The sequence below is a fragment of the Pyrus communis genome, chromosome 15 (genome assembly GCF_041283825.1).
Source record: "Pyrus communis isolate YQ-2024b chromosome 15, ASM4128382v1, whole genome shotgun sequence".
Lineage (NCBI taxonomy): Eukaryota > Viridiplantae > Streptophyta > Magnoliopsida > Rosales > Rosaceae > Pyrus > Pyrus communis.
The window spans coordinates 33,931,416-34,062,997 of record NC_142579.1 but is presented as its reverse complement, the minus strand read 5'-3'; the positions used below and the strand labels follow the sequence as shown (position 1 = coordinate 34,062,997).

General features: G+C 37.7%; 25 protein-coding genes across 54 annotated transcripts in view; 13 read left to right on the top strand and 12 right to left on the bottom strand.

Moving 5' to 3' along the window:
- The window catches only part of ASHH3 (histone-lysine N-methyltransferase ASHH3), a 6,111-nt gene extending 467 nt beyond the window's left edge, over positions 1 to 5,644 (bottom strand). For 2 of the 9 annotated variants that reach the window (XM_068455874.2, XM_068455890.2), the window contains exons 1-13: positions 5,359 to 5,644; positions 5,165 to 5,259; positions 4,920 to 5,049; positions 4,545 to 4,656; positions 4,266 to 4,365; positions 3,621 to 3,699; positions 3,322 to 3,493; positions 3,155 to 3,235; positions 2,805 to 2,979; positions 2,337 to 2,364; positions 2,143 to 2,233; positions 746 to 794; positions 565 to 648 (exon numbers count right to left, since the gene is read on the bottom strand). In XM_068455874.2, coding sequence (XP_068311975.2) covers positions 577 to 648; positions 746 to 794; positions 2,143 to 2,233; positions 2,337 to 2,364; positions 2,805 to 2,979; positions 3,155 to 3,235; positions 3,322 to 3,493; positions 3,621 to 3,699; positions 4,266 to 4,365; positions 4,545 to 4,656; positions 4,920 to 5,049; positions 5,165 to 5,182 — 1,107 coding nt within the window. In that variant the 5' untranslated portion in view covers positions 5,183 to 5,259; positions 5,359 to 5,644 and the 3' untranslated portion in view covers positions 565 to 576. The remainder of the gene's footprint in view (positions 1 to 564; positions 649 to 745; positions 795 to 2,142; positions 2,234 to 2,336; positions 2,365 to 2,804; positions 2,980 to 3,154; positions 3,236 to 3,321; positions 3,494 to 3,620; positions 3,700 to 4,265; positions 4,366 to 4,544; positions 4,657 to 4,919; positions 5,050 to 5,164; positions 5,260 to 5,358) is intronic. The other 7 variants (XM_068455897.2, XM_088686162.1, XM_068455882.2 and 4 more) reach the window with 5 other exon arrangements.
- Positions 5,645 to 7,620: 1,976 nt separating this feature from the next.
- On the bottom strand, positions 7,621 to 12,143 carry LOC137731056 (guanosine nucleotide diphosphate dissociation inhibitor 2). The gene is made up of 13 exons (XM_068470124.2): positions 11,699 to 12,143; positions 11,006 to 11,068; positions 10,807 to 10,890; positions 10,577 to 10,684; positions 10,282 to 10,454; positions 9,951 to 10,062; positions 9,761 to 9,841; positions 9,611 to 9,673; positions 9,392 to 9,493; positions 9,055 to 9,179; positions 8,303 to 8,513; positions 8,141 to 8,215; positions 7,621 to 7,936 (listed from the first exon to the last, which is right to left on the bottom strand). Exons 1-13 carry the CDS (start codon positions 11,783 to 11,785, stop codon positions 7,886 to 7,888), a joined length of 1,335 nt encoding a protein of 444 aa, XP_068326225.2. The 5' UTR covers positions 11,786 to 12,143; the 3' UTR covers positions 7,621 to 7,885.
- Positions 12,144 to 13,464: 1,321 nt separating this feature from the next.
- LOC137717446 (ankyrin repeat protein SKIP35) lies at positions 13,465 to 18,892 on the top strand. Of its 3 annotated transcripts, none has more exons than XM_088685437.1 (5): positions 13,465 to 13,640; positions 13,801 to 13,984; positions 14,308 to 15,149; positions 15,727 to 16,159; positions 17,765 to 18,892. In XM_088685437.1, the coding sequence occupies exons 3-5, from the start codon at positions 14,509 to 14,511 to the stop codon at positions 18,560 to 18,562; spliced, it is 1,872 nt and encodes a 623-aa protein (XP_088541563.1). In that variant the 5' UTR covers positions 13,465 to 13,640; positions 13,801 to 13,984; positions 14,308 to 14,508; the 3' UTR covers positions 18,563 to 18,892. The 3 variants fall into 3 exon arrangements, with proteins under 3 accessions (XP_088541563.1, XP_088541562.1, XP_068312928.2); XM_088685436.1 differs by having other exon boundaries at positions 13,502 to 13,640; positions 14,125 to 15,149; XM_068456827.2 differs by having other exon boundaries at positions 13,502 to 13,640; positions 13,801 to 15,149.
- A 270-nt stretch (positions 18,893 to 19,162) lies between these two features.
- On the bottom strand, positions 19,163 to 20,620 carry ARL (ARGOS-like protein). Of its 5 annotated transcripts, none has more exons than XR_011065774.2 (3): positions 20,235 to 20,620; positions 19,800 to 19,975; positions 19,163 to 19,703 (listed from the first exon to the last, which is right to left on the bottom strand). XR_011065774.2 is itself a non-coding variant. In XM_088685439.1 (2 exons), the coding sequence occupies exon 2, from the start codon at positions 19,633 to 19,635 to the stop codon at positions 19,267 to 19,269; it is 369 nt and encodes a 122-aa protein (XP_088541565.1). In that variant the 5' UTR covers positions 19,636 to 19,706; positions 19,800 to 19,946; the 3' UTR covers positions 19,163 to 19,266. The 5 variants fall into 5 exon arrangements, 2 of the variants coding, with proteins under 2 accessions (XP_088541565.1, XP_088541564.1); XR_015956466.1 differs by having other exon boundaries at positions 19,800 to 19,972; positions 20,334 to 20,620; XR_011065775.2 differs by having other exon boundaries at positions 20,334 to 20,508.
- A 9,951-nt stretch (positions 20,621 to 30,571) lies between these two features.
- Positions 30,572 to 32,839, bottom strand: LOC137718134 (Late embryogenesis abundant protein, group 2). The gene is made up of 3 exons (XM_068457641.2): positions 32,621 to 32,839; positions 31,521 to 32,482; positions 30,572 to 30,902 (listed from the first exon to the last, which is right to left on the bottom strand). The coding sequence occupies exons 2-3, from the start codon at positions 32,472 to 32,474 to the stop codon at positions 30,897 to 30,899; spliced, it is 960 nt and encodes a 319-aa protein (XP_068313742.2). The 5' UTR covers positions 32,475 to 32,482; positions 32,621 to 32,839; the 3' UTR covers positions 30,572 to 30,896.
- A 559-nt stretch (positions 32,840 to 33,398) lies between these two features.
- On the bottom strand, positions 33,399 to 36,205 carry LOC137720199 (inactive glucose-1-phosphate adenylyltransferase small subunit 2, chloroplastic). The gene is made up of 9 exons (XM_068459239.2): positions 35,874 to 36,205; positions 35,398 to 35,688; positions 35,034 to 35,303; positions 34,758 to 34,925; positions 34,548 to 34,651; positions 34,291 to 34,402; positions 34,057 to 34,155; positions 33,837 to 33,959; positions 33,399 to 33,630 (listed from the first exon to the last, which is right to left on the bottom strand). Exons 1-9 carry the CDS (start codon positions 36,063 to 36,065, stop codon positions 33,514 to 33,516), a joined length of 1,476 nt encoding a protein of 491 aa, XP_068315340.2. The 5' UTR covers positions 36,066 to 36,205; the 3' UTR covers positions 33,399 to 33,513.
- A 1,209-nt stretch (positions 36,206 to 37,414) lies between these two features.
- COS1 (6,7-dimethyl-8-ribityllumazine synthase / DMRL synthase / lumazine synthase / riboflavin synthase) lies at positions 37,415 to 39,647 on the bottom strand. Its single transcript, XM_068458259.2, has 8 exons — positions 39,422 to 39,647; positions 39,200 to 39,300; positions 38,960 to 39,055; positions 38,709 to 38,804; positions 38,546 to 38,624; positions 38,310 to 38,356; positions 38,134 to 38,193; positions 37,415 to 37,735 (listed from the first exon to the last, which is right to left on the bottom strand). The coding sequence occupies exons 1-8, from the start codon at positions 39,606 to 39,608 to the stop codon at positions 37,697 to 37,699; spliced, it is 705 nt and encodes a 234-aa protein (XP_068314360.1). The 5' UTR covers positions 39,609 to 39,647; the 3' UTR covers positions 37,415 to 37,696.
- Positions 39,648 to 39,895: 248 nt separating this feature from the next.
- Positions 39,896 to 42,526, top strand: LOC137718702 (4-hydroxy-tetrahydrodipicolinate reductase 2, chloroplastic). Its single transcript, XM_068458251.2, has 8 exons — positions 39,896 to 40,153; positions 40,361 to 40,598; positions 40,743 to 40,876; positions 40,960 to 41,034; positions 41,235 to 41,336; positions 41,638 to 41,747; positions 41,854 to 41,941; positions 42,230 to 42,526. Exons 1-8 carry the CDS (start codon positions 39,896 to 39,898, stop codon positions 42,296 to 42,298), a joined length of 1,074 nt encoding a protein of 357 aa, XP_068314352.2. The 3' UTR covers positions 42,299 to 42,526.
- Positions 42,527 to 43,316: 790 nt separating this feature from the next.
- On the top strand, positions 43,317 to 47,035 carry LOC137718691 (poly(ADP-ribose) glycohydrolase 1). 5 transcript variants are annotated; one of them, XM_068458241.2, is made up of 11 exons: positions 43,317 to 43,662; positions 43,794 to 43,979; positions 44,119 to 44,222; positions 44,328 to 44,532; positions 44,672 to 44,776; positions 44,930 to 45,048; positions 45,200 to 45,343; positions 45,837 to 45,981; positions 46,188 to 46,382; positions 46,536 to 46,598; positions 46,689 to 47,035. In XM_068458241.2, exons 1-11 carry the CDS (start codon positions 43,414 to 43,416, stop codon positions 46,866 to 46,868), a joined length of 1,695 nt encoding a protein of 564 aa, XP_068314342.2. In that variant the 5' UTR covers positions 43,317 to 43,413; the 3' UTR covers positions 46,869 to 47,035. The 5 variants fall into 5 exon arrangements, 3 of the variants coding, with proteins under 3 accessions (XP_068314342.2, XP_088542101.1, XP_088542102.1); XR_015956811.1 differs by having other exon boundaries at positions 43,325 to 43,662; positions 45,886 to 45,981; XR_015956812.1 differs by having other exon boundaries at positions 43,325 to 43,662; positions 45,886 to 45,981; positions 46,194 to 46,382; positions 46,689 to 46,764.
- Positions 47,036 to 47,475: 440 nt separating this feature from the next.
- On the top strand, positions 47,476 to 49,304 carry MRL7-L (Thioredoxin superfamily protein). The gene is made up of 5 exons (XM_068477602.2): positions 47,476 to 47,603; positions 47,720 to 48,398; positions 48,547 to 48,628; positions 48,724 to 48,835; positions 48,923 to 49,304. Exons 2-5 carry the CDS (start codon positions 47,728 to 47,730, stop codon positions 49,054 to 49,056), a joined length of 999 nt encoding a protein of 332 aa, XP_068333703.2. The 5' UTR covers positions 47,476 to 47,603; positions 47,720 to 47,727; the 3' UTR covers positions 49,057 to 49,304.
- A 1,046-nt stretch (positions 49,305 to 50,350) lies between these two features.
- On the bottom strand, positions 50,351 to 51,203 carry LOC137737253 (uncharacterized). Its single transcript, XM_068476717.2, has one exon. It carries the CDS (start codon positions 51,060 to 51,062, stop codon positions 50,571 to 50,573), a length of 492 nt encoding a protein of 163 aa, XP_068332818.2. The 5' UTR covers positions 51,063 to 51,203; the 3' UTR covers positions 50,351 to 50,570.
- A 2,240-nt stretch (positions 51,204 to 53,443) lies between these two features.
- LOC137717042 (GPI-anchored adhesin-like protein) lies at positions 53,444 to 55,901 on the bottom strand. Its single transcript, XM_068456362.2, has one exon. It carries the CDS (start codon positions 55,676 to 55,678, stop codon positions 53,690 to 53,692), a length of 1,989 nt encoding a protein of 662 aa, XP_068312463.2. The 5' UTR covers positions 55,679 to 55,901; the 3' UTR covers positions 53,444 to 53,689.
- Positions 55,902 to 55,964: 63 nt separating this feature from the next.
- Positions 55,965 to 58,985, top strand: LOC137734433 (putative uridine nucleosidase 2). Its single transcript, XM_068473703.2, has 9 exons — positions 55,965 to 56,354; positions 56,468 to 56,583; positions 56,678 to 56,737; positions 57,158 to 57,343; positions 57,427 to 57,531; positions 57,622 to 57,718; positions 58,093 to 58,200; positions 58,290 to 58,425; positions 58,552 to 58,985. The coding sequence occupies exons 1-9, from the start codon at positions 56,294 to 56,296 to the stop codon at positions 58,658 to 58,660; spliced, it is 978 nt and encodes a 325-aa protein (XP_068329804.2). The 5' UTR covers positions 55,965 to 56,293; the 3' UTR covers positions 58,661 to 58,985.
- Positions 58,986 to 60,031: 1,046 nt separating this feature from the next.
- On the top strand, positions 60,032 to 65,813 carry ITPK4 (inositol 1,3,4-trisphosphate 5/6-kinase 4). Of its 4 annotated transcripts, none has more exons than XM_068473708.2 (14): positions 60,037 to 60,479; positions 61,426 to 61,549; positions 61,662 to 61,800; positions 62,030 to 62,065; positions 62,219 to 62,423; positions 62,516 to 62,616; positions 62,743 to 62,811; positions 63,178 to 63,380; positions 63,874 to 64,027; positions 64,280 to 64,393; positions 64,657 to 64,719; positions 64,919 to 65,064; positions 65,168 to 65,315; positions 65,405 to 65,813. In XM_068473708.2, exons 3-14 carry the CDS (start codon positions 61,666 to 61,668, stop codon positions 65,543 to 65,545), a joined length of 1,515 nt encoding a protein of 504 aa, XP_068329809.2. In that variant the 5' UTR covers positions 60,037 to 60,479; positions 61,426 to 61,549; positions 61,662 to 61,665; the 3' UTR covers positions 65,546 to 65,813. The 4 variants fall into 4 exon arrangements, with proteins under 4 accessions (XP_088542574.1, XP_068329809.2, XP_088542573.1 ...); XM_088686447.1 differs by having other exon boundaries at positions 63,874 to 64,108; XM_088686448.1 differs by having other exon boundaries at positions 60,032 to 60,479; positions 61,426 to 61,800.
- A 594-nt stretch (positions 65,814 to 66,407) lies between these two features.
- On the top strand, positions 66,408 to 70,100 carry LARP6B (RNA-binding protein). Of its 2 annotated transcripts, none has more exons than XM_068473715.2 (10): positions 66,408 to 67,329; positions 67,528 to 67,609; positions 67,736 to 67,830; positions 67,945 to 68,016; positions 68,288 to 68,367; positions 68,494 to 68,593; positions 68,765 to 68,812; positions 68,921 to 68,989; positions 69,076 to 69,249; positions 69,636 to 70,100. In XM_068473715.2, exons 1-10 carry the CDS (start codon positions 66,841 to 66,843, stop codon positions 69,897 to 69,899), a joined length of 1,473 nt encoding a protein of 490 aa, XP_068329816.2. In that variant the 5' UTR covers positions 66,408 to 66,840; the 3' UTR covers positions 69,900 to 70,100. The 2 variants fall into 2 exon arrangements, with proteins under 2 accessions (XP_068329816.2, XP_088542570.1); XM_088686444.1 differs by having other exon boundaries at positions 66,706 to 67,329; positions 67,736 to 67,834; positions 67,949 to 68,016.
- A 650-nt stretch (positions 70,101 to 70,750) lies between these two features.
- On the top strand, positions 70,751 to 74,561 carry LOC137734456 (outer envelope pore protein 37, chloroplastic). Its single transcript, XM_068473721.2, has 6 exons — positions 70,751 to 71,452; positions 71,664 to 71,753; positions 72,993 to 73,163; positions 73,349 to 73,443; positions 73,890 to 74,010; positions 74,327 to 74,561. The coding sequence occupies exons 1-6, from the start codon at positions 70,811 to 70,813 to the stop codon at positions 74,456 to 74,458; spliced, it is 1,251 nt and encodes a 416-aa protein (XP_068329822.2). The 5' UTR covers positions 70,751 to 70,810; the 3' UTR covers positions 74,459 to 74,561.
- An 858-nt stretch (positions 74,562 to 75,419) lies between these two features.
- Positions 75,420 to 78,537, top strand: LOC137734467 (uncharacterized). The gene is made up of 6 exons (XM_068473731.2): positions 75,420 to 75,761; positions 76,158 to 76,358; positions 76,611 to 76,727; positions 76,882 to 77,031; positions 77,912 to 77,970; positions 78,086 to 78,537. Exons 1-6 carry the CDS (start codon positions 75,561 to 75,563, stop codon positions 78,219 to 78,221), a joined length of 864 nt encoding a protein of 287 aa, XP_068329832.2. The 5' UTR covers positions 75,420 to 75,560; the 3' UTR covers positions 78,222 to 78,537.
- A 624-nt stretch (positions 78,538 to 79,161) lies between these two features.
- LOC137739344 (uncharacterized) lies at positions 79,162 to 84,861 on the bottom strand. Its single transcript, XM_088686042.1, has 16 exons — positions 84,573 to 84,861; positions 84,171 to 84,370; positions 83,755 to 84,082; positions 83,536 to 83,628; positions 83,323 to 83,413; positions 82,748 to 82,814; positions 82,497 to 82,539; positions 82,139 to 82,310; positions 81,965 to 82,063; positions 81,599 to 81,667; positions 81,063 to 81,201; positions 80,601 to 80,799; positions 80,241 to 80,347; positions 80,053 to 80,089; positions 79,640 to 79,831; positions 79,162 to 79,516 (listed from the first exon to the last, which is right to left on the bottom strand). Exons 2-15 carry the CDS (start codon positions 84,303 to 84,305, stop codon positions 79,653 to 79,655), a joined length of 1,758 nt encoding a protein of 585 aa, XP_088542168.1. The 5' UTR covers positions 84,306 to 84,370; positions 84,573 to 84,861; the 3' UTR covers positions 79,162 to 79,516; positions 79,640 to 79,652.
- LOC137739370 (putative thiol methyltransferase 2) lies at positions 84,795 to 88,200 on the top strand. Of its 3 annotated transcripts, none has more exons than XR_015956848.1 (8): positions 84,795 to 85,333; positions 85,422 to 85,552; positions 85,637 to 85,723; positions 85,868 to 85,968; positions 86,049 to 86,148; positions 86,432 to 86,517; positions 86,617 to 86,695; positions 87,784 to 88,200. XR_015956848.1 is itself a non-coding variant. In XM_068478955.2 (8 exons), the coding sequence occupies exons 1-8, from the start codon at positions 85,249 to 85,251 to the stop codon at positions 87,835 to 87,837; spliced, it is 684 nt and encodes a 227-aa protein (XP_068335056.2). In that variant the 5' UTR covers positions 84,901 to 85,248; the 3' UTR covers positions 87,838 to 88,200. The 3 variants fall into 3 exon arrangements, 1 of the variants encoding a protein (XP_068335056.2); XM_068478955.2 differs by having other exon boundaries at positions 84,901 to 85,333; positions 86,432 to 86,478; XR_015956847.1 differs by having other exon boundaries at positions 84,948 to 85,333; positions 86,049 to 86,293; positions 86,432 to 86,478.
- Positions 88,201 to 88,679: 479 nt separating this feature from the next.
- LOC137732501 (type I inositol polyphosphate 5-phosphatase 13) lies at positions 88,680 to 93,714 on the top strand. 2 transcript variants are annotated; one of them, XM_068471831.2, is made up of 11 exons: positions 88,680 to 89,691; positions 89,806 to 90,058; positions 90,331 to 91,141; positions 91,255 to 91,379; positions 91,452 to 91,536; positions 91,693 to 91,855; positions 91,958 to 91,998; positions 92,085 to 92,352; positions 92,491 to 92,614; positions 92,694 to 93,054; positions 93,179 to 93,714. In XM_068471831.2, the coding sequence occupies exons 1-11, from the start codon at positions 88,824 to 88,826 to the stop codon at positions 93,521 to 93,523; spliced, it is 3,444 nt and encodes a 1,147-aa protein (XP_068327932.2). In that variant the 5' UTR covers positions 88,680 to 88,823; the 3' UTR covers positions 93,524 to 93,714. The 2 variants fall into 2 exon arrangements, with proteins under 2 accessions (XP_068327932.2, XP_068327923.2); XM_068471822.2 differs by having other exon boundaries at positions 91,693 to 91,998.
- Positions 93,715 to 93,842: 128 nt separating this feature from the next.
- On the bottom strand, positions 93,843 to 97,742 carry LOC137732461 (Ankyrin repeat family protein). 5 transcript variants are annotated; one of them, XM_068471804.2, is made up of 4 exons: positions 97,184 to 97,536; positions 96,321 to 96,865; positions 95,562 to 95,971; positions 93,843 to 95,167 (listed from the first exon to the last, which is right to left on the bottom strand). In XM_068471804.2, exons 2-4 carry the CDS (start codon positions 96,802 to 96,804, stop codon positions 94,301 to 94,303), a joined length of 1,761 nt encoding a protein of 586 aa, XP_068327905.2. In that variant the 5' UTR covers positions 96,805 to 96,865; positions 97,184 to 97,536; the 3' UTR covers positions 93,843 to 94,300. The 5 variants fall into 5 exon arrangements, with proteins under 5 accessions (XP_068327905.2, XP_068327898.2, XP_068327913.2 ...); XM_068471797.2 differs by having other exon boundaries at positions 96,321 to 96,886; positions 97,205 to 97,536; XM_068471812.2 differs by having other exon boundaries at positions 97,205 to 97,536.
- A 4,039-nt stretch (positions 97,743 to 101,781) lies between these two features.
- LOC137725717 (polygalacturonase-like) lies at positions 101,782 to 103,640 on the bottom strand. The gene is made up of 4 exons (XM_068464524.2): positions 103,135 to 103,640; positions 102,721 to 103,010; positions 102,266 to 102,494; positions 101,782 to 102,052 (listed from the first exon to the last, which is right to left on the bottom strand). Exons 1-4 carry the CDS (start codon positions 103,612 to 103,614, stop codon positions 101,834 to 101,836), a joined length of 1,218 nt encoding a protein of 405 aa, XP_068320625.2. The 5' UTR covers positions 103,615 to 103,640; the 3' UTR covers positions 101,782 to 101,833.
- Positions 103,641 to 105,884: 2,244 nt separating this feature from the next.
- LOC137729510 (polygalacturonase) lies at positions 105,885 to 107,944 on the bottom strand. The gene is given in 5 exon segments (XM_068468477.2): positions 105,885 to 106,265; positions 106,381 to 106,470; positions 106,472 to 106,610; positions 107,081 to 107,370; positions 107,489 to 107,944. Coding segments are annotated over 5 exon segments (1,194 nt in total). The 3' UTR covers positions 105,885 to 106,046.
- A 13,117-nt stretch (positions 107,945 to 121,061) lies between these two features.
- LOC137717050 (polygalacturonase-like) lies at positions 121,062 to 123,716 on the top strand. The gene is made up of 3 exons (XM_068456369.2): positions 121,062 to 121,613; positions 122,545 to 122,834; positions 122,946 to 123,716. The coding sequence occupies exons 1-3, from the start codon at positions 121,155 to 121,157 to the stop codon at positions 123,391 to 123,393; spliced, it is 1,197 nt and encodes a 398-aa protein (XP_068312470.2). The 5' UTR covers positions 121,062 to 121,154; the 3' UTR covers positions 123,394 to 123,716.
- Positions 123,717 to 124,231: 515 nt separating this feature from the next.
- Positions 124,232 to 127,494, top strand: LOC137733910 (ABC transporter F family member 4). The gene is made up of 2 exons (XM_088685966.1): positions 124,232 to 124,382; positions 125,082 to 127,494. The coding sequence occupies exon 2, from the start codon at positions 125,091 to 125,093 to the stop codon at positions 127,251 to 127,253; it is 2,163 nt and encodes a 720-aa protein (XP_088542092.1). The 5' UTR covers positions 124,232 to 124,382; positions 125,082 to 125,090; the 3' UTR covers positions 127,254 to 127,494.
- Positions 127,495 to 131,582: the final 4,088 nt, after the last annotated feature.

Below are 131,582 nucleotides of genomic sequence, written 5' to 3'. Positions count from 1 at the left end.
GCACTGCCAGTATCGGAATACACAAGCAACGCAGAAAATAAATATAGGAACACAGATCTCCAGAGTCATGGGAGGAACCACAACCGCATACAGGCCTCAAGTGGCTGCGGCACCCCCAAGCTCCAGCAACTCCCTTGAAGGTTTTATATAATAAACTACTAAACTAGGTGCCATTGTTCACAAAATTCTTACCATCACACAATGTGAGATAAGTGCATGTCGCAAATTCCCCATGGAAATGGACATATCCATGCAAAATCAAAGATGCAACCAATCCTCCCCACCCCTTCTTTTCTTTCCTGGTACCCCAAAAGTGGGGAACCAAAGACATATATTATAGTCGAACAGTTCATGTGTGAGTGTGTGCCATGTGTAGCCTTGCTACTGTTACAACCCAGCGGTCACATCTGATCAAAATGAAAACCAGCCTTTCCGTATCACATATTTTGTTTTGTTCTTATATCCATGTTACTTAAAAAGTTCAAAGAGCTAGCAAACCGAGATATCATACGGATAAAACTCAAAAAAAAGGCACTGAGGATGAGGATAAAAGTTTACACTTGCCTCATGATCATATCACAATGTTACAAGTTCCCAATCTTCTTTTGACATGTCAAGGAATTCAATGCTACCATCTTCAAACATGATCTGAGCCAAAAATAAAGTCCATTTGCAATATATTAATATGACTACAATATTTACATCTAACAAAACAAAAAGATAAAATAGGTGATTTATCTAATACCGAGTGTTTTCTGGAATATTTATCAAACCGTTTGACAATCCCAAAAGACCTGAAACATTGGAGAATAAAGAAGAAATATTAAGCAGATTAAATTAAATTACATGAAACCTCAGAACCCAGAACAACAAATATTTATAAAAACGGAAACTTTTAAAAAAAATTTATATAATTTTATTTCTTTTTCAGTAGCCGAAAGTAGCAAATGGAAGAAAAAAGAGAAAGTGCAGTACAAATAAATAATAACCTTAATAGAGGAGACGGATCAATCAAAGGCTATTGTTCCACCATAAAAATTCTTTAAAATCTTTTTAGGGTTAACATCACTTGCACAAACAGAGTCATGAAGGTGTTCACATTTCAGTCAGTTTTATATTATCTATGTATTGCTCCAAAAATAAAAATAAGGTGTGTTACAATCCCAAATTTTTTCCTTTGTGCACATTACATAGGTGGCAAAACATTGACGTTTTCTCAACTTTCCACCTTTTGTTCGGTTTTGGTATCATCTTTAAACTCTCCTAAGGTAATAAAGGTTAGCCGCCTTTAGTATCAATATAGTAAAACGATTACAATGGAAAGCATGATGTATTCTATTTCAAGTGTTGCTAAGACATATGTAAAGATTATCAGTGGTATTAAAAACTTCAAGGAATTCCTACCAAGATTATTATTCAAATCATCTCTAGATATTTGCTGCTCAACATGAAAACTCAGAGTAAAAGTAAATTAGCCAGTTACTAAATTCATTCATCAACTTACATCTCATAGCAATACTTAAATATTCAAAATATATCTAATTCAAGGAAAGACTAATTTCTGATATCACAAATCATTATGTTGATTTTTGCAAGCAATAAGGTTGCAAACATGCAGCACGAAGCACGCATTACTAAGTGCTCATTGTGCAGTAACCAAATCCCCAATCTGATATGAAGATACACATTTACAGAAAAAGAAAAATAGAAAACCACAAAAGAGCCTAACAAGAACACACATCCACGTATGGAATCTCAAGAACAAGTTTATACAGAAAGATTAAAAGTGAGATTTTGAAAACATGCCCAAATTTGGACCTATAAAGAATTTCAAACTTAGACCGGGTTCTGTTTCTATCCAGCTTTCTTTTATATTAGTGGCCTTCTTGACCACTTTCCTTTACCCTTTGTTGTCCTATTGTCTTTGCTGCAAATAATAGTTTCTTTCTCAAAAAGTAAGTCTTTAGTGGAATAAAGGGCTAGTTGTCAAGATTTCCCAGATTAGACAAGAGAGAAGGTTCCAAGTTCTCACAATATTTTTTTCTTGGTACGGCACATAAAACAACTAATGCAAGTGCATAACACATTCAGAAATATGAACCACTGTCAGAATGAAAGATTCATAGATATTCCAAAATTTACCACTGATTTGGGGGGCGACTTATTCGAATCACTTCACCAATGCAATTACAAGAACGTCTACCGCTTTGGTTATGGATGGGTTCTGAATTTCCTAATAAATAAATAAGATGTATAAAAAGAGTTCCAAATGAAGTATATCACAAATTTTGAAATACTAATAAAAGACAATAACCACAGAATAGACAAAAGCTCACCAATATGTAGACTCCCATTCTGAATAACCTTTACCAAAAAAGAGTACCACAATTAGTCCATACTATCATTTCAGAATAAAAGTCCTAAGAAAACTTCCATACTTTTGAATGGTAACTAGTCACTCCGTAGACTCTATTCTAGTTTTCTATCATCCCTTTCAAAATAAGAATCTTTTTTTTTTTTTCAAAATTGTAATCCTCATTCCTCATTGACGGTTCAATCACAAGATCATGTAAACTGAATCATCCTAAGATATAGAAGGACCTATTTCAAGATAAAGTATTTAAATTCAAAAACCAAAAAGAAAGTTTTCAGAGCAGCAAATTATTAAGAATGCTTTTGTCAAGCCTCAAACCCTCGGTATCTTCATATGTTTCTTCTTTTTTCAAAAGAAACAAAAAAAATATGATTTGTTAAGCAAAATATTAGAAACTGATGGAAGCAAACAACATCAGACATATACATACATCTTTTTCAGAGATAATAGCTTTCAATTTAGGGGAGGACACAGCCACCTGGCATGCTACTAGTTTCAACGCAGCATCTGACGATATCTTTGACTTGGTAGGTTTGACACCAAGTTTTCGTCGACAACCAATCGCACCACAATGGCAATCTTGATCTGCGCCAAATTGAACAAACCTGCTAAATTTATTAGACTGGACTAGAGGAATTGAAAGTTTCATGTCCAGTAATTGTAGTTCTAGAGCAAAGGATGACCACCAGATTGATGATTGTGAAAAAAATACACTAGCTTAAGCAAAGATGCTCAATTCGTAAAAAGATTAAATTAGCGGAGTTATGCAGGTGTTCATACTGATAATCATAGGTCAGGTGCTCGCCCATTTTTATGTCACGAGTTGCGAATATACCAATTCTTGTTTCACCATCAATTATCCTTCAAAAAAGTGAACAAGCAACACATGTAAGACATATCATTTACTGCAATGACCTTGAAACCAGTAATAAGGTCCAGTAGAATACCATTTTTGCATCTCAGTATTAGGACAACAACTATGGTTTATATATCTTGACTTGTTTCCCTTGTATGTGGCATCAATAACCATATCTCGATTGATTTCACATAAGTAAAAGTTTGTTTCTCCACGGTGTTTCATATTCCACAGCCTTTGCTCACATGTTTTGTCATCAATCACTGTCCAAATAAACATCATTGATTAATAGTTTTCAAATACATTCGTGGTAAGATAATAACTTTCAAATATAACACTAGCTACACATAATGACTGTGACATCGAGAGGAGAAATGACTAAGAAGTTACCTTCTCCCACATATTCTATCACAAATTCTCCTTGCTTAATATCTTCATCCGCCACAATTCCGGAACCACATTTCTCAGTCTATAAGAAATCCCCTATTCCATTAAGTGCCTTAACAATGTCTACAATTCTGCTAAATAAATACAATACTTGAAAACAATTTAATCTATGCACAAGGCATTATAATGTAAAAGAAAAAACAACAATAAATGGCTATCAAAATAGCAATTCTTAGGGTTAAGGGTTTAGGGTAGCAATACCAGCACCCTCCATTCAGTGAAAATTATGTTACCTTAACAGTTTTATAATAGGAAACCCTCAGTAGTCTAATGGGGAGAAAATCAATAACATAAAACCATGAGATGAATAGTCATATTGCTAAACAAACTTATTTGGTGTCTTGCATCAGTTGTAGGCTAGCAAAGTAGACACCAAATAAATAGCATATGATGCAAGTTTAATAAAGGGCAACATGGGGAGATCTGAAAAGACAGTCAGCTATTTCTTACAAAAAAACATATCAGCCTTAAGTTATGCTACTTCATATGTTTAAAAACATCGATCAGAACATCAGAAAGGCAAATAACCAGCACATGATGCGAAGTTAAAACCACTGCAATTCAGATTTTCAACGTAAGACAAATTACCTTAACCAGTTTCATCTTCTTCACAGGTCTGTGCTGGAACGGTTTGTTCAGACAGGAACTTCCACATTTACAAGCTGAGGAGCAGCTAGACAGAAGCATCCTGCATATATAGCACATTTCAACCCATCTATTACAAGACTATGATGAAAGATCCGCTTTGAGAACATCAAAACAATGCACAAAAGCGCAGTACAGGATGATCACGTGCAACAACCTTTACGTGTCTATTTTATTACAGATGCATGAAACGCAACCATCATCAGCCAAGAATGTGCTTACCCACAATGGCAATCTCTACCACAAACACTAGAAGACTCTAGTGATGGGTTGCAGGAACAGAATATGCCATCATCCTCAAGTCGTCTTTTAATCCTCTTGGTGTGATATATATCTTAAATTTGTCAACGAAACTAGGAGTAGCGAGATAAGATGCGTATAAACCACTAAATAAAAACACAGATGGAGTATGTATGAGACAACCTATGCAGCAGCATGTTTGATGGGGGGTAACATAAAGAAAAACCAACAGGCATGTAAGATGATAACAGGGATTGCAGTAAACTTGCAGTAAAGTTATACAATGATTCACAGGACAAGTTCCGACTCCGACGTGGTATGATTTTGTGAATAAAAAGTTAGTAATTGAGAGGATACTGCGCTTTATAAAAGTGTAGGGCATGGGTTTCCACTTATTGAACCAATCTGGAAGTTCAAAATCAACAGGGCTTCCAATCTGCTTCAGCAACTTGTTGAAGACATTCCCAATGTGGCTTCGCTCAGAATTCTGGTAAGCGAAAATGAAAACAAAAACATAAATAAAACCCAATTCATTCATTCATTCATGCATGTGAAAGATTGGAAGTTGAAGAAAATAAAGAACGAAAAGAAGAAGCAAGAACCTTCTTCACAGCAGGCATGGCACCAAGAACCGCCACCTCGTAGTACAACTTTTGGAAATAACAACCTACACGATCGAGATCGAAATCGAGATCGACTAATGGAGTCGTTAGTAAGCATAATCCTAGACAGACAGACAGACAGAGGGACGGAGTAGGCCTGCTGAAGTAGTATTTAAAGCAAATCAACAACTTACTATTTCCTCCAAATCTCCAGGTTTATCTTCTGCAACTGCACACGAACTCAGTGACTCCAAAACTCCAAGTTGTGGGGTTCGGGTTGGGTCAGAAATTGAAGACGCAGACTCAGAGTAAGGAGTAGTAACAACTAGAGAGGGCGGAGGGCGGATGGGGTCGGAGATGGGGGAGAGCTGCTGAGATTTTGTTGGCTGCGAGCCCGCGACTGAGACGTGGTTCGGAGTCTGTTGCGCGTCTTGATTTGGGTAACACAACAGAAACGAGTTTCAAATGTCAAATGGGTACGGAAGGAAATTATCAACTGTTTTTAGGATAAGTTCAAATTTGGGAAAAAATAATTAAAAAAAAAAATTCATAATAATACTCGTCTATAGTTAATTTGAAATGCATGGTTTTTTTTTTTTTTTTTTTTTTTTTTTTTTTTTTTTTTTTTTTAATGTCCAACTCTAATCAAAATCGTTTATTCTTTTGATCGTAATCTTCTACAAATTATTTACCTAAAACAATCATCTCTAAAAAAAATTATTTAACGTGAAATCCTTTTCTTAATGTTCGGAAAATAAAATGTTATGAAAAAAATTATTTTTGTCTTCTCGTTTTTATGTTTTGCACCTCCTCTTGATCGTAGCTGTGACCACATCTAAAGTCGAGGCACGTTCGAGCACCTTTGACTTGTTCCTACCTATAGGAGGAAATCTTTAAGAGAATGAATTCTCATTTTTTTTCATTAAAAATAAGGATTAGTTGTGGGGTTCATATTATATCGAACTTTAACGATTCGAACTGCCTATTTTTCAAGTTGCATCTCATAGAGCATCCTTACAAAATATTAGTCAAATCGGAAATATTTAAGATATCTAATTGAGTTCAAATAAATTAACGAATACTTTGTTATATAAGAAACAATAAAATTTTATCTTAATAATTAAATAGATAAATAGTTTCAAATTGAATTGAATTCTTGCAATGATGATTTATGATTTTAGACTTACAAAATAGACGATTTGGATTATTGAAGTTCGATGTGGAATTCTCACACCTAATCTCCATTTTTTGAAAAATTTGAGAATCTCTTTGCATAAATGACCTGATATCTACTCTTCCTTTTGAGTAAAAGTCCATTTTTATATAGACTGGTACTTTAGAGTTATTAGTATTCTGCACTATCCTTAGAATTTGCAAACTAGTAACTACGTTGTGAACCTAATCATGCATGTGATAGAGGGTCTGAGATTCATTTGGCGTGGGCCTTCAGAAATGTGTTGAATTAAATGTGGTTACTTGGTAGTGTTCTATTTCAAATTTCTCTCTATTTGAGGGGGAAGTTTTGTTGAATATTTGGTTGATTTACATCCATTGAAAACTTTAATTTTGTCCTTATGCATGTCATGTCTATGTCATATAATCGGTGATGGCCACCATATCTCTAGTTTGGTGTCAACTAGATATCAGACTTAACGTGTGCCACTTATCTCTACATGTAACTCCTATTGAGGCTCGCCTTTGTGTCAACGAGACGAGACGACTTCATCAACTGTTTTTACATTATTTACGAGGAGTCGATATGCTATCTACTTGAGTATTTACACAGTCAAATAAAATGTTGTATTTAAAATTAGCACATGTGTGGTATGTAAAACTCAGTAGCTTCTGTATGCTGCGATCTCCTAAATCTTTTAAATTGAATTGTACTCATTATAGGGCACGTCAACCGCATCATGATCACTATAAATAAATTCACAAAACATGAGAACTATCGAGTACAAAATTCCTTAAACTCTTCTCTCCCTAAATTTGCGCCCCAACAGTAATTAATATTAGATAACCATATTTAAAAAATTAGTACACTAAAAATCTCATTCTGTACATTTCACATATATTTTTCGTCCTAAGTATAAAAATTTACAATGCAAAATAAATTTGTTAAAGTGCCAATAACAAGTTCCTTAAATAAACAAAAATAAAACTCGTCGTTATTCCACGGCTTAATTTTTTCTAGTTCTTTAGTTCTTCACTACCAATACCTATCTAATGGATCGTTTAGAGCTTAATCAAAACATTGAGATCGTATCCAAGATGGGGCGTAAAAGAATAGACAGTTGCGATCACTTAAACCAAAATGACATTAGAGCCTAGCAGCAGTTGCTCCCTGATCTATGGCTTATTTGAATTTTCTTGTAACACGTAACCTTTGAAAAATTTGATCAATTCCTCCGGTGTAAAATAAAGCTTACAGAAGGGGTAGCATATCACACACATCATTAACTTGAAATAAATAGTTCTCTGATAAATTTTAATTCTGTTTATATGCTTCCACACATACTCGCAACCTGAAAATAACATGTTTTACAGTACAGTTTGTCTTTGAAACAACGTTTGAAACTTCAAAATACATTTAGAACGACATTATATGACATATCAAGTCTACGATTTAAATCGAGTGAAAACTCATAATCTGAGGATTACCACCGCCACCGGTAAGGTAACTTAACCAGTTCGGTGTGCCACCACAGGTAGCCTTACCACTCATTCTTCTGCAGCACTAGCAGCACTTAGGTCCACACTGAGGTCAAGAACCTGCTCAAACATTCCGCGTAATTTGGTTAAACCTTAAAACGAGAGACATGATTCTTTGAAACAGTAAAAAGAATCAAAGGCAAGTTAGTCGCACTAGTTTGTGAACTTTGACTGATGAAAATGTCCATCGACTTTAAGGATGACATGAAATGGAAAACAATAGAACAAAACCGATTGGGCGATGCATAAAATTGTATTTCTTACCTTCCCCGTTATCAAGGTATACATGTTGAGCACATCCATGACAGTGGACTCAAAGTGTGTCGTGGCATCATAACTCTGTGAAACATAAGAAGCCTTTTGTCAAGTGTGCATAAATCATATTAAAGAGTGCCCAGTAGAGATCAAGGCTTGAATACAACTTACGGTTGATATAAAGCAATTGTCCAGAGTGGGTTCATTAACGGGCTCATATCTGTCATACATCTCAAAAAATATCTCATCAACAGGCCCTAAAAGGTCAAGCCCTGGCCTTAGCTCAGTCTCGGGATGATCAGTCTCTGCGTCTGTTGAGACAAATGCAATAAATTTTCCCTTTGGAGCAACATTGTGAGAGTAGGAACAACAGAAAAGATACCTGTTCAGTCAATAAAGCACCACAAGACTTAGCCTCAAGTAATAGAAAAATACAACAAAAGAGAAACATAGATAACTCGGGATGAATAACCATCCACCAACAAGCCATTTGTTTACAGCATACGCGAGTGCCCCAGAGGCCTGCTCTACATACCACTGTTTTCCCCTTTTAGTAGTAGTTTGGGGTAGAAATGGTAGTATGATTATTAATCATGCATCACACAAGTGTTACCACGAAACCCTTCCAACAGTGAGAGAATGAATAGATAACTGACTACAACGCCCACAGGATATAACATTGCATATCCAATTACACAACAGATTTAAAAAATTGTGGTTTATTTGACATTGTATGCATATAAACTATTTACCATTTCTTTCTTCCTATTAAAGAAAACCCATTTCTTTGCCATGCCATAAGACAAGCTAGTCATGGGATTGTTTTGTTCTAAAGCAACAGTTACATAGGACCTTCTCAAATAGGCAAGGGGCATCCATTGCAACATAAATACTTGTCATAAACAAAACAAAGGAGAACTCACATATCTGATCTGCGACCCAGCTGCTTCTGTGGCAGGATAACCTGCACTGAGTGAGATTCATTTGTGTTTGGAATTGGGTGGCTCATGATGGCAATAGCCCTTGCAACCTTACCAACCTTCCTAACCTGTCAATATGCAATAAAATTTCAGTAACGTATGGGGGAATAAACATTTTTCTTCACCCTTCAAGCATGATAGAGAAGAACAGAGAAGATTTTATGTCCCTTGAGGACCTATAAATAAAAACAACCATATGCATACTAGTAAGGCATAAGATGAACAGAAAACTAATATTACCATCCCAACACCTTCAAATACTTTACTCAGAAAGGTTTACCTTGTTAGGCAAGTAAGATGGATCACAGACAACTTTTTTGCACTTAGCAGTTTCCCCTTCAGATGTGACACCGACAACTTTCCCTTCCTCATTGAACTCTACCTGGCATTATGCATCAAACTCACTGTCAAGACAGGAACTAAACACATAGAATATAGAGTAGAAAAAACTAATGCAAAACAAGAGAGTGTTAAAACCAAGAAAATGTGTAAGGATTACCTTGCACTCAGGCTTATTCAACATATAAGTCCCACCATAAACTGCACTAAGTCGTGCAAATGCCTAAATGAAGCGCCACAAAAGAAAATGAATATCTTTACCAACTTTGAGATGAATTACAATAATGTAATTAAATAGAAAGAAAGATACCTGAGGAAGCTCTCCTAATCCATACAGAGGATATATGTATGGTGATCCTCCTTGAAAACGTGCAAGGGACTCCGCATAAAGCTATGACACAACCACGTTAAACTCAAGTGCATTACAAAATGAATTTAATACGTGAGAATTTAAAAACAAGACATATAACTACCATCTATGAACCCCAACCGCTATTTACCTTCATTCTCTTCACAGTATCTAGAGCAGGCTCATTCAGGTAGCGATCGTCCCTATGCAGTGCCAAAGCATGCCCAATGAAGTCAACAGTGTTGTCATCAAGACCATATTTTCTGTCAAAACATCAACCACACAAAAATATAAACAAATGTTCTCAGGTTGTTACATTATTGAAACAAGACCACCTTTCGCTTCTACACAGATTAACCATATACAACAGAAAACTGAGGCAAATCATTGGTACAAATGAGACCATCAAGAACGCAAATTACGAGTCTTCTTATAATGATTATAGAGTTCACTTGCAAAAAGGTTAATGCCCTAGCACTTACGCGATCAAATCTCTAGTTGTCACTCTTGTTAAGTCCATTCCATCATGTGTTTTGGGATCAGTTTCATTATAATCTTGAACATATATGAAGAACTTGCGTGCACGGCGCTTTTCAAACAGACCCATGAGTGGAGACTTAAGTGCCTCCATGTCAGTTGCTGGAACCTTGTGAACCTGTTGCAACAATTGAGATCCCACTCATAAGGTTTAAGATCAAATTTTTAACAGGACCGTGTGTGAGTGTCTTAGTGTGTGTAGTTACTAAATGCAGTTTTCCAATGAGTTAGCAGAACTACCTTTCCTTTATTATAGACAAAACTGCCATCCACAGCTTTGAAGTACAAATACTTGGTGACATCTGTGTGAATGAGGACACGCACTAGAGTGCCATTGGCCATCATAAACTAGACAAAGTAAAATGCAACAAATTAGGAAAACATGAAAACACATATATATATAAAAAAACTAACGAAAAAAATACTAGTGAGCCAAAAACAAGGCAAAACACAAGGACACACAAACATACCTTAGGGACCATGTCCACATTATAATCCCTACTAGATCCCAAGTGTGCTGGGGGCTTATCATCTCCCCTGAACCTCTTCCATAGCTGCAAGATAATGATAATTTAGAGATCAAAACAAATAACACAGTATAAAGTTCGAGAGACCCAACGAGTGGGCAGGAGGACTTTAACGTAGACAGGATATGTGGCAGAAGGGGACCTGGACAAGATTAAGTGATGCACACTCTCCACCATAATAATCGTTCCGATCCATGTGCAGAACCTGGTTCACAAAATACAAGTATCAACCGTGTTTCGATCCACACTCGTCACATTCAACAGATAATAAAGAAACGACAAATATACCAAACATTGATATTAAATGATTACAATCGTGCCATACACTTTGATCCATTTAAAAGCAAAGAAAGCACGTTAAGAGAGATTTGAAACAAATAGGATCCATTAACAATAAATTTGACGTGTTCGCAAGCACAATCAGGAACTCAAATACACGGAATAGTAAACTACTAGTAAGGTTTTCCTCTTTCTTTTTTTTTACTTAATTTTTCGTTATGGTCTAATAATTGATAGTAAGTTGATGTGTTGAGATAAAAAAATAGTTGATGCATTTAGATGAAATGAATCAAACATAACATCCAATTAAACAAAAAACGGCGAAATGAAAATTGAAAAGACGGCGATTGAAGCTAGATCCGTGCGATTACAACTGCGAATAGATCTCGTCGGCCCAATTGGCTAATCAATCACTCATACACATCAAATCAAATCAAATCATACAAATCAATGGTGATGAGATTGAGATTTGACATCAAAATTGAAAAAAAAAAATTAGAAAAGAAGAAATAGCAGTAGAAAGAGTAGGGGAGTTGAGAGCGGTGGAAGAAGAGACCTTGAGGCCGTCAACGGAGAGAAGACCGCTGAGGATGCATTCTTTCAGACCCGTTCCCAACACTATGACGTCATACTCTTCATCCATTTCCTCCTCCCTCGCTCGCTCGCGGCTCAGTCAATCGGTCAGTGAGTGAGTCGCTCCTCCTATCCAATCGTATGATCTCAACGCAACAGATCACAGAATTCTAGGGTTTTGGTCTCACCTCTCTCTTCTCACTTCCTCACGCAGGTCTATCTATGTCTTTTGCACTGCGCTAACTAATAGGGGTATATATACTACCACTCCTACTTTTCCTGTATTTATTTATTTTATTTTCCTTTTGACACCCGTAGTGTACAAGATGCTTTGTGTGTCAATTAGGAAAAGCTTGAAACGATTTTTTTTATTCTCTGTATTCTGGTTTGGATGCGTTTAGTGATTTATTCGAAGGAATAGAATCCTCTCCGACCCTTTTTATGAGAATCCAAATAATTAATTAATCGTGTCCGTTTATCGTATATCGTACGGTTATAAATTATTTAAAATTTAAAATTAAATATAAATATTATCTAATGAAAATTGATCACACGATGTACGATGAACGGACACGATTGATTCATTATTTAGATTCCGACAAAGAGGATATCCTTGTCCTTATTCAAAAACACTTTTAAACATGTCCAACATTTTTTAGTAAAAGTCACTTACGATTTAATGAGATTTTTCTTTATTTGAAGGTGAAATGTTTTACGTTCAATTTTCACTAAGACGAAATAAAATCATATTATTGCTAGCCTTTATAAGGTTTAACCTACTCTTTCACCTTGTAGTGTATATTATATTACTTGTTAAAAAAAAACATTTTTCTAAGAAAATTATATTTATCATAAATACTTATGAGTAAAAATGGTTTTTTATTGACAAAAAGAGAAGTGTTCTGTAAATAATCTCAAATAAGCCATTAATCTAAATTATATGAGGCATATGTGGGGCTAATGCAGTTATGCTTCTGAGCTTATATATTCGTTTATGTAACTTAGCTTAATTTAAAGATAGTGCTCATTCACTAATTTTTTACTTCTCAGCATACTTTTTTCAATTTTTTACTGTCAAATCAAATGAATTGAAGATAATTAATGAACAAAAGTTAACAAGAATGTGAAAGAAGTAAAAATGAATATGTGAATAGCACAATCCAATTTAAAATACAATTTTTTTGTGTGTAGGATATTGCTTGTATATGTACAAAAAGTTTTATATCAATAGTCATTGAAGTTTGGTTAACTTATCAGTTTGGTTCTTCACGTTTTAAATTGATTAAAGTCATTTTTTTAAAAATTTAACTTCGCATGTCACTTTAGTTTCTATTATCTAATTTGTGTTGTATATGTGTTTTTATCACACATGATTCCTGATATTTTGCTAACAGATTAATTTGGTCCTTAATATTTCAAATCAAAATTGTTTTAGAAGTTTACGTATACACATCAATGTAGTCTATGCCGTTAAACTTGAAAACATCGTGCATCACAAAAATTAGGGACGACTTCGTTCGCTTGAAACGTGAGGGATCAAAATAATGAATTAGACTAACTTTGGGGAACATTTGTCATAAAAGCAAATGAAAAAAAAAAAAAATCCCTGTGATAATTTCGTAGACATAGAAGGAGAGGAATCCTCTCTCTAGATCATTTTCTCCTAATCCATCAAGTTCGGGAACTATTGAAAAATGAGCAAACAGCTAAAATTATTATAATTTTTTAAATGAACCTCTATTTGTAACTGTTGGATTATTTTTAAATGGTTCAAATTCTCAGACTAGATGAATTGGGAGAAAGCGATCCGAGGATGATTCCTTTCCGACAAAGAAATTAAAATAGAATAGAAAATGAATAAACACGACAGGGGTTTGGTCTGTGACGAGTCATTCTCTCCTCCTCTCCACCACAATTAATCTGAGGTTTGTTCTTCACTCTTTATTGAGCTGTTACTATTTATGCCCTCATTTTCCATTTTATTACTGCTTCATTCCCTTTATTTTCTCATTTCCACAACGAATTCTCTCCAGTTTTTATAAATTTGTTAAATTGGTGATGGAAAGATTGTGGTTGGTGCTCTAGGGATGGTTATCTTCTCGATCCTTGATTGGTTTCCGTTCTAGGGTTTTCCGGTGTTGTGTAACTGCGACTGTCTTCCGTGAAAGACAGGATCCTCTCAGCTGGACACTGCCTTTCAGTTCAGGCATTAACTGATAAGGTAGGGTCTTACCGGCGTTGGTGGGGCCCGTACTGGTGGGTTCATCAGGTATCGCTTAAGCTTAATCTGCTCTCTCTCTCTATGTAAAAATAAAAAGCATTTGGTATTTGACTGGTATGGTCGCCAGATTTGAACTTGTCTCTCTGGTTTGCTTGTTTTGGATTCTCTTTTTCCACCAACATGCATAGGAATTTGAGAATTGAGGGCTGGTTTTAAATTCACTGCCTGTTGCCTGTTGGGGATGACTTCGATTTTCGATTCGTTTGCATGACTCCGAGTGGAGCAATCATCCAAGGCGGAGGAGAAAGAGAAAAGGAGAATGCAATTTTGTAACCAGCTCGTGAATTAACCGTTTGGTTTTGTTGGAACAGGAATCGCCACTGGCGAGCAATTGGTTTCTTCCGCTATTTGTTGTTACTACTTTAAGCTGTTTGATGGTGCTGTTTGGGCAATTTGTGTGATTATCTGGTTGGAGATTGTTCTTTCCCTTCCCCTTTTAATCTTACTATTGAGTTACGGAAAATTGGGGGGAGGTGGGGGATAGCATAGCCTATACACTACAGTGGGTGAGGATGGAAAAGGGGATGGCACCTCTTGAGGGTAATGATGGTTGTATTGTGGTGAATGAGACTAATTCCGAAGACCCCATATATATCGACATGGAAACTGAAGAGTATGGGATTGATATTTCAAAGAATGGAATTCAAGGTTTTGCATCAGACAAAGGTGAGGGAAGTAATGTGGTATTCTCTAGAGAAGGACCTCTTGTCAGGAAGGAGTCAAGAATGCCCTCCAGTTGTAGTTGTAGTGCCAAGAAACTCAAATCTCGGGTTGATGTGGTAGACTTCAATCCGGAGAGGAAGGATAAAGTTGGGCAAGAGAAGAAACTCAGTAGACAAGATAGGATTGAGTTGGGTCGCATGTTTCAGGGTGCTGTTAGTTCCCATGATTGGGAAGCTGCTGAGAATTTGATCCTGGTAGCTGATCCGCAAACCCTGAATGATGCTTTGTGCATCACTCTGGACTCAATATGGTTCTTGAGCACTCACGAAGAGCTTTATGGGATAACGGAATTAATTAAGAAGATCATTGTCAATGGTGCGTATGACTTCACGAGAGCTGCCTTGCGTACTTCATTTCTTGCTTCGTGTGTTTCTGCTTGTCAGAGCCGTACAATGAGTCTTGCAGATACAGTCACAGTAATGGCCCAAAGGTAAGGTTTACTGCTTTTCAGCGTTCGTGGGGAAATATTATTTAGTTTAACATATTGCTGATAAGATTAAATTTGATGTAATAACATATATGTTTTTATTGTATCTTCTATAGTTAATGAGTACTCATCTTTAAATATTTGAAACCAGGAAATCTTTACAAGTTACAAGGTAGAATAAAATTAATCTAGTTCTTTAATGAAGTGAGCAAGCTCAGGTTGATTTTATGTAGTCTTTCCATGTCAGTTCATATGATACCAGGAAATCTTTTTATGAACATACATGTTGAAAACCTGGGTGTTACACTAATTAGAATTTGTCCTTTGGCCAACACCATGAGTAAGTAGAAAGCTTGGTGGGTTAGGAAGTGCCCACTTGCTACGAGAAAGCTTAAGATGCATCAAATTTCATTCCTTGAAATCCTTGGATGTTCCCTCCTTTTATTTATTTTATTTGAACTGTGACAGTGCAATGCGGTATTGTTTATTGTGTCTGCTGAGCACGTTGCCCATCTATTTCCACTTTATCCTGGAATTGGTGCGCCATTGCTTTATTGGTTACCCCTCTTTTTTTTTGTAGGTTGCATGAGCGCCTCCAGGAATGCAATGGAGATGAGGTCTTGAAGGCAGAAGCCGCTGCTAAGGTTCAAAAGTTTACTGAATGGGCTCTGAAATGTATAGGCTTTCATTCTCGCTCTCAAGGTAATAAGGATAAAGTTAACAATAGCTCATCGGTTGAGATCCAACTCCAGTTATCAGCATTTAAGGCATTCATAGATCTTGCTGGTAACCAGCTTTCTGGGAAGGACTTCACTGAGGCCTTTGATGCCGCTTGCTTTCCCCTAACTCTCTTCTCTAGTTCATTCGACTCTGGCTGGGCATCTGGGATCTCGGCAACTGCAATTCAAGGTTTGCTGGGTATGTTGGTGGAGGGGGGCGCAGACAATGTCAATCAGTGCTTCCTTGAAGCCTCTCGTTTTGGGAGTACTGAGCTTGTGCGCATCTTGTTGCAGGTGACTTCAATATGATCGTACATTATTTTATGTTTAGTTGCCTTCCTAGCTTTCAGATATTATTTTGCTTGACTACTTTTCTGTATTTGGTTTATGATCAATATTCAATACTTAGTTATTTTACTAAAACTAAATAAGAATTAGGAAGAACTATAATTATTGCTATAGTTATACAAATATAACCTTCATTCTTTTGAACTGTCATTGCAAGATGCTTTTGTATATTGATTGGTGCACATTGTTTTCCCCTTGCATGTTAAATGGTTGCATTATTGTTTGTTTAACATTTCCTAAACTTTTGAATACTTTTCTTTTATGTGTTAAAGTTTCCATCCTTTCTTATTTTTTTACTAGAGCAATGCTGGGAGCAACCGATGCCTCAGTTGCTGTGTCAGTCGGTCTTTGTAGGCGGGGCATGTGGGCAACGATTTTGTGAAAGTAAAATGGGCCTTCTGATTGCTAAAAAAGGAATTGACTTTTATACCCTTATTGTTCCTCCTCGTTCTTCTTCATTCAATCAAATCAAATCCTTGTTTTCTGTTTTCTGAGAACAAAAGACCAAACCATTCCCAGATTTGAAGAAAGATAATCAACAACAACAACAACAAAGCCTTTTCCCACTACGTGGGGTTGGCTGTATGAATCCTAGAACGCCATTGCGCTCGGTTCTGTGCCACGTCTTTTATTAGATCCAAGTACTCTTAAGCCTTTTCTTAGAGTCCCTTCCAAAGTCTTCCTCGGTCTTCATCTACCCCTTCAGCCCTGAACCTCTGTCTTGTAATCGTATCTTCTAATCGGAGTGTCAGTAAGCCTCGAAGAAAGATAATCCCAAAGAAAAATTTATCCAACACCAAATCCGGAATGGGAAGCAGAGCGGGAGTAGAATAAAGGCAACGGCAGCCGCCGGGACGCTGTTCCCGTCAAAACCACCAGTCTCCGACCCTTTGGGCACCATCTCAGCCCAAAATCTCCCAGACTGTACATATTTGCAGCGGCAACTCCCTACCCATCTCACCACCACCGTGCACCCCTGCATGACATGGACGCGGGCGTGCCTGAATTGAGTGACGTCGGTACGCTCCGTCACCGTAGAAACTGTAGGAGTCTCTACTCCCGCTGTTTCCCATGTTGCATTTGGTGTTGCTGGGAATTAAATTTCAAGCTTAACGCTTTAATCTTTCTTCAGAACTTATGGAGGAAGAAGAGGAAGAAAAAGAGTTGGAGAAAACAAAACGAGGGTATAATGTCAATTCCACTTAGCAATCAGATTATCCATTTTACTTTTACAAAGTCACTGGACGCTAGTTCGGCCCACAAAATGCCAAGTATTGTTCCTAGCATTGCTCTTTTTACTAATATTTCTGTAAATCTGGAATATCAATATTTTTGCTGACAGCCTGACATTGACATTTTTCATTCTGTTATGCATACTTGATGATATGATTTGCTTATGTATCTACACTAGAAGAATTGTGAGAAGCGATTGTGATCCAAGTTTTGCTTTCATGATGTATGGTTTGTGTGGTTGTACTGAAAAAAAGATATATGGTTTGTGTGGCATCTTTTGTCTCATTTTTGTTTGGCATATTGGTTTTGTGTTGGTAGATTGCCCAAAGGAACAGTTTGGATGTTGATGTTGACCTGGCTTTGGGTTTTGCTTCTCACTACTGCAAGATTGGTACTATGGAATGTCTTGTCGAAGAGGGAAATGCGATAGCTTTCTTGGGCCCTCTAATGAGAGCTGCTGAGAGGGGCTGTATGCAGGTTGTTGAGTGGTTTGTGAAAAGGGGCTGCCGAGACATGGAGCTCTGCCTTGCTCTCACCGCTGCAACTTCTAGCAGCCAAGTTGACGTTGCTGCCTATCTCCTTCCTCATGTTCCTCATCATGTCCTTGCTGCACTCAGTATTGAAATTGTGAAGGCTGCTGGTGAACGAAGTGGTGGTTCTCTTGATGGTGTTGCATTTCTTCTCCATTCCGACTTCTTAGGTGATCCTGCAGCCACTTATGCTGTTGCCAACAGTATTGCTTTGTCTGATGATGAGGGTGTAGCTCCCGAGTTAAAGGCTTTTCTTCGTGTGCACTGGTCTCAGGAAGCTTTCTTGGATGGAATAAGACAAGGACAAGAACACTACATAAACATTTTGAGGATTTTAAAATGGGGTGAATCTCCTATCTGCTTAAGAGATCTTCCAACCCCTCTAGGGATAGCGATTGGTTACCTGCCACTGTATAGGGAGTGCGTGAGGGCGGGTGGCTGTTTGTTGTCACAAAGGCTGAGAGGACAGCTTGTAGAAGCTGTTAGCCGGCTTGGCGGTGGAGTCTTAGAAGGGGCGGGCCAGTGCAAAGAGCTATTGGCTGTTCTGGAGCATCATCTTCCTCCATTTTTCACTCGATCTGCCTAGCACTGTGCAGCAAGATGTTGCACGTAGACATTCGCGGACTTGGTTTCCCCTTGTCCGAGGCTGTCTGATCAATTTGTAATGGATTATAACAACAGTTCAGAGATGGGGTCAGGTGACAAAGCCAAGGCTTGTCAATTTTCAATCCGTCATATGTTGTTGCCTTGTAATTTAGTTCGTTTACTGTCTACGTGACGCATACATTTCCGAATGCGCATGTTGTTGTTCTATCATTTAAAGACAGAAACCATGTGATATTCCATAAGAGAGCCGGCCGGCCAGCCACAGACAAAAACACTGAATTGAATTGCAAGTCTTAGTTCGCCTTCCCTACATTATAATTATTCTTTATCTAAAGTAATTCAAACCCAATTGAAACGTACAGATGTGATATTCCACAAGACCCTTGCTTTGAAATTAAGTTGTTCTTGCTTACGTTATCTTTATTTTGCAAAAAGGTAGTTTTCACGACTCATACGCTGTGAAATTTTGGTTACAAAAATATAACCTTGACGTTATGCGAAGGCTCGCCCTCAATATTCAATAAGGATGGAATTGGAAAAGTTGCATTGAGTGATCGGCTAAACAAGAAGAAAAAAGAAATAAAAACGAGTGTTGTTTCTTGTATTGAACATCTGAGTTTAGTACAAAAATTGTATGATGACAGTGAAGATCCTAAGTCTTCGAGACAAACGATTTTACTTAAGCTAGACGTATGTATAAGTTAAATCCCTCACATTCGACGGCATGAAAGCCAAGATCATAAGCACGCCCAGAATGCCAATGGGAAGCAGCAGCAGCATGAAAGGCGGGGGAGGTAGCGGCGGAACCATCAAAGGAAGGATGAGCAGAGTCGCCGTGAGGCATACAAGCAAAAGCAACGACTCCATGCTAAAGTAGCTGGCCGGCAGTAGTCTTATGCCACTCCCTCTACCGTGAGATAGGGTTCGCCGGTATTCTATTGCCTTCCCTTGTCTCTGAATCTGATGATAATACTCTACCTTCGGCCCTTGATCCGCTTGGGAGGGCTCTAGGGTTTGGGCACCGGAAACATTTTTTGTTTTCATCTCCTCCATGGCGCAACTTGTTGACGAGCGATCTGGCAAATGAATAAAACCCTGTGGCAGTACTAGTCTTGGGCGATCTGCTTCAGGAACATCAAAATTCATTTAGCGATGCGTTGGTCCACCACAGATAAAATCAAACCACAGAATAGAAGGAAATTATCTGTCAAACAGACCTAATTATCTCCCTAGAATCTCTTCCAACTGTAATGTCAACGAGAGGCAAGCAATGCAATGCAATGCAATGCAGAATGCAGGCGACAATTCCGTCGATCTGGTTCACTCGCTTCGTGCTGTCCCGGGAGGATCTCAACTTGGACAATAACACGCTCAGCCTTTCCTTGAGATACTGCTGGAAATGGCAAGAAAAAAAAAAAAGGATAGGATTAGTTTGATCATTCCTTCAAGTCTTTGAATGCAAGGCAATGCACAAAGAAACAAAGAAACCGATAAATCATGAGACGTCGTCCCTAATAATCCAACAGAATACAGAAGAGAAGAATCTCAATTTGAAATCAAAATCAAAATCCAATAACACGCTTAGTAACAAGAATCAATCAATCATTTCCCTTCCCCTCCGAAAAAGAAAGGCAAACAATGAAATCGCTTACTTCTGATCAGAGGGGATGAATGAAATAAGGAAATGAAGAACATAAATTAGAGAGGCTGAGGGCATGCATGCGGAAACGAAATCAAATTAAGCTTCATACAAATAGCAGCAGCAGCAGCAAGAAACAGAGTTGTTGAGTTTCAGAAATTAAAATAAGAAGAAGATGGGTCGGTTGGATCGGGTTGGGTTGGGTTGGGTTGGGTTGGGTTGGACTGGATGAACAATGTCTTGGGGTGTTGGTGTTAGAATAAAAAGAAAAGGATAAAGCTGCTCAAGGAAACGAAATGAATTTTGATGCACTGCATCTGTATATTTTGGTGCCTCTCGGTATTCAATTCTCTGTATCCCTTGCCCTTTCCTTGCTGCTATCCTTATTCTCCCTTGCCCCTTCCTAATGTTTGTTGCTTTGTTTTATGATTTTCTAGAGAGAGAGAGAGACAGAGAGAGAGGAGGTTTGGTTCAGTGAATTGGACTGTACGCATGGACAAGTGGGCCACTCTTTGCTGACATGCAAGTTGCTAGTTTTGGAAAATCAGGCTGGGTTCCCCGAGGTACTTCACCCCTGGCCACCCCCCTCTATTCTTCTCTCTCTCTCTTTCCTTCTCTTTCTAAAAAAAGGCCAACCCGTTCCGCATCTACTTTTAAAACTTGCAATGTAATTCACCCCTTTTAGATGAGGATGAGCCGGGTCTTGTCAACCGTTAAGTTCTTCAAAAATATTTTTAAAATGACTAGAAATGATACTACGAGTTGACTGTATTCATTCATTAAGGTCTTCTTTAATAATGTTTTTAAAATAATTAAAAGTATTTTTAAGTTTCAAAATACTTGAATTGTTTTTTACAAAAACTATCAGTTATGCGTTTCTTGCCGAAAACACTTTAAATATTTTTTTCATAATTTATTTAAATTTATTAAAGATTAATTTTAAAAATATTTTCATCAAAATTACTTTTAATTATTTTTTAAAAGCATTTTCAAAACCAGCTAGTTCATTTTCTATGCAAATAGCAAAACTGTGATGGTCAAGTATGGAATCATTCCATTCCCTGTCCGGATGTCTTGCAAGACACTTTCATACCTCAGGTTTGTGATCTATTTTAATTCCTTACAACATCTTCAAAACATTGCACTTTTATATCTTAAGTGCTATTTTATTTCAAAATAATACCTCCGTTACATTTTTCATCCATTGATCCGTTAAATGCTGACGTGGCTGCCACATATATGCCACGTTGCTCCCACACGTGGCAAATAAAATAATTTTTTATTTATTTAAAAAAAAACCTAAATTTTCTCCCAAAAAAAAAATGAAAAAAATAATAATAATTAAACCCACCATCCCTTACCCCTCCCCCCAGCGACCGAAATCCCTATCCCTAACCCAAAAACCTCCCGCAGCAGCAAGAAGAAGAAGAAGAGGGAGGAAGGAGGAAAAAAAATCCCAAAACCTAGTTCCTCTTCACCCCCCCCCCCCCCCCCCCCACAAATCTTATCCCCCTCATCCTCCTCTCCTCTCCCCGCAACTCCCAAACCCATCTCCCCCATCTTCATCTTCCCTGCAACCCAGGAAAAAAAAAAAAAAAAAACCCAAATCCCGTCTCGCCATCACCGGGTTCGTGGAATGGGTGTGGATTTAAGGAGTGGGGGTGTGTAGAGAAGGGAAGAGGGTGGGTGCAAAGGGAGGGAGGGTCATGGGTTGTGGGGTGCGCAAGGAGGGTCGTGGGCGGGTGGGGGTTCTTTCTGGGTTTCTGGTTTTAGGGGGGGAGGTTATTGGGTTTCTGGGTTTTGGTTTGGGGGGTTGACGGGGGTGGTTTATTTCAGTTTTTATTTTTATTTTTATAATTATTATTTATATTTAGAAGATTAAGGTTTTTAAAAAAAATTAAAAAATTAATTTTTGTTTGCCACGTGTCAAACATTTGGCGGCCGCGTGGCATATATATGGCAGCCACATCAGTATTTAACAGATCAAGGGATGAAAAATGTAACGGATGTATTATTTTGAAATAAAATAGTAGTTTTCAAGATTTTGTAAGGAATTAAAATAGACTCCAAATATGAGTTATGAAAGTGTAATTTATCCCCTTTTTTTATATATATTTTTTGTTTATTTTTTTAACAAACGATATTATCCATTTTAAAGAGGTAGGAAAAATGAGTTAAATCTCATAATGGACTAGTAATAATGTGATTCAAATTTGTTTTTGACGAAAATTAAACCTAAAACTTCTTACTTACAAGTAAAGAGAAACATCACTAGATAGAAATACTAGTTACGAAGATCCTGAGTCTTGGTTGCATTTAAAAATTGCAATTGGGTCCAGTCAGTGTGCCCCTCCGTCCCCATGGTATTCTCCTTTTTTAGTCAATCAGACAGCACATATTTCATCTGATCACCAAATCAAAATCCTAGCATGTCGATTAAGGAGGAGAATTATCTCCCTTTCTAATCTCTCTCATTTTCTTTCTCTTTTTATTTGAACAGTTACGATTTAATCACGTTAATATCTTATATTGATTTTTTATAAAGATAATAAGATAAAAAATAATTTATGAGAAGAGGAAATGAAAAGGGATGAGACTAAAATGAAGAAGAACCCTCCTCCGTCAATTAAATAAAATGAATGATTAAAGATTCAAATTCGTTATCAAGAAACTTTATGTTTTCCGGATCAAGGAAACTGTTATAAAGTTGATTTGTCCCCGTCCGTCCGTTATCCAAGTGATTAGAGATCCAATCAATATTAATTAATTAATTAATTAATTCTATTATTCTAGTTTTGTTTTGGGCATACGAAACGAAACCATCTCAAAATTAACAAAACCCACGGAGACAGCCCACAGCATAACAATATTAATCCGCAACTCTTTCTACTTGTAACCGGCTCGATTCGAATAATATATAATGAGACAAAAATCCACTTGGTTCATTGCAAAACAAGTAATGCCCTCTTTTCTTAAAAGTCAAAATCCAAACAACGCAAAAATGAGAACAAAACAAGAATATGGGGCCGGCGGCACAGAGGGAGAATTGTGTTGGTAAGGTCGTGTAGAAGAATGTGTATTATTCTCTTTATGTAGTGTCTTAACAAGAGAGATAAGGAATCATTCTCCTCCAAGAAATACAAATTCATATAGAAAATGATAACTAGAATCAAATATAATCTAAAATTTACATTTAAACTAGAAATTTACAACAAATTAAAGAAAAATTTAAGAAAAATGAAAACCAGAAATGGAAGCCCATAAATAAATAAATAAAGGATGAAGTTCATGTAACTACCTAATTTTTAGAGGTGAGTTGAAATTGATTATACCTTTTAAGACATTCAAAATAACTACTTAACGTTTTCAAAAATAAACATTTGTTATGTTCACTAGAGTTAAAAAATGGACAAATATGCAGTGGCATCAAGCGGACATGAGAAATGCCAACTGTGCAATGCATTCTACTTCTATGGCGCAATTGGTGTTAATAGTTGTGGATGACACATTAGATTCAACGTGTATTTAATTAGAAGTTTACACTTTTGTTACTGTTCATTTTTAACAAAAAATCATATTTTTGCATTTTTCTAGTACAATTCACTACATTTTATTTATCTTTTTTTTATTTATTAAAACTAAAGTTTTTTTGAACTTTTCGTTAGTTTCCTAAATTTTTTATAACACGCCTATTGAAATTTCAAAGTTATCAAAGTTGAAGATAGAAAAAGACGAATTAGTTGCGTAGAAAATTTATCTCTTCTAACTTCGACAAAATTTATAGAAAAAGACGAAATAGTCACGTAGAAAATTTATCTCTTCTAACTTCGACAAAATTTGAAGTTTGACATTTATTTTTTGGCCTAATTGGATAAATGAATCTTGTGGTGATATATATTCCGGAAATAGCCCATATGATAAAAAAAAATTCAGATTTAAACTCCTGTAGTAAAATCAGTTGGGAATTAAGTTCAAAATCAAAATTTTCATGATTTTCTCCCTTAAACTGCTTTTTTTTTAAAGTAAAGGGGTTACATAGTGCAACCTCTTCAAACAGTTTCTCAACAATGTTCTTCCAAAAGCTTACTAGCTCAATCCCAAGAACAAGCTTGAATTCCAACAATCTTATATGAGAGCAACAATGAATCAAAGTCTTCCAGCACTGATTTGATAAATTCGTCCATTTTTTCTCTATTAAAAAAAGGGAATTGTTATTAGCACTTCAAAAATCTCATTTTACACTCCAAATTTTCTATTTTGGAAAAGAAATACAACTTGTGAGGAGTGTAGAATGAGTTTTTTACCGTTTTCTTCTATAAATAAAACTAAGAATTTCAAAAAAGATATGGTTGGCTGCCCACTTCGGATTTTTTTGGCGATGATCATGGGGATTTGTAAATCGTGTACGTTTATCGTACATCGTACAATCAGTTTTTGTTAGGTACTGTTTGTATTTAATTTTAAATAATTTAAAATGATTTCTGACCGTACGATGTATGATGAACGGATATGATTCACGAATCCTCGAGATCCTCGTAAAGAGGATCCGGCGAGGATCCAGATTCGCTGGCTGCTTCGCAACTGGGGCCCGCAGAGGATGCTTAGTTGTTGAGGGTGGAACCATGGCTAACGGGGCTAACGGAGAACTAATGAAAATTTAGTTTTTATGCTTAAATTCTAATGGAGTTTACCACAAAGGTTTAAATCCTATATTTTTTTTACCACAGGAACGACCTTTTAACTTCCCTATTATTACATGATTATTTATACAATTAGCCCTTATTTTTTATTCAATCTACAATGAATTTGGTAAATAATTTAATTTAATCTAATCCTAGTCTAATCCTAAACACCGTCCGAGTGTATGCATGTGTGTAATAGTGGGAGATAGATTTGATATGCAGCCAAGCCAGCAGAATACGCATGAATCATGATGATGGCATATGGGCATGCATGTGTGATGTGGACCTTCACTACCCAACTCAATGCATCTTTTATCCAACTAACAATTAATTAATTAAATATTATACAACGTGTAATTTGAAAATGTAATGCAATTTTCTTTCCCTGAATTGTGTAAATTGTGTAATTCCCATGATCCCATGATCCCATCGCATCCCATCCCATTTTTATTTTTTCAAAGGATGGAAGTTTTAAATAAATTCAAATGGAAGTGACTTCATCAAAGGTCAAAATACGGAACAACCATTATGGTTTCAAAGGATCTCATCTATGAAGGCAATCCTCACTCGAAACAAAAGAAGCCACTAATTATGCTTTCTTATTACAATCACAGGTAGCAAAAAAAATAAAAATTCTACTAACCTCAATTGTTGTTGTAAACATTGTGTGTCATATAGGCAACCTTCAAGCATAGCATTGTATTACATTGCACCACTAGACATCCTATCCCATACTTGAGAATCTATTTGAAAAGAAATTTTTCTAAGACAGGGTATTCCATGGATGCTCCACATATCATAATATAAATGAAGAAAAAATATTTTTTTCGTGTTTCTCTATCTTATTTATTAAACATAGAGTATCTGCTTGAATTCCAGACTTCTGGAAAAATTTCTCCTTTATAAGAGACAAATTTCCTTCCTCGTACAGGTACAATACAACCCTTTTCTTAGCCTTTTTTCCATGAATCCGGATCCTCTTTGTGAGGATCCTAGGAATTTATGAATCATGCTTGTTCATCGTACATCGTGCGGTCAGAAATTATTTTAAATATGTTTATTTAAAATTAAACACAACCAGTACTTTACAAAAACTAATCGTACGATATACGATGAACAAAAACAATTCCCGAATTCCAAGATCCTCACAAAAAAAAAAATCCGAAAAAGATCATATTGGTTTTGCCATGCCCTCCTCTGAGTCTTGTCTGTTTTTATTTTCCCTTAAATATTTGAATTTTGAAAAGATTGAATTATTTGCACTTTCCGCGCTCTCCATCAACTCCGGCACGGCAACCCCATTCGTTCTCCACCGCACCACCAACAGCAGCAAATTAGGCAAGTCAAGGAAATTATCAAATTCACAACACCGACCACTACCATAACAAAAATAAAAATAAAAAAAATAAAAAACACGAGGACCAATGGTGGTAGGCAAGTGCATGAATCAAAGATATATAGGATAAGTTAGGGGGTGCGATGGGACTGTCGGACTGTGAATAGAACTAACGAATTATTACTAGGATTTGTAGTCAAAGTTATTTTTGAAATTTACATAATTCCTTTTTAAAATTTAAAAGAAAAATTTTATTTGAATCCACTTAACCTCGTTTTACATTTAACTTATTCTCTACACTTATATTATTTTTAATAAAAGAATTAATATCTATTTAAACCCAATTTTATACTTAAATTACCCTTACAAACCCAATTCAAAATATGAATTTATCTTTAGACCCATTTAAAAAATAAAATCCCAATTGAATAATGTGGTGAAGTTTCTACTTGTTTATGAATCTTCTATATACTTTCTTGTCCCCGTGATTGTATTTGCATAAGCATAAAGTACATGCTTTCGGATGTCTATACTCAAAACACCATAGAAAATAAACTAATAATAACTTTTCTTTCTATGCAGATATTGTGATATGCGGCAATAGGCAGTTAGGCGAGAATGCTAGGGGTATTGACAAAGTTGCCATAGGTGTAGAGAATGGTGATGGACAATTTGTGTGGCCCGTAGAGGTGGAGGATGAGCTTGCCAAACTCTACCCATCTCGGAATTTACGAAATGAAAGGGCATTTTTGTAATTTTACTAAGTTTGGGATATTTATTTTAAAAATTGCTTTTGGTCTTAATTGGTGTGCCCAAGGGGGCCCACCCTTGATTTTGTTCCCTGGCCTACTTGGCTTTCTCCTTCCTCCTTCCCGTGTGAAACTCTCTCTCGCTCTCTCTCTCCCCATCACTTTCTCTTTCTCTCAAGCACTCCTCGAACCCTCTCTCTCATCTGCAACGTATGCTCCTCCTCATCCCCAAGCTTAACAACAACAACAACCTTTCCCACTAGACGTAGGGATCTCGAGAAACCCAGGTAAACCTTTGTGAAACCCCAAAAGTGACGGAGTCACTATTCACCGTCTTCCTCGTTGGACTCTGACGTGTTTCGTGACTTTTCCAACGTTGGTAAGTTCCCTCAAACCCTTGGGATGTGTTTTAAGGTTAGATCGAAGCTTGTTTTAAGTTGTGCATACGTGTTAATAACAAAAAATAGCTCTAAGTAGCTTTTCCCAGTTTTCCTACGAGCACCGCCACTTTCGACACGTTTTTCGGCCAAACCACAGCGAGTTAGTCATCATGAAATGTGACATTCTCTTCATTTCATTGTGTACTACAACTTTGGTTTTTGAATTACTTGATTTGGTTGAGTATCGAATAAGTTATGAGCGTTTGAAACGTTGCCTAGAAAGCGGCCAAACCTTGGCTTGAAACCGGATCGACCTGACTCGATAACCCCAACCCAGATCCTTTGGGCCATGTAACCTGCCATAAACTCTAGCCCATAACTTGTTGCCCAGGCCCAACCTTGCGGCCCAACCCAAGCTCCTGGCTAACCCAGAACCCAGGTCGTGTGTGGGCGCGCATGAGCGTCTACCTTGGCATGCATGTGGAGCACACATGCCTCCACCGAAGGTATTGTGCTCTGCGTCGTCCACAGTGGTGCCGACGACTTTTCTGGCTAACATTCCGGCCACCCAAATCAACGCGTAGCCATTCAGGCTGCCACCCCGTGTTAACACGTGGGGGTACCCGGGGTCCCCTTATGTTTTTTGACATCTGTTTCCCGAAATTCAACCGTTTTAGTATAGTTTTATTAATTGGTACCTTTATGTGCTTAGGTGCAATTGTGCATGGCGTTTCCATTCTCTTTTGTTTGCATGGCTCTTCAATGGCGAAATAGTTGTGAGTGAACCCCTTCTAAAATGCATGATTTTACTATTAGAAATGCATACATGAAAAACATGGTTTAATTGTTACATTTTATGAAATGTTTATGAGTACATTAGATTTACACTTTATGTTATATTATCATGCTTTATCAACTTTACGTTCTTTGTGGTATATATGATTGATGACTATATACCTACTTATGAACGTGGTTTTATGATATGACGTTTTAGTTATTGAGCTCCAATTTGAGATATATATTAGAAATATTATGTTAATGTTCTTATGTGTTTGCTTAGTGATTATTCAATGATACTGCCTATGAGCGAATGGTCCTGCCTACGGGTGAATAGTCTTGCATACAGGCGAATGATATATATATATATATATATATATGGCTTTGGCTGGGTGTAGGTTGGTGGCTTCGGCAAGAAGATATTTATATTTGGCTTCGGGGCGGGCGTAGGTTGGTGGCTTCAACTGGAAGATATTTATTTTTGGATTCGACTGGGCGTTTATAGGTGGCTTCGGCCAGAAAATACTTATATATGACTTCGGCCGGAAGATATTTTTATTTGGCTTCGGCCGGGCGTTTGTAGATAGCTTCGGCCTGAAGATATTTATATTTGACATCGGTCGGGTGATGTAGTGGCTTCGGTCGATTATGATAACACTACTAAGCATATTATATACGATATATGTTTTATGCAAAGGTTTTATGGCATGCTAGGGTTTTTGAAAAATCTATTACATATTATACTATTGAGTTTTCATAAACTTTGGGGGTTAATACGTTGATGAGTAACTGTTTTAGTATTACTTATATATAAACTTGGTTCACTCATACTTTGCCCCCCTTCAAGACTTAGATTCGAGACGTACAATCCCGGCGTCAAGGCACTCTCACATCTGCATCTTCGTGTCCTCTCGGTGTAGGATCCATCTCCTTGTTCATTCAATGTTATATTATTCCTTTTTAGTGTCTCGATTTAGTTGTATGCTATGAACACGTTCCACAAATGCATATTCATTATAATTAAATTTAAAAGTTTTATTTATGTCGGTTAATTGTTCTTAGTTCTCATGCATCCTAATACGACTTTGTCACTTTCGGGTGTCAGCCAGTATGTGCTTACCCTATTGTTTGGTGAATATCAGGGTCAGGCGTGTCATCTACTATGGAGATGATGTGTTATACTTAGAGGTGACTTATCGTCAGGAACACTCACGTCATTCTCAAGTTGGGAAACCACTTTTTTTCCTTTGAAATATTCAACCAAGAACAAAGTTTTAAGTCCAAGGTGAGGCTTCACCACCACCTACACAGCGAAACCCAAACCCCCCAAACCAATCTTCTCAACTTTCAGTGTTGATGGCCGTAAATTGAAACTCAAAAACTCATCTTCTCAACTCTATATTCTATAATAAATAGAAATCAAACGAAAAAAAAAAAGCATTTCAATGTAGGATCAACGTAGGGTTTTAGCCAACATAGGATAAACATTACATGATGGTAAGGTTTAATTTAGGTGTGGGTTTATTGATAAATTTCATTTTATTATTAATTTTATCTTGTACTTAATGGTAATAATGCAATTAGGTAAAAAAACATTTCATATTTAAAGTTAAGTTGGGTGTAGAAATAGGTTAATAAGTTCAAATAAAATTTTCAAATTTAGAATCGGTAAAAGTAATTTTTTATCATCAATCATTTTAATCATCCCATAAGAAATTTAGTTAAACAAAGAAAGAAAATAACAAAAATACTCTCAAATTTGGCCCATGGGTCCTTATTCAACAGAGTTTTTCCCAGAAGAACAAAAATAGTTGATAATGAACAAACTCAAGTGCCACTTCTATTGATTTCAAATCTTAATGACTAAAGTGAAGAAGTATGTTAATTTCAACGGTTAAAATGCCTTATTACTACCGCATTCCTTCATTCTAGGTTCCTACTCGATGTTGATTTGACTCTATCATCTACCGCATTCCCTCATTCTAAGTTCCTACTCAATGTTGATTTGACTCTATCATCATAATACTATCTCAAATATGTTCTTATGCTACAAACAAGTTGTATGTATACCAGAATCCAGATGATGATACAACATTCTGAACGGAAGAGGATCCACTTTACAGGAATCCTAAGGATCCCTATATTCTAATCGTTCATCATCTATCGTGCAGGCAGTTATCGTCAGGTGCTATTTGTGTTTAATTTTAAATAAAAAAGTTAAATAATTTCTGACCGTACGATGCACGATGAATGACTAATATGTGAGAATCCTTAGAATCCTCACAATTTGGATCCGGATGGGATCCAAATCCATCCTGAACCACCAACAATCCATCCATCTAAATAATAAGAAATCGATTTAAACAGCAACCAACAACTTAAACAGCAACCATAATAATTAATAATCATAATATAGATAAGGTAAGTAAGAAAGATACAGATTTTAAACATTAATAATCATATTATCATCATAATCCCGTTCACAATCACTGAAAACTCAAATCACTTGATTACCCCAAAGCGAAAACTGCAACATCTATTAGGCTATTACAATAACACACCAACTGTAACACCTTTCCCTTCCATGATCCATCCAACCACAGCAATCACACCAATTTCTCCTCCAAAACAGCTTAACTTACCACCAGAAATAATGCCTCAATATTCATCTATTATTCCAAAACACCAGTACAGATAAACAGACGACAACAACTACTAGTTTCGCTTGTCAACCCAACCCAACATCCCTCTCTAATCCTGCAAACACAACATTTCAAAGTTAGCTATAACCGCAAGAAGGCAATGAATCATGGATTCATGATAAAGCATTGCGACTCCGTTCACCCGAGAAACAAAACATAGTCACACTTATTGAGCACGTATGCATAAAAGTTAATATGCAATGCAACCGTGAGTTTTATTTACAACTGCAGAGCATATGTGGGCAAAACAAGTGAAAGCTCAACGTTGTAATCTGTACATAAACGAATACAATTCCGATGCTTGCTAAAGGGGAAGTTGCAAACATTCCATCCAGTGGTAAGTCAGGGAACAGGTACATTATCATTCATAGTTAGTATACACCACACACCATACACAAAGCATACTTATAGTTGATCATTCATTTATGTCCTCTTTTTCAATTTGTTCCATCATATTCATACGGTAAATGATTAACTGTTTACGGATGGGCCATGGTGGCGACATATATTAACAATTTAACACATAGTCTAATAGTTGATCCCTGTTTCAAGGTTTTTGATATATATAACGGATCAAAGAGATATCATATCAACTACAAATGATCCACTATCTACTCTTGGAGATTTATGAGAATCATGCAGAATGCACACAGTTTACATATATACACATTACCTCATCATCATCGTCATCACCGCCATCTTCCTTGCTCTTCTTGATGCGTGTAGTACCACCCTCCTTGACAATGGGCAACTTCATGGCTCCAAAGGGCGTGTCCACATTGATATTCCCTTTGATGCTGTAGCCGGTACCCTTTCCCCGAATCATATCCCAGAGCGCAGACCCGAAATCCTTAGGCCTGAAGGTAATGGGAACGTCGACATAAGTAATGCCCTTTTTAGTAAGATTGGCAGACTTGGCGAGCTCTGCACCCCCAATGCTCTCATCACACAGCCAAATCTCGTAGTCGAGGGCATTGAGGCCTAAGTCAAAGTCATTCATGTTCTCCAGCTTCAAATGGAGGACCGCAACGGTTTCCTCAAAGGAGAAGGTTTGAAACCTGATCTTCTCAACATCGACATCAGGCTTGTAAGGGATGGGGATTTCTCCAGTTTTCTCGAGGGGGATAGTGATTCTGCCGATGACAGGGACATCCACAATGAGATCGACCTTGACCTTGTACGGAATGATGCTTCCAGGCTTGATGTCATGGTAGGTGCTCTTGATGTCATCGTACACCAAGTGGACGGGAATTTTGACAGTCTCCTCCCCGTGGGCGTGGATTGTCCCAGCATCGGGGATCAACCCGGAGACAAGTTTCCTCCCATCACTTTCGATCAAGTAGTTAATGTCGATGAGAGGGATGGGAACCGGATTAGGGTTCTTGATGAGCACTTCCACCACGATCTCGGCCTTTTCGAGATTGATGCTGGGGATGTGAACGGCAGTAACATCGGCAGTTGGCTTGCCGAACCCAATGGCACCCTCGATCTTCTCCCCAATGTCATGGATGAAATCCTTCACCTTGTCAATAAATCCACCCTCCTCCTCCCCCTCCTCCTTCTTGTGATCTTTCTTCTCCTTAGCGCCCCGATCCACAATGTCCGGCTTATCATCAGACGACGCCATGGAATCCCCTATAAATTAATAAACATACATAAATTTGCAATCGATTCCCTTGTATGGTTCTTTTCGACACACTAAATCAAACAGAGAGGTCAATCATCAGAGATGTGATGGGACGAGATCTAAAGGTCAATGATCGAAATACTTACCTGTTACTGGAAGTTCCTCCTCAATTCAAGAAGCAGCAGCAGCAGCAGCAGAGATTCAAAGAAAATTCAATCCAGGTACAAGTAGAATTGCTAACTTGAAAAGCAGTGGACAATCTCTTTACATTTTTGGCCGGCTGATCGCATTAATCATATTTTGAAATTGTGTTGATAAAATATATGAATTAATGTTTATTTTTATGATTATTTATGAGGAAGCCGGGCGACGTGTACCGTCCGTGTTGTATAGATAGAGATGGAAGAGGTCCCACCGTACGCGGGACTCACACCAATCTCCGTTAATCTGTTTGGTAATTAATTTGGCCAAATAAGGTGGGTAAGCAAATTAGTTACTTTTCATTTTTGTTTTTTTTTTTAATAAACGATAGCATTAGTAGATTAAATTGTTAGTTGTTAAGAAAAATGAGATAGGTGGAAACCAAACTTGTATCAAATGGCATAAGGATCGGTGCTTTTCTGTCACTGTGATAAAACGTCATTTACTTTTTTTCTGGTTGTTATATTGTTGGAATTGGATAGGACATAGGTTATGTGTCTTTTGCATCAAATTCAACCCAAAAATAGAGGGAGTTTTAACAAAACATTCATGGTACTGTTTACTTTTAACGAAAAAAATATTTTTATTCTAAAAAGTCACTCATGGTACTATTCACTTCCAATACATTTTTATCCTTTTGATTAAAACTTAAAGTTTTCAAACAATTTTTATTAGTTTTCTAAAAATAAATTCAATTGAAGGGAAGGGAAGGCTCAGCAAAGATATTCCAACTTCCTTTTTTGTCCTTTTTATTTCATCTGATTAGCTGGAGACTGACTGGGGTTGTAAAACTAAAACAATCAAAATGCAAATGAAATGAAATGAAATGAATGAATGATCAGAGAATGGTGCCATCCGGAATTACTGCACTCGGAAGGAGGACTAGTATTCCGTCACGAATAACATATCCATCACTTTCTCTGTCCGCTTCTTTCACATTATCTTTATTGATGATCTGCACCAAGCACACACAGCCATTAGTCCACAATATTATCATCAAAACCCCACTCATGCTATTTCATTAAATTGAAGATAATGAAAAACCGAGCGAGCGTTCTGAGATTCATACAACAAACTCCACCTAGTGGAAAAAGGCTTTGTTATTGTTGTTGAGGATAACGGAAAATAGTAGTATATATCCTTACATACATACATACATACCACAACATTGTTGCCAATTCTTGCATTCTTGTCGATAATAGCCTTCCTTACTTGAGTATCTTCGCCAATTCCCATCAAGGGGATCGCACCCGCCATGCCTTTCCTCTTCCCTCCATCTTCTGTCTGCGACTCTCACTCTCACTGTCAGTATAAAATAACATAGAGAAAAAAGAAAGACAACAAACAACAAAGGTCAAGGGGATGGATCCTTAGTCCTTACTTGGTACGTGGTTGAACCCATGATGATTGAATCCTCGACTATAGCCCCATTTCCGATTCTCGTCCTCATACCAATTACTGCGCCTTTGATCCTGCATCCCTACTCTTGTACAAGTCCAAAACCCCCATGCATTCAGTTTACATCAATTGAGTATGTACTAGTTTTTCGGAGACATCCAACCGATAAAATTTGAAGAAAGAATTCAAAATCCTACAAGAACAATGCTCTGCTTACATTGAGGATGCAACCATCTCCAATTACACTGCTTGTAATTACAGCGTCTGTTATTTGAGTTGGAGGCAGACGCCGAGGCAATGTGTAGACCGGACTTTCTCTGTCGTAGAAGCTGCGCTATATATATGCAACCACCAAGTTTGTGTGTTAGTCAATGACATTGAGGACTGAGCGCTCCAAATCAGCTTTCAGCCTTTCCCCGCACATTATGTGTGTGTGAGTGTTAAATGTTATATGTATGAGATCGAGTTACTGACTTATATCCTACGTCTGCATCCTTTGTGCTTTGCATATTTGCTTCGTAGAATGCTTTAATATTCCTCATGTCCTCCCAATATCCGTCAAATGCATAAGCTTGAACCTGACCCTTCGCACAAAAAGCGCAGTACTGTGCTTGAATTAGCACTCTGAAAGTAATACCACAATAGAAAAATAAATACATATTACACTATGTATGCAGGTATGACCTTCATTCCGAAAGATATGGCACCCGGAATAACTTCACTTGTGAAGTCATTTCCCTGTGGAAAATGTTCTTCCAGAAGCCTTTTCATTACACCTCTGTTGATGAGATAAATTCCCATACTTGCCGTACTACTTTGAGCCGTACCGTTGGATTTTCTTGAGCTTTTGGCCTGAAAAATCAGTTTTATGCTGCCTCAGAAAACACCGGAAATCATACCATATGAACAGACATTTGTGGAAGACAAAAAACAAAAAAAAATCTGTTGAATAGTACTTACCGAAGCAACATTAACCGACTTTCCCTCCAAATTCAGTCTGAAATCTGTAACTTGACTTTCAGAATTCACATTTAGAAAGCCAAATCCCGGATCATGAAGTCTCCTGGCAACAGATGTAGCAATGGTAATGTCAGCGCCATTGTCTCGGTGGGACATGATGAGTTTCTGGTAGTCCATTGTGTAGAGATGGTGACCGGGAAGGACCAAAAACTCAGTCACGGGATACTTTTCCAGCACCCACAGACATCTTCTCACAGCATCAGCAGTTCCCTAATATCAAGTTACTAAAATTTCAAGACTCTGAACTGTAACTACCGAAGTAATAGAAGTCAGGATTATTTTCAGTACACGAGAGATTTCAGACCTGAAACCATCTGTTATTGCCGGGGCTCTGATACGCGGCAATGACCTGAACAAAGCCCTCATTCCCAAGACCAACTCCAGAGTAAGCTCTGGAAAGGTGGGAATTGAGAGAAGTAGAGTTAACCTGTGTGAGAGCATATATGTGGCTTATGTTGCTGCTAATGCAGTTGCTCACAACTGAATCAATGAGCCTGTAATTTGCTGCAATAGGTATCGCCCCTTCTGATCTTCTCTTTGTCAGCGGGTAAAGTTGTGACTCGTGCCCATCCCCGAACACAACAGCTGCCACACTCTGACATGAATAAATGTACACATACGTAATCTAACCGATGCTCATGAATCATCTAACCATATTGTGAACAAGAATTGATTAAAGATAATATCCTATACGCAAACTAGCATTTCCGTTAGAGGTAATTAAATCAACTTGAGAGTTTATGCATCATTGGCATGATTTAAGCAGGAATTGAATTAAACCTGATTGGCCGGAGGAAACAACAAAGTTGGAGTCTCAGGCTGGTGTGACTTGGATATCAAGAAGCTCGGAGGAAGAGTGGTAGAATGAAGCTTGAGGGAATGGTTTTCGTGAATCCTACCATCTGATGCAGTAACGGAGCACTTTGTGCGGATGCCAACAACGGAGGGAAAACAACGATGAAAGATCACCATCACGATATACAGACAGAGCACGACAAGAGAAGTGAATGTATGTACAATTGCAAATCTATATTGAAGGAATAATTTGCTCGCCTTCGTCTTCTGAATCCAACTGGTTTAAGACCAAATAGATCGTATAACAAGGGGAATATTTAGCAAACCTTGCTTGCATTGCGGCAACGTGATAAGAGACCTGATTAGAATCAACATTTTTAATAACGTAACTTTGATTCTGAGCTTCTTCTTTTTCTCTTTGTTCTTTTCAGTTGTTTGTTCTCTTTGTTTTCCTATGTCTTCCAAGTTATTCATTTCCTAAACAGCTGCACAAACAAAACCTCTGCTGTTTAACAACAAAAGCTTGTCCAATCTCTTCAACTGCAAATGACGTTCTTACCCTAACAAGTAACACCCTTTTCAATTACATGGTACTTGCAAGAAAAGATGTCTTTTGATAAGGGAAAGGGATCATCTCCGGATCCCTTCCATCAAATCCACCAAATCAATCAATCCGGGCTCTTGAAATTTGATTCAACGACTACAATCAGGGGGCTTTTTTAAAAGTTATAATAACTTTAGCCGTTGGACCAAATTTCAAGGGCTCAGATTAGGTGATAGGGTGGATTTGATGGAAGAGATCTAGAGAAGTTCTGGTTCCTTTGATAAGGGCAGTTTTGTCACTTTACTGTTGGGCATTTTGGAATGGAGTGGCATCCAAGGCAGGCATTGTTGGCTCTCTCATCTTCCTCTGCCCGTCTTCTCTTTAAAATAATATGAAATTAAGAAACACATGCCATAAAACTAGTATGCGTTTTAAAAGTATTTCGATCCAATAATACATTGTCATATGTCATGTGGAGAAAAACTTACACTTAACGGCGTATGATTGGATCGGAACGCCACATTGCAATGAGCATGTTCCATGTAAGTCTTTCTCATAAGCAGCTGTATCCGAGGTTTTTTTGCAGCTTAGATATTTTAATTCAATACCGTAACCCTGATAACAAAAGGGGCTTGCACCTAGCGAAATCTTCGGATACCCGACCTGTTTCTTTACATCGACATCTTAAGTTATGAGCCACATTCCCAACATGAAAGCTCTGTGCAAATGTACACGAAACACAGGTATGCTAACTTGGCTAAGAGCAGCTCATCTAGTAACAGCACCAACCACTTCCTCTGGCCTCGTACACCAGCCACCAAAACATTGCAAGAGAAGATGGTACTACAGCAACAAGACCTCCTAACGACGTTTTGTTCTAGATTTCAACCTCATGTTAAAAAGTGAGATGTTTAATGAAGGAGCCACGAGGATCGAAGAATCAAATGCTTGTAAATGTGGAATAGCAACACAAAATCACACGTACCCAGAAAGCGATGAGCTTTTTATTCATAACATCAAACATACTTCTTATTTCTACTCAATTGCTCTTTATCAGGGTTTAACAATCAACAAAGAGCCGACCACAGTTTGGGATAATGTGGTTTACCATGTTCCAGTTTTAGATTACCCACAAGACATATATTCTAGCAGTTCAAAAATGGAACAACAACAACAATGAACACATCTAGCAACGGAAAACATTGAGTCACTGACCAAACTACAAATTTATCTGCCTCTCCTCAGACTCAGAGTAACATTACCATTACTTCAGTTGGTGCTCAAACAAAGATGCCATCTCAATCTGCGGTGCAAATCAAAATAATCATGAACGGGTTATACCTAAACTAAAAACAGAGAAAAATGAAATTACCCTTGGAACAAACAGAAAATATATAAAAGCGCAGTTCATGAATAAACAATCCCGTCTTCAACATGGAACCTACTTGCATCTATCCTCTTATTCATACAAACTCCCTAAAGGCCAGGTTATATTAGTGTCATATGGAAGGGTTTTAATCAGATTACAGTTTCTAATTAAAAGTTAAATTATATTAATGCATTAGAATAAGTTTAAACACTACATTTTTATAATTCTCAACACTCAAAAGAAAAATATAAAGGGAAGCAATTAACCAAAATCAAATGCAATACCTCCGCTACCAAGATAACTTAATTAAGAATAATTTGATATCAACTTACAGCTGTCATAGCAGTCTCTGCACCCTTATTTCCAGATTTACCACCCGCTCGATTGATAGCCTGTGATGGTAGTAAAAGGAAACAGTATGATCGATCATATTTCCCACTCCTGTAATAAAAAGAAAACTCTCTAGAGTTTTCAGTGCTACATTTGAATACTATGATAAGATATTTACCTGCTCCATATCATCACAAGTTAGGACACCAAATACACACGGCACTCCTACAGCGACATAAGAGAAGCAGTTCAATTTTTTTAACGAGGAAACAGAATTCAAGCATATCAGAAGAAAAAGGAACCTTAATGTATGCGAGAGAGACTACCACCAACCCAAGAATAGATTCGGGAATGGACAGACCATCCCAGCAAAAAACTAATATGGAAACTAACAAAAAACAAACAGCCAGCAACCTGATTGTAATCCGGCTGAAAGTACTCCGGATGCTGCTGAATTAGCAACCGCGTCATAATGGGTTGTATCACCTCTAATCTACTGACAAGAAGCAGTTGATAAATTAGCTTTCATGGACACAATGTACTATTTTATAAGGATAAACAAAATGCATGAAAGTACCACAGCTCCGATGCATAGAATTGCATGATATTTTCCCAAACTTGCAAGCCTCTGTGCAGTTACACCGATTTCAAAACTACCAGGAACCCACACAACCTGAGGGAAAGGCAATAGCAATAATCAGTCAAGGTCATGTAAAATCAGCTGGTGGAAAAGCAAGAAAGAAACATAAGACATGATATTTACTGACGGAAGCGGAACGAATGCAGAGTATGTGTGTACGTATTTGTGAGTTTATTTATGTTACATACGTCAACATCCTCGTCTTGAATTGAGTAGTTGCTGAAAGTGGTCAGAGCTCCCTCTAACAGCTGCTTTGTTATAAACTCATTGAACCGCGCCACAACCTGAGATTTGATAAGATTTGGAAGCATTAAAAGATTTAGGAAGGCATTAAACATCAGAAGACTTATTAGAAGAAACATAATTCGATTGGATTGTAAATAAGAAAGGAGAAGAGAGTTAGGGAGGGAGGAGTAGCGACCACTGACCACTGCGAAACGGAGGCCCTGAGTTTTGGTAACGGAACCCACGAGATGGCGAACAGCCGCTGTCTGAGCAAAAGACGAACGCTCCTTCCTCTCAATTGCACCTGCAATCAGAAACAAAACCAAAATCGATTTTGCTTTGCCAAAAACCAGATAATAAAAATACGAAATCAGAAAAGAAATGGTTGAATTATAATCTACTAAGAGAGAATAAAAAAAGTCAACCTCCTCCTCCTATGGAAAACGAAGAGGAAGATGGCGACGAAGAAAGAGAGAGGGATTTGGGAATCTGAGACGACAGGAGAAGGCGTTGAATGCTGCTGCTGCCTCTGCCTCCGTGGGAACGACAAGTATCCGGCGGTGGGAGGAGGCGAGAGTTGAAACACTGTGTTGAAGCCCAAGCAGCAGCCATTTTCTTCCTTCAACTTTCACAGCAACAGACAGATCTCTTAAGTGATTTTAGACCTACACCAAAACGCTGCGTTTAAAGTGCACTCTTTCCTTCTCTCTCTGACACTTGCACAGTTTCTCAACAAAGAAAGAAATTGGGAACTTAACAAAAAAAAAAAAAATCACATTTAAAAAAAAAGTTAAAATTTTCAAGCCATTTTTATCTTAATAAAACCCTAATCAAATCAAATCCCCCCCTGCGACGTCCTCTGTCCTAAAACCCTAACCCCCAAAGAAGCCTCCGCTACAATGGCGACCATGCTCAAACTTCCAGCCGCCAATTGTGCGATTCTTCCTCCTCAGCAGCTGAAGCGGGCGTTCTTGGCTGGAGCTGCAACCACCAGATTGGATGCGGCTACCGTCTTCACTGCTCGGAGGCAGACACTTTCATTGTCGTCGTCGTCAGCTGCAGCAACTGCAAAGGTGATGTCAGTTTCAGCCGTACCCGGCCAAAGCGTTGAGCTTGAGCAGTCTCCCTCCAAGAACAAGATTGACATTCCTATCATGGTAATGCTTTCCTTATCTTATTACTTGTTACTCAGCTACTCTAAATCAATAGCCTTTTCAGAAATTTCAATCATTTGCCGTCAAACTCCCAGCACCTATGATAATTTTGCATGATTGGAACTTTGATAATTCAAATCATAACTCCCAGCACGGCAGCTATGTTAGCGATGCCAAATTCCATGAATTTGTCTTCTTTTTGTCCAAAAGGTAAATGGATGTAGTGGCAAAATGGGGAAGGCCATCATCCAAGCAGCAAATTCTGCCGGACTCACCGTGGTTCCAGTTTCTTTTGGCTCCGCTGAGGAATCTGGCCAAACCGTCCAAGTCGGTGCAAACGAGATTCTAGTGCATGGTCCTCATGAAAGAGAAAGCACCCTTGCATCCCTTTTCCAGAAATATCCCAATTTGATTGTCATCGACTTCACCGTCCCTTCTGCGGTCAATGGTAAGTAATACCGTAGGTTTGGAAAACTCTATATCGACGTTCATTTACTTCAAAAGTGTTTTCTTTTCCATTGTTGCTGCAAATAGTGTAGGTGATTCTGTGTCTTTATTCTCTTGGGGTTTTTTTTTTTCCCATCGTATCCAGATAATGCAGAGCTATATTGCAAAGTTGGAGTGCCCTTCGTGATGGGAACAACAGGCGGGGACAGGGATCAATTGTATAAGACTGTAGAAGACTCAAAAGTCTATGCAGTGATTTCTCCACAGATGGGGAAACAGGTGATTAGGATTTGGTACCTTAATGGTTTCTAATATTCTGGGGGCTTGCCTACCATATCCTAATCGTTGTTTGGTATGAATAGGTTGTGGCATTTCTTGCAGCCATGGATATCATGGCTGAGCAATTTCCTGGAGCCTTCTCTGGGTATTCTCTACAGGTACTTCACTTTTCCCTTATAATTTGTTACCGATGCTAAATATAATATAAGAGAAAGTAATTATTTGATAAAAAGGTCATGTTTCAGTATAATATTGACATTCATTTGACTGGTGTGCTACATTTTTCTGAAAGTTCTTCTTTTATATGTTTTCTGTTCATATTATCTGATGTGCCTTGTTCATATATTTTAAATTTCAGGTGATGGAATCCCATCAAGCAACTAAAGTTGATGCATCTGGAACTGCCAAGGCTGTTATTTCTTGCTTCCAGAAGTTGGGGGTGTCCTTTGATATGGAACAGGCATGTTAAATGATACATGTTAATCATAGCTTTTGATAATTAGAAATGGTTAATTGTAGCATCTCTTTTTCATTTTGCCTCATCCGGTTAGTTTTATATGGAACACGTTAGACTCCTTATTACTTTATTTTTCAAATTTGCGAGGAAAGTAGGCTTGTTTTACATATCATTTTCTTTGAGGTTAAGAAAGCATGGTCAGTCCCATTACATGAAGTACCAAATAAACTTGGATAACTCTTCTTTCATCTTTCATCCTTCATCATTTTATTTAGTTTTTCAATCTTCTGACAAATTTCATCAGATCCAATTGATCCGGGATCCCCAGCAACAACTGGAGCTGGTGGGAGTTCCAGAGGAGCATTTGTGTGGTCACGCATTTCATATGTATCATCTGACCTCACCTGATAAAACGTAATAAGAATATCCTCTTTCGCTGTCTCTCTTTCTCTCGCAGACAAATTTTCTTTTGTTTATAGTTGTAACTCTGGTCCATTGAATTTATTTCCCCTTTTTGCAGAGTTTCTTTCGAGTTTCAGCATAATGTTTGTGGGAGATCAATATATGCAGAGGGTACAATTGATGCTGTTATTTTCCTTGCCAAGAAGGTGCTGAAGCTTTTCTATCCCTCTTTTGCTTTCCTACTTGCTGCAGTGCTCATGATGGTTTTAATAATAATGAAATTTTGGTCTTAAGAAATAATATATTAATGAACTACTTTGACGACTGGAAAGAAGATTGGTTAAGTTCCTATTCAAATATAGTATCTGATTTGAATACTCATCAATTATTTGGCTAGAATATTGATAACGTATATTTGGTGATTAAGCTAGAAACTCGTAGGACCTTTTATGCAATACTTTACTTTTATGATATGAAATATTGTATGAATGCAGATTCATTCGAAGGCCGACAAGCGGATCTACAATATGATGGATGTCCTGCGAGAGGGTAACATGCGATGATAGTTGACTTTGTACGAAGGGTGTAGTCTGTAGTAGTAAATTAACTAGTTTAAAATAATTGGATTCTGTTTGAGGAAAATAGGGACATAAGTTTCGGATTAGTAGTTTCGACCTTATCTTTGTCAGTTATTGTTTTCCTTCCTGCTAATGTTTTGTAGTTTGGTTGAAGGAAACATGAATATATAAGTTTACGTTTATATTCGAGATGCACCTGATATTGTTGGCCGATATGGTAGTGTGCACAGACAAGCTGTTGAGCAGGCTTTTCTTGTCTTGGTTTATGAACATTCGAACACGACAGATGTGCTTGGCCGTTCAGTTAAGCACAGAAACTAAGTGATGGTGTATGCTGGTGTTGTTCCTGCAAACAGGTGCTCTAGTTTGAATAGCGTGCTGCTGCCTACTAGTAGTCCGAATTACTAGGATGCATCGGAACGCAAAATTTGAAAGAGTATCAACTAACCCAGAGCTGGTTGGTATGCTCCCATTACCTTTACAGTTTTACTTGATGTTACAAGGTTCAATAGAAATATGAACCAACACCAAATAGAAGCAATGCAACCTTCAAATTGCAGCGCTTGGTAATGGAGAAGCAATGTGTAATACTTTGACTTTGGATTCTCTTTTGTTTTATTTGATTTAATGGTAAAAAAAATACAAGCATTATATTTTAGTTAATGGTAAAAAATAAAATAGGATGAGCGTTACTTATTCTAGACAGGGAGCCTTAACGAAATGGAAATGTTTTTTTTTTTTTTTTTTGGGTTTTGTGACGGAAAGGTTACGGATTTGAGTTGTGAAAATAACTTTTTTACAAAGTAAAAAAAAAGATGCGTGCGATAAAGTTTCTTCCGTGATATTCGCAAAGCGTGAAATCTTTTTGGCTTGGGTCTCCCTTCAGGATTTCTAGAACATTTTGAGTTCCTTTTATGTTGTTTTGGACTCGTTAGCTCCGCATCGCTAACGGGCCCAAGCCCGAAATAATAATTATTTCCTCGCAGAAAAACTCTGAAATATCACGTGGACTCCCAAAAAAAGAAAGAAAAAGGAACCGCTTTCCCCGGAGAGCAGTTCAACAGCGAGTGCGAGGGAGACGAAGGAAGTGATACCACAGAATGGAAGGGAGGGAAGACTTGAAGTCGATACTAGAGTATCTGCCGGTGGTGGTACGGTCGTGCAGTCTGTTCTGGAGTTCGCAAGTGGTGGATGCTCTAAAGGCGTTGGCGGGAGGTCCTGATCAGAGTGGGTTGCATTCTGGGGAGCTGCTATTCACAGCCATTTCGGACCTCCGGCACTCTCTTTCGATCTCCTCTCACCCCGTCGCTCCTTCCGCCCCACACGGCTACGCCCTCTTCTTCGATGAGGTCTTGCATTTCTGCAATTCATTCAATTTTGTACACTTCTATTTTTAATTTCCTTTTTCTGTTCAAGTGTTTGATATCCATAGCATTAGCATATCATCTGAATTCTGAATGGAAAGGCGTGGGTTGTGCAGCTCATGTCCAGGGAGGAAGCGAGGAAATGGTTTGGAGAGGTTGTCCCGGCATTGGCGAATTTGCTTTTGCGCTTGCCCTCTCTGCTAGAATACCACTATCAAAACGCAGGTGGCCTTATCCATGGAGTCAAAAATGGCCTTCGTCTACTGGATTCACAAGCAGCAGGAATCGTGTTGCTCAGCCAGGTATCTTTATCATCATTGTTGCTTGCACTTGGTGAACATTATTTTGGCTTTTTATCTGAAGAACCATAAGGGATCGCATCCCAAAATTTCCTTTAGTTGTGGTATTGCTTTACTGATTAATGTCCGCGTTTCTTTTCAGGAACTAATTAGTGCTCTTCTCGGGTGCTCGTTATTTTGTTTGTTCCCCACCAATAAACGAGGTGCCAGACATCTCCCAACCATCAACTTCGACCATTTGTTTGCGTATGTCATCTTTGATTTCTTATGCGGCACTTGTTTCTTCTAGTTTACTTTTACTACACGTATAGTTGTAGTTAAATATACCTACCACCTCGAATGTATTTTCAGGACGTTGTATGACAGTTATAGTGAACAACAGGAGAATAAGATAAGGTGCATCATACACTACTTTGAAAGGATAAGTTTCCATATGCCTGAGGGTTTTGTCTCATTTGAGCGGAAAGTTCTTCCTCTGGAACATGATCCTTTAAGCATTTCTTACCCCAAGGCTAGTTTTTGGAGCAAGTCAGACATTCCTCTCTGCCGCTTTGAGGTAAAAGATGAGCAGCTGTATTAAATAATAAGCCTCCGGTTACACGCAGATGGATTGATTTCCCCTTTTCGTTCTCCTAGTCCTACTACAGCTTTGCAGTTGCAATACCTTGCTAAGTAGTCTTTTCATATCGTTCTAGGTTCACAGCTCAGGCTTGATAGAAGATCAGTCAAGTGGGGCTCTTGAAGTTGACTTTGCAAACAAGTATATAGGAGGTGGTGCTCTTCGCAGGGGCTGTGTACAGGTAAGGTTTTTTGACTCTTTATATGTTTCACCTAAGTGTGCGTGCCAGCACTTTTAAACTGTATTTTTATATGTTTACCTTTTCTTGGATCACGCAGGCCATGATCTAGTTGCAGAAGCACCTAATTTTATTTGTTATTATCATCTCACGTAGGAAGAGATCCGTTTCATGATCAATCCTGAATTAATTGCTAGCATGCTGTTCATGCCTTCCATGGAAGATAATGAGGCTATAGAAATTATTGGTGCAGAAAGGTTTTCCGATTATACAGGGTGAGCATTGATAACATATTGTTTGCTTATTTGTCTGTTAGACAGTAATCACATATATTTTGATTAGAGGAGTTAAGCATTTGTTGTTAATACACCATGAATTTAATTTGGTTCTGCTTTCCAATTGTCATCATTTCTTTAAGTGGTGTAGGTATGCTTCTTCTTTTCGTTTTGCTGGTGACTATGTGGACAAAAGGGATGTAGACTCTCTCAGAAGACGTAAAACCAGAATTATTGCAATAGATGCATTATGCAGCCCAGGGATGAGACAATACAAACAAGAGTTCCTCCTGCGGTACGTATATTGTACTGCAAAGACAGATTATTTGAATCATATGGTATAGTCATGCTTCCTGAATAGAAACCCATAATCTACCTAGCCAATTTTACATTGCTTTATGGCACGATCCACCCAACTTAGCCAAGCTAATAAATGCTGCATAAGAGAGTGGGAGGCCAGCCCTTGGGGACTCCATACAATAAACTTTTTGAGACTTAGGAAATGAAACTTCCATTCAAATATAGTCGAGAGGAAATAAGTCTCAGCAATCAGGTCCCTGCAACTTCGAGGAAGGCTTCAAGCATCCCAAATTACTTTTGTTGAATTACTCTTCACAAGCATAAAGTAGCACCCCAAAGCCTTGGTTTTCTTCTTTGTTCAAATTCTAAATCCTTGCCTTCAATTTCTTGGCGATATTATGCTGGATTGTTGTCACACTTGAGTGCAGCTTTGATCTCCTTCGTTTTATAGCTGAAGTTTTATCTATCCTACTTGTTGGCTTCAACAGGGAAACTAATAAGGCATTCTGTGGATTTTTTCAACAATTGAAATATCAGCAGCACAAGAGATTGTTTCGAGAGGATGGATGTTCTGGAGTTCAGCTTCATCCAGATGTTAAAGACTCCAGTGACATTTGTAGTGATAATCTTTTGGTATGAATTTTCTATCACTTTTATCTTGGTTTGTGTGTGTGTTTGTGGGGTTTTAGGTGATGTTCTACATTTGGAAATGATATCTGCATTATTAACTTTAGCCAAGCTCTTAATGTAAAGTTTATATTTGGTTTGCATCATCTGAACTTGCTGTTCTTGTACAAGAAAATTTGCTTGTTTGACTTTTGACTTTTACTTTTCTATAGTTGCAGGAAACTAGCGAAAATTCTGATGAGGTGTTTGGAGGACAATCTGTACACCAACAGATCAGAGATTCTGAGATGTCATCTCTGGATAATGAGGATGATGAAGTTGGGATTGCAACTGGGAATTGGGGATGTGGTGCTTTTGGAGGAGATCCTGAAGTGAAGGCCATAGTTCAGTGGCTAGCTGCCTCTCAGGTAGTTTAATGTTACGCCTTCAAAGCAACTAAAGGGAGAATTTTGTGAAAAAGCCTGAATGGGATATATATCATGTGTGAAATCTTTAGCTGACTCAGACAATTTCACGAGAATTCTAAGATTTAACAATGATCAAAATGGATATGATTTCAGGCAGAAAGACCATTCATTTTGTACTACACGTTTGGCATGAAGGCATTGCGAAACATAGAGCAGGTACATTCCCTCCACCCAGCTCGTGCCAAGCTTTTATGCCTCTGTGTGTATAGCATGTTTATATTTTACTTTCTGCGCTTTGTGGAGTAGGTAACTCGATGGATACATTCGCATGAATGGACAGTTGGAGATCTGTGGAATTTGGTTGTGGAGTACTCGACGCAGAGATTGAAGGGAGAGACGGATGATGGATTCTTTACTTGGCTCCTTCCATCTCTACTTGCCCCTCATCATGATACCGATATGTTGGATTTGCCTATTTCGCCTTAAATAAAACTTGATGCCTGTGCTGTGTTGTATTGTCCCGTATGGTCGCGTTTTTTTTTTTTTTTGGTAGAAGGATTTCATTTTTCTTTTGCTTTGTTTTTTGTTGCACATTCTATTTCTGGCACGGCATAGCAATGCAGACGGCTTTCAGGCTTCAGGTGCCGCGAATATTTGCCGGACCTTAACTTATGCCGCTGCAAAGGGAGCTTAAAATTAAAGCTCTGAACGAACACCAATATCCAAATGAGATCAGAAGCTGAAAAGAAATGATAAAATTTGATATGGGTGTAGTTATCTACCCGCCGTTTTACACTTTTCACTCCTCAATTTTTGCCGATCGAATCGAATAGTTTGAAATTGATCAAGGAACAAAAATTAATATGGTATGTTGAGAAAATTAAAAGAAGTGTGTGGATAGTATCACGTAATTTGCCGCACTCCCTCCCTCGATGATGCGTCAGCATCATACGTAATATACGAAAGTGGGAAGGCTTGAAGAGTGTATAAGTGGAGGCCCATATAAATTCCTCGTAGCTCTCGTGGGCTGGGCTTTTGGTCGGTGGGCTGGGCTTGGGTTACAAGGTCAAACAGTTAGAAGTGGAAGCCTGCCTTATCTGATTCATTTGACGGTTGCAGTTGCAGCAGGCGCGCTGCGTGCTGCTGGTTGGGGTTTTAGCTGCTGCGGCTGATGCTCTTGGGGGTTTTGGTTTCTCCTCGTCATCGTCATCCCAAGCTCAGGTCAGCTTTCTTCTCTATACTCTTCGTTTTTTCCTTGCTGACATGGTGCAATGAATTGGAATTGAATTTACACTTTTCACTGATTTGCTTTCTGCCATTTACCGACTGCTGTCAAGTGTTGGAAATGGCTCTGCAAACTACCACCGCACTTCCCCATCTCTTCTCCTCACCAAAACCCAACAACAAATTCTTCATGCTCCTTTCGTTGCCTCCTCATTCCCAGCAAACCCAAGCTAATCATAACAGAATATGGATGAACACCGCTGCGAGTGTCCCAACACATGTCCATATCTCCAACTTTGCTAGATTGTATGCTTCTAAACCGTATGACCAACAGGAGGGGGACTCCTCTGATGGTGATGATGAACGTTCTTCCGGTAACAAAGATGATCCCTATTTCATGGGTTCTCAAGAGAGACGTGAATGGAGAAACACAATTAGACGAGTTTTAGATACCAACCCCGATGTTGAGGAGGAGTTAGACCCTAGTGAAAGGACAAAGAAGGTGCAACAACTGCTGGCCAATTATCCTCTTGTTGTAGAGGAGGAGGATCCTGAATGGCCTGAGGATGCGGATGGCCGTGGTTTCAAGTTGGATCAATTCTTTGACAAGATTACCATCAAGAATACGCCAAAGAAGGATGACGATGAGAATGATGACAGCAACAGTGAAGTAGTGTGGCAAGATGATAACTACATTCGTCCCATTAAAGATGTAACAACTGCAGAATGGGAAGAGACTGTTTTCAAGGACATCAGCCCTTTAATCATTCTTGTACACAATCGCTATAGAAGGTCCGGTTTTCCATTTTTCTCATGATTTCTTTTTTGCTATGCTATGTTACTTGTCTCTTATCGAAATTTATGATCTCGGCTCCTTGTTTCAGTTATAGTTCGTTATATGAGAAAATTGTTCCGATTAACATTTTTTTCCTCTCTTCAGACCAAAAGAGAATGAAAGAATCCGGAATGAACTGGAGAAGGCTATACACATTATATGGAACTGCAGGCTACCTTCACCAAGGGTAAGTCTACCCCCCAACTGTAATAGTGTACGTGTGCCCTCTCACACCCCCTTTACTGATCATTATGGCTAATATTTATTTTTCATGTTTAACAGTGTATTGCAGTTGATGCTGTTACTGAGCATGATTTGGTATCTGCTCTCCAAGTGTCTGTCTTCCCCGAGATCATCTTCACTAAAGCTGGGAAGATCTTATATCGCGAGAAAGGTAATTTTTATTTTAGAACATGGGCGTTTGATTCTTGCCTCCTAATTGCAGCATGATTTCAACTCCTTTTTTATGTCCTCTGTTCAGAAATTCGAAGTGGAGATGAGTTGTCAAAGGTGATGGCTTTCTTTTACTATGGAGCAGCCAGACCACATTGTTTGAATGGCATTGGAGATAGGCAGGAAGCAATTCCATATGTTCCCGTCAGTTCCCAACCATGATATTGGTTGTTGGTGAAGTTTTCCTCGTAACAATATTCGGGCTAAAAGCCATATAGTTTGGAACTCCTACAATATTGCCATGACAAGTAGGCATAGAGCAAGGCAATGCCAATACCTATCCACGCTTGTAGCCATAGCATCTCTTCCTTGTCGCTCTCTTTCTCTCTGTGTATATATATTGTTGGTAACTCCTAACAAGACATTATATTGTTATGTATAACAGCACTTTTTGCTTGTTCTTGATGTTATCAGATGCCTTTGTTTTTAATTTGATTGATGGAATTTAACTTGCAGTTCTGTATTGGCTTTTAAGTAGAATATAAGACATAGCTGGTAATAGGCTTAGGCTGGCCTTCTTTCTTAGTCGAGTTGTGGAAACTGGGCATGAAGAAGTTTTGATCGGCTTATTAGGCTTCATTAAATTAAGGTTAAGAGGGAGTGAAACTCATCCTAGACTACAGAATTGTCTGCACAGCCACACTTGATAAATTCGGACATACATTCTAAGTACTAAACCAAAATCACCACAGCGCTTCGCCCTCACCTCGCTGACTCGAAACAACCATTCCATGTTCCAACTTCCAACTTCCTACCAACCAGTAAAACTGACAGAGAGAGACAAAATTTGATTCTCAAGTATATGCTGTTTTAGCCAAGGGAATGATGCTTGGCATATTCCTTTTTATACATTATTCAATGTCAGAATATCTAACATGGGATGTGATGAGATGGTCCAAGTTTTAAACCCAGTGCAGGCTGAATCTGAAGCTCTAGGTTATCTAGTATCTCTCTCCTTATCACTACTATACTAGTTGTTTTACTGCTTGTTTATATGGAGGCACTATTTTGCCAAACTTGCGCGCGACCGAGCGGCCTATCAAGTATTGGTGGTGGTAATTTGCAGCAGTGGATATGTTTGTTGTTGGTCACCTAGTTATTCCATGGTTCCATCCATCTGCTGGCTTCAATATATAATTTGTATTTGTATATGTTGTATATATACATGCGGTATTGTATATTTGACGCCTGACGGACATTCTGATTAGATGACCATCAACGAACACATTCATGATGCAAGCAATTTATATCGATCTCTCCTGTTCTGTTTCTGTTTCCGTTCTGTTCTGTCTCACCATCTCATCGATTACTGGTTTTACAGTTACAGCCATAAAACTAGCTAAGCTTTTCTCCAGCAGTGTTTGTTCAAGTTTTGAAAGTTTCTGTTCCTTTCATAACTTCTATATATATATAAATGCTTTTGTTTCAATATATATTCAAACGAGGAACATGTATAACTTGAACTCCTCGTATGTATATACATTGCATATTCAACCGCTAGTAATTTTGCAGGAAAATTATAAACGAGACGAAAGCAGAGAAAAGATCGATACAAGAAGAAAGCAGACAGCAGAGGTACTTCTTACAACTTTCAATAAATCCGTAATTGAAATAATCAGCACTTTGAGCTGTGAGGTACAACATTGCTAATTAGCTTTGGCTAGCTACTGCTAGGCCTAGGCACCACCACTGATGCACGAGAATGTTCGTCTATGGCTCTGATACTGGACAAGTTGCTTTGAAGGAGGAGAGTTAATGGAATCATCAGCGTCCACCGATGACGAGAATCCTTGCATAGAGTTGGAAGCAGAGCCGAGAGCAACAGATTTGTGTCCGCGGTGTTGAAAATGACGACCACCATGGTTGATAATGTTTGTGGTTGTGGACGACTGATCCCCCGGGGCAGATGTACCATTGACATTAAATATGGTTGGAAGATGATGATGTTGATCAGCTGAAGGTGCAGGTTGGGGGACAGAGACGTAACTGTTGTGATCTATGTAGAAGTCAGCGATGTTGTAATGATTAGTTTGATCTGATGCTGGTGGTGGTGGTGCTGCTGCTGCTGTAGCTGCTAATGAGGCGGAGGAGGAGGAGAGGCAGATGTACTGGTGGCGAGTTCTGTTCCCCTTCATTGCCTTGTAAACCATTGGGATTAGACCCTCCATAATTATAATTGTCGATTGGATATCGTATAGTCTAGTCTAGTCGAATGAAGCTTATCGATCGATCCCTATACTCTGTTAGGCCGTTGTAGGCTCCAGGTAGCTCAAGAGAGAAGAATACTCTTTGCAATATATACAACATATATATATATATATATATATATATATATATTATAAAGAGATGAAATCGCCCGTCACCAGTTAGCCCTAAATTATATATTTGTTAGCCCTAAATTATATATAAAAAATAGATAGATATAATTGTTTGGTTGGTTTGGTGATTCATTGGACCAAGTCCCACACGCCAGCTTTATATTTGACTTCAAACTTGTAGAATAAAATGGTAAAACCCTTATTTTTTTTGCTTTTGTGTTTCTAAACAAAATTGTTGAGAATTTTTACAATAAAATAAGGAATTCAATATAGGACATACCTTGCGGAATTAACGAGTTCTGAATCCTCATCTCGTTCCTACAAACCATTGCATGAACCACGAAGGAAAACATCATCCAAGGGAGGATTCGGTTGCATCTAGCCCCGTTAGATTGCCTACGAACCTTGTGCCATTGCATAGGGATCAAACCACCGTAGTTCTTAGTAGCCTCCTAATCCTAGGGCCAAGGTGATACCCTAAAGGGTAAACTAAGAAAGAAAAAGATTACTAAGAATGGAGAGCATTATTTCTCCTCTCTAGACCTAAGAGAATTGTTTTTTTTAGGGAAACGATAGATGTTATATATTAGGAAAAGTTTACAAAGTTCACTTATGGAAGAGACATCCTCGAAGAGGACATCCAATAAAATCCAGGGGTTACATATATATAACAAAGTATTTAAATTTTATGAACATTTTTAGGAACATTATCATAATTTAATTATAATTTAATTTTAAAAAAAAATTTAACGATTCAAATTTAAATCTAACGGTTAAAATAACAAAAAGAAAATATTTAATTAAAAATTCATCCAAATTTAATATCTTTTTAATATTTATTGAAATTTAAATATTTTTAAATGAAAATGTCCATAAAATTAAATTATGATAGAAAAAAGGTTAATTGAAGGGTGACAAGGGTCCCTAAGAGCTTTTCCAATCTGAAGGGAATCAGTTTCAAAGATAATATTGTGAAATCCACTAGAAATCGCCCAAATCACAGCCGATCGAACTGCAAGAGCTTCGGCCAAACGAGGGGAGGAGGTATCCCTGAAATTTGCAGCCTTACCTGCTAAAAAACCTGCAGAGTCATCCCTGACAATGAGCTCGACACCACCTAACCTACGGGATGAGATCCAAACGCCATCGATGTTCATTTTTAGGGAACCCAGTGGGGGTGGAGTCCATTTAGGGGAATTGGTGTGGTGCAGAATTCGGTTGTACCGTGCTAACCATGGCTCGTTTAGGATCTCACCCCACTCTCACGACACCCCGCTCCGGGTACCGCACCCAAGACCTTCTCCATCCCAAGGGCCAAGACCCTTTCATCCCATCACAATATCAAGTGCAAAGGGACATAATACAATACTACACAAAAGCTTTACATATGTGTGTTTATAAATTCAGTCTAATTAGTTAATGAACAAAAGATATAGAGAAGAAAAATGAATAACTCGTGAAATGTTCGTCAAACTGAATCTATTCATCATCATTAAAACTTAGAGTAATCGTTTTATCGTCCTCTTTTATATTTTGAAAAACAAATTATCTCGCTAGTTGTATGTGGTCCAATATCCTAGTGGATAAGGTGTTGAGTTTCTACACATGCGTTCCAGGTTTGAAATTTCCTCCTCCCTCTACTCTAATAGTTTCAAAACTTTCCTCCTCACCTTAATAATAATAATATTTTGTAAATATATAAAAATAAGCTAGCTAGTTTTAAACTTGCTAATTTTTTGCAGCTGCCTCTTGCCTCTTAATTATCCATAATCTAATCTAATACGCAGATTGCAGAAGAAGGAGGGTATGCGTGTGATGTAATTGTAGTATCACTATACTCTCCAAGTATCTATTTACTTGTACAACATGCAAAACCAACTTTGAAATGTGATTAAATAAATATTACTCTTTTAAGTATCTATTTGTTTACTTGGTCCAGTCCAGTATACATAGGTTTTTGTTTTTCTTCCACCCACCCGCCCATTTGGCACTTGGCCACGTTTGGAATTTCGCCGATTGCCTGCCCTGCCTCCCTGCCTTGATTTGTTTGTTTGGCAATGAAAGATATCACACCATGAGTCCATCCAAGACCAGGCAGGCAGTACAGTAGCAGTAGCCAGTAGCCACCATTCTTTTACTTTTACCATACCTTTTCAACTTTTACCATTCTTAAGCTTCCTTCCCTGTAACTTAGAAAAGAAAAACTCACAAATACGCCTGCATTCGCAGAATTTGAAACATCTCAATTAAATTGTATCGGAGAGAATTTATGTCATACATAACTCAAATTATAACAACTATGGATACAACAGTGCATGCAATCTTGTTGGTCCTTTAAGCGGTAATATTGTTTATCCATTTCCGCCTGCAGGAAAAACGAAACAAAAACAACCACTTTGGACCGGTCAAGGATTGTCGCACTTGCTCTACTGCAAGTAGAAACATACCAGCGAAGAGATCAAAGGAAGTAATCTGTGTTATGCATTGAACAGCTCATTCTTGTAGCACTGACTCCAATCTGAATCCCCTGAAGTAAGCAACCCTCCACCTCCATCAGTGCTTATCGACTCAGCAGTAGCACACATTCTTGATGACGACTTAGGACAAATGCCGCCTCCTTCATCATCCAAAACTTCTGCCGTCCACAACTTATAAGTTACATTCTCATCTTCTTCCCCTACCTGGACATTGAGTTCAGGACTTTGACTTGCTTCATCCTTTTTTAATGGATCTTTGCCGCACCCATTAATATCTTTCTCTTCATCCGATAAACATCTGCAGCAATCATCTTCATCCATATCGTAGATACGACTCATTAACCCTTCTCTCCATGAAATCCTCATCTCCGATTGTGATATATTCTCTAGTGTAGAGTTGGAAAGCCAGGAAGCGCGATCATCCAAAACTTTATGCAATTGACTGATTGAACTGCAAGCTGTGGTTAGACATTCAAACTGGAAACTGGATTCAATCTGATCCTCAATCAGTACATGACTGTTCGTCTTCGGGGACAGGCTTGCCATCTGAATAGCTTCAGCCACTGAACTCAGTTCAGAATCAAAGTAGTGTTTCCTATGATTTTCTATACTCGAGTCTGATTGAGGAGTACAGATGACATTGCCACTGTCCAGTGAAACCATAGAAAATGGAGAAGTCTCACTGTCATGGCCATAGTGGAGTTTTCTTTCCTCTTCTAGAGTTACAGCCTCACAACAAGGCGTGCAATGCGGAGAAGACAAAACACCAACATGCTCATTTACGGTCTCCAGAACTTCATGAAAACTTGGAGAAGTTGAAGTACTCCTGCTAAAATGAGTAGTACTTTCCATGTTAGTATTTTCACATACATCTGAAGAAAATCCATGACGACCTGAGGTTGAAAATGGAGAATAAAGATTCACGGGACCTACAGAATTCTGTAAGCTATTATCGGAATGCTCCTTGTGATCCTCATCCCCTTCATCACACGGTGACAAAAGCCAATGCATTGAAGCTTCAGTAGGTAAAGGAACAACCGAAGCATCCAGATTGCCAACAACCCCTTTGCCAGTTCCATCAACATGACCATCACCTTCATCATCTGCGTTGTCGTCATCATCCTCAAAGCTGCCTAAAGCCTTCCCTTTACTGAAGCCCGAACCATTCTGTCCTACACTGAGAATTCCTGTAGCTCTGCACTTCCTCTTGTCAGTGATCCCTGAAAGGACATGACCAGCAGAATAACAAGCAAGCTTGCTCGTGGACACCACAGATGATCCGCATTGTATCTCTGGAGATACGGAGGCCTGAACTGGTGGGGTTCTACTATTAGATTTGTCAGAATTCTCGAGCACATCCTCAGCCTTATCAGCCTTGGAGTCCAAACCCAACCCAGTCGGTATCTTACTCAAAGGAGTAAAATTTCCATCAATACCATCTGATTTGAGCTCGGTGGGCTGACCTGCATTGCCCACCACCCTTACAATACTACCTTCCACCTCAAACCCAGATTCTAACTTACTCAGGGAATTTCCATTTGATTTTGAAACTGAACAAGTTTTCGACTTTGGTCCACTTCTAGAAGAATTGTTCGTAGATTTACTTGCATTTCGTGAGGTGGGTTTCTCCGGGTTTTCCAAAGCATTGAATTTGGAGCGGTTATCCTTGGATTTTGATGGTCTTGTAGGCCTTACAGCAGGAGCTGATTTAGGGGTTTTGGAGAGAGTTTTAGGTGTGTAAAGAGGGGTTTTTGAATTACAGGAAGAAGAATGAGAGAGAAGGAACCTGAGGCAACCTCGCGGGGCTTCGACCGAGATTGAAGAAGAAGCGTCGCTGCCAGTGTTGCTAGTGCCAACGGTGACGGCATTGAGATCCCGTAGTGGATTTCGACGGCTCTGCTCCTTTTGCTTCTTCTTCTTGTTCGCCGTCGCCAGTGGCGGTGCCGGAGAGGCTTTCTTGGCGAGCTTTGACGACAACGATCGGTTCATAGCCTGTGGTGTGGAGGCCGTCACTCAGCAGATCTGAAACCGAACCAAATGATTTGAAAATCTGACAGAGGGAGGGACAAGGGAGGGAGGGTGAGGCAGTAAAGGGCAGAGATTTTTCAGAGACCGAGGAGGGAGGGTAAAGCCGCAAAGGGGAGTGTAAGTTTGTAACGGTCTGATCCTAAAGGCACAGGTGTGAAAAAAATTTAAACCATTGACATTAGTGCACCGTGTTTCCCGTACTCCGAATATTTTCTTTGTAAAGGAAAAGGTCATCTTCGTTTGACCAACATGCCCATTTATTACTCACATATTTTCTGAAATGCCATCAATTCGCAGAGTGGGGCCGAGCGGTGCTTCCTAGCGTATGACCCACGCCGATAGCGGTCAGCTTATCAATATAACGTGTAAAATAAAATACGGCGGTGCGAGCAGCTTTCAGGCCTCTGCAGAGCGGAGAGCACGAACTTGGAAAGAAAGAATTAACGTGCAATTCGAATTGAATCATCCCAATTCCCCACCTTTTTAATTGGTTATCGTACAATCAATCCAATCCAATCCAGAAAGTGGTTTCCTTTGACTGTTGGATTGATCCAGACTTTCAGTTTCATCATCAGCATGGCAGAGGGGGCAGCGAGGGAAGCCAAGAAGATCATCATTGACACCGACCCTGGTATCGGTGAGTTGGGATGCCATCAATTTCTTTTCTTTTCTGTATGTTTGATTAATCTGTGTTTTATGGGGGAGGGGATCAGAAAGTCAAGGGAGGATTCTGAATTTGTGTTTTTGCAGATGATGCCATGGCCATATTTGTGGCGTTACAATCCCCGGAAGTGCAAGTGATTGGAATTACTACTATTTATGGAAATGTTTATACCACTCTCGCCACGAGAAATGCCTTGCATTTGGTAAATCTTACAACATCTGCTTTTTCTTTCCATTTCGCTTTGCATTAGGCATTTTGTCGGCTGTCTTGGTTGCTTACTTGTACTTCGGGTTTAGTTGGAGGTTGCAGGGAGAACCGATATTCCGGTGGCTGAAGGATCTCACGTCACAATAACTGTATATTCTCAACCCGTAGTTCAACTTCTTGTCTTCCCCCTGTTGTTTTCTGCCTTGAGCTGTTTTCGGTTTTGTAGTGTCTTCATTTCTCATCGCATTTGTTTACTGCACGCCTGTGCGATACAAGTTTAAACCAGTAGACTATAGTGATCATACTTTTATTAACTCTTAAGAAATTTCTTCTCTATTTCTTTCGGTATCTGTTTTTCACCTTATTTCTTGCATCAAAATAACTTAGCAACAAAACCTTAATTAGCAAACCTACATGATAGCAGCTAAAGTAGTTTCGTAGGAACCTCTTGTTGCCCACTATATCTTTTGCTCATGTAGTTTTGATGGCCATGTTCTTGCATATATTGACAGGCTACTGTATGTTAAGATTCGTAACTCATCAATTATTTCATCTTTTTCCACGAAAAGAAAGGTACAAAACTTCGTATTGCTGATTTTGTTCATGGTGTGGATGGACTTGGCAACCAAAATTTTCCCCCACCAAAAGGAAAGCCAATTGAACAGTCGGCAGCAGCTTTTCTGGTTGAACAAGCAAGCCTTTACCCTGGAAAGGTCACTGTGGTAGCATTGGGCCCTCTTACAAATATTGCTCTGGTCAGATTCTTGATACGTTGCATGGTTTTCGATTTTCAAAATTATTCTTAATCGTTTGTAATACAGTGTATCCCTTAATGTAGGCTACTCAACTAGACCCTGCATTTGCAAAGAACATTGGCCAGATTATTCTTCTTGGTGGTGCTTTTGCAGTCAATGGGAATGTAAATCCAGCAGCAGAGGCCAATGTAAGTTGCTTAAACTATTTGTATCTAAGATTCGAATTTTTAAAGACTTCAACTTGAGTTTCTGCAACCCGCTTTACATTCGGAAACCAGATATTTGGGGATCCAGATGCTGCAGATATGGTATTTACATGTGGAGCAGATATTTTGGCTATGGGGATTAATGTGACCCATCAAGTTGTCTTGACAGGTACTACGTTGCGAAATTTCTAGTCCTTCTAACAAGTATACTTCAGATTTGTGATTTCTAGCGCAGCCTTCGAGAACACTTTGTTGCAGAGCCTTTAAACCTCACCAGGAGTTCAATCAATTAGCCTGTATCCACTTCCTTGTATAGTTCTTCTGGAAATCCTAAAATACACCTCCTGGAATCCATGCCGGAAATTTGCTGTTTTGTGCCAAATTGATCATTTCTCTGGATAAAGTTCTGGTATCTGTGAAAGTAGTGTCTTGGAAATGGCCACTTGATAATTAAAATTCCTGTAGGAAAACTTCATGCATGATTGTGTTATTACATAAATCATCGTAATCCAGTTTATTTTACTTTCATTATGCTACATGAAGACGCTGACAGAGAAACGCTGGCAATGTCAAATGGAAAGTTTGCTCAATACTTGTGCAAAATTTTAGATGTGTACTTCTCCTACCATCATGATGCATATAGCACAAAAGGTTAGTTCACTAAAGTGTCGGTGAAACCCAAATGGATTGGATTTTCCTTAATCATGGACATACTGATGGTTGATTTAATCATGGTGTAGGAGTTTATCTTCATGATCCTGCAGTACTTGTTGCAGCCGTTAATCCTTCACTCTTCACTTACATGGAGGGTGTTGTTAGAGTCCAGACAGATGGCATCACAAGAGGACTCACAATTTTGTACAACAAACAGAAAAGGTAGAGCCCTTCTATTCGTGTTCCAGATAAAGGGTAAAACGGTAGCCTAGTAGAGGTATACCATGGTTTTATATGCATCTAAATCCTGTTGATATATTTCTACGTAACTAATGTCGATACATATAGGTTTGGTGAGGTGACGGAGTGGTGTGATAAACCCACAGTGAAGGTAGCGGTGACGGTTGATGCCCCCACAGTTGTGAAATTGGTTATGGAACGGCTCATTGAGTCTTAAAGTGCTCTGCTTAAGCTGCACATGCCGCGGGTTTGTGCCTCGAGGACTTGGCTTCCTTTTCGTTCATTCAGGAAGGGAAAATTAGCTCCATAATCCAGCTGGTTCGTGTTCGTCACTGCTGTTAGGTTGTGTTGTGCTTGCTTGGTGTTTAAGGCATCCTGTTTGTATACACCTGCAGCACAATCATGTACAATTAATCATGTGCTTCGTACAACTGTGAGCATAAAATGGTTTCTAGTCTGTTTCTTTGTGTTGGTGGCAATAATTTTTCGTGATGATGTGGTAACAAGTAATTAATCATGGAAGCTGGTGTGAGTTATGAGAATGAATGTGCGATATACAGCTCCTGTAGTTATCCCATATATACCTTTGTTTTGCAACTATGTCACCACGTAGGGTATGGTGATGTGGTAACAATTAATCATTTCATTCGTTTGGTTGTTAATAAATGCAAATGATAATTCGTACTTATAAATCTATTCCTTACAAGTAAGCACGCTTAAACTATATATCAACCCAAATATTCATGCTCTTTTAAAAATTAAAAAAAAAAAAAAAAAAAAATCAGCTAGTGGATTCGTCACGGCAGTCTATTCTTTCGGTGGCTGGAAAGACTCACAGAGGCATTTCAGCCTCCCCTTGTCGCCTCCGTATGATTCACAAGTGGCAATAATTAAACCTAGAATGTGTCGTGTAAAATACAAGCTTGAAATTTGTTCCGTACTACTAGACCAGGTGATCACACCACTGCCTTTCTTTTACAGAGATGGTGAACGACCATAAGGAAATGCGCAATCCGGCAATGTGCAGTGGGCATAAGGAAATTGACAATCTACAGTACGTTTTTGTTTTGGTCCTTACACGTCATTTTACAAGAGGGTAAAATTGACATTAAAATTTATACTAAAAATATGCGCGGGGCAATAAAACAATGAAATAGATTTATCAGCTACATTTATAATAATTTTATAAATCATAATATATTCTTTTTCTATTTTGGTTGTCACAAAACTACCCTTAAAGATCATCTTTGCAAAATATTAGTAAAATCGAAAATATTTAAGATATCTAATTAGGTTAAAAAAATTAACGAATACTATGTTATATAAGAAACAAATTTTATCTTGATAATTAATTAAGCAAATGATTTCGGATTGAATTGAATTTTTACAAGAATAATCTATGAATCGAGACATACAAAATAAACGATTTGAATCGTTGAAGTTTGATATGAAACGAGTCTCGCACCTAATTCTCATTTTCTTAAAAAAAGAAAAAAAGAGAAAGAAAAAAAAATCCCTTTGCACAGAGGCTGTTGGTGTTTGAGTATGATATGTGATGCATACATTAGTAAGATGCCATTTCACGTGCATCTCAGCCAAAGGCAATGCTTTATACTGCCGAATTTAACTGCCAAATGGACCTAGAGAGCCTAAGGTCCTCACTCCTCACATCATCAACTTATATTTCCGAAATTATCATTTTTAAGATACAACCCCCGCTGATCAATGTTGATTAGTTAGAAAAAAAGTTGAGCTGCTAAACAATGATTCAAGGAGAAAAAAAAAATCAAACAGATTGCTGCTCTTAATCCCTCTATATCGTCTGGAAACTTCTGCCCTTTCACTCTGGTAAACTTCTGCGACTTCTCCTCACCAAGCGGCCACTTTGCTCCAGATCTTTCAAATTGAAATTCCTCTCCTTCAACCTTTGCATGTTGAATTTCACATCAACAGCATCTCCCTATACCCTAGAAGCTTTGTTCCGATTCAAGCTTTCCGACGGTACTTGGACGATTCCTGCGACGCCCGCCATCAAGGTTAGTCTGAAACGATTCCTACATTATTGACCTATTGCATGTCAAAATCTGCTTCAAATTTGTGATTTAATATAATTGGGCTTTAGAAATTTTTTCTTGATTTTGTCTAATCCAATTTAACGATTAGAAATTTCACCTGGGACTGCAATTTCATCTGCTCCAAACAAATAGATTTTTTTTAATCTGAATTTAGAAAATTATATTCGAATTTGTTTTACATCTGATTCTTTGGATTTAGGGGTTGTGTTTTAGTGTTGGTTTTTTTTGTATCCTAAAGAGTTCATCATGATCATAGATACGGTCTGATATTATCAAGTAAGATGCCGGGTCCTCTTGCTTTCATATAATTACATTTGTGAGCTGCTTTTCTGGGTTTTTGTTGATTTGTTTGCTTATCTGGTATATACCAGAAGAGTGACACCGCCACGACCTTTATCAATTTATACATGAAAAACGTCACACTTGGGCTAATTTAAACATTTATTTTGAGCACATCACATCAGCAAAATAATAAAACATATAACAGCGTGGTTTTTTCAAGTCAATTTTTTTGGTCATGTTGTTGTTCATGTTAGTGTCGATTTGAAAAATGTGAGTGATTTTGGCATTTTATGACAAAGAAGAAGAAGAATAGTATGTATGCTATAACATTATGAGTGTGAGAACTGAGACATGTGAATTGTATGGAGGTAAGCAACAATTATGCGAGACATATGAATTGTACGGAGGTAAGCAACAGTTGTGTGGCTGTTTTTTTTGCTAAAAAGATTGTGTGACTTTTTGATATATTGTTCATTACAAAACAAGGAAGAATAGGAAGAAAGTGTAATATATGATCTCTAACTATTCGACTTTGTTCCAAGCAATATTGTTTGGTGAAATAGTTGTGTTAAAGATATTAGAGAAAATTAAAAATATTTAAAATTCATTTTGAGAAGGTTCTCAGGTGAAATCCGGATACCAATACTCAAGATCAGTGGTGCCACAAGGTGGCATATGAAGCAGGGCTCTTGTACCCTGTAAAAAAAGAAGTCGCTTGTCTCAAATCTCCAGGCGCAGGTCGATTCCTGGTGAGAAGGATGTCATCAATGGTCGAATCTCCCTTTCTTCTTATCGCCTTCGTCTATGGGTGATGGTTGTTTCTTCCTTCTGTCACTAATTTACTATTAGAGTCTTGGACAGGGAGATGGCAGGCGTTGGCGGTGGCGGTGTAGGAGGAGTGATATTGGACGAGTGTGTACTTTTTGATAGTACCAATGTCAACTTGCAACCAGACGCCCACTTTCTGCTTCATAAGCTTCGCCATTCCAACGTTCCTACGGTCGGTACTCCTCCTCCTACTAGTCTGCTACTACTTTCCCTTTCACTCTTTTGGTTCCAATTTTGTCCATCTGCTTAATTTTTCATTTCCATTTATTCTTCTGCCCAATGTAATTCAGCCTGTCATGTTCTTTGGTTTGTCCTTATCTTACAATTTTCCCTACCAAAATAACGAAATTATTGTTAATTAATCTTTTCTATTCTCTTTTTTGGCTTATCTTTGAATGCAGGGAATTTCTTATGGAGCAGGTCTTGAAGCTCATAAGGTAAAGCTTCTCAATTTCCTGCACATCCTTTTTCGTTACTTACACTTACACCTTCTTCTTCGATCTTAATTGAACAAGGAAATAAAAGAAAGAATTATCACACTATCTGTCTGAGCTCTGACAATCTTCAATATTGTATCTTGTCATATATAGGTTAGTATTCTCAAAGAAATGGCGGCGCAGTATTCCATCCATTGCTTCCTCTTAGATGAATCCACATCCTCTATAGACGATGCTATACGCGAGGTTATGCTAGCTTGGCCTAATACCCGAGGCTGTATTTTGTATATAGTATCCAACAACAAGGAATACATGTTTCCTAAACTAATCAAATGCAGTTGGCTTATCACGCTTCTCAGTGAGTATCGCACTTTCATGTTTTCCCCAACCATGCTTTGCGAGTCAATGACGTCCTGTTGTTGGCTCAACTGCAAATTATTTTGGTTTCAGATGTTGAAGGCAGCACTGCGTCCACATGTGAGAGTTCAAGCATGGTGTATATCAACAAACTACGCGAGTTGCCTTTGACTATTTGCCAAATAAATAGAAAGGTTTTTAAGAGGAACTGCTGTCCATATACTACTATTCCTACTGCCTTTGGCTATTTGTTTTTATGTATTTGACTTTTCTTCTATATTTCTTGTAACGTTGAATCTTATGCTTCACATGGAAAACAGGCATTTGGAAACAGCATTGTGACAGTTGGTTATATTATGAAGCCATCTCGTGAAGGGGATTTCGCTAAGGTGAGCTTTCTATAAAATTGAAGGTAATCAGTGCTGGGAGAGAAGAAAATATTGAAAAGACAAAAGGAAGAAAACATTGATACTTGGTATCGTGCAAATATGATTGTGCTTTCTGAAAGGCTTTGATTCACTATTCGCTTCAGTTTGACTGTTCGCTTGACTTTTTGCACTTGTAAAATTACCATGATAGATTGAATGGCTGTAATTATTTAACTGGAAATTCTAGTAATTTTGAGTTGAGGAAATTTATCAGGTTGATCTGATTTTCTGGGGTTGGCATTCTAAGTGATTGTGTATATTTATGAATAAATCAGACGTATACATGATTGTATTTGAAGCTTACAAGTCATCTTGATTTTTTTTCAGAGGGGTGCATTCCCTATGTATCCTACTCAAGATGGGTTGATGTTCGTTCCCCTCACATTTGATCTCCCTCTAGCACCTCAATTACAAGAAGTTGATGTAGTTCTCCATAAAGCAACCGATGAAATTATATCCATTAATTTGGATGGATCTTTACCATCTTCTACCAGCATAACATACAGCAGGGGAATGCAGGAATTGCAAAGGTAACTTGTTAAGTTTATCAGTCTGATTTTTTCCTCCATAGAGAGTAGTTGGCTCACTACCAGAAGAAATAAGTATCTTAACAGTATCTGGCATCCGTATTTCCATAGAAGAGCTAATGTGAAGTGCGTTAAGACATTGACTTGTAGTACTTTTCTCCTATTCCATTGTACGCGTGGCATTTGAGATGAATTTCGACTTTGTGGTGTTTATACTCGTGCCTACTTTTGTGACATGGTATACATCAGTAAATGTAAATGCATAAGTTTGTAGTTTATACTCTTCCGTAAATGTATCCCTCCCTCTAATGTTAGTTTTAGACTTTCTTCTTCATATTCATACAGTCCTGATTTCTTGTACTTTGTAATCAATTAATCATTTTGATACCACGCACCAAAGCAAGTGTGTCCAGGAATTGGAGTATGCAAAAGAGCACTATATAACGTAGTAATGTCCATTTGGGTTGTTTTTAATATCCTTTTGTTTCTTACACAGATACATGGAACATCACCTAGACCTCTGTGTGATTGACCCACTTAGCTCTATTTATCCTGTAGTAGATCGATTGAAAATTCAACAGATTCTACTCGGGTTGGAGGATCTCAAAACCGCCGGTTGCTGTGCAATTAGGGTGCCTAATTTTCTTAAGGTGTGCGTGTGTGCATGTGCATTTTCTGCTTTCGCAATGTTTTCACAAGTTAAAAGAAATCTCTTGATATTTAAGTTGCAGGTACTTTCTCAGTAAACATTTTAGCAATTTTCAGCATAAATAGTCATGGATTTATCCTGTAAGCGTAGTCTTCTAAGTCACTGGCTATCTTAAGGACATGATTGAGCTTTTTGTGTATATAACAACAAGAATGGTTTATTTTAAATATCATATTTATTTATACATGCGCAGGTTGATGATTTTAACCAGTCTGATTTGGTTCAAAGCCTATCTGAAGCTAAGTTAGCTCTTCCAAGTATAGTAAAACCTCAAGTTGCTTGTGGTGTGGCCGATGCTCACAGCATGGTAATGCTTTATTTATTAGTAAAAGAAAGTGATTGTAGTCACATAGCTGCAAAAACTATTTTCTCTTTCCCTCGTCATATTGGATTGCATTGAAAGGTCTTTAAATATTTGCTAAATGAATTGAATTGAGTTATTGCTGAGGCAGTAATATTGAAATGAGATTTGGGAAGCATACATGTTTGTCAAATTGCCATTTGTTCTTCATCCAAATTCACCATCTTTGTCGTATTGTTTAAACTAAAAATTCAACCCTTGCATTACAGGCAATAGTTTTTAGAGTTGAAGATTTCAAGGATTTGACTGTTCCTCTTCCAGCAATTATACAGGTGAAAAAGATTTAATTTTCATTTGATGAATTTGGTATAACTTCTACCCAATATGTTTGGTATAGGAGTCCATTCGTTCTAACCTAATGCAATGTTTTTCTATTAAAAAAATAAGTGCTAAAGTTCAGGTATGTTTTGTCACACGTGTTCATGCATGCTAGTTTACAGGGTTTTTCTTTGCAAATGATTGGAATTGCAGGAATATGTGGATCATTCATCAACGCTCTACAAATTTTACGTCTTGGGTGAGAAAGTTTATCATGCAGTTAAGAGCTCTACTCCAAATGCAGATGGTTTGAAGAAATTATCTGGAAGTAAGGAGCTCAAACCTTTAGTCTTTGACAGGTAGAACGTTTGCTTCCCCTTCTACTCTGTACCTCTCCTTTTGGTCTTAGTTTGTTGATACATGTAATCAGTGACCCATGACGTGGTGATCTTTCCTTCGCAGCTTAAAATCCTTACCCACTGCCAAAGGGAACCTGAGTTCTGGAGATGGTAATAGCTCAAGGGCCACTATTGATCTTGAGTTGGTTACTAGTGCAGCTAATTGGCTTATGAGAAATCTTGAGCTGACCATCTTCGGCTTCGATGTTGTTGTGAGTAAAGCTGAAATCATATGTTGATGTGTGGTTGGGATGTTTTGTGTCCCACCTTTTGACCCTCTTTTCCTATCATGTGTGTGCAGATTGAAGAAGGCACCGGCGACCATGTCATTGTCGATGTGAATTACCTCCCATCATTCAAGGAAGTTCCCAACGAAGTTGCTATCCCTGCGTTTTGGGGTGCGATTAAGAAGAAGTTTGAATTAAGAGGAAGAAATAAGTAGCGACTAGTGTATTGACTCTGCCTCCCCATGCAAGTAGTTTGTTAATGAAGATGAAGTTTGGTCGTGACAACAGATTAACGGAAGCAAGAGTTGCTTGTACTAGCCTTGAAGGTCAAGATAACTTGTGTTTTTTTATTCCATGCATTGCTTTCTCTAAGAAGTCGAGGATTTTTTTTTCCTCTCTACTTTCTTTGGTCGTTTTAAGATCTTCGGTTTTGATGTTGTTGTACTGAACCTTAGCTGGTTATACCAATATGAATTCTCTGAAGATTACTTATTTAGGAAGTCGGGAATCGTGATTCGTGATACAGGATGGAATAAACAATAGCGGTAAAATTTAAACGATGGGATTATGGGATCAATTTTGGCAGTTGAAAATAGGTTAGTTTTATAAGAAATTGAACTGAATCCAACCGTTGAAAGACTTCAAATCCATATATTGGTTGGTTCAGTAAACAATAACCGACCCTCCTCCAACCAGATGGTGAAGTGCCCTTACGTGACACCTCTTGGTCTTGGGTTCCAAGGTCGATGTGCTCCCTGCTGCTGTTGGCGTATTCATATGTGAATGTGGTTAACAAAACAAAGACAATGTGGTGGTGCTGTTGGCGTATTCACATGTGAATGTGGTTAACAAAACCAAGAGAATGTGGTGCAGTAACAGTTCAATTCGGCGCAACAACAATGGACTGGGGGGACTTTTTCTTTAAAAAAGAGTGAGATTTGCATGGAATAAATAGATAGTTATTGTAGTGTCTCGAGCCGACAATATCGTGTTATATGAAAAGAAAAAAAAAAAAAAAAAAAAAAACTTGAACACATAGTACTATTAGGTAGGTACGCTGTTACTTTGGTGTACCGTGCATCCGTACAAGTGAGGGTGCAGCCAAGTCACGCCGAGAGAATAAAGCCCGAGTCCCAGTCCGCGTCCAAGTCTAATGAGGACAAATACACTGAGGAGGAGGAGGAGTGTTCGCGTTCAAGCAGTAGTACACTCGCGTAGTTTTAGGGCAGGAAGTAGAAGAAGATGAGAAGGAGAAGAGGGGGCCCCACACTCCCCAAAAAAATGTACGTGGACCAATCCAACTCCGAGATGAAGAATGAGAGTTAAAAGTATAATAAAGTTATAAATAGGCGAGGATCGGGAGCAGCCTGAGACCCGAGAAGTCCTCTCCGCTGTCGTCTCCGCCCCTCGCAGGGCTGCGCTTACTCATTTTCTCTCTCTAATCTCTGTCAGTTTTCCCACAGGACACCCAACCGAACTAAACAAGATTGCGACAACTAATCCAAATCAAATGGCACAGGGTGAATCCCCGTCGTCCGATTCTCTATCAGATCCATCCCTGTCCCGAAACGTTTCCTTCAGTCGCCTCAACGCCCAGGCCGCTGAGTTCGTCCCCAATCGCACCCCCACTGCGCCCGCATCCGCACCGGCAGCGCCTCCTGCTGCTGTGGGTCAAGTCCACGTTTACCCTCCGCCACCGCCGCCGCCGCCTCCTTCGGGCCCCTTCCATGTTCCGATCCAGGTCGTCCCTCCTCCTCCTCCTCCACCTCACGCGGTGCCGGGCCCAGTTCATCATCATCATCACTTGCCGGTCCAGTACCATCATCACCACCAGTATCATTATTCTGGATTTGGAGACCAGGAAGTGGTCGTGCAGCAGAAACAGAAGCATCAGCATCATCAGCAGCAGTTGGGCGAGCAATCTCAGGCGGATCATGCTTCCTCCTCCTCCAAGACTCACAAGCTTTCCGATGAAGCCACCTCCAAGATTTTGAATCAGGTTACTTGATAATTCCTAGTCTGTCTGTCTCCAGATCCTAATATTTGAATACCTCCAACACTAACAGTGTATACTTGTGATTGAGAGTTGTTCATAAACCCTCCCTTCATAGTTAGTAATTCCAAATTCCATTGATTGTTGTAAGTCCACAAGTTGGATTGGATATCGGTTTGGTCGGCCTAACATTTCATTTTGCAGGTGGAGTATTATTTCAGCGATTTAAACTTGGCTACTACTGATCATCTTATGAGGTTCATAAACAAAGATCCTGAAGGATATGGTAACCTCTTCTTCTTTTCCTTTACTCGACGATTTCATATGCTTTCAAATGCGTTTTAGGGTTCGATTCAATATCCATTGTTTAAATTTTATCGTTATTAACTGTTTAATGTTCATCCTGATATAGTGCCGATCTCTGTTGTTGCATCTTTCAAGAAGATTAAGGCCCTCGTAAATAGTAATTCTCAGCTTGCAACCATATTGCGCAACTCTTCAAAGCTGGTGAGTTCACTCCATCCTTCTCTTTAAGAAGTAAAAACATATTCCGCCTCACTCGTGTATCAGTTTCTTCGTTTGTCCTTCTGTTTTGATCTTTAACGATGTCATGTTTTGCAGGTAGTTCATGAAGATGGAAAGAAAGTTAGACGTCAGCATCCCCTGACTCAGTTAGATATGGACGAATTGCAAGTAGGTTTTACTTGTATTCAGTACCGTTTTCATGTTAGGATAAATGTTTTGGTTTGGCGCCTCGATTTATGCCAAGGATTTTGTGAGTCGGTCTTTTAAAAAAAATGGTATTTTAAGAATAAGAGGTTTTTTTTATTTTTTATTTTATTGTTATTATTCTCTATTAAGGACTCGGTGTAAATCCTTGTAGAACTTGATAATTCTTGAGATTTCATGAAAATTAAACTCATGTTTCCTCTTATCATCTGATTTGCATTCTGATCTTCTGTAGTCTCGCATAATTGTCGCTGAAAATTTGCCTGAGGATCATTGCCACCAAAACCTCATGAAGGTTTTCTCTGCTGCTGGGAGGTATCAAGAACACATTTCGTTGTAGATTTTTATTTTTTATTTTTTTAACTCAAGTTCTTTAATTCCAAGTCGGATTTGTTTTATTGATCCTAGAAGTCTATATAACGTTGAGATGTTCTTTGACAGTGTGAAGACAATCCGGACCTGCCAGCCACAAGCCTCCAATAGTGGTGCTTCCTCGGCATCCCGATCTGCAAAAGCAGATGGCATGCTTTTCAGTAACAAGGTATTCATACAAACACATGCACACTTGATATGGTTTGTGCTGGTATTTGCAGTTCCCTGCACCTAGTAAATAGTATATAAACTGAATAGTTAATAACAATAGTAATTATTGTTCCTATATAGTTAAAGGTGGACGGAAATATCTCATATATGGACTCTCTATTTTTTGTAGTTACATGCATTTGTGGAATATGAATCCCCTGAGATAGCGGAGAAAGCTGTAAGTGTTTACAATGATTAGACGTTAATATGATTTTTTGCCATGTTCACTATGTAAAATAAATGTTCATTTCTTTCTTTGGTTAAAATGTGCGTTTCTATTGTACAGGTTGCAGAGCTTAATGATGAGGCAAACTGGAGGAGTGGCCTTAGAGTCCGTTTAATGCTTAGACGAGCGGTATATGCCCAAAACTATATGTGGTTCTTTGTTAGGTAGATCACTTTGGTTCCTGAAATTGTAGTTTCTGTTTGTTCCATTTGCAGACAAAACCTGCTCAAGTGCGGGGGAAGAAGGGGCAGGATGGGGAAGTGCAGTTAGAGGAAGAAGATGATTCTACAGCTGAACAACAGGCAAATGAGAAACAATCAGTAGATTCTTCCCAACAGTCAAATGTCCATCCACACGAACACGAAGAGAGAACAAACTCATTGAAATATGTATGTATTTTGAGTGTTGCATTCAATTGATAAACATTTACACACGCTAATTGGATGAACTTTTCTCAAAATGGTTAATGGTAGCATAAGTATGGTACTGGAACGTTGGTGTTACATTAGGGATGATAGTTACCCCCTTTCACTGATGTCAGCCAAAAAGCTTCTTGGGGAGCGGGGAAAAAATTTGAGTTAATACGCATTCTTCACTAAGCTTTTTGATCGTAGTTACTGATTTTAATGATATCAACTCAAGTATCGTAATCATTTCATCTAGCATGAATTCACCTTACTATAGAAGCCCCAACTATGGCGTATTCACTTTGTTTGTATTTATCATTTTACGCTTGTATCAATATAATATTTTTTGCATAAATTTTCTTTGCCAGGGAGAGGAGCATGGCAATGACAAGGAGGTTGGGCAGAGAAAAGGGCGTAATAAAGGCCGTGTCAAGGGGCGTGGGCGAGGTCAATACCATCAGAACCATCATAATATTAATCGTGGAAATCATGCGGGGCATCCTCCTAACAATTCAGTTGGGAGTACGGAGCAGGCAGTTGTAACCAAGCAGCCTCCCGGGCCGCGTATGCCTGACGGCACAAGGGGATTTGCAATGGGTCGGGGGAAGCCAGCTACTGTTAATATTGCCTAAGGACTGGGGGAATTTGATAGTGTTTTTTTCTTTGGTATTTCTGTGGCTGCAAAGTACGTGTTGGGGGTGGTGGGAAGGGAAACACTGTCTTATGGTGTGGTGTTTGATGGCAAAGGTTTTTTTAAGGGCTGTCAATCCATATTGTAGTCTTTAAGGCTGAGTCAAAAATAAGTGGTAACATTTTCTGTTTGTGTTTGCAAATGTGATTGCGTCCCTTGTTTTTATTGATTCAGGAAACCATGAATACCAATACATGGATAAATCATAAATGTAGTCGAGTCAAAGAAATTTGGTCATAACTAGTGATTGGTTAGGTTTAGCTTTTGTTCTTACATCCCAAAATCTTTGTTTTACACAAATTAATCAAATGTGTTATGTCGTGTGATTCAATAACGCGATATTTTAAACCACACTGTGAAACGGATGAAGATTCAAAATTTAGTGCGAGAAAATGGGTTGGCCTTCCTTTCTTCTTGTTAGTGGCACTAGTGGAGAGAAGTTTTTCTTCGTTTGTAAGCGAGAGTCTGTGACTCTCAAGGAGGGTGCATTTTTGGTCATTGTACTCATCATTCTATTTAATATTTTTGTATGAGTTTAAATTTTGAAATTTATGTATATCCACCACTTAGGTTTCGAAATTTAAATTTATTTAACGGTGATAAATAGGTAGTGATCACTTACCATCACTTGAGGGTGGTGAGTAACAACATTTCCTCTAAGGATGACATATTCGACATTTAATTATGACTAAATCATTGTGTAACATACCGAAAAGGAAAATACAAAGAAAATGCCTGCCTTTCTTTTCTTTGGACCAAAAGAAAACACCTTTAAATTGAATCTCTTTCTTCGAACTCTGGCGGATATACGAAAGCGAAAATAATTAAGAAAGAAACAAAAACCAAGGGGGAATGAAAGTGAACGGGCATCTACATTTCCGCCTAAAAACAACCACACAACAAACACACTTGGTAAACACAGAAGCAGCGGAGGAGGACCGGAGGATACACTCTCGAGAGTCTCGTCCGTCGTCACGCACGCGCCCACTCTCTCTCGCTCTTTCTCTGTCTTTGAGATTCAGGGGAGCTTGGACTCAAAGGAGTGAATCAGTAATGGCAGACTCAATCACACCCATCCTTCCTAACAATCCTAACCCTAATTACCAGGGCCCAGCAACTGGAACTCTTCCTCCTGCTCCTCCACCTTCATTGTCACTAGATGGATCACCGCCGCCGCCGCCTCCTCCAGCCGCAGCTTCGAGGAGTCCCGTCGTGTTCAGCTTCCCCAAGAGGCCTTCGATTCGACTCACTTCCGAGTTCGACAGCGACTCCTCCGTCTTCTTCCACAAGGTCTCTTGCAAGCTGCTGGACAGCCTCGCCAAGCTGAAGCTCTCCTTCAGCAACAACCACAAGGGCGAACTCTCTCCGCCGCAGTTGACATTCGTCTCCAAGAACCTCTCCGTTCACCACAACTTTGAAGATCAATCTACCCTCCTCAACGGCTCCGTCGATGTTGGCCGGAGATTGCATTTCCGTGCTACCCATCATCTCCAGGTTACCTCCTCAATCCCTTTCTTTCGAATGTAAATTTGTAATGTAATTGTTGAGACCATCCGGCATTCAATCTTAGGCAATTAGGCTTTAGCTTTTCATTAACTACGCCCCATCCAATCTTCGTGTGTCTGTTTATGTTTTCGCAAAGCTTATCGACATGAACAAGTTGACTCATTTTTCTCTCATGTCTAAATGTCATGATTGTTCTTAGGCACAAGAAGGAGAGGCAACCGTGGTCGCGAAGCTTGCTGACCCTGGCTATGCACTTGAGCTCTCTTCTCCTGTTCCTTATGTTGGTATGGTAAGTACAACACATGATATCGGCGGTATAATGATGTTATGACACCCTAGTTTTGAATTGTCATCCGTCGTTCCATTTAAGTATAACTCTAACAAGACCATTTCCTTGGAGTCCTACTGCTGCGCGGAGTCAGTAGTGTTTCAAACTTGTTTCTGTTTTTGCACATTGATCTGTTTTAAGATACACCGGCATTCGTGACTTGGATTGTTGAATTATGACACTATGGCATATTTCGAGAATCGTCATTTGGATTTATAATTTGGTGTTGGATTTCTGAGTTGGTGTTTTCTTCTTTGGTGTATACTTGATAACGTTCCTTGTTGCTCTCATTTTATTGAATGCTTTGTTTCTTTTCCCAAAAAAAAAAAGTCCTTTTATGTCATCTTGCAGCATTACAATTTACCAAATAGAAAAATAGTCGTTTTTAAATAATTTATTAGGGCCTGTTTGGTATCCTATTTGAAATTTTTTATCATTTCTCAAAACATTTTTTAAGAACATTTCTTGAAAACAATTTTCTTTAAGACTCAAAAACTTGATTGGTTTGCGATTTAAAAATTTTAAATCTTATGACCTAAGACAAAGAGATCTAAAAAGAGGGGGTCGTAGGAGAGGGAGAAAGAGGAGAGAGGAGGAAAGAAAGTTAGAGATGATTGAAGGAAAGAGAAAGAAGAGAGGATCGGACGAGATAGAGAGGAAGAGGAGTGAGAGAAAGAACTGAGAGAATGAAGAGAGCGGATTGTAGGAGAGACGAAAAAGGTAAAAAAAAAAGGAGGAGAGAGAAAGAAGAAAAGAGAGAGATAGATTTGGAGTGAGAGGGGAGGAGGGAGAGAAAAGAAAAAAATGAGTTTAAGTTTAAAAACTCTAAAAACTCACTTTTTATGTTTTTAGATAATAGATTATATTCTTGAGTTCAGTTTTTGAAAATAGTCTTACCAAAAAAGTTTTTAAGGCCTAAAACTTGAAAATTGTTTTTGAGTTTAAAAAGTTGGATTCAAGTAGAGTACCAAACAGGCCCTTAGTTTCCTGTTCTTCTCAAAAGGAAAAAAAAAAATTAGTGCCCTGTTACTTTTCCACTCCAGAGTGTCCCTTATTTTTCCCCTTGTTGATTTTTTACTGGGGAAAAAAGAATAAAAAGATATCGTGGCACCATATTATATGAAATGCTTCTCCTTACACGCCTAAACAAAATCATGGTAAGTTTTATTTATTAGCTTAATCACTACTCTGATGCTGCAGCCGAAAGCTACCCTAAAGTTCCCATTGGGTGAAGTTTCTGTGGAGGAGAAAGAAGAAGAGGAGGCGAAGAGAATTTTATCGATTAATGGAATTGCAAAAAGCCAAATTTTGAATGGGTTGTGTACTGCTCAATATGCGGATGAAGATTTGAAGTTGCGATATTCATACAAGGTAAGCATTTCATTACTCTGGTTTTCTACATTTGGTGTTTTTCAATTGCACAAGAGTGAGAGCTGGGTCCCCATTAAGGAAAAATAAAAATATTCAACGTCTCCTAATAGCTGGATGAATGCATTTTTCATCATATTGGCGTTTCGTCTCTGTGAACTTTTCTGACAGCTTTGGACTTAGTACAGGATGAGGAGATGTCTTTTATCCCAACCCTTTCTCTGCCTTCCAATGCTTTGTCATTTGCTTTTAAGCGTCGGTTTAGTCCTTCAGACAAGTTGAGGTTAGAAATCTTACTTTTTCTTTCCATTTAGGATAGTTTTAAAAGTTTATTGATTTGTTTCTTTTTGTGTTTTGTTTGTTGATTCAGATGTATACTATGAATAAGTATTATGTTATCTGCTTGGTATCATCATTTATGAAATTGTATTGTAAATCTTGTCTTCAACATTTTTCCTTATAAGTCTCCAATAGTAAATTGGTACAGCTTGGATCTTTTTTTAAATGTGTCGCTTGAGCATTTGAAATAATGAAGTGAAAAATGGGTGATTTTCGCATATAGCTAAGTTGCATTGAATATTACTTCAAAGTAATTTCACCATGCGAGTATCTTGTTATTTGTTTACGGTTGTTCATCAAGCAGTCATGTATTTGCACATTTTGTCTCCAGTCATCTATTTCCAGACTGTTCGAAGAGTTTAATACTGATTTTGGTGATTTCATCTCCAGCTACTGGTACAATTTTGATTCCAACTACTGGAGCGCGGTATACAAGCACACATACGGCAAGGACTTGAAACTTAAAGCTGGTTACGACTCAGAGGTGCGCCTTGGCTGGGCATCTCTTTGGGTAAGTGCTTATTTCAGGACAACAAGAAAGGCCTTTTTCAGTTTTATTCTGTTGTTCCGCTTGAAAAGGGAGTTTGGAAACCCTTAGGCTATGCATGGAAACTATTAATGACACATAATGCCATAATAAGTTGAATTGTAAGAAAAATTTATGTCAATGAAGATTTCTTTGAAGTGTTGATCGCATGCTAAAAATGATTCAACACTTAGATTTGCGAATTAAGTGCCTGACCGTTGAGTGCACACACCTCTTTTTACCTTTGTGGATAGCACCCCCCATGAAGAAATGATAGGAAACATGATACTGTTTGTTTCAGGTTGGAGATGAAGGTGGGAAAGCAAAGACAGCCCCGTTGAAGATGAAAGTTCAATTCATGCTCCAAGTGCCGCAAGATGACATTCGATCATCGGCATTGATGTTCCGGGTTAAAAAGAGATGGGACATATAATAATCACTCTGGTTGTGGGATGATATGGTGTAGTGCCCTTTTATGAACATTCAACTGCAACTCTGTTGTTTCGATATCTTATAAATATGATAGTGTTGTTTCATATTTACCAGTTGAAATAATACTTTGATAGTCAGCAGGTGACGGGCAGTCGAGACGGAAAGCTGAGAGGATCTTGGATAAGTACTTATTTATTAAGCAATTGGGTTTAGTTTACACAAATTAGTTGGTCCAGATGAGGTCGTTGCTGGATCAGATGCTAAAGAAGCAAGTGGCTGTATATTTTTGTCATGTGGTCCTTCCCTGTTTGTCTGCTCTGTTGTTCCAGCTCAAAGATTTTACCTTCGCAAGAGATCCCTATGAAATTCACAGCACATAAATGAAATCGTAGGTTCATATTAGAGTTTAATGAAATTCTTGCAAGACAATGAGGCTGCATCGGTCGCTATTGGAGCGAATTTGTTAGGCTATTGTCCCGTTGGAGTACTCGGAAACAATTGACGATGAACTACCCTTATTTTTATTATTTTTTATTTTTTAATTTTTTTTACGAGTACAAGTTCTATGCGGTGAGAATGTCACTGGACGCTAATTAGAAGAATGGTTGATGCTATTCACACAATTTTTTATTACCTCTCACACATCCGGTTAATTTTTATCTTTTGATTTTCTTCAAATTATTCGATCGAACAGCTAGAAGAATATAATCTCTTTACCCTATTCAATAAGCGGAGAGAAAATAGTTAACCACGTACTGTCATGTTATCAAGTTAGACACGTGGCACTTGTAGTGTCATTGACATTGTAGATAGGTTCCGTTGAGTTGTGGGTAGGTCAAAATATGCAAAGAAGGAAAGATAAAATTAAGGCAAATACACGAGAGTATAATAAAAGTTGAAAAGCCAAAAAGTGAGCGAAAAGATAAAAATTGGAAAAGGAGAAGCCTTTTTGACAAAATCTTATTCCATTTTACAATTTGTTAATTTTCTGCATTATATAAATAATCAAATGAGAAGAGAGATTGTGAAAAGCGCAGAAAGATAGAAGCAGAGAAGCAAGCAGCCGCTGCCCCCAAAAGCAAAAGCCGAACGAAAAGCGAGGAATGACAACACCCTTGCATTTGAGGCTCTTCCTGCCTCTCACCTCCATTACTCCCTATTCTTCTTCTTCTTCTTCCTCAGACTTCCCCTGCAAGTCCTTCAAATCCTTTCACTCTGCAAGCCCTAATTTCAACCTTTCTTCCCTCTCATCTCACAGCCACACATGTGCTCGAAACAAGACATCCACTCGCTCCAAACCCAAGGTATCTCTCTCTCTCTCCCTCTCCCTCCGCATATTTATATGTTCGTATTCAAATCATCAGCTTTTCTTAATTCTGAGAAGTTGGGTTTCGTTGGTGATGAAAAAGATTGTATATTTGGGCTTACAAATCGTTATGCTTATTTTTCTGGGATGAGATGCTTCTGTTCCTTCATGAAGTAATTCTCAAAGTTGGGGTCTTGTTTGCGTTAGTCTCTCTGTTATCTCAAGATGCTGCTGCAATTCTATAATTTCAACCTCCATTTGCCTTAAACCGGTTTAATTTCCTGTAAAAGCATGTGACTTGAACTTGTATGCTTACAAATTACCACTCTTTGTGGGCAGTTGGTTTTTCACTAATGATTTACTACCAGGGGTATGTTTTTCTGTACTCGTATAGTGGCTTTGTGGACGCTTGAGAAGTGATCAAGACATAGGTAGTCGATCAAATGAAGATGCGAGCGCGACTGGTGTGAGTATGTTTGGTTCGGATGAAGAAGGAGGTACCCAAATCCCAACCCAGGCTCAATCTGTTGTCGAAGGATCAGGAGCAGTTATGGTTTCAGAGTATAGACCTGTGGACGATGTGGATTATCTACAGGTGCGTGATTATTCTTCGGTTTGGCTTCTTTCCATTTCGTAGACTCGATGCATATAAATGTAATCGTTGCCATGAGGATTACTTACAAAATCCTAATTCCAGTCACTCAATTTATTTGTAAACCATATGTTTGCAGGACTTTTAGGTAGCCTATATCTCTTGCAGGTCTTGTATGCTTTGTCTTTAAGTGTTTTCTTAATTGCAACTTGAAAGCACTCTCAGTCTTCCTATATTATGCAACGTTATCTGCAGGAGTTATTAGCCATTCAGCAACAAGGGCCCAGAGCCATTGGTTTCTTTGGGACCCGGAATATGGGATTCATGCATCAAGAACTTGTTGAGATTCTCAGCTATGCGATGGTGATCACTGTAAGAGCTGTAACTGAATTAGATTTTATATCTTGCATTTATGAGTACGTATGGAGCTATCAGATGTTCAACAATACTGGGCAATTTCAGTTTATGTTGAATCTGAAGGGATCAGTGACCTTGACTTGTGTGTCCCTTAACCTCCTGTTTGCAGAAAAATCACATATATACATCAGGGGCATCCGGTACTAATGCAGCTGTCATCAGGGGTGCTTTAAGAGCAGAGAAACCAGAGCTGCTTACCGTAATCTTGCCCCAGAGTTTGAAGAAGCAACCACCTGAGAGCCAGGAATTATTGTCAAAAGTAAGAATTTCTTAAAATGACATTCCTTAAATTTTACACGTCATCTATTTTGGTCTTTACTAGATTTTCTCATAGTATTCACATGTCGGAGTTATCAATTGCTTATTGTCTAATAATTGACTCTGAGTTTAGATTTTTGCTCCTCTTTTTACTTTTTGGATTTTCTTGATGCTATTTGTGTACGGTAGTTTCTTAAACCACAATAGCAGGGGCTTTTGTAGTTCTAGTGCACTACGGCCTTGCCCTCTGCATCCCTCTTGGTTATCTATCAAAGACGAAAAACTCATATAAGGCCTACGTCTCTTTTTCATCTTTGTTTTTCATTTTTCCTTTACTCAAGGAAGTTCTAATTATTCATCTGCATCTCGCTCAAAATGTTCATCCGTTCAAATTTGTTCAGGTATGATTGTATTGCAGTCATTTCCTTGTTAGGGAACATCCAGGAAAGCATCTAGTATATAGCCTATCACCATTTAACGAGGTGATATGTATGAATTTGAAGAGCTCGCCAGCAAATGGCCCTTATTTTGTATTTAATTTGACAGTTAAGTATTGCTGTATTAGGATGAAACTGGGTGTGCCATTTCTCAATATTCTTGTGATAGGAACTTAGGATTACAGTTCCTACAATTTATTACTGTAGGCATTACAAGAGTAGATCTGCTGTAGAATGTCTTAGAAAATGAAATTGAATCGGCAGCTCTTAATTATTTACAGAGCAATTGGGTGCATATAAGCTTGAACAGAATTTAATGGGTCCCAAGTGTCTTTCTAGTTGTTATTTCCATAATATGTTTAGTAACTTAACCTTGTTTCCCGCCACACGAAAAAAGGAAAAGCAATGTTGTTATGGTAATTGATAATTTCTTGGGATTTTCAGGTCAAGAATGTGATAGAAAAGCCTCAAAATGATCATCTACCACTGATAGAAGCGAGCAGGTTGATAGCAGTTCCACTTTTACGTTTAGAGTAGCTTCCATCATGTTATACCATTTGCAGGTATCATTGATCTAAGTATGAACTTGTTTTCCTGTGTTTGATGGTGAAACTGCAGGTTGTGCAATATGGACATCATTTCACATGTACAGCAAGTTATATGCTTTGCGTTTCACGACAGTAGATTGCTCATGGAAACTTGTCAAGAGGCCAAAAATCTCCGCAAAATTGTGACTCTCTTCTACCTGGATTAAGCACCTCCTTCCCTTGTTCATACTGTCCATACATTTTGAGTGAGAGAAGGGGAGAGAGCGCTTCTATTTCTGTTTGTATAAAATTAGATGGAAGCGACCAAATATCAATGAAGTAGCTTGGAAGTTGATTAATTTGCTCATTCTGTCATTTTTTTGGCCAAAGCCTGAGGTATCCCACACCGTGAAGGATAGGGCTAGTCCCTAGCAGGTCCGGAAAAGTTAAAGGCATTTTAGTCCACCCTTGGCCACAATCAAATTGTTCAGTCTGTGATTGGAAGAGCTGTATTTTGTTAGTATATATTTTTATTTTGTTTTATGGTTTAAAAGATTAAATAATAAATATTTATGGGACTCGATAAATGGATATATACCATTTTCAAATGATTTATAAAATTCTCCCTTATTGTATATACAAAATATCTTGCAGAAACTCGAACAATCTTGACAAAAATTGTGAACAATAATTCACCGGTTTTTTATTAGTTTTGCAAATTTGTACCACAACTTTTGCCGTACCGATGTACCATCAGCTACCGGAAATTCATGGAAGATATTTCAAAGATGTCCTCATCGACAGAACCGTCTTATGGCTATTTTGGTCCCACTAATATTGTGTATTGATTCAGGTTAAATAAGGTGAATAAATGAAAGACCACTTACAAATGATAATTTAGAGCGATATTATCCATTTTTTTTTGTTTTTCACAAATTCACACTTCTTTCAATTTTCGGTTATCAAATCAAATAAATTAAAAATGATCAAGTGACAAAAACTAACAAAAAGTGTGGATAGTAGCTGCATATGCAAAAAATATGAGAAAAACGGAAAAATCACATTTTTCAACAAAATTGTGAGCGATAACTTTTTTTTTCCTTCTTTCAGTTTTGCAAAGTTGTATGTGTGCGACTCAATAACATAAGATCACTTGTAACACCAGGATTTACAAATGTTACAAGAAAATCATGAAATTTGTTATATAATATTCCTCTCCAAGTCCAAGTTAGGATCACATCAAATCAACAAAAAGTTTCTTGAAAGAATCTCAACAGCTGCGCCTTATACAACACCACGGTCACCAATCACACTACCGTGAGCATGACGAGTGCAACGATTGTAGAGTTGCTGCTGAGTTCAAGTGCTCCTACATCTATCTACAAGTATTGTATGCCAAAGTTTGAAATGTTAAGAGAATCACCAAGAGACTTTAAACCTGTTGAACTGTAGACTTGCAGCTGCAACGACGGCATCCCCTGGCTTTAGATTAGATGGTCTTCTGCCCCTCCCTCAGCCGCGACTAAAACACAATATTATTGAGGCTTTAGAAAAATCCAAAATCTGAATAGCTGTTTGAAATGGAAGATACACTGTCATACTTTGAAGGAGCGTTTAAATAAGCGATCAGGAGGATGCAGGGAACCTTGGAGATGTTATCAATCACTTTCATCAGAGAAGTTGCCATCACTCTCTTGCTCGTAAATCTGGTATTCTTCGTCGCTTGTATGAGTTGCTGCCACATCTTGTTGTATTCCATCACCCCCTGCTTCAGAAGAGGGAAAACTACCAAAAAGTTCCTGTAAATGGGTTCTTGAGATGTTTTCCATGTTCATATCTAACAACATATAGGAAATCCACAAGAATTTGCATGACTTCAAACATTTGAAAACCGCCAATCCAAAAGAACTCGCAGTATTGCTTCAAAGTATGGAAAAATAAGTCCCAGAAAGAATCACTTTTTGGTTTCAAATCATGCCAAATTATCAATCTTTATGTATGAAAGATGCACAAAAAAGAAAAAGAAAATTGAACTGGACAGTTATGCTGTAAGGATACAGGAATGTGACTGCAGAGAAATTTCACCATCCTCAGCCTACAAACAAGTGAACATGAAATAAGTCAACAAAAACGAGGCACGCTTGAATCTTGATAATTTATTGAAAAGAAAAAAACTGTATAGAAACCGATATTAGAGAAGACAGTGATTTAACAGATAATTTGTTGAAGATAAAAGAATCAATTACCGCATCAATTCCATCATACGTATCTAATGCCTCTTCAACATTATCAGCCTCAGTGTCATCTTTCTCATCATCCTCAAGATTGTTGGGTTCTGCAGCATCTTCCTTGCCTATAAGTTCTAGATAAAAGTACTCAATAAATATCACCAACAATCAGTAAGTCCTACTATATTTAATCTCTAAAATTGTCTTTTTTGAAGGACCGCACTGAAAAAACATTCCAGTGATACAATACTATGAAAGTTCGCGAAAACAGTCAGAAAATTTAAAAATATTAAACATGCTCTTAATTAAACAGTAATTTCGAAAGAAAACTAATAAAGAACCGGAACCCAGTCCACAAATGTAGTTTTCTGTTTGTACCAGCATTGTCTTCTGGCTGTATCACTTCAGCACGTATAAAGTTGTCTTTACTGCACATCTTCTTGGACTTTTTAAAGCTTTCCGTCGCAGCTTTAAGCAAGTGTTCTGAACCAGGTTCAGGGAACACAGATAGGAACCTCACCTTAACACAATCTTTCAAGTTCTCAAGCATGTTATATGAAAACCATCCCGTCTCAGACTGCAAAGAAATAGGCTAAATTCAAAGCTGGCCAATGTTGAAATTCTAATGGCCCAAATAAATAAAGGAACACTAAGTTAATATACTTCATTTCACTACAGTAAATTATGACTGTCTGCAGGATTAAAGAGATTCTCACAAAACATCATCAAACATTTAGAAGTTATGACCAATTGTACTTTTATATTATACAGGTTTTATGGTATGCAAATACATGAATTTGCATGGAAAAGCGACAACATATCTTGATTCTAGAAACTCACGGAGCAAGTTGTCTGAGCCGGAGGCTTCCTTATCTGTTCTTGAATGTAATCATCACGAAGTTCAAATAGTTGCAATGTTGTGTGGCACTTGTAAGGGAACACTCGAAATGCACATATATCCTCCCATCTATGCTTTAGTCTGCACGAGTGACCCCAAAAAGAAAAAGAATAAGAGAACTTATTCGCATAGAAAACTTGTCATTCACATTAACAACGGGAAATTAGAACGAGTAAATTTGGTCTTCAAAGCTAGAACCAGTTGCAAGGCTCATCTTGAGTATCCTCCAAACAATGCATGGAAAGAAACACATAATTCTAAAAATTAATGATGGTACAGATACTAGGGCAAAAATAAGACGGTTGATGTTTCATAACAACCAATTACTGGACAACTCCGTAAGCATTCATTCAAGTCAGCATTGCTTTCTTTATTCAAACATAGTAAGAAAATGCCAAGAAACAACCTCTCTCTCCCTCAATTAATTGTTACACTAGATTTCGAACAAAACTAAAGAAAACTTTGAAGAGAAACTTACTGATTGGCTGAATTAGCATCACAGTAACTTTGTAATGGTGGTCTTACTCGATAATCAATTTTCTGATAGCTGCCGAAACAAAATATTACTATAAGCAAAAAAGGAGATAAATGCAGAATCAAACTAGGTGGTGGTGGAGGGAGTTCTTTTGCCCCCTTTCTGAATACATATTGTAATTAGGACCTTTCAGGTCCATCATTATTATCTTTTACAAAAATCAAAAGTAACAAACTTCCATATACAATTTTCCACTTTCCTTTAAATAATAACATTGTATGATGGAAACAGAAACCTACATACAAAAGAAATAAAAAAGCAGACAGTTGCTAAATACTATATGTGCAAGATGCTTTGTTTATAACTCACATTCGAGAATCAGGATCTTTGCGAGGATCATATCCTTTTTTTATCCAAAACCTAAGAAATGGTCCACGCGAAAAGTAGTATGCAACTCTAGAAAGAAGCCTGCAAGAACAAAATGACCTCAACCGACAGAACGAAGACTAAGACTAGAAGACTATAAGCTAAAGGAAAGACAACCTTCTGAGTATGTGATCTGAAAAGTTGAAGCCCTTATCAAGCAAGCGTTCGGTTAATGACTCTTTTGGCCATATAGGCCGCTCATCAAACAGCCGAGACAAGGCCATCTGTGACACCCACTGATCTGAGCCATGGGATATATATTCCTCCCAATTTGTTCTCTTAGGAATCTGTAAGAATGCTAAGTAGAAAAGATACACAGCTATGCAGGAACTTCATAAAGATTCCAATCTTGATGACTTTCATGCCATCAACTCTTATTATTATTCTTTCTGAGATAAATAAATAAATTGGAAAATTTAAAATAACTCTCAGCAATAAATTACAACTAGCTTTCTAAAATTAACATTTAGGATATCACTGATGCCAAAGTCAAGTGCAAGAACTGGCTCCATACTCATCTGGAAAAAAGAAAATAATAATGTCAGTTTGAACTATCCACCTAGTTAAAACTTATCGAATAAGCTGAAACAAGAACCTTAACACTGGGGTCTAAGACTCATCTTGTACCCTCAAAAGAGCCAAATAAGTACAAATATCATAGCTTTTAGCATGCATATATTTAGCTATGTCATCAAAACAGTAGAGTAATTCAACAATAATATTTACCTCCCATTGGTGTTGCACAGGTTCTTCTTGATTCTTTTTTGCACTCAATGTCGCTGGTGGTTTCAACCTAAAAGGTAAGTACACTGCATACATTAGCACAGGAAAATTGAGCCATTTGTTTGAGGCCATCAAATAATATACCATCCAATAAGTTCCAAGTCTTATGATAAGAAACAAAGATTCCTATGAGAAAGAAGACGAGTACAAGAGAAGGAGGGCGGAAGTGCATCTAATCAGATACTATAACACAGCTTAACAAGATACAAGGAACACATAGCTCCCCAACTAATCAAGATCAAATACAATAAAGGGAATATTCTCATATGATTAGAAGTTTAGAACAAAGGTGCCCACATCCACATGTCTTCATAATACTTGATTTTAGCTCCTTGGAACCACCAATAATTGATAAAGTAAAGAAGAATAACCCCATTACATGACTTTAAGTAGTCATGAAGAAAGAATCATAACCAAAAACAAGAAGTTATCTCTGAAGGAAAATTGTGGTAACAGGATTATGCAAAGATAAAAATAAATTTCCAATATAAGAATAAAAAAACGCTAGAACATCTTACACTAAACTATCAGGCACATCCTTGGGTGCAAAAAGTTGAGGTAGTAGAATCATCACATCCTCCTGGTCAACATCCATAAGGCCACCCTTATCTACAAATAGATAGAAAATAATGTACAAGACGTAAACACACTCGCTAAGGTGAAGGAAAGAAAGATGTTACGAATATCTCCAAGCTACAAAACTAAAAAGAATTGAAACCCAGAGACTTTACCAAAGTGTGGCTCCTCAATTTCTGTCCAATTTCTCTTTTTCTTCCGTGCAACATCAGCATGGACAGCAATGACATGCTGGTAGTCTACCATCCCTTTAAACATGTCAAAAGAGGAAAAGAAGCACCACTGAAAGTCAGTTCTGAAATGGCAGGAAAATTTAACGAAGTATATAATCTAGGAGATGTAACAGGTGTTGATGCAAACAGGGCCACTCTAACCATCAAAGTGATAAGCCTCTGGAACACGAGCAACAATATCAAAGTTTAATTGATCATTATCAGGTTTCCGCAATTCATCTTCTTTGCGGGCAAGTAGTTCACTTTCGGGTTCAGATGACTGTACGCCTTTGCCCAAGTCAGTTGCATCTTGCAAGGACCTTTTAAACGTCCTATCTGAAACTTGATCAGTTTGTCCAGCACTAGACTTGGTTTTAGATATTTTGAGCAAAAAGTTGTTGCAAGGACGTAGGTCTCCAAATGCAGGATGTGCAAATGGATCTTCGGGCCGGAAATGGAGCTCCAGTCTGCTTGACTGTGAAGTACGAGCCTGCAAGCCAAATGGTGAAACATCTCAACATGGTGACATAAAATGGTTAAAGGACTAGAGAATTAGTAAAGCGGGCAACTTGGCAGACCTTACGAATTGCTTCGGTCCCTCCTAGTGTCTCGATGGCACGGGACATGGACGAAGGATAACCGGGATAGTGGATGGCGAAAACTTGTTTGCTAGGGAGAAATCCGGTGGCGGCGCCATCTTTCACGACCCCCATTGTAAAGGTTACTGTTGCAGAGAAAACCAAGCTAATCTAAACAATTCAAAACCACCCAGTAGTACCTACATCATCATTCAATTAGACCAAAAAATAAAAAGTTAAACTTGACATGTTAAGATGGACAGTGGACAACCATAATTCATCTTCAATGGAATATAATTACCAAGAAAGAATACTCATCAAGTTCAATAATTTTAAACAAAAAGGAAAATAAAACTTAAGAAGAAAGTAGAAAGCATGAATATGTTGATGTAGAAACACTACCAGACTACCAGGCAGGCAGCAACTAGGTTGTCTTCTTCTTTAATTATTCCAGCCCCCTCTCATGGAGGCGCAGGGAGAGAGAGAGAGAGAGAGAGAGAGAGAGAGAGAGAGCGAGCGAGAGAGAGAGAGAGAGAGAGAGAGAGTGTGTGTGTGTGTGTGTGTGTCTGAGAGTAAGAGAGGCGGAGTTCGCAAGGGCAACGGGACTGGCAGAGCCGCAGAGGCGGGGGGAAGGACGGAGGGGAGGTGGGGAAATTATTCTATGTAACTGAGATACCCTACCCCGGTGCATTGGCCAATTATATTTTGACACGTCGTTAAATTTTTTTTGAAACGCGAGGACACGTCACCTTAAATTCCCGAGTTCCGAGGGAGTTTGACCGCCAGAACTCCGGTGCAAACACGTCCGTCGGAGGGAGGGAGGGCCGGTTGGTACGCTGGCCAACAGAGGGGGTTGGCTTGGCTGCCGACTAAAATCCTCTCAGAATACTAGCAACTGGCTCTCCTGCGAGTCCAGTCCAGTCCAGTTCAGTCCAATCTGGCTTACCAAACAAGAGCTATCAGCAGAGGCTCCAATTTCCTCCTCTCATCATGCATTAGGAATCTCAGTCTCAATCCAAATCTTGTGGGTTCGATTCCCAGGAGAGGCCTCCTTGCTCGCGCGAACCAAACAAGGCTGATGAGGAAGAGAGAGGAAGAAGATGCCCACCAGAACCCTCCCGCCGTCGACAAGCTTCAGCAAGTCGTGCACAGCAACTCTACAGGTAGCTACCCATTCGATTTTCTTTAAGAATAAGGTTATAAATTGGGTTTCCTGATTGGGATTGATGGATGGGTTTTTGGTTTCATAAGGCGGTTGGGACAAGTGCTGGGAGCAAGGTTTGACCCCTTGGGATTTAGGGCAGCCAACGCCCGTTATTTCCCATCTTCATCGGACGGGAGCCCTTCCCAAGGGCAGGGCTCTTGTCCCTGGATGTGGCAGTGTATGTACTATTCTACTCATTACTCTCTAGTCATTACACTATTCTCAGTAGGAATTCGATTACGAGTTGTTTGCACGATGGCAGGGATATGATGTTGTAGAAATTGCATGTCCTGAACGCCATGCCACTGGATTGGACATTTCAGAGAATGCCATTAACAAAGCTCTGGAGGTAAGAGTTGACATATCCACTCCATTTTCACTTAACCAGAGGTCAATCGCCCGTCGGCCATGAATAATATGTACCCTTTTCTGATCCTTTTTAGTTAGATTATGAGGTCCTTACTTCAAATTTCTGTTTGAAATGTCATGGCAGTTGTTTTCCTCACTTCCCAAAGCACGGTACTTTACCTTCTTGAAGGCGGACTTTTTCACTTGGCATCCAACTGAATTGTTTGATCTCGTTTTTGATTATACGTAAGGTTACTTGAAACACTCTGTATTTTTTTTTTTTCCCATGAGAAAGACCTTTTGATTGATCTCGTCTTATGGTACAGGTTCTTCTGTGCTGTTGAACCAGACATAAGATCTGCATGGGCGCGGAAGATTGCAGATATCTTAAAACCAGATGGGGAGCTCATAACACTGATGTTTCCTGTATTAACTTTTGCTCCCTTCATATACCTCTCTCTCATTGTGTGTATGTGTGTGTCTCTGTTCTTTGTTAGTATTTCCTTCTTACAATGAACATGAACGCATCCATCTGATAATAGAAGGGATCCGGTTTTGATTATCATTTGTGGTAATAGCTCATTTCTTTTTGCATATTTATTTCTTCAAGTTTTATTGAAATTTTGATTAGTTAAAATTTTCGAATTTTAATATTTATGTTTATACATAGTTTGATAGTCTATTGATAAGTAAATTTATCTGATGGCAGACCAGTGATCATATTGGTGGACCACCTTACAAAGTGTCAGTTTCAGAGTAAGCTCCAACTCCATATCCTGTTTTACAATCTTTTAGGTACTGAACTGGTGTTGCTATTGATCACATACAAATGATACTGTTTTTACTTACAAGACTGTAGTCTATACTGATTATTCTTGATTCTATTTTGTGCAGTTATGAAGAGGTTTTGCATCCCCTGGGCTTTAAAGCAACCTCCATCTTAGACAATGAACTAGCTGTCGGACCTCGCAAGGTATGTAACATGTAATCTAGTTAAATTGGATATGTGACTGCCAAAGTTTAGAAGTCATACTACAAGGTGAAATAAATGATTATAAATATCAAGTACCAAAAACATCACAAATATATCAGCCTTGGGGTGAGTCCACCTACCTCGTCGAATTGAGACGATTATGTAATGTAGATGCTGGCCTATGGCTATTAGTATTATATAGGCAATCTGAAATGTAATCGCAGACAATTATGTTAAGTACATAGGCAGCCGAAATCCCTGTCACTTCTCTTGGGGTGAGAACTTGCCTCTCCGGAGTTATGCTGTCAGTATCGCTCCAACAAGATTAGTAAGGTCGAATTAATCCTTGGTAATCCAAGTAGCATTTGATAAGACCCAATTTGATCAGGCTAGAATATGATCCTGAAGTACATCCGCGGTCTCATCTTAGCATAGGAACAGAAGTAAGATTGTAACTGTCATATATGAGGGACAACAAATAAACATACATTAGGTCTAAACTTATGAGGACAGGAAAAGGTTCGTTGCCCCTGTCCAACCGTTTGAAGGAATCTTTAGGATGAAGCTCAGGTGAACATGAACCATAAAAAGAATCACCCAGATTAAATTGTGATTCCTCCATTGCACAGAAGTACTCGGAAGCCTCTTAGTTTAGTAGGAAAATCACAAACAAATGTGTAAAGCTGTAAAGGTTCCAGAAAACTCAAAAGGAAGAGAGTTGAGTGGCAAAGGTGCAAGATCAATTGGCAAGGGGAAAGACCATGAGCAGTGTGAACTGGTTGTTACAAATCAAACTTATCATTAGGAAACATCTACCCTGTTTACATTGTCAATGACCTTAACCTTGATTATCCTAAGGGTGCATATGGACGAAGACTACAGATTTGTGCTTGATGCTGATACGCTCTTTGTTCATCTGTGCTTGCGGAGATACACCTAAGTTACTAGCCTTTTGGTTGCTTTGAACTTGTGTTTATCTAGACTCTAGTCTTCTACTATGAAAGCTTCGCTTCAGTTGATTTGGGCATAATCAAGAACACAGTTGATGTGTATTGAGTTCTAAAAGAAATCTGGATTACATTTTTCAGGGAAGAGAGAAGCTAGGAAGGTGGAAGAGGTATCTAAGCAAATCCTCTCTTTGACAATGGCCGGCATCAGTTGTTTTCCCCTTGCCTCTAAGGAGTTATTAGTCTGCTAAAGCAAAGCATCTGCAGCAATTTTTCTTTCAATTCTAAATTATTGGTCAGTGTTTAAGGATCCCTGGAAACAGAGGGTGATGTGGTGTACGTTTGAGCCTATTACTCTCCCCAGACTTTGTTGAAAGCTTCAAGCATAAGGCTGTATATTGAATTGGATGACAAGAAAATAAATGCTCAATATTGTGTAATAATTTTGTTCGTGGTTCATTTCGAAACTGTAAATGCGCACAAACAACCCTTTTGCTCCAGAACACCGGCTTCTTGTACGTAGTTAAATTTCAGAATTTATATATATTGTTTATCGCCGCACCGATTGCTGCCGGATGCTTTTAAATTTTAAAATTTGTGTAGTAGATAAATTAAGTCACGTTTATTTGACAGCAAACAATATGGTAGTGATTGCAGTGGTGGTGAGCAAAAATTCAGCCTCAAAAAGGTGTAAAAGGAAGGCAAAGTTGAGTTGACACACCTGACACGTGTACGGTCAAATTGTAGGCGCATGGTCCACGGAGGAGAGGAGAGCACAATGCACTAATGCAGTGCATTCATGGGCTATGGAATATAAGCCCCTCCTAGTTCTGCGGAGGCCTCTCTCTCTCCCTCGCTCTCTTCGCTTTCCAACCAATCCAACCAACCAACCAACGTGCTCTCCTCTCCTCTCGGACCCCCCTTCCCTCCCATCCTTTTGCAAGTTTGGAGTTAGACCCTTTCTTCTTTCTCTCTCTCCTATTTTCTCCTCTCTCTCTCTCTCTCTCTTCTGGTTTTGTTCTCCTCTTTCTTTCAATTCTGATGGATTTTCTACATTTTTCGTGATGATATTCATCTCGTTCAAGTAAAGATTCTCTGTTGGCTAACAGCTCATTGTTAGCTAGCTCTTCATATATTCGTCAACCAACATTACAACATCTCTTAGTTAACTGATTAGTACTATGGAGGAGAGAAGTGAGGACGACGACAGGGACGCATTGGCCGGCCTAAGCAACGCCCCTCCGCCCCGCAAATCCCATTCGTTGAGCCATCAGCTGCGCCCAACCTCCGCCCAAAAACGCCACCACCAAATACGCAAACATAGCCTCGACGACGTCCACGTTGTCCCCAAGAGCGTTCATAACAATAATAATGTGGACTACTACGACTCTTCTGACGACGATTTCTTTCCTTACTCCACCTCCAACAGCACCACCACCACCACCACTAGTAATGCTGTTGGCGGTGCTGATTATGAAGTGTACGTGGGCGGCACTCACTCCCATAGGCTGGACCAAAGCCTCTGCATGGATGATGGTGATGATCCTGATGACAACAGAGAATGCCAGCCGTTGCCCGAATTCATTGGCAGTGGCGGCGGCACTGGCATCTTCAAGGTTCCAACTCGCGCCTCCGTCCATCCTGGTCGTCCCCCCTGCTTGGAGCTGAGACCCCACCCTCTCAGGGAGACACAGGTTGGCAGGTTCCTCAGGACCATTGCCTGCACCAACACCCAGCTGTGGGCTGGCCAGGAGGGCGGAGTCAGGGTCTGGAATTTAAAGGACGTCTTTGAACCTGGCTTTGGTATTACTAGCAGAGTCATGAGGGGTGATGAGGATGCCGCCCCATACTATGAATCCGTCAACACCTCTCCCACCCATTGTCTCACGGTTGATACCGGCAATCACTTGATTTGGACTGGCCATAAGGATGGCAAGATCAGGTCTTGGAAGATGGATCAGTCTTTGGATGCTTCTACTCCTTTTAAGGAAGGTCTTTCCTGGCAGGCCCACCGTGCTCCTGTTCTTGCCATGGTTTTCACTGCTTACGGTCAATCACTTACTTGTTACTCTTCATCAAGTGCTAGTGTATTGCTTGGTTTTTTTTAACTTTCCAATGTAAATGTTAATATATATGATATCATGTTGCTTTGATTGGATGCAGGTGATATGTGGTCAGGTTCCGAGGGTGGTGTTATCAAAATCTGGCCATGGGAAACCATTGAAAAATCTCTCTCCCTAAAACCCGAGGAAAGGCATATGGCAGCTTTGCTGGTGGAGAGGTCGTGCATTGACCTCAGGAACCAAGTTACTGTTAATGGCGTCTGTAGTATATCTTCTCAAGATGTCAAGTGTTTGGTTTCTGATAATTTCAGAGCTAAAGTTTGGTGTGCCGGTTCTATGTCCTTCTCCTGGTGGTTAGTTTTCAATTTGACAACTTCTTTGTGTTAGCGGTGTGTGTGATATGTGTGTGTATTGCTACATGTTTTACATGGTTAACACAATTCATGTTTTTGTATAATGATCAAGAAAGGGAAGAGGAAAAACCTGTGATTTCTGCAGAATTTCACTCTTTCAGTATTGTATGTTTTCAGGGAGATGTTAAAGTTTCAGGGTGTATCGTTGCTTAGGTAGAGATTCTAATATATAATTTTCATTGGAATTATTCTAAAAGGTTTTGATTTGTCAGGGACGCTCGTACAAGAGAGCTTGTGAAAGTCTTTAATGTAGAAGGTCAGATTGAGAATCGAGTTGACATGTCAGCAGTGCAGCAAGATCAAGCAGTAGAAGATGAGATGAAGGTAAAATTTGTTTCAACATCCAAAAAGGAGAAATCCGGGGGCTTTCTACAACGGTCGCGTAATGCTATAATGGGAGCTGCAGATGCTGTTCGACGAGTTGCAACAAGAGGGGCTGGGGCATTTGTAGAAGAATCCAAGAAGACAGAAGCACTAGTGCTAACTGCGGATGGCATGATATGGAGTGGATGCACAAATGGTTTACTGGTTCAGTGGGATGGAAATGGTAACCGTGTGCAAGATTTTAATCACCATTATTCTGGTGTCCAATGCTTTTGCACTCTTGGGACACGAATATATGTAGGCTATGTGAGTGGCATGATTCAGGTATTGGATCTTGAGGGAAATCTGATTGCAGGATGGGTTGCACACAGTAGTCCAGTGATAAAACTGGCCGTTGGAACTGGTGTTGTTTATAGCTTGGCCACCCATGGTGGTATTCGCGGATGGCACATCAAATCTCCAGGACCTACAGACAACTTGATACGTACAGAATTGGCTGCAAAAGAAAGTGTATATACCAAAAGAGACAATGTTAGAATTTTAGTAGGCTCATGGAATGTTGGTCAAGGAAGAGCATCTCAGGATGCACTAATGTCATGGTTGGGCTCTGCTGTGCCGGATGTTGGCATTGTAGTTGTCGGGTTACAAGAAGTAGAAATGGGCGCAGGCTTTCTTGCAATGTCTGCAGCAAAAGAAACTGTAAGATCCTTCAATGATGTTGTGAACTGCTTATTTTTTACTTTTGACAGATACAAAATCTCTATTCGTTCTATGGATTGATTGATTTATTTACCATTATTTTCCTTTTGTAGGTAGGGCTTGAAGGGAGTTCTGTTGGCAACTGGTGGCTTGATAATATAGGAAAGGCCTTAGAAGAAGGAAAAACTTTCGAACGTATGGGTTCTAGGCAGCTTGCTGGCTTGCTCATATCTCTTTGGTAAGCGATTATCCTTGTGGATCTTGTCCTCATATATTTCTTTCCTTTTATGAGCTCATAATTCTCATATAGGGTAAGAAAGAATCTCAGAACACATGTTGGGGATATTGATGCTGGAGCAGTTCCGTGTGGCTTTGGTCGTGCCATTGGTAACAAGGTTTGTTCCTCACCGTTCACAGTGCTCATTTGGCATGTATACAGAATTAAATATAGAATGGAGTCAGTTTGATTGTCTGCTCAGTTTCTTAAACATATCGGTTTCTTATTCCTTATGAAAAAAGGGTCACTGAACAGACTAATTATGTTCAAGCAGGGAGGTGTTGGTTTGAGAATCCGAGTCTATGATCGTATAATGTGCTTTGTGAACTGTCATTTGGCTGCACATTTGGAAGCTGTCAATCGCCGTAATGCTGATTTTGATCACATTTATCGAAATATGATCTTCAACCGGTCATCTCTACTTAACACGGCAGCTGGTATGCTACCATACCTGTTTTTGTCTTGTTCTCTTGCCTTCTCTATGTATTTATTCTGGCTGCTTTATTCTTCTGGCTTGCCATGGGTCCTCTCTCTTGCAGCTGGTGTCTCAACTTCTGTTAATATGTCCCGAGCTCCAAATGTATGTACTTGTTCTAGTTCGTAAATCAATCCTTTTATCCATAATTTTATATTTATTGGCCAAGTGTTAAACAATTGGTGATTTAGGCTGTCAGCGGCAACACTGAAGATGTAAGGCCTGAATTAGCTGAAGCAGATGTGGTTGTTTTTCTCGGTGATTTCAATTATCGGCTTTTTGGTATATCTTACGATGAAGCAAGGGACTTTGTTTCACAAAGATGCTTTGATTGGCTCAGAGAAAAAGATCAGCTCAGAGCAGAGATGAAAGCCGGGAAAGTTTTCCAAGGGATGCGTGAGGCACTCATCAGATTCCCTCCAACATACAAGTTTGAAAGGCACCAAGCAGGTTTAGCAGGTATTTGGTCTAGCGGCAGTCAATTTCTGCATTACTATTAACGCTCTTGGTTTCTCTTACACGAGTAAATTGTGCATATCTGCGAAATTGAATTTTCCAGTGTGTTGATTTGAAACTTTGTCTATGCATCCTTTACAGGATATGATTCTGGTGAGAAGAAACGCATTCCTGCCTGGTGCGATAGAATAATATATCGTGACAATCGGCCATTACCAGTTGCTGAGTGCAGTTTAGAGTGCCCTGTAGTCTCGTCAATTATACAGTATGTTCTTCTTCAGGGATAGTTACCTATAGTCTCTTTCTCTTCAATTGCTCTAAACTTGGTACCCGATTTTATATAGGTATGAGGCACGCATGGACGTGACTGACAGTGATCACAAACCTGTCCGGTGCAAACTAAGTTTACAAATTGCACATGTTGATAGATCGGTAAGGAGAAAGGAATTTGGGGAAATTGTAAAATCCAATCAGAATATCAGGTCTAATCTTGAAGAATCAAATTATGTTCCAGAAACTATTTTGAACACCAACAACATAATCCTTCAAAATCAGGACACGTCCATTTTGCGTATCACTAATAAATGTGTAAAGGATACTGCCGTATTTAAAATCACTTGTGAAGGCCAGTCCACTGTCAAGGAGGATGGGGAAGAGCCTGACTATCGCCCGAGAGGTGCCAACGGGTTTCCTCGATGGCTTGAGGTATCATTTTCTCCCTGCTGCTTTTGTTATGTCCTATAAATTTTCTTTTCCTTTTTGGAGTGGAAAATGCAGGCGTCTATTCTTCTAATTTATTTCTTTTGTTTTTTAAAACATAAAATAATAGATCACACCAGCAGCAGGCATGATCAAACCTGAACAGTCTGTGGAGGTCTCAGTTCATCACGAAGAGTTTCATACCTTGGAAGAATTTGTTGATGGCATCCCTCAAAATTGGTGGTGCGAAGACACCCGCGACAAGGAAGCGATTTTAATGGTCAGTGTCCAAGGTAGTTGCTCAGCTCAAACATGTAGTCACAGAGTTCGAGTGCGGCATTGCTTCTCAGCCAAGACCCGCATGGACTCAAAATCCAACAGCTCTAAAAAATGCCAGGGAAGTCCAGTTCACAGGTCTGAAGTTCGGCAACCTAACATTTCAAGCGAAACCAACTTAAAAAATCCTAGAAGCTAAGCTAGTATCGAATACTTGATAGCATGAGGCAGTTTATAGAAATCATCAGCTGGTAACAGTGAAGATGGATCTGATACAATACCGAGTGCATTCTTTTCGTTAGAAACTCTAGTGTAAAGCAAAACATGGTGTAAATACTCTCTTTGAAGCCTGTTGTTTACTTAAAAGACAGTTTAGGGACAGGTTTTATACGTTCAGTGTCATGCCATATCTCTCTGCATTATCCTGTCTGTTTTCCTTCAGGCTTCGTAGTTTATTTCCGATTTGTTTCCGATCAATAGATAAACGCAGAAAAACAAAAGAGACGAACTGAACAATATGATGTGAAAAGGGTAGTCGATATTATTAATTATAAAGATCAACTGTTATTACAATACTTTGCAGACAACACAAGATAATCTATAATCTTGTAATACTTGAACAGCAGTTGGCAACTTGGCATGGAACATTCATTCAGTTCGGTATCTGCAACAGCCTCACAGGCTCACAGCCCTTAAGGATCAAACAAACCATGGATGTCTGAACTCATAGCATAGACGGTAACCACATACCACTCACAGAAGAACCATCGAGAGATCACAAATGAGGAATGAAGCAGATATATGTGTCGTCCTTTTACTTGCTCAACCGCGAAACTCTTACTTTCTTCATATATACTCCATATTTCTAGGTTAAGAGATAGATGCTTCACATCAATTCAGATACTTAAAATCTGAATCGGATTAGCGAAGCCACAGGTCACCCGATCCGTTGTGTTTCATTTCTCCCAAATGAAACTTAGAGCGCATACATCCTCTTATATTCGCTGTTCAAAATCTCGTGTTCTGATGCCATAGACATAGAAAATGAACGAGACTTACTCTCAGCTCTCCGGATGTTCCTCATTTTGCTCTCCTCCATCCTATGTAAAATGACACAATAGCACATGGAGCCAATGGTAGTAAGCATGATTGTGCTGCCTATTACTGTTGCATACACTGCAAGCCACCTCGAGTGTGAGCCCACCACCACATACGTCAGAGAAATAAAAGCAATCGAAATGAAGAGGCAAGCTAGCCACATGAGCTTGTTGATCACAAACACAAGCTGCTTTTTTGCCTTCTGCTCAATCACCACCACAGATGTCTGGACTACCACAACAGCCAGGGAGATGAAGAGCGCCAGGCTGTCAAATACAAAGAAGATGATGAAAGCGGCATTATTTGCTATGTGCGCTTGTCCAAGCGTAAGCCCTGTCGTTTTTTCCTCAACATATTGGCCAGGAACTGTGAATATGGCTGCAAAAGCAACAGTGGCAATCAGCACGGCAACAATAGTGGCATTGTTTATAGCATTGTTGAGGCCGCTAATGTGGAGCTTTTTCAACTTTTTTGCAATTTTCTGGACTCTGGCACCAGTTTGGCGGGTCTGTTGAAGTTGGGATTGGACATCGTGCTTTATGTCACTCACAGTCTGCTTCAGCTGCTTTGCTGGATTTGCAGGTTTTCCTTGGTCTTTAGAATTGGTGGCCCCTGCTTCCTTTAACACGGCCACAAGTTCTGGACTCCCATATTTTTCTGCAATGTCAAGGGGGCTCTCTCCAGCCTTGTTGCTTGCATTGATGTTACTACCCTCTTTATTTATGGACAACAGACGGCGTACATTCTGCACATGAAGTACATGAGAACATTGAGCAAACAAAATTATATTACCAGCTAACTTGCAGATTTTCAGATTGGTTCGGTTCAAATGAACTCGAAATCACATACAAGAACTACAGGTGTTGCCATTACCACATACAAATATCATACACCAATTAAGCACCAACTATGAAAGTACCAAACCATTCTTCAGAGTAAAGCTGTAGCATACATTTTGAGTAAAAATATCAGCACGGACATAATATTTAACATGATTTCTCAAGACCTATACAAATGGAAGCTAGACCCCATACCTAGTATAGAAATTTGGATTTAAAACGATGAACACTTGAATCATTGATATTATACATTTCATTAGGTTAGTAAATAAAATTGAAGGAAAAGAAAGGAGGAAGCACCTCAATACGGCCCTTCCTTGTGGCAATATGCAATGCATTGTTTCCCTTGTTATCTTCCACAGTCAAAACTGAGGGGTCGGGTTTCAGCAACTCCAGCACAATCTCCTCATTGTGCCCTTTCACGGCCATGTGTAGTGCAGTTTGGCCTTTAAGATCAGTTCTAAAAGCAGCACTTGGATCCTTGCGTAGTAAGGACTTGACTACTTCCAAGTGCCCCATCCTTGCTGCTGAATGAAGCACAGTCTTTCCATTATTGCGAGCTATCTTGGCAAGATTTGAGTCAGTTTCCAAAAGGAGATTTACAATATTAATATGCCCCTGAGTAGCAGCTGTGTGTAAGGCGGTTGAATTCGATAGATCTGTGGTCATTGCCAAGTTTGGGAACACGTGCAGAAGTTCTTTCAACACCTCTGAAAGAAAGAAACAATTTCAAATCATAATGATGCATATGACGAAGGAATATTATGTGATAGTCTCCTAAACATAATTAGGCTCTTATAGGTCACCAGACGCATAAGGTGACAAGTACAGTCTCTCTCTGTTGTGTGCGCGCGCACGCGTGCATGTGAGTGAGGAAGGCACAGTCCAGAAACATTTCAAAATCCAGCTTCAAGAAGATAAAATGTTTTTCTGTAACACCGAATTACAAAAATTGTGTTCCTTTTTTCCATTGCATATGAAATAAATATTATAGAACTGCTTCTATTAAAATATTATGAATTTCAACAAATGAAATGGATATTCATACTACTATCTTACCAAGATGGCCCTGTCTTACAGCAATGTGGAATGGGTCGTAGCCATTTCTGGCGGCGATGGATGCAGTTTGAAGGTCCATGTGCTTCAACATTTCCCCAACAAGCTCAGCATGCCCATTCTCCGCTGAGGCATAGAGGGGGGTCTCTCCCTCCTGGTTCATCTTCGACAATAAACCAATTGATTCAGTGCTGTTACAATTCTGAAGAGTTTCTCTGACTCTAACTAAATTCCCTGCTCGAGCCGCCAAATGGAGTTGGGAATCACCTCTTTTACCCGGTGACTCTTTGCTCCTCCTCCGTTCACCGCCAATAAAGCTCAGCTGCTTCTCCATAACTATCCGAAAACTCTTCTGCTTCTCCATAAACCCGCGAAAACTCTTCTGTTTCTCCATCGCTCCTCGAGAACTTGACTGTTGCTCGATTGCCCCACTGAAACTTGGTAGTTTTTCCATCCTTGGAGCCTGAAAACTGCTCTGCCTCTCCATGACCAATTTCGCAGAAACCGGTTGATCTCAAACAAACTCCAACTTCCTAGTCCTCAGAATCCTGATTCTCAAATCTCAAATTCTACTTTTCCATGATCATAACCAGATAAACAATTTCAACCAAATTTATTTCCTTACAGTAAACTAATAATCACAATTCTGCAGATATATAGCATCTCAAGAAATATGCTTTCCAATCTCTACTTAATTATTGGAATTCCAGTTCTTTGATCCAAAAAACTACTTAACCAAACTGAAACTCGCCAATTTGGAATATCAAAACCCGTTGAATAATGAAAACAACAGAACCCAGAAAGGAATCTAAATCCAAATCCAACAGATGACAAGAAACAAAAGTTGAATACCAATTACAAAGTACCTTGATTGTGAAGCTTTATACCTTATTCTAGTGCTCTGAATCCGAAAAGCTAGAACCTTTAGATACCATGCGGCTGAGGCTGAAACCCAAAACCAAAGGCTGAGACTTTGATCAATGATGGGGTATCATCACTATCACCTTATCAATGAGTAACACAAGAACCACACCCCACCAACAAATTTCTTTTCTACTCAACTCGTACAAAACTACATGAGAATCGAGATTCTACAAGGAGACAAACAGCAAGGACAAACGACTGCTGACAACACCATCTATAATTCCATAAATGATACTCGGGAGAGGAGACTCAGTGGAGGAGAGTCCCATGATGCTTTTTACTTCCAAGTAAAGATAATGTCTTCTATACGTGAGTTAAAATAAAAAAATAAGAAATAAAAAAAATAAAAAGCGACTAGAGTGTGTTTAATCACATAATAATATAGTTTAAATTTACTTTTGACGATAATTGAATTTAAAATTTTTTATTTACCAATGAAGAGTAATACTATTAGACTATACTACTAAATAGCTAATGTTTTTTCTATTAAAAACGACGAATGTGTTTAGGGTGAGATGTATATCTCTACTTGGCCCCATTCATGCCGTACCCATATGCATAAGAATATCCGTCCACAATAATGGACATATATCAAGGGATCAGTATTTGACATTTAAAGGGGGAAAAGGACTTTATTCTTTTCCAAATCAAATATCTCCAGTCCAGTGAGATAAATAATCAGACAAATACATAATAATTAGAGATAATATAGATTTTTTTTTGTTTTTGTCTTGCAAGAGTTGTATTGAGAAGAAGAAATAAAGAAGGATACATGATACATGTGCATCCCCATAATTGAAGAGGAAAAGAATCATTCCCAACTTTATACACACACACACAAAGAATTAATAATTAATACAGCGGATAAGTGACCATCTACCACAGTGGTGGAGAGGAGTGATGTCTTTGCACCATGGTGAATTCAAATCTTGTCGGCTTCCTAATTTAATATTTAATCTAACAAATCTATTATTTAATAAAAAAATTAATGTAGAGGCAAAGGGAAGTAATATATATACATACGTATATGTGTTGTATATGTTGATCAATCAGTATCCTTAAAACATAAAGATTTGTTAATACACAACGAATAAGTGGTGATAGCAACAAATATAAGTATATTAAAAAAGAAAAATTGCAGAAGATGCATGGCATGTGGAGTGTGGAGACACTCCTGGTGGGCACCCCCGGGCCACAACGTGGTAAAGGTCCCTTCCCTACGAAAGGGTAAAAGAACAAGTTAAAAGAACAAACGGCTCGTTCCGCAGACGGAGAGCTAAACAATACAGAAAAGAAAACCAAAGAATAAGTGGAGAATGAAAAATCGACTTCAAATTCCTTTTAAAATTAAGAAGTTTTAACGAAAAGCTCATTGTACTGTTCATTTTAACGAAAAATCACATTTTTACACTAAAAAAAAATCAATCATGTTACTATTCATTTTACCCTTTATTTTGTTCTTATAATTAAAACTCAAAATTTTCAAACATTTTTTATTATTTTTCCTTTAAAATTAACATATATAAATTGGTAGTTGATCGAATAGCAGTGGCAGACCGGCAGTACTCAATCTATATATGTCCACAAATCACAGATCCTCATGGCTAAATGAGGAGTTTGTGTCAGGTACAATGAGCACACCCGAAACAATATGCAAACTGCAAAGTTTAGAGCATCTTCAAAAGAGATGTCAAATTTTAAGTAAAATATCAACTAATCACTTTTGACAGTAAATATTGCTCCAACCGAATAGTCCTTTAGCAGACCTGGAATGGCAACAAGGCTTCTAGCGTCAATTTCAACACTACCTTAATTTGCATTTTATTTATTTTTTTAATTGGAACGTCCCATAATTGACCTGAATATAAAGCTTTAAAGAATATTTTACTGTTTATTTTATTTTTATGGTAGTAAAATAATAATTAACATACTAGTTGGAATACAAATAAATTTGATAGCATGCTTCAAAATAAACACATCAACCATCAATTAAGAATTTGAATAAAAAAATTAACATATTTATTGGAGATGCTGGGTAAAAAGAAGTCAATAGAAAATTAATTATTTAGTTGTTTACAAAAACAATTAATTATTTTGCTTACAACAACTAAAATGGCTTAAGAGAGTTGAGGCCAATGTTGTATGGTACTATGAAGCATGTGAATAAGAATCTTCGACAAAAAAAAAAAATGTGAATAAGAATCCATTTGAATTTTCAATCCCAAGTTTGAAAATATATAAAGTCGGAAGGAATTTGATGAATGGAACTTTGTTGATAATGCCTGCCAGCTGCATTGAATTATTCATCAATCCTACAGCTCTTATTGGCTCAACTTACATGAATCAAAGTTCGAATCTCTCTCCCTCTTTTCAACGGTCTAAATTTCTTGATTTATCAATTTAGAACCACGAAATCCATAATAGATCTGAATTTTATGCTGGCACTTGATAAAGGTCAATGACGTAGGTCTCACAATTACGTAGGCAAATAGAAAAACAATTTGGATATTGTATAGGATAATGATAATTAGACAAATAGATAGTATAACAATTTGGAGAGAAACATGAGCTGCTCTGTAATCTAGTAATATACATTAGGATAATGCTAGGAACATTAAATTTTCAAACTAAATTATGTAAATTTAATTTAAAATTTTAGTTTCTTTAACATTACTATATTGTACATTACAAATATGAGATTAAAGAGGAACCCCTCTTTCTCTCCAAACCTAAACTTTTAGGAGTCTTCCAAAATTTTAACTGTAGATTACAATATATGAAATTTAATTTGATTTAACCTAATGAAAAACATTAAACTTTTAACTGTTTGTAGATTAATCTACTTTTGTTTCATTTCACATATGTATTTTATCTTTTAATGCTAAGTTTAAAAAAGGCATATGTGTGTGACTCTGTGTGCAAACTATGAAGTTGACATGTACCTAATGTTTGTTGAAGGAAGATGACATAGCCATTGGCATATGTAATTATACAATTAGTTAGGCATGCAGTCCTTTTTGACTGAGTATCAAGATCCGAGACTGCGCGCGGCGGTTCTCCATTTTTTATTTCTTTCTCTCTTGCTTTCCAGTCAAATAGGGTTACGGACATTCGTGTGCGACACATGATGATGATTCTCTTACCAGAACAGGGCCAGTCGGTCAAATAACACAAAAAATTCTTGAGTATTTCGGAGTATCGGTGTGATAGAATAGTTAAATATTTCAAAGATTTTAATCGTTAAACTTTTAATTTTTATACTTCTAAATAAAAATTAGCAATTAAAAATCTGAAATATCCAAAAAAAATCCCCAAATACCCTCAAAACTTGTGTGCAAATTATAAGCATCAGCATATCATCATCTCAAACGATCAAGGTTAAGTTTTGATCGTACGTGCTGATTCCGTAGTTATCATCTAATTACTTAAAGTGCATGTTTGAGATCATCACCTTCATTCGATTTCAATCTGATGACTGTACTGCTGATTTCTCTATTTATTCTAATTAAATTGCGTTTGACCAGTGATCAATCCATATCTATTTTATGTTGAAAATCAGTTGACCAGCGATGTTGGATCCATATTTTACATGGGTTCATTAATTAATGCCTTAATGGTCAGTTTTAAATTGAATAATTTGCAGTGAAGGACGTTATATGAACATATATATATATATATATATATATTATAATTTATGACAAATTGCTTAAAATCGGTATAACAAACTGTTTAAAAGAATTTAGTTCATATACAAATTGAAAATGTTATATAAGTTCATATGATATTTGAGAAAATTTCCTATTTGCAATTTATTTAATCTTGCATCATCAAATACGGATGCAACTTGTAATCAATTTGGATTTAGAAGATTTTGATTAAAAATAAATTTTACGTGACAGAATTAAAAAGATTTTAATAGGTACTCTACAATTCTATATAAATTTTGGCAGATTCTTACTTTATCTTCTATTTGGTATGGGGTGAAAATAAATCAGAGGGAGAGGGTTGGGTTTTTTATGACATTTGGTATTTACACTACCCATCCTCAAATCTATCAAAGTCCCTCGCCCATACCTAGACATTTGTGGACTTTTTTAAAATCATAATCGACTACCTCTAGATTTGGATGTGTTTTTTAAAATCCTTTTAACTCCTAATTTGACAACACCATGATTTCAAAATCTTTGATAGTCTTTTAGAATCCTAATTGACTACACCTATTTTAAAATCTATTAAAATTTGTATCAAATCCTAATTTGACTAGACCTTCTTAATTTCTTCTTTGTGATGGGAATGAAGCTGATACAATATCGGTATTAATTAATTTGACAAAAACTCATTACAATATTTCAGAAAATCGATACGTAGAGATATATCCACTTTCAATAGGATTGATATACTCCAAGCAACACTCAACCATGGAAGCTCTACAAATAACTGCATCCATGTCAGTGTGCAAATCCATCACCATTGATAAAGTGGTAATTAATCTTGATACAATCATACAACCTGATCGATATATGTCCTATGCTGTTGTAAAATCACGTACGACACACGTACATAATTCCCTTAATAATATATAGATCAATTATCTATATACAAGAATCTGGCATAAGCAGTCCAGTGCTGGTTCCACCAATGTTCTTGCACGATGACGTGGTAGCTTTATTCAGATATGTAAGCTTGATGTCTTGCAATCTAATCCCTGTACATGGAGTGCTAGGGCTGCAATAAAATGTTACTGCCTCTGCCGTTCCCGACGTCCCTTGTATGTTTCTGTATGTCACTTGACTAATCTTCACACCCGAACTCTACAACAACAGAAAAACTAATAAGCTAACTAGATTGTTTATTATATGAAGAAAATTGAGGTTTCACCGTAAAATTAATTGGTAATATTAGAAGTAGCTTAACTCTTATAAGCCCTTACAAGGTTTCCGCCATTGCGGCAAAGGGCCATCTGGATTTAATTTAATTTAATAGATATGTAATTAAGGGAATATAATATAGGATATTAACTTTACCATAGAAGGACAGCCTTGGTTATTGGGGCAATAATCCTGGTCAATGATGATGGGATTTTTAACGTTCCTCATTATGATGTTTTGGAAGAGAATGTTCTTAACGAAGCCAGTGCTGGGCCTGGCCCATGACTTTATTCGTACTCCATTGTCTGATCCACTGAACACGGCATTCGTTAGGGTTACATTTTGGACACCATCTTCCTTGAGATCCTTGCCTAGACTTCCAATGCTGCATTAGATACAGAGTCATCAGATTACATTCAGATATCATGAGAGACACTACTTTAATTCGTAATTAAGCTATTTTTGTGAATCAATGTTTAGGCTGGTTATTAATTAAGTTAATCTTTTCTACATCGGAGTCCATTACAATATCACATGCTAATTAAACCCATCCCAAGTTTGTGTTACTTAATAAACCCAACTTGTAAATAAATAAGACTGATCGACTGTACCTTACGCCGTGTCCTGGACCACACTTGATGTTGCTCATATAGAGGTTTCTGGTGCCTGGACCGATTGATATGCAATCGTCTCCGGTTTGCAAGATGCTGCCCGTGATGGTGACTCCGGTAGAGCCCTGCACATGAATGCCATCTGTGTTTGGGCTTTCACTCGGAGCGATCAGCTTCACGTTTCGAACGACCACATTGTTGCAGCTGTTGACTACAAGGTGGGTTGCCTGACTGTTGATCGATATTAAACCACTTACCAGAACGTTGTTTGCCCAATTGAACGTTATAGACTGCACATACATATATTATTATTATTATTATTTTATTAATATTATGTTAATTATATATATATATATATATATTATATTAGTTTGGTGTAATTATTATTAAAAGTGCATATTTATGCGTACTTACCCTAGCTCCCACAGGGCAACTCTTACCGGATTTCCTGCAAGCCCATAATGCAGCCCCCCTGGCATCGAGGGAACCACCGAGGACCCGAAGTCCGGTGACCTTAATGAATAAAATCCAGTAGCCTGAGTTTCCCAAAGCCCTATAGTCCGTGGGGGCCACAAGGGTTCCGTCTATTCGAACTGTAACTTGTCTGGTCTTGCATGGACCTCTAAACACCACAGCCTTCAACAAGAACCTTCCTTTGGGGATGTACATGACAGCATTTCCCTGCCCGGAGCTGCACGCCGATGCCCATGCCTTTATGAATGCTTGGGTCGAGTCCGTCTTCCCATCTGCTCGTGCACCAAACTTCATCACATTGTAGCTAACTGCCGCTGCATTGGAAGACTGCAAGAACAATATGCTGATCGTGAAAAACAGCATTACTGCTGCTACATAATAATTATGAATGTTGCCGCAGAAGCTTGATGTATAGGCCATTTTTGTGATGCTATAAGTACTTCAGATGTGGGGTTGGATATAAAATATATATGATTTCGATGGAATTAATTGGTATAAGTAATTGGATTGGGTTTGGATGCTGAAAAAGAAGCCGTACTTTGGAGGTATTTATAGTTGCTTATTATTCCATTATAGGTACCAGTACATATTCATATCATATATGTATGTATATATTAGAGAAAGTCAGCGTAGGTAATTATAAAATGGTGGAGTGCAGGTGCAGCTTAATTATATGATAAAATTAACAAATCATCCAAAAGTATTATTGTATTTGCACGTCGCCGATCGATCGTTGGCTTTAGGGTTTAGGGTTAGATACATGTGTTAGGTAGTGATATGTACGGAGACATGAGACATATATGCATAATGCATGTGACAGCTTATACTTATATATACGCGCAGTAGAGAGAGAGAGAGAGAGAAAAGAGAGAGATTATTAGGCGACGGGCAAATGGCATTATTAGCATGCATGTGATGATATATGATCGAAGTGATCTTTCCTAGTTTATTAGGGCTTTCCCATCTGGCAAGGCACTTGCGTACGTAAGGAATGAGATATATCGCTCATCTTATACGTATATATTGGTTTTGTATAACATGAGTTCATATATCCATCTCAGTTTTGCCACGTGACACGTGGAAGAAACCCGGAGCAGCGGCTGGCGGAGAAGTCGCCGATCAAACAGCCTTAAACACAGGTCAATATTATTAGTTCCCCTTCTACTAAAATCATGATTAACTGAATTAATTGACAACTTAATTAATTAAGCTAACACTACGTACGTACTGTGTGAATTGTACTGGAGGTCGAGGACAGACATTTCTCACCTCTATCACATTACTAATCTGTGGCTGCCAAACATAGATGACATGGGCCATATGCTCTTGCTCATCCCATACGTAATTAAATAGTAAATATATATTATACATGTTTATCATCGTCATCATTTCTTTTGCACCCCATTTTGACTTCAATCAAACCTTTAATGCTTTTTGGGTTTATAATTCTTAATCGCATACATTGTTTTCATGTAAACTTCTTCAGAAGTACGTAATTGCATTGCTTCATGAAGGGGGTGGATTAATACTTGTATACATGTATATGAATAACTAAATATTCAATAGTAAAGGGGTGAATCAATGTACAACATATTTTTAACTTGGTGACTGACCGTCATCCCTATTAATTCATAGGAATTAAAAAAAAAAAAAAAAAAAAGAAGGGTGCCTAAAGATGCCTAGGCACCTTCCATTTTTGCATTTTATTTCCAATAATTTGTTAGACTTGTTGAATACTTGGATCCTCATATTTTGAATATGTTCTAGTACTTTATAATTTATTTGTCATTCTATTTGCAATTTATATATCCCAATACATTTTTTATATTTTAAAGTAAAGCAGACATTTATTTATATGTTAAATAATAAATTTAATTAAAATTAAAAAAAACTGCCTAGGCTTGGGTTAGCCTAGACACCTAGGCGCTAGATCCCTGCTAGCCTTCCGACTAGCACATAGCGCCTTTTAAAACTTTGCTTATCGTGAATTAATTAGTATCTCCTATATGACATTCTACACCGAATAATGCTATTTCAACAAATATATGGATTACATGTAAGTTATCTCTCTAACGGAAATAGACTCTAATTGTGCATGTGGGATCTACATGTATTTGATAGTTATTCGTAAGTGACGTAAGTCTAATCAGTAAATGCAGTAGTTCAAATATTAACATTCTAAGCCTTGTGTATTACAATTTGATAACGGGGAGAGTTAAACTCCTAACTCCATACATTAGATTTTATTTCCTAACTAAAGAAAGGTCCAAATATAGCTATCTATATTGTAATCCGAAAAGTAGAGAGATGCAACCTTATTCTTCAAATTAATCAAACTAAGTTATAAAGATAATTGATTTGTGAGGACAAGTTAAGAAGCTTGAGTTGTAAGCAACCATGTGAAACGGTTCAATTAAGTTAGGGAGCCAATAAAAATTACGATGCACGACTTTATTAATTTTTATCTATCTACACTACTCCATAATCATCATCAAGTTCATGAATGTTTTATTAAGTGCATGTTACGGACGTTGATTAATAACTAAATGCTAGTAGCTTATCTGCCGATTTTAACTTATGCTGAAAGAAATACTGGATATTATTATAAGAATAACTGAACTGAATTGAGGAAAGGGAAATGAACAATTTATATATTAATTATGCAAAATGCAACTTGCAAGGCTTGGAGACTTGGAGTCTATATATACAAACACAAACCTCTTTTTTTTCTTATAATATAAAAATAACAGTAGTTAAACAGTAGTTTACATTGGGAATCATATATAGATCGACAAGGGAAAGGGAAAGGACATTAATATTATTAATTATCGTGTGTGTTATGATTTGAGAATTCAGAAACAACTCCTTGGTATGATCACTCCGCTACTGCTCCCACCTGCATTGGCACAGTAGGACTTGGCTGCTGCCTTGAAATAAGTAAGCCTTATGTCTCGCACTTTCAGTCCCCAGCAGGGATTACTAGGGCTGCAAAAGAAATTCATGGCTACTGGCGCCGTAGATGTTCCCCTTATATTCGTGTACGTAACTCTACTGATCTTCACGCCAGAATTCTGTACATTCGTACGTAGATTACAAATTAATTAAAATGGAAACCTTGGCAACTAATCAAATACTTAGGAAAACATTAATTAGTACAACCTAGCAGAAATAAATATGATTGGTTACCTGACGAGGACAGCCTTGATTACTAGGGCAGTACTTTTGATCAATCATGATGGGGTTGCCGACGTTTTTCATGATAAGGTTCCGAAAAAGAAATGTTTGTTACAAAACTATTGCTAGCTCTTGCCCATGTTTTGATCCGTACGCCGTTTTGGGTTTTAGTGAAGACTGAATTTGTTACCGTCACATTTTGAACTCCATCTTCATTTGCAGATGCACCAAGACTCCCAATGCTGTGAATACATAAGACGGAAATTGTTACCGTCATATTTCAAACATTAACGGTACTCATGGATCGATGACTGAAATTCATTTGGGTTTTTTTTATACGTGAAAGCCCATGAATATTTCATGACAAATTTTATTAACTACATTAAAATATTTGAAAAATGTAGAGAAAAGAGAAAAGGAATATAATAGTTGCTTTGTAATTGTATGAATAAATTGACTAATATAAAACAAAGTGCGAGCTAGCAATATATACAACTTATCACCTTGCTTAGCTCTCAAGACAGACTAACAAACACTAACAATCTCTAAACTGATCTGCTAAGTTGGACCATAAACCTCTGTTTTATCCCAACCACTCATATTTGGACACTTGTTACTAAAAAGTTTAATATTCGGGACTAAGCCCGTGGGCTTCTGAGTATGAATTATAACAATATATATTGATACGTAGGCGTGTGACTGTCATGTTTACCTTATTCCATGGCCAGGGCCACAGGCAATGCGTTCAATCCACAAATTCTTGGCGCCTTCGCCGATTGATATGCAGTCGTCTCCAGTCATAATAGTAGAGGCAGTGATGGTGACCCCCGTCGAAGCTTCTATGTGGATGCCATCCGTGTTTGGGCTTCCACTTGGGGCTCTTATATATACGTTTCTCACTGCCACATTCTTGCAGTTGTCGATCGCCATATGCATTATCTGGCTGTTCATCATTCTTAACCCGCGCACCACCGCATTATTACACCAATACAACGCCACTGACTGCATGCATGCAACGTCCATATAATTAATTAAGTATTAAAATATTAATTTGAATATATATATATATATATATATCTAATATATATATATGTATGATTAGATATATATATGTACGTACCCTTGATCCTGCTGTGCAACTCTTGCCGGATCTCCTGCATCGCCAATATGAATTTGCCCTAGCATCAACGGTCCCTCCGTACACAAGGAGCCCTGTGACCCTTATGAACAAAATCCAAGTTCCCGTGTTTCCAAGTTCCCAATAATTAGTTGGGGCAACTAGACTAGCCGCCGCATCCATCTGAAACACAACTCTGCTGCTTCTGCATGGGCCACTAAACACTACCGGCTTTATCAAGAAACTGCCTCGAGGAACGTACAAGGTGGCTCCGCCCCTAGCTGTCGACGAGCATGCCAATGACCATGCCCTAAGAAATGCTTTGGTTGAGTCTGTTCTCCCATCTCCTCTTGCACCGTAGCTAGCCACATTGTACGATGCACCCACTGCATAGTAATTTGACGATGATTCAAACAAGGATATCAAAAACACCAAAATAACAACAATCTTAGGCGCCATAAGAGCTTGATGGAAGGATGAAACTGTAATATCAGAATTGGACCCTATATATAGATGGAATTGAGATTTGTATTTTGGACCGACAGTTGGCTAACTTAAATGTTACTCCATTGTTATGGTGCACTCAACAATTAATGTGATGATCATATGTACTGTACGATACATGGTGGTACAGAAAGAGTTGTGTCGTTTTAATTAGATCGAATAATCACACATGATCATCATCTATAGATCAAGTTTCCATTGTATACATATATTATATATACTTTTTTTTTCATATATAAACTGCTAACCATGAATCGTACGTATTGCAGTGCGTAAATATATTCATATATAACCCTTATATATCATTGTTTATCAAATATTTGATGCAAGTGAAACTGGATATGTCTCCAAAGAGGCAACGTGGGAATTCTTAGAACCGGAGCATCGAGCATGTTGGCAAGGATTTTGCTAGGGTGGCTTACAGCAGAGAGGAATATTTTTGAGTATACTACACTTGAACGTATTCATATTCTGATATTCATATATGTGAAGCGTAATTGTATATGTTCATGATTTATGAGCCATATATGTGACACGGGGAAATTAGGAACTTACAGGGAAAAACTAATGAGATCCAAAGGCATGGGTAGCTTGCAATGCATCTTCTGGACCGCTGTACCTTATCTGAATTTGATCGTGGGCTAGCTTTCATTAAATTAAATATAAAAATATATAGTTTGCTTATTAAATGTAAAGAGTTATTTCTTCTTACAAATAAATTAGAGTTTGACGTGTATTACGACCATTATCATAAAGAGGTACGGAGGTAGTTGAGGCATCTCCAATGGAGGTAGCAATTGGGTAGTAAAGTTAGATTTGCTATGTTCAAAGGGGACGTGGAGGGGGTGCGAAAGGTGCAGTCGCACATGGTTTCAAATTTGAAGGGGCCCCCAAAATTTTTGTCCCCTAATATTTATATGTAATAATATTCCATATTTAAAATTGATTTTGTTATGAAATAATATTCTATATTCAAAATTTGATTTTGTTAGCACTTTAAAATCTCATCTTACACTCCTTATAAGCGTAATTTTTTTTCCTTTCTAAATATAAAAATTTAGAGTACAATAAGATATTTTGAGTGCCAATAACACACCATAAAAGACGGTATTTTTTCAATATTATTATATAATAATGTTACATATTCAAGTGAAAACTTTAAAGTTAGAGTTTTTGAAGTTTGTTTTCTTGTTTGATTGTTTAAGATTGAACTGCTTTTGATTACTTAGTGAACGTTATGTATGTAGCTCTTTTTACTTATTATAAATAACATTTTTAAACTTGCAATCAGTGAGTGCTAAACTTTGTTTTGATTTAAGTGATTGTTTTCTAGCGTCAATACATTGTCCTACATTTTTTAAGACTATCTTAAGGAGGGGCGCTTTTATAAATTTCGCACAAGGCCCCTAAAATCTTAGAGACGGCCCTGGCTATGTTGTGTAGGAGAAATGCATCTTCAATGGAGGTAGCAATGAAATTAGTAAATTGAAGAATTAGTTAGCAACTGACCTTGCACTACCAACTGACCTTGTATATTTGCAAGGTCAGTTGCTACTTTCTTCAAGTTAGCAAATTGGGTCATGCAATATATTTTTATTAAAAAATATTGTTTAGTAAAGAGTTTGAAATATATAAGATGATTATTTTGTGGGAAGCTAGTTTTTGAGGGATATTATTGGGGTTAATAACAAAATAAGAAATATTGAAAATTTAACTTTCCCCCTCCAAACTCATATAATATTTATTTGAATAAAACCCAATGATCAGGATCCAACTAAGCAACTTACCCAATTAAATTTGTGTGTCTGTTTTTATATTTTTTGGATCCCTAATATACACCATCTAAGCCAGTATGAAAAGTTTTTGTAATTTTGTTTTAATTGATCACGTGCATTGAATTTGGCAAGGTCTTGTAGCCATGAAATATGGCTCTAGGTGGAGGAATTAATTTGGAATTTTTTTTTAATTTCAACAATAAATTTCAATTTGAATATACCTAATTTAGTGTTTATTTTCAACAATATCTATTGTTTAATTTTACAAAAAAAAAAATTACCTACTATGAAAATTAATTTTATGAAAATAATTTACCTATAGTATAATTATATGAAAATAATTTACCTACTATGAAAATTAATGTGCCTACTTTTTAAATTTGTAACAAAATTAATTTACCTACTTCTTTTTATGGTATTAGTATACATAAATGTAGAATATATGTCCGTATATATTTGATCTAATTAGGTTTTGGATTGGAGGAGTTCACACAAAATTAAAAATATATAAAACAAATTAAATGTCTAAAAGAAACATATAGGAAATTTGGTGGCATGATTTTGTAAATAAACACAAATTCATGGACATCTTTTATCAAACATGACATCATATTTAAATTTTTTTTTTTTTTTTTTTGGTTAAACGGTAGATTTTGTTAAATTAAATGTTAGATTAGCCACCAACGTGGTTTGAACCCACGCCGTCATGCAATAGCTCAACTCCTTTTCACTACTATGGTAGAAAGCCCCTTGCAAAATTTGGGTTTTATTTAGAAGTTATAATATATGTGGGTTTTTGTCTAGAGTTAAAGAGTTGCAAAGGTTTAAATCTAAAGAACCCTAAGAAATATACAGGATGATTATGTTGTATAAATTTAGAGGGCGAAGAAGGGAGAGAGATCGACGAGGAGAAGAGAAGAAGAAAAGGACTTGAGGAATTCTATGAAATAAGAAACTTGCTCTTCGAGTAATACAATCACTAACAGAAAAGATCTTCTATGTCTCGTCATATATACATAATCTGCTATAATTCTAACTGCAACAGATTAAAATATTAATGTTATTTTAAGAGAAAAAGAGGGAAAAAAGAAGGGGAGGGGGGGGGGGGGTGGCGCGGGAGGGAATGTGGTGGGGTCAAGTTTTCGGGCTCCAATCTCTGTTCAAACTTGATGTCAGTCATAAGGCCCGGAAAGCAAATTAGGGCTACAGCTGAAACAAATGTAAAGCGAGATCAATTCATGGCTGGGACTGGGATTAGCTCTTTAAATTGAGCCCCTTCTCCAAGTCCAAATTCAGAAGGCTGGAAAGGAAAGCTACCATGCCCATCTACTAATTAAGATACTAGTTCCTTAATCAAGGAAATCCCCTACAGTAGCAGTACTATATATATATATATATATATATATATATATATAGTAGCTAGGGTCGTCAAATACAGTTTTTTTTTAGTTTGATTTTTGGTCAAGTATATACTTTGTTAGCAGCAAGCAATTGGCTTGAGAAATCATGCTTATCAAAGTTGTTAACTTAACAGACGTACTTACTTTCGGTACATAATTTGGTATGGATATGGACCAAACTCTCGCTATTACTTGATAGTCTGTTAAATTGCTTTATCTGACTATGAGGTGGACAAGTAAATATATATTAAGCACAAAAGGTCGCACACAGTTATCTATTAAGTGCTCGCATGACTTTTAATGCACAAAACTTGTGATCATGCATGCAATTTCAAAAGGTGGGCTAGCTTGCTCCACTAGTCCACTTTACCCGATGCATGTCATTATCTCCCCTGGACATAATAGTTAAGAAAAAGAGTTGGATGATACACAATATTTTCTTTGTTTCTAAGATCTAGTTCGTGTAAGAATGAAAACTATACACACTTACGCGCATATATATATATATATATATATATATGTGTACATATATATATATATATATATATGTGAGTAGTGGTGGAGTCAGAATTTTTAAATGGAGTCATAATATCAACAAAAAAAAAATTATTAGGTCATTTCATCGAGCACCTAGTGGGCACCTGTCAATTCCTACTAACATATGCTGAAAGTTTATGCCAACATATGTTGACAACTATTATTATTTGTAGTGGCTTGTCAATGGTGGTTGTAGGATAATGTGAAGTTGAGTACTGCCAAGCCTTGTTAACTAAAGTATTTTAGTGAGCACATGGTATGCACAATAAAGTCGCATACAAAAAAGAGAGAAAATGAAGACAAATATGATAGAAGAAAACAGAAGTAAGAGGTGGAGGTTTTTATTTGCCTTAACTGTTTATAGAGTTCAAATACAATGTACAATATACAAATATACAAATATGAGGTTTTTGAAGTTATTGGGATTAAGGGCAACCAATGACCCCATAGTGACTTTGCCATTGTACACACATAAGTGAAAAAGAAAAAAAAAAAAACACTGTTAAGTATTTGAGTTATTCATTATATTACCAATTAATTAGTTTCAGAGTGAAACATCAACTTTCTTTATAGTATTAGTGCTTGTGGTTCATATATTGACCTTAGCGATTCACATGCTCCCTCGTATGTGAGGGAACGTGTTAAGAGTGTAAATCTCACATGAGAGAAATAAGAGACCTTGCATATTCTTATAAGAAATTTTATATATTACTAATTGATTTTATAATGAAACGTCAACTTGCTTCAAATTGTAGTAAGACTAACGTATGCAAGGTTCTTATTGGCTGCATGTCTGTTGTTTCTAAACTTCGTGTCTCCTTCATGTCTCTTCTTTATTTGGTCGACACACGTCCTTCAATATAATGCATGGTTAACTTTAGTAAAACTAGAATTCCCAAAAATCAATTGGGCACACCCACTTAAACCCGGCGACATGACCCCATCTTGTGGAGAAATTTTTTAATGTATCCGGAATACGGGTACATACGCCATAGGTCATTATAGGGATGTTTGAATTTTTTTTTTCCCCTTCACTTATATAATAACATAAAACATTATGCCCCGTGTTCTAGGAACATTAAAAAATCTCCCCATTTCGTGGCTTCCTCTCTTTATTTCTCTCTCATAGCCGTCTACACTGCCTTGGTATTTTTAGTTTTTCTTTAATTTCTAATACACACAATAATAGAAATTAATAAACATGATTAAGTTAAAAAACATGTATCAAACAATTAGAGGAGGTACATATAAGAGACACGAAGTTTGAAGACAACAAAAATGCAATCGTTCCTATATATATATATATAGTTGAATTATGAATACATTTCGCACATAGCGCTACATAAAGGTCACACCAATCACATGGCTAGGGCTATATAGCACCACACAAACAAAAATTTCATGAAACAGGGAATCCCTGAACACAAGCAACCTGCATTCATGAGTCTTGCTGCCTAAGCCTAGCTAACACGGACAATTGGACAATTGGATATTGGACATTGGAGTACATGACATATATATGTTAGCATGCATGCAGCACTACTGCATGGGATCAAAAAGCTTGATCCCGACCCCGAGACAAAACATTCCTGGAAAGTTAATCAGACACCATCACTGGCTCCTTGTGACTGTGATCTGATCTGACAAGTGTGAATTGGCCAAGCTTAATTTTGGTGAAAACCCCAGAGCCAGCAATCTTTGTTAATTAATGCACATTAATTAATGTACAGGAAATTAGCCATTGTCGTGCATATGCATGTGAGAGCAACATAGAAGGAGGAGATGCAGATGCACTAATCATTATAAAATTAGAATAATGATTGTGTTCCTTGTGGAGAATTTACTTGTTCCTTCACTTGCGATTAACGAATCTTTACCGTTCGAACATCATAATTGGAACTGTTCTCTTTATCATCATCTATAAATCATACAAGCAAAAAGGTATTCAATTTGGAGATCGTTTAGTCATACATACGCGTCTAATCAATTAACGATTTTTATAACAAATAGCATCTCATGATGAACCTTCCAATATGAAAAGCTAAAACATCTCCAAATTGAATGATTTTTTTTAAAAGATGATCTTTATAATGATAAAGAGTGGACGATTTTGATAATAATCGATATTTAGACGTTAAAGATTCGTAAATTGTAAATTAAAGAACAAGTAGGTTCCCTAGGATACATATTATCCATAAAATTGTTATCAATTCCTTCTAATTTGTATTATAATGTGACCAAACAATCATTATTGGATTAACTGGAATAAAAAAAAGAAGATAATAAATAAATAATTGTATTATAACATACATTAACCTAGCCATTAGCGCTTGTTATGGGGAAATAATTCGTACCCCGTACATCTCATGGAAAGACAAATAGTACATTAACGACTATAGCTATAGCTTTATATCATATCTTCATGACCACGTCATTAGTTATCAACTCAACGGATCTGCGCACATGCATGGCATTTTTGTGGGATACATTGACAAGTTTTATAGTTCTCTGTTCACATGTCAACCCTAGCTAGTCTAATCTTCTTCGTCCTCTATCTTTTCCATTCAGCTAATTTATACACATATTTTACCTCCAAGAACATAATCATTCATGCTACACATGCAGCTCATTAAAATTCTTTTAAAATAATTGAAAATATTTTTAATAAAAGTGTTTTTGGAACCAATTCTTAGTAAAATTGCAAATAAATTCTAGAAAAATACTCTAAAAACTTTATGCAAACACCAATTACATGCTTCTTGCATGGAGCACATCAAATGCTTTTGGAACCCAAAAAACTTCACCAAAAAACGTCTTCAGTCATTTTAGAAACACTTTCAAAAGAGCCCATATTCACTTCTATATGTTGTGCTACGATTTATTCCACTATTGATACCTTGCTAATTTAATATCTAATTTAACAAATTTATCGGTTGACAAAAAAAAAAAAAGATTAATAATTAATTTTCTATTAAATAGCGATTCAAACTTGGGTACGTGCTCCACAAACATTGATAATAAGTGTATTACTGCGCCAAGAGTTAAGACGATACAAGATCAATATTACATATAACTCATATATATATATATATCTTTGGATGCGGTCTCTAATTATCAATATTCTTTGACTGAAATCTTGTCTGTTTTTAGTTTTTGATCGAAGTCCCTGACATTAATGTAATAGTGTGTAAGTTACTATTTTTTTTAAATTAAAAATTGAAATTTGTTTTTGTTTATATTAATGAGATTTTAAATATAACCCATAATTTGTGGGATTAAAAATAATAAAATATAAATTATACTCTCTATTATTGTGTGCGTGTAAATATGGGTACATTCATCAAAATTAACAATAAAAAAATTATTGTAACAAAACATGGGTACATTCTTCAAAACACAGAAAAAAAAAAGAAGATATTAGGCTTAATAATATTAGCAAATTTCTTCGATTAAACTTGACATAGATACATTCTCAAATCAACAAAAAGAATGTACCCGTATAAGTTTAAAAATGGATTAAAATTTTTTGATGGATTTTATATTAAAAAATTAGGTACATTTTATAATAAAAAAAGGTACATTTTACATATAACAAATTGATATATTTAAGAATGGGTACATTTAAGATTAAAAAAATTGAAAATTATATGAATGGGTACATTTAAGATTAAAAAATTGAGAATCATTTTATCAAAAACTAATAGGTACAAACTTATTCTAATTATTATTATTTTTTTTTTTTGAAATGTTTGAATTGAAAATTAATTAGAAGTTTAATAGAGGTGTGAGTATTAAAAGCCTAAATAAATTACTAATTTCTATTTTATAAAATATGTAATAAACATGTAAATTCATTATCGCATTAATGCTTGAGACTTTAGTCAAAATTTGAAAACTAATAAGGTCTCAGTCAATGAACATTAGTAACTAGGGACCGAATACTAATTTTTCCTGTAATATATACATACATATATGATATTAACATCCAGAAAGGATTCAACATCACCAGGTATTGAAGCATGTTGCTCAATAATTTGTTTGACCTAAATATGAAAAATTTATCCGAAACTTATGTATATGCGTATATAATATGTTCACAACATTAACATGGGGTGTTTGCCTGTAGTTTGGGCTCACATGGCTTACTCTGATTAAATGATTAAGTCTACATATATATATATATATGTATGTATGTATGTATGTATCAAGCTGACCAACAAAATAATATTGCCACTAGCTTTGGAGGGCTTGAGATCGAAACCCCAAATCATGCCCTAAACTCATGGAAGCAAGCCAAACACTAAGACAGGGAAGTAAAGTTGATGCAATCCAAATTTTATTGGTGAAATTAAAAATTAAAACATTAATAATACCAGGAATTTCTCTTGTTGCTAGCTAGAAGCCTAGAAATACATAATTTTATTCTGCGTTACATTCAATTAGGATTGGAGGCTTCACATGCAGTGTAGTCGCATGGATCCAACATTTTTATGTACGTATATGAGATATTCTGCTAGCTCCAATTAAACATAACCTCAAAAGGAAAAGACAAAGCGCCCTTTCGATGTTCCAGCCTTCCAGGGTTTCTAAAAGCTTTATATTTATATATTTTGTACGTAGATAGAGGTGGCCGGATTATAATTTGTTTGTGTGACCCATCTGCCAATTTTTTTTAATTCTTGTAGTTATATCAGATCATTCGAGGAGCCTGAATTTATGCAGATAAATTACACTTCAGAAAATATGTTTTTTTTGGGGCTTTTTGATCCCGGTCTATTTCCTTAGAGTGATGATGGGTGAAGACCGAAGTCCACGCCTCCACATGCATAATCTCCACAATTGCGGTCTAGAATTGAAAATTATACAAAATTACCATCATTAGAAAATATTTTTGCTCACCATCCTCAGTAGTGCTCACTATCATATTTATCAATATTTTTCATTTTTAAATAAGTTTAAGTTTCAAAATCTATATAATAGATAAATAAAATCTCAAAATTTAGACCAATCTAATCATCATAAATAGTATGATGAGCAAAAATGCAGCCCGCGTCATTATCTTCAATCACACCATCATTGTCAACGGCTCCATAATTGCAAACATTACAGTTACATCAATCTTCTTAAGAGAACTCAAATTCCCATCAATTAAATCATGTCACATCAGTTTAAAACTCACAAATTTGTTTTTATCTTTCAATGAGTAAAATTATGGTTTAGATATCTTTTTTTGAAGAAACAGTATTGTGGATGCAAATTTATTCCTCCTTGATCTTGGACAAAATTGCACCTACAAAACAAATAACATCTTAAGTTAAAGCCAAGAGCCTCACACGTCCACGATGAATGGGGGGGCCTTGGGCGAAGAACCTCCGATGCCAAAGTTAGAATTTAGAGAGAAAAGTGTTTGAGAGTTTTGGAGAATTTTAGCAAGAGTGAAGTCCTAGCTTTTTAGAGAAAAATGGGATTCAATATATAGAGCATGGCCGGTCCCTTTTGGAGAAAAAGTGGTTGGCCCTTTGGGGTATTTTTGGTGTGTAATGGGTGATAATTTGTGTAATGGGTGATTAATTGGTATAATGGGTGATTTAATTGATGATTAATGGATTAATTAGGAAATAAATCCATTAATTAACTCTTCATAGAAAGATTTAGGGAGAAGAAAACATTGCATGGAATACATAGGCAAAGCATGAGCCACTGTTTTCCCCAATAATTCACGTCCCGCACTACTCAAATGTCCTCCCCGCCAACTTTGTAATTTCTTCCAAAGCCTTTCTTTCACATACACAAATGTTTCCTTCTTCGATTTCCTAATTAGCACTGGCAAACCCAAATATTTATCATGGAACTCCACCCTCCTCATGCCGAGACAGTCGGCAAGCAACCACTTGTCATAGCTCGTAAGATTGGGACGAAACGAGACAACTCTTCTCGAAGTTCACTGCCTGTCCAGAGGCCATCTCATACGTTCGGAACACATGTTTAATTTCCTGACACTCACTAAGAGTACCATGGGCAAAAAGAAAGCTATCATCAACGAAGAAGAGGTGGTGATACTAGGACATCTTGTTGTAATTTGTGTGGGTTTATTGATATAATAAACTTGACTTGGGTAACTTTCATGTTAATCAAGCTATGTTAGAGGTTTAGTACTTTCAAGTAGAATTATAAAATGTATTAATTGTAGGTAAATATTTTGGCAATCAACCTTCGTTGTAGGTTTAATGGATATAAAAACCTTAGTTGCCGGTAATATTGTTAATCAGTCCTTGATGAAAATTAGTGGTCTTAATCTACTTGGGATGTAGGTTTGTAGATTTAACCACGTAACTTGGTTTGTTTACATTATAACATTTTTGAAGCATAAACAATTCCAAAGAGGTATATGCGTCCCAATAATATTGTACAGTTAAACAAAAAAAAAAATTGGAACAGCGGACATCAAGCCATAAAATATGGCAAACTGAATATGAGACCTAATGATGCAATCTCTACGGTTTGAATGCCTACAAATGTTAGGGATAATTGGGTGATTGAAATATTATTAATATAAGGATAATAATGTTAGGGAGACTAAATTTACAAATTAAATGATGTGTCAGTAATAAAAATGAACACATTTATCAATGCTTAAGTAATAATTCAATCATCAGTTTCTATGTCATTTAACTTGCAAAATTTAGTGTCATGATCCAAAACTGGAATATGATGCGTTGGAGAGGGAGAGTCAATGGACTTAAATCTGTAAGCAACAATTAATGGATTACTTCTTATAATTGACCATAGTTTTGGAGTTAAATCTAATTCTCTTTTTTTTTTCTTTTTTTTCCAAGTAAGGGATTAAGTGTACCTAACAAGGGACCAAAATCAAACACTAGCAAGGGTTCAATAAAAGTTTATCTTATTAATTGAAGATAACAATTGTGGTAGTATAAAAATTCGTCATCTTTAATCTTGATGAATTTGTAACTACAAAACAATTAAATACCTTTGATAAATAACCAAAGTCACACGCCCAAGGAGTTGGGGGTGACCAATGCATCTTTGATGCCTAATTTAGTTTCTCTAAAAAGAGTCTGAAAAGAGAGAGAGTTTATAACTTATTGCGTGATAAAAGCTTATAAAAAATTGGTGGAGAAATAAGTATTTATAGGAAGATAGCTGGTCACATGTGTAGGAATTGACATGCCACGTGTCGATGTCCATTTGGCAAAGGTGTGTTATTTGTTGGATGCAGTATGAAAGAATTATTCTGAAAATGTATACTATTGAATAAATAATATCTTGGAATTGTCTTGTGGAATCCCGGATTGGATTTGATTGTGATTTCTTATTTCATTGAGTTGGTCTTCAATTAGGATAGTGTGCATAAAGCCTGTGACTTTTTTTCCTCGTCATGGGTGGAGCTTAGAGAAGTTGTAGTGAGCAACTCAGATCTTTTTTAGAGTTGAACTACCCATGGAACGAATGTGGATCTCACCAATTTAATTATGGCATTCTTGTCTCTCGTGGGTTAAAATTCACGTGTCAACACTAAAATTTTCTGTATTATATTTTGCTCCACAACAATCACATTTTAAATTTGCATAAAGGAAAAGAGAGTTGCCAGAAAGAAGATAAAAATGTACTGCGTAAATAGGAGAAACAGTTATAGCAGCTACTTTATACAGTTAGGCAGTTTATAACAACCTTTAGGTTTGAGAAAGTGTATGAAATGATTGATTAGGATATAAAGATTAGCCTGATCAGGAAGGAACCACATCCAATGACAAACACCAAATTAAAGCTATTAAAATAGTAAAACCCAAGAAACCAATGAAACACTCAAACATGATGCATGGAATGGGAGGGGGAGGATGCGTGTGGAAAGCGGGGTCCGTGCATGCATATTGCCAAGTTCTCTGAATTCAAATAATATTACATAAATAAGGATTCAACCAACAGAATCAGCAGAGGGGAAGGGAGTTGTGTTGTGTTAGTTGGAGATGCATTCCATACTATAGGAGATATAGCCCTGGGTTTTGGGCATGACACGCCGCCGCTTGCTTCTCCGTTTTCTACTCCATTCGCATGCACTTGTCACGTCCTCTGCGTCTGCCCCTACCCCATGTTGCTAATGCTTTTTCTCCCTCCTATCACACAAGTATAATTACGTACATATCCTCCAGCTTCCTTCAAATTACAACCCTACGTACCCAACCTAACAAGGCTGGCAAAATGTTGAATTGCATTCCCACATACATATAATATATAATATATATATATATATATATATATATATATATTTGTTGGACATTCTCACATGTATGAGGAGTGCTGCAGTGCTCTTCTGTATGTTGTCCGTTAATATTGTTGCATAAACTGATCATCCAAAAGCAGAAGATGGATAAGGTTGGGAGATCCTGCAAATATTTATGTGCGGTAGAAGTAGTCCAACTCCCACCACAAGTTTGGTTTCAGTACTTTCCTATAGGAGAGCACAAAATGAAAGCACATATATAAACTGTGCTCAGTTGTCCTATAACCTGTTCGATATTTTGTCCAGTGACCTGTTTGATATTATTATGGAAAAGAAAAAAACCATTTAAAAAACATGGACTAAGTAACCTATGTATTTTGGAATCCTATGGGAATCTGTAACTGGTCTTTATTATGCAATTAGGTGGACCAATATGCAGAACCATAATTACAGTAAAAACATATTCCTTCGACCACAGTATTACCAACCAACAACAAAATTAACAAGCTTATCTTGCTTAATTGTTAAAGAAATAATAGTAATAATGTGTCTTTCAACTATTTTTGAGAAAATGGAAGACAATTTATCTTATTTTTAGCATATTTGATCTTCCAAGAGAGAATTAAGATATAAAATGAATGACGGTTTGTATTAAGGGCATTAAACGTGAAGTAATCACGGAGATATGAAATGTAGAGAGGTGTGAACAGATGAGGGCATTGAACTTGCGCTTCAAGCAACCAAGCTACGTACTATACAATAATGCTATAGGAAAAGGTAGAAATGGAAGAGCATAACATCGGCATCCTAATATAGTAAACCGTAAAGAAAGATGAACTTTTCAGAAATGGAGGTGGCCCAAGTCAGGTGTTTTGGTGTGCACTGGTGCATAGTTATACTATATACGTGATTACAGTACTCCAAGTCGCAATACGTAAGGTCATTTTTGTAAAGTAGATCCCAAAAAAATAAAGAAATAAACCTACGTAAGGTGATTTCGGCGCCGCTTGCTTGCTTGCTTTTTCATTTTTATTACCTGATTAACTGGTCTATTATTTATTACGTCCATTTCTTCATTTTACCCCTATAAATACCCCTCAAACCGTTCCAACTTCCCCACCACCACAACTCTCTCCCTCCTCAATCTTCATCTCACTCATTTTTCAAACCAGAAAAACCTGAAACCCTTTTAGTCTACACAGCTAGCACAAATGGCAAACCCCAAAAGCCTCTCGCACCCAGCTGCAGTAGTTCTTGCGTTGATGATGATGGCTGCAAGTATTACTAGTGTGGATGCTGCAGCCGCCACATTCAGTGTGAGCAGTTTAGGAGCCAAAGCAGATGGCAGGACTGACTCCACACAGGCCTTCCTCTCTGCTTGGGCCAAAGCTTGTGCCTCCGTCAACCCTGCTGTCATCTATGTCCCAGCAGGGAGGTTCTTGCTTCGCAATGCTGTGTTCTCTGGGCCATGCAAGAACAACGCCATCACCTTCCGCATTGCCGGCACCCTCGTGGCCCCATCTGATTACCGGGTCATTGGAAACGCCGATAACTGGCTTTTCTTTCAGCATGTCAATGGGGTCACCATTTCCGGTGGAGTTCTCGACGGTAAGGGCACCGGCTTGTGGGGTTGCAAGTCATCAGGCCAGAGTTGCCCCAGCGGAGCAACCGTAAGTTTAACTTAATCACTTATTTCATCGATAGTTAATTTTTTTTAAAGAAAAGTTGCAACGTCGTCAACAGTCTCCCAGTACCTTTCATTTATATACAAGATCTTAAGTTATTAACCATTTATCTATATGATTACGTGCATGCATCAAGTAAAAATTAAGTTAATTAGGTGGCCACTTAAGGAAGTGATCAATTAGTGGAGCATTATTAAACTATTAATTGGTCAGTTTCCACCGGTTACGTACCAATGACGGTTTTTTTCATTAATTACTTTTTTTAACTATATATGGTTCGTTCGGTTTTCTGGGAAATAGGATTAAGCACAGGTAGTGATCCTAATTAAAGGGCATTAGTCTCATTATGTTCTTACTTCTAAAGACCTAGCTTGAGTTCTTGTGCATGAAGTTGCATAAATAATGTCATGTTCATGCGCAAGAGAGACATTTTAATAAAATGAATTTTTCATCACCATGATGTTCCTGGACATTAATATAAAATTATGTGAATAGAGTTTTATACATAATTTTATCAATGTTCCGAGATACCACCATGGTAGTAATTCAACTAAGATCTTCTCTATTCATGTTTCTAGCAATATATAATGCATCCACATGTGAATTTGCATAATCTTCCGTCCATCCCTCGCACGATTTCTTACTCAATCTCATGCCTTCACTAATTGTCAGAACAAAGGAACAATATCATAAAATTGATGATAAATAACCCCACAAATGCATGTGCTTGTATGATATTATACAAATGATAATTTCAAACGTCAAATTACCATTTATTTTATAACCAATTGCTTGCACTAGAGAAATTATATATTAATAAGATCAAGTTCCATTTAGATTTAATACTTTAGTTAATACCAACTTATGTACTAGATTGTATATAAGACTTAATTTGTGTAAATTAATCATTGTGCAGACACTGGGTTTTTCCAACTCCAACAACATTGTGGTGAGTGGATTAGTATCACTAAACAGCCAAATGTTCCACATTGTCATCAACGGCTGCCACAATGTGAAAATGCAAGGTGTCAAGGTTATCGCCGCCGGCAACAGCCCCAACACCGATGGTATCCATGTCCAATTGTCATCTGGTGTCACCATTCTCAACTCCAAAATTTCAACCGGTGACGATTGTGTCTCAATTGGCCCCGGCACCACAAATTTGTGGATTGAAAACGTGGCTTGTGGACCCGGCCATGGAATCAGGTATGTATCAAGCTACATAAAAAAATGTATACAATATGTAGCTAGGTTAATGTATCATAATTTTGGTTTTTGATACTCTTCTAATTAAGTTAACAATATTTGTTTGTGCAGCATTGGGAGTTTAGGGAAGGACCAACAAGAAGCTGGTGTACAAAATGTTACGGTTAAAACAGTTACATTCACTGGTACTCAAAATGGCGTAAGGATCAAGTCTTGGGGGAGACCTAGCACTGGATTTGCTAGGAACATTCTTTTCCAGCATATTGTGATGACCAACGTTCAAAATCCAATCGTTATTGATCAACATTATTGCCCTAACAACAAAGGTTGCCCCGGCCAAGTTTCCGGAGTTAAGGTCAGCGATGTGACATATCAAGACATTCATGGTACATCGGCGACAGAAGTGGCAGTGAAATTCGATTGTAGTTCCAAGTATCCTTGCAACAGGATCAGACTGCAAGATGTGAAGCTCACTTACAAGAACCAAGCAGCTGAAGCTTCATGCAGCCATGCAGGCGGAACAACTGCCGGTACAGTTCAGCCTACAAGTTGTCTGTAACCGGACTCGTAGTTTTTGCCCTCTAGTCCTACTCACTCGTGGAACTAGTTGGTATATAGGAACTAAAGAAGATTACTAGAGTAGTAGCTAGCTATAGCTCTAGCTCTAGCTCTAGGTCGTTGATGTATTGAAAATGTATTTTGCTTGTGCCTGCGGTGTTGGCAGCCTATTGGGCTTCCCTAGAGCCTGGCCTTGCATCATCCAAACCCCCTTCATGGAGAGAGACTCTCCCTTGCAGACGGTGGTTTTATATGGTAAATTGTTGTTATTTGAAGTGATAAATGCAATATGAATTAAAAGTAAATGTATTGTTTTGGGTGTGATTTTTTTTTTTTGGTTAATAATTTATTTTAGGGATTTGGTTTGTTTGGAAATTTGTAGATTTTAGTTCTGACGAGGGTATGCATATTTTGGAGTAATTTTTCTTAATATTAGAAGAGTAATATTAGAGAGACTAAATTTGTAGATAAAATTTCGTAAATTAAATGACAAAATTTCCAAATACTCTGTTTAACGTTTGCTCAGTTCGGCCGTGCTAGGTGGCAAGTAGATTCTATATAACTTAAGGGTCTGTTTGGTAGGTTGGTTGAAATAGTTTCTAATCAATTAAATAGACTTGAATCTAGTCCGTTGTTTGTTGTGTCAAAATGTGAGATAGAAAGAACAGAACTGGACATGATGGATTATGAATCCAAAATAAAGTGGATTATCTAATCTATCCTTATACGTGAGTTACAAATCATTACTAATCCAATTTTATCCTATGGCACAATTTAAAAAAAAAACAAACAAAAATTACTTAGGGGGTTTAAGTGGGCTTAGTTTGGCCGGGCCCAGTACGACCGACTTGATCATTGTTATGTGCAAAAGGAGCTAGGGCTGGATTCAGATTAATCATCGTCGTCTTCTTCTTTTATTGGTCGCCTTCTTCAAGCTTTCATCTTTCGTCGGACGGAAAAGAAAAAGCTTTCATCTTTCGCGAAACTCAGGTATTTTTTGTTTATTCATCTTTTGTGAGCACTTGATCCAAACTATGGGCGATGAAATTTGACAACTTTGTAAAATTTCATGTCTAATTTACAGCTGAATTTCGATTGAATTTTTATTCGTTTTCTTTCTGGACGGATTTTTCATATTTGTCGTGAAATTAATTTTGTATTTGAGTGATAAAATTTCTAAGTTGTCTCTTTGCCGAATCAAAGTAAGCGGCCCTTTTAAGCACCTGAAAAGAGCTTGGGTCTACTCTGCGTTAGAACTTAATTTAGTATTTTTATTTAATATTATTCTACGAATTTCTTTCCTAACCGATCTAATCAGTTGCGGCGCGTCTCAATTTTGTAAGTGGTACTTGAATTCTGAGCATCATCTTTAGAAAGTGGAAAATTTGATTGCTTTTCCATGATCCCTGCAAACTATGCTAGTTCTATGAGTATTTTCTTGAGTCAGAACAATGCGTACTTGTTTTGTGAAAGAGAAAATTGTGTATCGAGAAATTGCGGGTTGCGGCTTTCCTCTGAAAACACGAAGATATCGCCACTGGCTTAAAGTTGAATATCAGCTTTTGGTGTTGTGGAAACTACATCTATAGAACTTTTGTGTTTTTCGTTTATGAGTTGGATTATGTTTGTTAATTGGTTTTTTTATAATGTTAAAGTTAGTTGATATGGTTTTTCCTCTTTTGTTGATAGATAACTGCAATGGGAAGAAAGAAGACGGAGGAGAGTGGTGCATCCGCCAAGGCTAAGTCGACCAGCAAAGATGCTTCTAAAGATGGGAAAAAAGAGAAACTATCAGTCTCTGCAATGTTGGCCAGCATGGACCAGAAACCCGATAAGCCCAAGAAAGGAGCTTCCTCTAGTGCAAAGGCAAAAGCAGCTCCAAATCGTCAATCATACACTGATGGTATTGATCTCCCTTCCTCTGAGGAAGAAGATGAGGATGTGTTGGAAGAGGGTCAACAAGAAGTAAATGTATCCAATCAGCAAAAGCGGCAAGAATCTAAGCCACTTGATGTGTCTATATCTGATAAAGAGTTGAAAAAGCGTGCCCAGAAGGACCGTCTTGCTGCCCATGCCATTGAGCAGGCTAAGAGGGAGGCCCTTAAAGATGACCACGATGCATTCACTGTTGTTATTGGAAGTCGTGCATCGGTACTTGATGGCGAAGATGGTGATGCTAATGTTAAGGATATAACAGTAGAAAATTTCTCTGTGTCTGCTCGGGGAAAGGAACTTCTGAAGAACGCATCAGTGAAGATAACACATGGGAAGAGATATGGTTTGGTTGGGCCCAATGGAATGGGCAAGTCTACCCTCCTGAAGCTTCTTGCTTGGAGGAAGATTCCAGTACCAAAAAATATTGATGTGCTTTTGGTTGAGCAGGAGGTAGTTGGTGATGACAGAACTGCTCTTGAAGCAGTTGTTTCAGCTAATGAAGAACTTGTAAAAATCCGAAAAGAGGTTGCAGATTTGCAGAATTCAGCTTCCGCTGATGAAAAGGACAGTTTTGATGAAGATGCAGGAGAGAAGCTCTCTGAATTGTATGAGAAATTGCAGTTGATGGGATCAGATTCAGCTGAAGCTCAGGCTTCAAAAATTCTTGCTGGGTTGGGGTTCACGCAGGATATGCAAGGCCGTCCAACTAAGTCCTTCAGTGGTGGGTGGAGGATGAGAATTTCATTGGCAAGGGCACTTTTTGTTCAGCCAACTCTTTTGTTGCTGGATGAACCCACCAACCATCTCGACTTGAGGGCTGTTCTCTGGTTGGAGGAATACTTGTGCCGCTGGAAAAAAACTTTGGTCGTTGTCTCACATGACCGGGATTTCCTTAACACGGTTTGCAGTGAGATTATTCATCTGCATGATCTGAAACTTCACATCTACCGAGGAAATTTTGATGATTTTGAAACTGGCTATGAACAACGTCGGAAAGAGGTGAACAAAAAGTTTGAAATTTATGACAAGCAGATGAAAGCTGCCAAAAGGAGTGGAAGTCGGGTCCAACAGGAGAAAGTCAAGGATAAAGCTAAGTCTGCAGCAGCTAAGGAAGCATCAAAGAACAAGGCCAAGGGAAAAGTTGATGAAGATGATGCACCAGCTGAGGCTCCTAGGAAATGGAGAGATTACAGTGTGGAGTTCCACTTTCCTGAACCTACAGAGCTTACTCCTCCACTTTTGCAACTTGTTGAAGTCAGCTTCAGTTATCCGAATCGGGAGGATTTCAGGCTGTCAGGTGTTGATGTTGGTATTGATATGGGGACTCGTGTTGCCATTGTTGGACCTAACGGAGCTGGAAAGTCTACTCTGCTCAACCTTCTTGCAGGTGATTTGGTTCCTTCGGAGGGTGAAGTACGGAGGAGTCAGAAGTTGAGGATTGGTAGGTATTCGCAACACTTTGTGGACCTCCTGACAATGGGCGAGACCCCGGTTCAGTACCTTCTCCGGCTTCATCCAGACCAAGAGGGACTTAGCAAGCAAGAGGCTGTTCGTGCAAAGCTTGGAAAATTTGGACTCCCCAGCCACAACCATCTCACTCCCATTGCAAAATTATCTGGAGGGCAGAAAGCCCGAGTTGTGTTCACGTCGATATCCATGTCAAGGCCCCACATTTTGCTGTTGGATGAACCAACGAATCATTTGGATATGCAGAGTATTGATGCACTGGCCGACGCACTTGACGAATTCACCGGTGGAGTTGTACTGGTGAGTCATGATTCTAGGCTGATATCGCGCGTGTGCGAGAACGAAGAGAGGAGTGAAATTTGGGTTGTTGAGAATGGCACGGTGACCCCGTACCCTGGGACTTTTGAGGAGTACAAGGAGGAGCTACAAAGAGAAATTAAAGAGGAGGTCGATGACTGAGGTTTGCACTTTTTATAGCTGTAATATTTTTGCTGATCATTCTAAGAATTCCATGAGTTTGCTTGTTGCTTGCTCATGTAATTTAGTTGGTTTTTCTGATCCGAATGTAACAATTAATAGAGATGTGTCAAATTTTTATATGCAGTTTCTACACACGAAACGAGGCCTACAAGAACGGTATTTGAACTTGTTTGTCAGAATATTATACGTTGATTCTAGACTATATTTGATTTATGAATAATCATTGCCTTCGTTTTTTAATATAAATTTACAAGGTAAGGGCAATTACAAAATATGTAAATTAAGTAAAATGAAACAATCCTTCAGCTGAATAATCTCTCAAATAATTTTATTTGAAGTGAGGGATACTTGTTGGACACGCTTCTTTAACTCTTTCTAACGATCCAAATCGTCTATGTTTTAGTATTGTTCATAGATTATTCATGCAAAACATTAAATAAATTCATAACCATTAAAATATTCAATTATAATGAAGTAAACGGACAAATACGATTTTTCAAAAAAAAACATTAATATAACTACTATTTAAATACATGGTCAAGCAGTTTTCGAATTTGAATGATTTTTGATAAAAAAAAAATGATGTTTATAGGAAGATTTAAAAGTTGAACGAGTTCGAATGTCGAAATACAGAGCAAAACGTACAAAATATCGCTTAAATAAACTTATCTTGAGGGATTCCTCAACGGAGCAGAAGGGAAAGCGACTGTAAAATGAAAAGTAGTAAATGACGCATACAATCCAACTATTGTTGTTTGACTGTTAGAGCATTTCAAAGAATTCCACACTCGTTTCTCCTCTTCAAATAATTGGAATAAGGTTGGGCTTACCTTCAACGGTGGCTTATTCTATGAAGTAACTTGAATTATCAATATGGACTTAGGGCTCGTTTGGATGCGCTACTTTATAAAGTATTTTTACTCATTAGCGTTTTTCGTTTGTAGCACTTTTCAATAGCGTTTTTATGAAGAAACAATTTGTTTGGCATGAAACCAACCAAGTGCTTTTATATTGTATAGAAGCGCTAGAAAAAATTGGTGATGGCAATTTTGATGATTTTTTAAAAGTTTAGTGGCATTTTAGACTTTGCAAATTAAAAAATAGGAATAATTTTGGAATTGAAAAAAATTCATTAAAGGGAGCAAAGTGCTTCCCTTGTTTCTCTGTGCAGCACTTTTAGAAGGAAGCACCTCCTAGGTACTTCTTAGAAAATGCTTTTGAATACTTCTACTTCTAACAAAAAGCATTTTAAAAATATTTGCCAAAAGGCTATTTTTTTAAACTGAAGTGCTTTTACTCATTAGGAAGCGCTTTTGACTCTTTCAAAAGCACAACCAAACGAGCTCTTATTTGATAGTCAACGTGAACTAGTGAACCAGCTTTAAAAACAAAACATGTTACTGTACATGTGAATCATAGAATTTTTCAAATAAACGAAAAATTAGATTAGATGCCTCATTTAAATTTTTTTAAGATTAAATAGTTGTTGTGTCACATCCCGGCCCGAGCCCCCACCACATCCCGGGCTTGACTCCACGGTAGCACTATATTGTCCATTTTGGGCTTCGACCACGCCCTCATGGTTTTGTTTTTGAGAACTCACACAAGAACTTCCCAATGGGTCACCCATCCTGGGATTGCTCTCGCGCGAACTCGCTTAACTTTGGAGTTCCGATGGAACCCGAAGCCAGTGAGCTCCCAAAAAGTCTCGTGCTAGGTAGAGATAGGAATATACATATAAGGCTTACAGGATCCACTCCCCTGAACAATGTGGGATGTTACATGTTACTTTTCAACTTTAGATTAGCTCTTTCACATTTTATTAAACCTTGTATTTCAAGTATATTCTTAATTAATGTGCTTTTCAAATTCACTTAAATTCATTTTTATGTCAAAGATGCACTCAATAATATTAGTTTAATTTATTGCTATTCTTATGGAATCTCACGTCTCCCCCAATTTAAGAATTCAATTATACCTATTGGGAGTTGAGATTAATTTGATGGAATATAATAATCAATATATATATATGTAAATTATTTAAGAAATTTCAATAAAATTAAATTATTTGTAACTTTGTTTTATACAAAAATTATTTGTAACTTTTTTCTTCATTACTGTAACTATTGTCATTAATGGGTATTTCTCATTCTTTATTTTCATCTCTTAAAATTCAAGTATGATTCAATTGAAATGTACCATTGTTCTTTAACATAAGCATTTACATGTAACACAATTTATTCTCAAATTGAAACGTACATATGCTAAATTAAAACGTATTCATACTAAATTAAACCGATGCTTACTAAAATAAAATGCATATGTGCCAAACTAAAATGTACCACATTGGCTTGAAATGTACCGGTAGGTTTTAGGGTTACACATAACTTGTCGTTAACTTTTTATATACCAAAATTATGATAACATAAACATATCAATAACTTGGTACTTATCCAAACAAAAAATATATAACATATCACAAGTTACTTAATCATATATATATCATGTATGTAATATCATTTGGAGTAAAATGGTACGTTTAAAAATCATTGTTTTTTTTTTTTTTTTTTTTTTTTTTTGCACCCACAGTTCAACTGTTTTTGTTGTTCTTATATAGATTTTTTTTTTTGAAATATATTGAATTAATGGGACATAAATTAACAATATCTTCTTTTGTAAGGTTTTAGAAATTTGTTATATTATATTGGATTTAATTAATAAATTAATTATAATAATAATTTATATAAATTGAAATTAAGTAGTAAATTAATTAAAATTGTAGAAAAGTAGTTTTGTAACATCCCACATCGCCCAGGGGTGTGATCCTTAAATGTATATTCCCATCCCTACCTAGCATGAGGCCTTTTGGGAGCTCACTGACTTCGGATTCCGTAGGAACTCCGAAGTTAAGCGAGAAGAGGGTTAAAGCAATCCCATGATGGGTGACCCACTGGGAAGTTGCTCGTGAGTTCCCAAAAACAAAACCGTGAGGGAATGGTAAGCCCAAAGCGGACAATATCGTGCTACGGTTGTGGAGCGGGTCCGGGAAATGATCCGCCCGGGCCGGGATGTGACAAGTTTCATCAAATCTCAAAAAGCCCTAGAACCACCACAGGGTGCCCCAATGGTTGAAGATGAATTCCAGTGACATGCCTCGATCTCGATGTCTGAGGGGCATCAGGATGGTCACATGCTGGCCGACACCTAAAGGAGATGAAAGCCATTTAATGAATGCATATGCTGAGAACATGTAAAACATGCATAAAAATTGTAGCAAAATAATAAGATATGACTATTCATTTTTGCGTGAGGATAGTGATAGTGCATGACATGTTCAGAGCATACATCTAATTCAGAATATAACGAAAGGTGTTATTACAATGGATGTCAAGCCGAGAGAATGATCTGATATCACTGGTAAAGGAATGCCTCGTATCTCGGATCGTATTCCTCGTTCTTATGTCCTGAGGGGGCGCAAAACAAACATGAGTGACCAAGTTGATATATATATATATATATATATATATATAATAAAACAGTTATCAACATACTAACCCCCAAAATTTTATAAAAACTAATAGCATAATATGTGACAGGTTTTCTGAAAACCCTAGCATGCCGTAAAACCTTTCATAAAACATATCTCGTACATAGTATGCTAACTAGTGGTATCATAATCGACCCAAAGACCCCTACGTCACCTGGCCCGAAGGCTTAATATATCAATCTTCATTAAACCCGAGGCCCCTACATCACCTGACCCGTAGTCCAATATAATATCTCCCAGCTCGAAGGCCCCTACATCACCCTACCGAAGAAAATATAAGTATCGTCGCCCGTAGGTAGAACAGTGACCACTAGATACGCACAAAACATTGAATATAATCTTTCCAAACATAGGTACATATATCTCAAAATCATCTTCATAACATATAGTCATCCATTATATATACTATAAAGATGTGTAAAGAAAACATGTTCATAAATAGTATATAGTCATCCATCATATATACTACAAAGAACATAAGTTCGATAAAATATGGTATTCCAAAATATTCTCAGTAAAGCATGATATATCGTAAGTGTAAATCTAATTTACTCATAAAACGTAATCATTAAATCATACTTTCATGTATGCATTTCTACTATTAAAACATGCATTATAGAAGGGGTTAACTCATAGATAGTCCGTCGTCTAAGAGCCGTACAAAATAGGAATGACGAATTCGTCACTAATATTCGCACCTAAGCACATAAACGGTACGATTAATAAAACTATACTCAAATGATTGAATTTCAAGAAATGGA

Excerpts from the sequence above, each read along its gene's own strand:
- ARL (XM_088685439.1), bottom strand. The coding sequence starts at position 19,635 with ATGGAGGAGATGAAAACAAAAAATGTTTCCGGTGCCCAAACCCTAGAG.
- LOC137732461 (XM_068471773.2), bottom strand. The coding sequence starts at position 96,804 with ATGGAGAGGCAGAGCAGTTTTCAGGCTCCAAGGATGGAAAAACTACCA. Across the intron at positions 95,972-96,320 it reads TGTAAGACAGGGCCATCTTG|AGGTGTTGAAAGAACTTCTG; the intron begins GTAAGATAGTAG and ends TCTTTCTTTCAG. Across the intron at positions 95,168-95,561 it reads CAAGGAAGGGCCGTATTGAG|AATGTACGCCGTCTGTTGTC; the intron begins GTGCTTCCTCCT and ends CTTCATGTGCAG.
- LOC137732501 (XM_068471822.2), top strand. The coding sequence starts at position 88,824 with ATGGAGGAGAGAAGTGAGGACGACGACAGGGACGCATTGGCCGGCCTA. Across the intron at positions 90,059-90,330 it reads TCTATGTCCTTCTCCTGGTG|GGACGCTCGTACAAGAGAGC; the intron begins GTTAGTTTTCAA and ends TTGATTTGTCAG. Across the intron at positions 91,537-91,692 it reads GTCGTGCCATTGGTAACAAG|GGAGGTGTTGGTTTGAGAAT; the intron begins GTTTGTTCCTCA and ends ATGTTCAAGCAG.
- LOC137734456 (XM_068473721.2), top strand. The coding sequence starts at position 70,811 with ATGAAAGTGAACGGGCATCTACATTTCCGCCTAAAAACAACCACACAA. Across the intron at positions 71,453-71,663 it reads GTGCTACCCATCATCTCCAG|GCACAAGAAGGAGAGGCAAC; the intron begins GTTACCTCCTCA and ends GATTGTTCTTAG. Across the intron at positions 73,444-73,889 it reads AGTCCTTCAGACAAGTTGAG|CTACTGGTACAATTTTGATT; the intron begins GTTAGAAATCTT and ends TTTCATCTCCAG.
- LOC137734433 (XM_068473703.2), top strand. The coding sequence starts at position 56,294 with ATGGCAGAGGGGGCAGCGAGGGAAGCCAAGAAGATCATCATTGACACC. Across the intron at positions 57,719-58,092 it reads CCATCAAGTTGTCTTGACAG|ACGCTGACAGAGAAACGCTG; the intron begins GTACTACGTTGC and ends TGCTACATGAAG. Across the intron at positions 58,426-58,551 it reads TTGTACAACAAACAGAAAAG|GTTTGGTGAGGTGACGGAGT; the intron begins GTAGAGCCCTTC and ends CGATACATATAG.
- MRL7-L (XM_068477602.2), top strand. The coding sequence starts at position 47,728 with ATGGCTCTGCAAACTACCACCGCACTTCCCCATCTCTTCTCCTCACCA. Across the intron at positions 48,629-48,723 it reads GCAGGCTACCTTCACCAAGG|TGTATTGCAGTTGATGCTGT; the intron begins GTAAGTCTACCC and ends CATGTTTAACAG. Across the intron at positions 48,836-48,922 it reads GATCTTATATCGCGAGAAAG|AAATTCGAAGTGGAGATGAG; the intron begins GTAATTTTTATT and ends TCCTCTGTTCAG.
- LOC137739370 (XM_068478955.2), top strand. The coding sequence starts at position 85,249 with ATGAGGAAGAGAGAGGAAGAAGATGCCCACCAGAACCCTCCCGCCGTC. Across the intron at positions 86,149-86,431 it reads TCATAACACTGATGTTTCCT|ACCAGTGATCATATTGGTGG; the intron begins GTATTAACTTTT and ends ATCTGATGGCAG. Across the intron at positions 86,479-86,616 it reads TACAAAGTGTCAGTTTCAGA|TTATGAAGAGGTTTTGCATC; the intron begins GTAAGCTCCAAC and ends TATTTTGTGCAG.
- LOC137718702 (XM_068458251.2), top strand. The coding sequence starts at position 39,896 with ATGGCGACCATGCTCAAACTTCCAGCCGCCAATTGTGCGATTCTTCCT. Across the intron at positions 40,154-40,360 it reads AGATTGACATTCCTATCATG|GTAAATGGATGTAGTGGCAA; the intron begins GTAATGCTTTCC and ends TTTGTCCAAAAG. Across the intron at positions 41,748-41,853 it reads CTGACCTCACCTGATAAAAC|AGTTTCTTTCGAGTTTCAGC; the intron begins GTAATAAGAATA and ends CCCTTTTTGCAG.
- LOC137733910 (XM_088685966.1), top strand. The coding sequence starts at position 125,091 with ATGGGAAGAAAGAAGACGGAGGAGAGTGGTGCATCCGCCAAGGCTAAG.
- LOC137717042 (XM_068456362.2), bottom strand. The coding sequence starts at position 55,678 with ATGAACCGATCGTTGTCGTCAAAGCTCGCCAAGAAAGCCTCTCCGGCA.
- LARP6B (XM_068473715.2), top strand. The coding sequence starts at position 66,841 with ATGGCACAGGGTGAATCCCCGTCGTCCGATTCTCTATCAGATCCATCC. Across the intron at positions 67,330-67,527 it reads CCTCCAAGATTTTGAATCAG|GTGGAGTATTATTTCAGCGA; the intron begins GTTACTTGATAA and ends TTCATTTTGCAG. Across the intron at positions 67,831-67,944 it reads TGCGCAACTCTTCAAAGCTG|GTAGTTCATGAAGATGGAAA; the intron begins GTGAGTTCACTC and ends CATGTTTTGCAG.
- COS1 (XM_068458259.2), bottom strand. The coding sequence starts at position 39,608 with ATGGCTGCTGCTTGGGCTTCAACACAGTGTTTCAACTCTCGCCTCCTC. Across the intron at positions 39,301-39,421 it reads GTTTTCCATAGGAGGAGGAG|GTGCAATTGAGAGGAAGGAG; the intron begins GTTGACTTTTTT and ends TTCTGATTGCAG. Across the intron at positions 37,736-38,133 it reads CAGAGACTGCTATGACAGCT|ATTGAGATGGCATCTTTGTT; the intron begins GTAAGTTGATAT and ends TTTGCACCGCAG.
- LOC137725717 (XM_068464524.2), bottom strand. The coding sequence starts at position 103,614 with ATGGCCTATACATCAAGCTTCTGCGGCAACATTCATAATTATTATGTA. Across the intron at positions 103,011-103,134 it reads GTTGCCCTGTGGGAGCTAGG|TCTATAACGTTCAATTGGGC; the intron begins GTAAGTACGCAT and ends ATGTATGTGCAG. Across the intron at positions 102,495-102,720 it reads GGTCCAGGACACGGCGTAAG|CATTGGAAGTCTAGGCAAGG; the intron begins GTACAGTCGATC and ends TATCTAATGCAG.
- LOC137717446 (XM_088685437.1), top strand. The coding sequence starts at position 14,509 with ATGGAAAAGGGGATGGCACCTCTTGAGGGTAATGATGGTTGTATTGTG. Across the intron at positions 15,150-15,726 it reads GTCACAGTAATGGCCCAAAG|GTTGCATGAGCGCCTCCAGG; the intron begins GTAAGGTTTACT and ends TTTTTTTTGTAG. Across the intron at positions 16,160-17,764 it reads TTGTGCGCATCTTGTTGCAG|ATTGCCCAAAGGAACAGTTT; the intron begins GTGACTTCAATA and ends TTGTGTTGGTAG.
- LOC137720199 (XM_068459239.2), bottom strand. The coding sequence starts at position 36,065 with ATGGTGATCTTTCATCGTTGTTTTCCCTCCGTTGTTGGCATCCGCACA. Across the intron at positions 35,304-35,397 it reads GCAATAACAGATGGTTTCAG|GGAACTGCTGATGCTGTGAG; the intron begins GTCTGAAATCTC and ends ACTTGATATTAG. Across the intron at positions 33,631-33,836 it reads GAATTGGCAACAATGTTGTG|ATCATCAATAAAGATAATGT; the intron begins GTATGTATGTAT and ends TGCTTGGTGCAG.
- LOC137737253 (XM_068476717.2), bottom strand. The coding sequence starts at position 51,062 with ATGGAGGGTCTAATCCCAATGGTTTACAAGGCAATGAAGGGGAACAGA.
- LOC137739344 (XM_088686042.1), bottom strand. The coding sequence starts at position 84,305 with ATGGGGGTCGTGAAAGATGGCGCCGCCACCGGATTTCTCCCTAGCAAA. Across the intron at positions 83,629-83,754 it reads AGAGGCTTATCACTTTGATG|GGATGGTAGACTACCAGCAT; the intron begins GTTAGAGTGGCC and ends ACATGTTTAAAG. Across the intron at positions 79,832-80,052 it reads TTCTCTGCAGTCACATTCCT|ATATGAACATGGAAAACATC; the intron begins GTATCCTTACAG and ends ATATGTTGTTAG.
- LOC137717050 (XM_068456369.2), top strand. The coding sequence starts at position 121,155 with ATGGCAAACCCCAAAAGCCTCTCGCACCCAGCTGCAGTAGTTCTTGCG. Across the intron at positions 121,614-122,544 it reads GTTGCCCCAGCGGAGCAACC|ACACTGGGTTTTTCCAACTC; the intron begins GTAAGTTTAACT and ends ATCATTGTGCAG. Across the intron at positions 122,835-122,945 it reads GGACCCGGCCATGGAATCAG|CATTGGGAGTTTAGGGAAGG; the intron begins GTATGTATCAAG and ends TTGTTTGTGCAG.
- LOC137731056 (XM_068470124.2), bottom strand. The coding sequence starts at position 11,785 with ATGGATGAAGAGTATGACGTCATAGTGTTGGGAACGGGTCTGAAAGAA. Across the intron at positions 8,514-9,054 it reads CTGGGTCGCAGATCAGATAT|GTATCTTTTCTGTTGTTCCT; the intron begins GTGAGTTCTCCT and ends TTGACTGAACAG. Across the intron at positions 7,937-8,140 it reads ATACCTTGATAACGGGGAAG|GTTCTTGACCTCAGTGTGGA; the intron begins GTAAGAAATACA and ends ATGTTTGAGCAG.
- LOC137718134 (XM_068457641.2), bottom strand. The coding sequence starts at position 32,474 with ATGGCGTCGTCTGATGATAAGCCGGACATTGTGGATCGGGGCGCTAAG.
- LOC137734467 (XM_068473731.2), top strand. The coding sequence starts at position 75,561 with ATGACAACACCCTTGCATTTGAGGCTCTTCCTGCCTCTCACCTCCATT. Across the intron at positions 75,762-76,157 it reads CCACTCGCTCCAAACCCAAG|TGGCTTTGTGGACGCTTGAG; the intron begins GTATCTCTCTCT and ends GTACTCGTATAG. Across the intron at positions 76,359-76,610 it reads ACGATGTGGATTATCTACAG|GAGTTATTAGCCATTCAGCA; the intron begins GTGCGTGATTAT and ends CGTTATCTGCAG.
- LOC137718691 (XM_068458241.2), top strand. The coding sequence starts at position 43,414 with ATGGAAGGGAGGGAAGACTTGAAGTCGATACTAGAGTATCTGCCGGTG. Across the intron at positions 44,223-44,327 it reads AACTTCGACCATTTGTTTGC|GACGTTGTATGACAGTTATA; the intron begins GTATGTCATCTT and ends ATGTATTTTCAG. Across the intron at positions 44,533-44,671 it reads TTCCTCTCTGCCGCTTTGAG|GTTCACAGCTCAGGCTTGAT; the intron begins GTAAAAGATGAG and ends ATATCGTTCTAG.
- ITPK4 (XM_088686447.1), top strand. The coding sequence starts at position 61,666 with ATGGCAGGCGTTGGCGGTGGCGGTGTAGGAGGAGTGATATTGGACGAG. Across the intron at positions 62,617-62,742 it reads TTTGCCAAATAAATAGAAAG|GCATTTGGAAACAGCATTGT; the intron begins GTTTTTAAGAGG and ends CATGGAAAACAG. Across the intron at positions 65,316-65,404 it reads TCTTCGGCTTCGATGTTGTT|ATTGAAGAAGGCACCGGCGA; the intron begins GTGAGTAAAGCT and ends ATGTGTGTGCAG.